The sequence below is a fragment of the Euleptes europaea genome, chromosome 19 (assembly GCF_029931775.1).
Source record: "Euleptes europaea isolate rEulEur1 chromosome 19, rEulEur1.hap1, whole genome shotgun sequence".
Classification (NCBI taxonomy): Eukaryota; Metazoa; Chordata; class Lepidosauria; order Squamata; family Sphaerodactylidae; genus Euleptes; species Euleptes europaea.
Genome location: NC_079330.1, coordinates 28,982,149 through 29,126,007, shown reverse-complemented (window position 1 = coordinate 29,126,007; position 143,859 = coordinate 28,982,149). Strand labels below are relative to the sequence as shown.

Sequence of the window (143,859 nt, the reverse complement as noted above, 5' to 3'; positions counted from 1 at the left end):
TTGCTCCAGACATCTCATTCAAACCCATCGGTGCAATGAGCTTCACTAGTGGGGGGTAAAGATAGAGGCCATTTATGCTTGGTAATTAGCAGTGCGTTCCAGGCTGAATTTTTTTTGAGTTTTTCACGCTGAACTGTCATTCAGGAAGTGACTGCGAAGCTGGCACATACCTGCTTCGCATTTCTTAAGAGCCCCTTTAATGCGACCTTTTGTGTTTGCTCTGCCCCTGCCTCAAAGAATCCCCTCAAGGAAGCATGCAAAGCCACGCGCTAGCTATGCACACACTAATGGCTATGCAAACAGGAACGAAGGAGCAGGCGAGTGGGGGGTGGAATTTCTCCTTTTGCATTGGGACCGTGAATAGGCGTTTTAAAGGTCGCATTTTAAAAAAGGGCTTTGAGCGAGGATCAAAATGAAAAAGTTAAAGGTCCCCTGTGCAAGCACCGGGTCATTCTTGACCCATGGGGTGACGTCACATCCCAACGTTTACTAGGCAGAATTTGTTTGCGGGGTGGTTTGCCAGTGCCTTCCCCAGTCATTTTCCCTTTGCCCCCAGCAAGCTGGGTACTCATTTTACCGACCTTGGAAGGATGGAAGGCTGAGTCAACCATGAGCTGGCTACCTGAAACCGACTTCCATCAAGATCAAACTCAGGTCGTGAACAGAGCTTGGACTGCAGTACTGCAGCTTACCACTCTGCACCACAGGGCTCCTGGCATCGAAATTGACCCTGCATAAATGGCCAGAGAGAGTTGGATCTGGGCCCTGCAATGAGTATCGGGGAGGGGGGGAGAGAGAATATTGGGGCACCCTGTCATACCCAACGAAGTTTATTGAACCCTGAAACCCCTCCCGGTGCCAAAACTACTTATTGTTTTATTTAAGCCAGGGGTGGGGAACCTTTTTCCTGCCAAGGGCCATTTGCACATTTATAACATCATTTGGGGGCCATAACCAGGTGTAGATCTCCTGGCGGGGAGGAGGCTAGGGTTGCCAGGTCTCCAGCCACCACCTGGAGGTTGGCAACCCCAGGGGAGGCAATGCAGAGAAGGCCTGGAGGGCACCCCCACTCCCCCCGTCCTCCTCCCCTCCCAGGCGGGAGGGCAACCAGCGGTGGGCCTGAGCAAACGAGGCTCCAGGGGGGCGCAGCCCACAGTTGATACACAGGGAAGGAAGGAAAACAGAGAAAGGAAAAGGGAGGGAGGGAGAAAGGGAGAAAGAAATGGAGGGGGAGAAAGAGAAAAGTACGGAGGGAGACAGACAAAGAGACAAAAAGAGGGAGAGAAAGGAGAGTGACAGAAAAAGAGGAAGAAAAGAAAGAAAAGCCTTCCCCTACACACACACACACGCGCACGCCAGCCCCACACGACCAGGCCCCAGCCTCCACGCCTCCCCCCACACACACTCATCCCTGGCCCCGGAGCTCCCGAGGGCCAAGGAAAATGTCCTCGGGGGCCGCATACGGCCCCCGGGCCTGAGGTTCCCTACCCCTGATTTAAGCCTATATTTAAAACACTTCTAGGGGTCCCAAAGCAGCAAACGGCAAAAGACTTAGACACTGAAAACATTTAAAATAAAGTATATATACAACAATTTAATAAAAACACATGAACATAACACCAAAAGCCAGGGAGGAAGCCGATATCAGCTATTGGGGGTATGCCAAACAGAACAAAAAGGTCTTCCTGTAGCCATTCCTTTTTTTTAATCACTTGATTAAGCTCATTCATATCGGGATTGATCACGTTTTCACGTTTCAGCTCAAAAAAAGCAAAACACATGCCTTCTTTCTAAGCATGTCGTTTGCTACAGATACCATCTTTGGCTTGGGCGTTGCAATACACTTTTTTTAAAAAAGGGGGAAAGAGGAGGGCAGTTGCTAAATGATAGCGGTTCCTACATGGTGAGCCTGCCTTCTGAGTTTCCCAACTCAAGAGGCTGGCAGGGGTTGTGGAGGAATCCTCTGTGGAAGCAGCTGCGTCCCTATGTGGTTTGAACAAAACATTTGCGTGGATTAATTTAACTGTGGTTAAATCATGCGGAAAGAGTAATACTGGGGAGGGGAGGTCTCTTAAGACTGATTCTAGTCTTATATCATGAGGATCTAAAGATGCCTTGATGGATCAGGTAATCTATTTCATCCTGCCTATTCCACATGAACACACAGGAAAGCTCCCTTAGACTGAATCATACCCTCGGTCCATCAAGGTCAGTTAGGGTTGCCAACCTCCAGGTGGTGTCAGGAGATCGCCTGCTATTACAACTGATCTCCAGCCAACAGAGACCAGCTCACCTGGAGATAATGGCCGCTTTGGCAATTGGACTCTATGGCATTGAAGTCCCTCCCCTTCTCAAACCCTGCCCTCCTCAGGCGCCACCCCAAAAACCTCCCACCTGTGGCAAAGAGGGACCTGGCAACCCTACGGTCAGTATTGCCTCCTCTGACTGGCAGCGGCTCTCCAGGATCCGCAGGCAGAGAGGTCTTTCACATCCCCTGCTGACTGCTGCTTTAACTGGAGATGCCCCGGACTGAACCTGGGACCTTTTTCATACCAAGCAGAGGCTCGACCACTGAACCACACCCCTTCCCCAACAATGGCTGCTTCCAGGAAAACCACAAGTGGCCGGAAGATGATGCCCTTCCTTTGTTCTTCCCGGCATTTCCACTCATCATCCCCATCGCCTTTATTAGGCATTTACCACTCCATAGTTATCAAACAAGATTGCAAAAACCAAATAGTCTTTAGAAGCATTCAAATAACATTCTTAGTAACACCATCTAGGAGTGCATACAAGCAGATCCTTGATACAGCTCACGGGTATCGGGCTACTTGTTGAGTAATAAAATAATTTCTGTCTGATAAAAGATACACCATCAACTGCTGGTCTGAGAAACTCTGAGCACGCGACGACAAAGGTCTGATATAAACTTTCCTCGGCCTCTAGTAAAACTGACAGCGCCGTAAGACATGAATTCAGTGTTCGGGTACCCCAGTCATGCATGGGCCGCCCCTGTCGCTGACAGGAATTCTCTTATATCTACCATATGAAATGGCTGATGGAAGAATATGAAACCTGGCAGGCATAAATGCTCCGCTGGCATCCGGTGATTCCAGATGTGAGAAGTAAGCAGCTACAGTTCCATCATCCAGAACAAACACGCATTTCCACTCCGATGAATCCTTTCTGAGAGACGTGACAGTTCCATTTCGCCATCCTTGAAAGAGCTGCTGGCTTTCCGAAGCACCACCGTTTTGTCTATACTGTTTTAAAAACCATAAGAAGACTCTACAAGGATATGGTTCGTCATCAGAGTTGGGGCCAGACGGTTTGTTTTCTCTTTCCTTTCACCACAGAGAGGCTCTAGCATAGAGCCAGCCTGGTGTAGTGGTTCAGAGTGGTGCACAGATGCTCTAGCATAGAGCCAGCCTGGTGTAGTGGTTCAGAGTGGTGCACAGAGGTGCTCTAGAATAGAGCCAGCATGGTGTAGTGGTTCAGAGTGGTGCACAGAGGTGCTCTAGCATAAAGCCAGCATGGTGTAGTGGTTCAGAGTGGTGCACAGAGGTGCTCTAGAATAGAGCCAGCCTGGTGTAGTGGTTCAGAGTGGTGCACAGAGGTGCTCTAGAATAGAGCCAGCCTGGTGTAGTGGTTCAGAGTGGTGCACAGAGATGCTCTAGAATAGAGCCAGCATGGTGTAGTGGTTCAGAGTGGTGCACAGAGGTGCTCTAGCATAGAGCCAGCATGGTGTAGTGGTTCAGAGTGGTGCACAGAGATGCTCTAGCATAGAGCCAGCATGGTGTAGTGGTTCAGAGTGGTGCACAGAGATGCTCTAGCATAGAGCCAGCCTGGTGTAGTGTTTCAGAGTGGTGCACAGAGATGCTCTAGCATAGAGCCAGCCTGGTGTAGTGGTTCAGAGCGGTGCACAGAGATGCTCTAGCATAGAGCCAGCATGGTAGTGGTTCAGAGCGGTGGACTCTAATCTGGAGAGCCAGGTTTGTCTCCCCACTCCTCCACCTGAAGCCAGCTGGGTGATTTTGGGCCAGTCACAGTTCTCTCCGAACTCTCTCACCTACTTCACAAGGTGTCTGTTGTGGGGAGAGGAAGGGAAGGAGATTGTAAGCCGCTTTGAGACTCCTTAATGGTAGAGAAAAGCAGGGTATAAAAACCAACTCACTTCTTCTTCCTCTTCCTCCTCCTCCTCCTCCTCCTCGTTGCTGGGGTTTTGATGATCTGCCCCAGTGTCCAAGAGATCTCCATCCTGGGGAGTATGTTAGTATTTGTTAGCCATGAATGAATATCCTGAGCCAACTGGAAGATCTTTCCATCGTGATCTCACTGAAAAGCTTCACAATTGGAAGCTGAGTTGATTTCATTTTTCTTTTTCTTTCATTTGTTTAATGAGTCCTTGGAGGGATCTTTGGAAGTGTGGCTTATTGCAGAACAACATTCTAGACAGATGTCTGGCTTCGAGAGGAGTCAGGGCGCCATGTTGTCATGAACACAGCCAGAAGGCAAGCTGGAGATGAGCTCAGCAGCCTGTTTTCCTCTGCTCCTTCTGGAACATCCAAGCAAAGTCTGGAGATCCACCTGAGGGAGGGGTGATTGGAGAATATGTCAAGAGCAACCCAATGAAGCCCCAAATATTTTTTTTTAACTACCAAAGCCAAGTTTAATGCATTATGGGGGATGTCTAGATATAACCACAGTTTTCAGACACTTGTGTCTTTGTCCTACCTCTTTGCTAGTTTTCCTTCCACACCATTTGCATATTATATGCCTTCTTTACACAATTGGTGCAAAAATGGGTGTCAGTTTTTGATGGTAGTTTCTGTTGAACTTTCTTAGCCCAGTCCAGACAAGAAGACAGCTGATCTTTGGCCCCAACTGGAAAGAATGCAGAACAGGAACGGGAATTTTCTAAAAAATATGTTGTGCTGATAAATTGGGTAACACCCCTCAAATACCTCTTTCCTAACTCGTTCCCAAGCCAAAACTCAGTCACCTTTTATTGGGTTCAAGTCCCACTCTCTCAGGCCGTCACTGCACGATATGCCCAACGCGCACCAGCTCACAGGTACATGACCGGACTCCCGGTCAGATATACATGGAGGAAACTTTGCTCAGCCCTGCAAAGGAGCGAAAGGATCTTCCAGTTTCCCTCCCACCCCATTTCCACCAGTGCAAAGGGCAGCAGGGGGTCTTTTTGCCCCTTTTCTCTAGCTCTGCATGCCTTGGAATGGTCACCTGGGAGTCAGAGAACAGGGGCAAACAGCCCTTTCTCCTGGCCAAAGCAGAGTGGGAAGGAAACCGGAATCATCTTCTCCCCTCTCACAGTATTCCCTTGCAGCACCGAGTGAATGAGCACTTTTAAAGGTGAGTTCCCCTGGTGTACAGCTGGCTGCCAGTCCAGTTGCATACCTGTGACCCAAAATGTGCCGGGCATATCGTGTAGTTGTGCCCTCGGATCAGAGAATGGAACTGGTTCCTAGCCAGCGTGGTGTAGTGGTTAAGAGTGGTAGACTCTAATCTGGAGAACTGGGTTTGATTCCCCACTCCTCCAACATGAGCAGCGGCTCTAATTGGAGAACTGGGCTGGTTTCCCCACTCCTCCACATGAAGCCTGCTGGGTGACCTTGGGCTAGTCACAGTTCGCTCCAATCTCTCTCAGCCCCACCTACCTCACAAGGTGTCTGTGTTGTGGGGAGAGTAAGGGAAGGAGATTGTAAACTAGTTTGATTCTCCTTAAAAGGTAGATAAATTCAGCATATAAAAACCAACTGTACTACTTCTTCTTCTTCCTAGGCTCTGTCACACTTTTCCAATGTTTCTACACCTACCCCTTTACTTTCTCCAGTGTAAATGAATATTGCTACTCATCTTGGGAACACACAATACTTGGAGATAATGTTGTTGTTGTTGGTGGAAAGTGCCATCAAGTCACAGGTGACTTATGGTGACCCCATAGGGTTTTCAATAAAAGAATCAAACACAGGTGATTTGCCATTACCTGCCTCTGCGTCGCGACCCTGGACTTCCTTGGTGGTCTCCCATCCACGTACTAAACAGGGCCAAACCCTACTTAACTTCCAAGATTTGACAAGATCAAGCTAGGTTGGATGAGCCAGGTCAGGGATGATGTTATGGTGGGGGGGAAATAACTTGCCCACCTCAGCCAGAGTGGAGATTTGAACCCAGATCTGCCCATTCTTAGTCCAACACACTAACCACTTTACCACATGTGTGTGTAACTGCGACCCGTAGGCCAAAATTCTCCAGGAACTGCTGCAACTGGAATACAAGCTGTCTGTAGCCATGTTGAGCCAAAAGGAAAAGCCAAGAGCGTCATCCGTGTGATACCTTTATTAGGACCAACCCAAGGACACGTATCAGCGTGCAAGATTTCATCAGGTCTGATGTTAAAAAATGAAGCAGGAAAAAAACAGATTTTAAGCAAAAAATATATATTCAGGCCATTGGTTTAAGACGACCTCATGCAAGCGTATGGTGGCTTTTCTGACAAGCAAAAGAAAAATTAGGGTTCAGGTTGTTGCAGGCCAGGGACCCTAAAGGCAAGGTATGTGGTTTTTTTTTGGGGGGGGATCTCTCCCATGTCACCTACTTTGCTTTACCTCAGACGATTGAGACACCAGAGGTAGGGTTGCCAGGTGCCTCCTCTCCTCCGGCAGGAGGCTTTTCTTTGTAATCGCGCATGCGCGCCGGCACACACGCGGCACTTCCAGTTTAGAACCACTCAAACTAAGAGGTAAAGGCCCCTCACGAGGAGGAAAGTTTGGTTCTAAACCGGAAGTGCCGCGCGCCGTATGCACGTGCATGTGCACGTTTGCCCGCCGACCCTCAGGTGGTCGCCGGGCAGAGGGGTAAATGGATGGGGGTTTGCCCGCCACCAGCGGGCACCTGGCAACCCTAACCAGAGGCTTTACTCAGTTCAACAATAAAATAACAGAATGTTATTATATTTCACCGGGAAAGGTATGGGAGGGAAAATTAGTATTAAGGAAAGGTGCAAAGTGGATGGATGGATGGATGGATGGATGGATAGATGGATGGATAGATAGATGGATGGATGGATGGATAGATAGATAGATAGATAGATAGATAGATAGATAGATAGATAGATAGATAGATAGATAGATAGATAGATAGATAGAGTTGCTCAACACATACGGTCACTTAGTCCCATAACCTGCACATGTATATAGTCTGGTGCCTAAAACTAGGAAATGTGGAGATTCTCCCTTCTCCTTTCCTTTCTCTCTCTGTGGAATTACTTCACAGCACTTATAGTAATTTTCACACACCACTTGGGCCAGGAATACCTCCTTCCTCAGAGACTATTCCTCCCCTCGGTGACCCAAGTAGGAACCTTTCTCCCCAAACTCTCTTTTCCGTCACCAGGTTTCCCCCCCCCCCAGTCACACTAGGCACAACCCAGCACACTGGAACCCAGAATAAAAGACCCTTTCTCTTCCAGCAGCTCAGAGTCTCTTCCCTTAAGCTCTGCCCGCTTACAGTCAACTGACAGATATTAATGCTTAGGGTTCAGGCCAGGGACCCTAAAGGCAAGGTGATAAAACAACCAAACTCCACAGCATCCCCCCTCCCCCAATTGGCTTAAAATCTGCTCACCTTTTCATTTGGTAACATCTGACTGATGAAGAGCTCCAGGGAACTTGAAAGCTTGCATGCTGTTTTGTGTCATTGGATTGGTCCTATTAAAGGCATTACTTGGATTGTGGCTTTTTTTGCAACTGGCGTGCCATCCCAAACTGCTAGAAGGCTCTCCTGACTGGCCCAGTTCCTTGGTGGCTGAAGGGTGAAAGCTGTGTAGATAAGATGGACGCGCTGAAGATATCAAGGGGCTATCTTCACCTGTGAAGACCAGATGCTGGAGATGTACCAGAGGACTGACTCCCTGCTCACCCTCTGAGCATCCCGATGACCGATGGAGACCAGATGTTGGACTAGGAAGGCCATTTGGTCTGAGGCAGCAGGGCACTTCTTAGGAGTGTGAAAACTGTTTTGATACAATGGAGTTATGTGCAAACAGATGTATTGGGATGCTTAAAACAACAGACGATGGGAGAAACAGAAGAAATGGAACTGAAGACTAAGTGGAACCCATACATTAATTGGGTGAAAAGAGGAGAAGCCAACGAAGAGACTTTAGTAAAACTAAAAAGGCTATGCTCAGGGCTGAAAATATGAAAATATGATATTATGGATTGGTCCGTGGGGGGAAGGAAAGGGGGGGGAAAGGGGGAAATTTGTATTGGAAGAAGGAAAGTGTAAAGTGTAATTATAAAGGTATGGAGATGTAAAATGACCTCCAATGCAATAAAAAATATATTTAAAAAAATATGATACAATGGAGTTATCACCATTCCTTTTTTAGTCCAGAGGCCTAGAAGGGTCAACTGACGTCTTATCAACGAATGCTTAGTTGCTGGGAGCTGGTCTCGAAATAACTGGACAGCTTGCTTGGCCAAAGACCATTAGAGTTTGGGTAAGGTTGTCTCCCCAGGTGAGAAGAGGAAGGTGTGTGTGTGAGAGAGGCAGAGGCCTTTCATGCAGGGGGGTTGGCAGTCACCCCCGCCAACTGCTTCGGGGTTTCTTTTTGATTGTGCATGCTTTTTCTGCCCGTCAGAGGTCGCCCCTCTCTCCCCGTGCCTTTTGCCCACGTTTTCCAGATGCTGTTTTAGCCAGAATCTGCAAAATGCGGGCAAAACACGCGGAGACAGCAAGGCAACCTCTGTCGGGTGGAAAAGGCATGGATAATCAAAAGGAAGCCCCGAAGCAGTCGGCTGGGGTGACCCCGGGGAAACATCCCTACATAAAAGGCCAGAGAGAAGAAATGGCAATTGTCAGATCATGGAGAGGAGTAGGCAGATCCGAGAGTTAGCTGAACAGCAGGGGCGGGCGGGTAATGTGGGGCAGTTGATCTGCTGCCTTATAGGAGGACTCTGCTTCCCCACCTGTGTGCTATTTATTATTTCTTTATTCATTTTCTTTATTTATACCTTACCTTTCTCCCCAATGGGAGCTGAAAGAAGCTCGTTCTCCTCTCCTCCATTTTTTCCTCACAACGCCCCTGTGAGGTAGGTCAGGCTGAGAGTGTGGGACTGGCTCAAGGTCACTTCTGTGGCAGAGTTGGGGGGTTTCCCAGGTCCTTGTGCAACGTTCTAACCACCACGCCCCATTGGCTTTCACGTATAGAAAGCGAACATCCCCAAAGTGTTCAAAACCCAGGAAGCAATGCCCCTGGAACTTCCTGCCACTTGGGGAAATGAGGAGTGCATACCAGCAGCATCTGGCTTGCTGCCTTGAAGCGATTCAAGTCCAGAATTAGAAATCAAACATGTCTTGTGGTGCTGTGTCCACATGAATTGTGCCAGCCAAAGAATCTCAACGAAAAAACACAAAGAGGGTTTATTCAAAAGTTGCTGTTTGTTTGTCTGCCCTGAACGCCAGAGAAAAAGCCAGATCTGAATGTGTTTCCGCAGAGAGGAAATTTGATGAAAAATGCCTTCTGCTAATTTGAAACAAAACGATCTCAAATCCAAAACATGGGAAGGTTTTTTACAAAAAGCTTTGCTGGACTCTTGGGACGAGCGATCGCTTCTGCTTTTCCAGGACTTCTTCATTATTGTGTTAGCAGTGTCTCTGTTCTTCGAAATCATCCCCGCCTGCCTATCAAAACCGCCACTGTAGGGACCAATCTGTGAGCAAGTGAAACAGATAATTTTTTTTCCTTCCAGCCAACGCCTAAGAAGGGGAAGATTTGGAAAGTGTAAAAGACTCCACATCGCTGTGATTCAGGCAACAGTCACCGGCGCGAGGAATCGTGAGCAGACGACGGCCTTTTGTGAGATTGTAAGTCCTGCATTTTAACTTTTGCTTGGCCTGCATGGATCGCAACGTTCACTGTGGATCTGGCCATCCTTTGGCGGTGGTCACAGGTGATCAGGTGGGAGCGAATCTGTAATCTTGACTTTTTGACGCACGTTTGACCAGGGTGATCAAAACCAGGAAAAGGCTGGAGCATCTTCTGTGCAAAACGAAGGCAGTGTGGGAGGGGAAAAGATGACTGAGTGGAGATGTGATGGAGGTTTTTAAAATGATGCATGGTTTGGAGAAAGTGGGGAGGGAGAACCGGGATACTAGGACGCAGGGTCACCTGCCCAAGTCGATAGGTGCTAGATTCAGGGCAGACAGAAGCAAGTACCTTACACAATGCACAATCCACTTCTGGAACTCACCGCCACAGGAAATAGTGACAGCCGCTCGCTTCGTTGGCTTTAAAGGCTTGAAACAAATTAATGGATGAGAGGTTTCTCAATAGCTGTTCATTGTGACAACTAAATACAACCTCTACGTTCAGGGGCAGCATACCCCTGAACATCCATTGCTGAGGAGTGGCAATAGGGGAACGCTCTGGCCTGTGTGCCACTGCTTGTGGGCTTTGCTGGGGCATTGGATTGGCCACTAATGGGGTTGCCAGATCCTCCTTGGCCACCAGTGTGTGTGTGTGTGGGGTAGGGTTTCCACTCCATGTTGGGAAAATCCAGGAGATTTGGGGATGGAGCCTGGGGAGGACAGGGACCTCATAGAGTCCATCCTCCCAGGGAGAGCCAGCGTGATGTAATGGTTAGGAGCGGTGGACTCTAATCTGGAGAACCGGGTTGGTTTCCCCACTCCTACACATAAGCAGCGGACGATAATCTGGTGAACCAGGTTGGTTTCCCCATTCTTACACATGAAGCCAGCTGGGTGACCTTGGGCTAGTCACAGCTCTCTTAGAGCTCTCTCAGCCCCACCTACCTCACAGGGTGTCTGTTGTGGGGAAGGGAAGGCGATTGTAAGCCGGTTTGATTCTTCCTTAAGTAGTAGAGAAAGTCAGCGTATAAAAACCAACTCTTCTCCTTCTCCTTCTCCTTCTCCTTCTCCTTCTCCTTCTCCTTCTCCTTCTCCTTCTCCTTCTCCTTCTCCTTCTCCTCCTCCTCCTCCTCCTCCTCCTCCTCCTCCTCCTCCAAAGCATCCATTTTCTCCTGGGGATCTGGTCTCTGTAGTCTGGAGAGGGGTTGTAATTCCGGGGGATCCCCAGGTCCCACCTGGAGGCTGGCATCCCTAGCCACCATGCCAAACTAGAGCGTCATTTGCTGTGATTCAGCCGGGCTCTTACCTTCGTAGCTCGGATAGTGTGCCTCCAACTTCCAATTCCTTTGGGAGAAGCTGTGGAAGAGTGCCTCCAGCCTTTCCTTGTGACAATAAACACAAGGTAATAGTCAGCACAACGTTTCTGTAGTTTTGCCTTCCCGAGTGTTTGCTTGGGTATAGTGAACCCTTCAACTGACTTCTGATTTCTTTGAAGCTGAGCTTGCAGGACCTAAGGGGATGGCGTTTTCCCCAGATGAGAGGAGAGAGAGAGAAGAATTGGTTTTTTAATATGCCAACTTTCTCTACCGCTTAAGGAAAACTCAACCAGCTTACAATCACCTTCCCTTCCCCTCGCCACAACAGACACCCTGTGAGGTAGGTGAGGCTGAGAGAGCTGTGACTAGCCCAAGGTCACCCAGCTGGCTTCATGTGGAGAAGTGGGGAAACCAGCCCGGTTCACCATATTAGCGTCCGCCGCTCATGTGAAGGAGTGGGGACTCAAACCCGGTTCTCCAGATCAGACTCCACCGCTCCAAACCACCTCTCTTAACCACTACACCAAGCTGGCTCTCCTGCACGACAAGGGCACAACTGGGAAGGGAAGGCAGCATGGTATACTCCGATCTCGTCAGATCTCGGAAGCTAAGCAAGGTCAGCCCTGGTTAGTATTTGGATGGGAGACCACCAAGGAACACTAGGGTTGCTATGCAGAGGAAGGCACTGGAAACCACTTCTGCTAGTCTCTTGCCATGAAAACCCCCCAAAAGGGGTTGCCATAAGTTGGCTGCGACTTGACGGCACTTTACACACACACACACACACACACACACACACACACACACACACACACACAGAGTGCACAAATGCTAGAGGAATATGGAGAAGGCAGGGGGAGGATGGAGCACTGTTGTGTTTAGAGGGCCCCACCCTTCGTCCCTCCTGTTCAACCAGAAACGTTCCTTGCCGAATAACAAGCTCCTGTGCTTCAAATGCCAAGTTGTAATGGGGAGGGGCTGTGGCTCAGTGGCAGAGCATCTGCATGGCATGCAGAAGGTCCCAGGTTCAATCCCCAGCATCTCCAGTTAAAGGGACTAGGCAAGTAGGTGATGTGGAAGACCTCCGCCTGAGACCCTGGAGAGCCATGGAGAGGGGCCGTGGCTCAGCAGTAGAGCATCTGCTTGGCATGCAGAAGGTCCCAGGTTCAATCCCCAGCATCTCCAGTTAAAGGGACTAGGTGGGTAGGTGATGTGAAAGACCTCTGCCTGAGACCCTGGAGAGCCGCTGCCCGTCTGAGTAGATAATACTGACTTTGATGGACCGGGGGTCTGATTCAGTGTAAGGCAGCTTCATGTGTTCATGTGTAATGGCACAGATTTAAAAGCTTCATTTCCAAAAAATAATTTGGGAGAATGAGTGCGGGGGGCGGGGAGGTGTACCCAACGGTCTGACTCTTGTTATAGCAGCTCCCCTTTCTCCGGATTCCATCTCTGAAAATCAAGAAGACTCCAATGCTGAGCAGGTTTGAGGGTATGTCTACACTACAGAATTAAACTGGGTTAGAAGTAGAGACGTACCAATACATAGTTTTGCTGGTTATTTAACTTTCCCACAAGTGGATTACTCTTTAAGCAAAGAAGTACTTTCTTTTTGTCAGATCCTGAAACTACAACTCATCAACTCAATTCTGTCCTCCCTCCCCAATTCTAATATTATGGGAAATGGAGGGGGGAAAAATTATCTCTCTCCAGTTTCTCCACCCTGCACTTAAGTTTACAAATCCCTAACCCACCAACCCGGTCTTCTCTGTAAACTAAATAGCCCCAGGTTCCTTAATGTTTTGTTTTAGGGAAAATCCTCCGACCCTTCAATCACCTTTGGGTTCAATTTTCTGCGCCTTTCCCAGTGCTACGGTATCCTTTCGACGTCCGAGTCCGACAACCCAAACTGGCTGCCCTGTGGCTCAATACAAGGGTATTATGAAAGCAGCGAGGCGACCCATTTTCACCCCATCCCTTTTCTTCCAAATTTCTTCGACCCATTTTCACCCCATCCAAATTTCCCATCTTCATTTGCCACACACACACACACACACAAATCGACTGTGATATTTCTATCAAATTTCGTTCATACGGTTATAGGAAAAGGAAGGCTGCAGTGTCATTCTGAGCGTGCAGAAGTCATTAAGGGAACCCGACCTTTCAAACGGAGCTAGAATTGTCTGAAATTCAGTTATGTCCCTTTTAAAAAGCAATCCCCCTTTTTTTCCTTGGGAACCCCTGGGAATTATCGCAATGGGGTGTGGAATCTGAGAGCTCTAGCAGAATTCTGCGCCCTCTCCTCCCCATGAGTCCTGTACATGTAGAGTCCAGTGGTTCTCAACCTTTTTTGCTCCATTTCCCCTTTCTCCATTGTTGAGAATATAATTCTCCCCTCCCCAAGATAGTCGTAAACTTTATTGAAAGTCACAGATAAAATTAAAAACAAACGACAATTTTACAGATTGTACATAATCTACAGGACATCACACTTTGCTGAATAGTGGTCCCAATCCCCCCCCGGAACCCTAAAATTCCCCTGGGAGGGGGGAATTCCCCCCTTGTTGAGAACCCATTATGTAGACCGTCCACATCACCACCAAGGATTCTGTAGTGAGACCTTTGGTTCTTCCTTCTACACAAGAATGCTCCCTGCCCTGGATAGCCCCAGGCTAGCCCGATCTCATCAGATCTCAGAAGCTAAGCAGGGTTGGCCCAGGTTAGTATTTGGATGGGAGACCACCAAGGAACACCAGGGTCATGACAGAGAGGCAGGCAACGGCAAACCACCTCCCAGTGCCTCTTGCCTTGGAAACCCCACGGGGTCACCATGGCCTCGTAGGCATGGCTTTTCCCCTCGCAGTCACCCCTCCAATGACTTTGGGTCTTTGTGTTGATTATGCATGCCATTTCCGACCGTCCGAGGTCGCCTTGCTCTCTCCCGGCGTTTCCCTGCATTTTCAAATTCAAGGTAAAACTGGTCCCTGAAAATGCGGGCAAAGTGCGCAGAAAAGCAGGGTGAGAGCGATGTGACCTATGACGGTCGGAAACGGCATGCATAATCAACACAAAAAGACCCAAAGTCGTCGGAGGGGTGATGGCGAGGGAAACAGCCATGCATAAAAGGCCCATAAGTCAGCTGTGACTTGACGGTACACACATACACACACAAAGAATGCTAGTGCCATCTACACTCTTTCCTTGTGTTTTTTTAATTTAAATTACCCCTTTAATTTAAATTACCCCTTGGGCTTCCTCTGGGTCCACCCCTCATCGTGGACATTTTGTGGTTGCACCCACCACTCTATGACAGAATTCCAAAGGTGCCCACAAGTTCAGAAAGTTTGGGGACCCCTGACACCGAATGCCCAAAAAGGTTAGAGGCAGCATGATGTAATCCTCTTTTTATGTCTTGCCATTCCAGATTAAGGGGCACTTCTGAATCTTAGCACACTGAGTCCTTTCTAGGAGAAAGATGGGTTTTTTAAGTCTTCAGTAAGGCCCTCCATCTAGTAGAGGGAGAGCAGAGGTTGCTGTGTTGGGTTCCCACCATCTTTACTTTGTCCCTGACGTGACAGCGGGCTTGTGAGCTTAAGCGGGTCATTGTTTTGTGTTTCTCAGGCATTTCCTCCTGGTTTAGAGAGAGAGATCAGGCATTTGGGCACCTCCTAGGTACCAATCATGTCGGGGATCTTGGGGAAGATGAAGAAACTCGGCAGTTCAGATCTGGAGGAGTCGGAAACGACGGATGATCACACGGACAGTGAGGATTGCGCCAACGGCACTAGCACTAAAATGACCAAGCAAAGCATCTTTGCGAGGCGGGCCCGCTTTGGGATTGGGGACTCCGATAAGGATGTGGCGCCCATGGACTCCTTCTACCAAATGGAGCAGCTGGAATCCAATCCTATCCTCAAATTTAGTCTTTCCTTGGAGAAAGGGAGGCTCCATCACCACATCCACAAGTGAGTGGAGACCACGTGTGACACCCTTTGAGCAATAACAGTACTTTAGCGATGATGTCTTAAGGCAAGGGTTAAAAAACACATTCGTTTGTTATGTATCCTTTCATTATTGCTATATCTAATAGCCAGGTGGTGGCTTGTGCCCGTCAGAAAAGCTACCCACAGAGAAGGTAGGGTATTCCCCAGATATGCATAAAAATCGGACTAACTAACAGGGGAGAAAAACCCTAAAAATGATCTGAGGAGGACAGAGCACCCTCCAGAATCACGAAATATTGAGAGCAGCTGAGTCATTTAAGGAGGATGGGCATGGTGGGAAATGTGCTTTCAAGCTCTTGAGAACTCATAACATTTAGGAGGGGCAAGCAGAGCGGTAAGCTGCAGTATTGCAGTCAAAAGCTCTGCTCACAACCTGAGTTCGATCCCGACGGAAGTCGATTTCAGGTAGCCGGCTCAAGGTTGACTCAGCCTTCCACCCTTCCGAGGTCGGTGAAATGAGTACCCAGCTTGCTGGGGGTAAAGGGAAGATGACTGGGGAAGGCACTGGCAAACCACCCCGCAAACAAAGTCTGCCTTGGAAACGTTGGGATGTGACGTCACCCCATGGGTCAGGAATGACCCAGTGCTTTGCACAGGGGACCTTTACCTTACCTTTAAGATTTTGGTGGGGAGATTTCAAAATTGTCTTCCCCAGTGATCCCTGGTGGAGCCCCAGCTTCTGTACAAGTAGTGGACAATTGCTTCCTATAGTACACATAACAGGGTTTTTGTGTTTTCCACTGGCAATGTTACCAGTGCTTGTGAGTTACCTGGTTTAGCGTACGAACTTTTTTGGTTGCCAGTGCTCGGCTCTATTATGAACTGAGTATGCCTGTGTGGGAACTGCCTATTGTTTCATCTGTATTTTGATGGCTCCCAACTTGTTCTCTCTAACAGCAAACATCATGATTTGCACATCTATCACTAGGGTTGCCAGCTCCGGGTTGGGAAATACCTGGAGATTTTTGGGGTGGAGCCTGAGGAGGGCGGGGTTTGGGGAGGGGAGGGACTTCAATGCCATAGAGACCAATTGCCAAAGCGGCCATTTTCTCGAGGGGACCTGACCTCTATTGGCTGGAGATTACTTGTAATAGCAGGAGATCTCCAGCTAATACCAGGAGGTTACATATACCACTGATACACTGAATATGACGGTTTATATAATTTCAAAAACATGATTTCCAACAAATAATTGAAGTTATGCAACAAAGCAATCTATACAATTTGCAACAAAACAATCCATGCAAGTTTACAAGGTTTCGCGAATCTTATCCTTGTTTTGCTAATTGCATTAGCTTCATCAGAAGTCTGTTGCTGCTGTACAGGATAAGATCTGCGAAACCTTGTAAATCTGCATGGATTGTTTCGTTGTAACTTGTATAGATTGTTTTGTTGCATAACTTGAATTATTAGTTGGAAATCACGTCTTTGAAATTATACAAACCATCATATTCAGTGTATCAGTGGTACTTTATGTATATGTGTGTTCCAGGTACCACTCCCCTTCTGGTACTGTATTATTAGTACCTGGACGTTGGCAACCGTATCTATCATGAAGGTCAAGGAATGGGCCCACTTGCAGATTAGTTCAGGGTTCTGCGTACACCATAGTTATGCAGAAAGATGCTAGTTTGTAAATTAAGAAGAGAGAAAGTTATTGCCCCAAATAGCTAAGCAAGCTCGTTGGTGTTGGAATGTGAAAAACACGGGAGGGGGGAATGGCCTGCTTAAGTTCACCCCCTTAGAGTATCTGGGAGGGAAAGATGAGGGTCATGGAGGAACTTCCGAATGACCACTACCCCATCCTGCACCAGGATTCCTCAGAAGCTGGTTGGAAAAAAGAGCTGCCAAGTATTTCTGTGTGGTGTATGGACGCCATGTTATCATGTTCACGCACGTGGAGTCCCTGTAATCCAGGGCAGATGAAGCAGTTTGGGCATCCTAGGCTCGGGCACCCATGCCACCCCACCCCATGCCATGCCACCCCCGGGGGATGCCACCAACTTCCTTGTCCCTGCTGTGTGAGGAGGTGGTGGGGTTTGGGCTGCAGCCAATAGGCCAGCACCCCCCGACCACTGGCACCCTAGACAATCACCTAGGGCTGCCAAGGGGACAGGTTGTAGTGCCATGATCACAACAGTATCCCCTACTCCTGTGCTTTCCAACGGAGTGGCAGTCATGAAAAGAAATTCAAGGGGTTTGCTCAGGGGCTGCAGTTTGGGGAGGGAGGCTAGTCGTGCCTCCTACTATACCAGCTCCTACTATACCTACATCCCAAATTAGACCTTGCTTATTTCCCCCCTCTATAGATGCTAATAAGGCCCACTGAGAATGAAGCAAGGGTGCTCCTATCTGCATAACCCCACCCTTTCATCTGTTGAGCTCCACCCTATTTTAATTTTTCTTGCCCATGGCAAAGCACGATGTAATTGCTGCTAACTTCTTTTGTTAGCTATATAGAGATTTATACAGCCTATAGATGGCTCTACAGATTACTCTTGACAAAGTTAGCGTATGCCAAAAAATGAGGTTTCTGCCCCCCTAAAGCTTGCTGGCTTATTAGATACAGGTAGAGTATCCCTTATCCAGACATCCCATATCTGGACTGATCAAAAAACCAGACCCTTTGAGCCAGCATGCAGGCAGATCCGTGCTGCCTGCTTTTAATGTTTCCTCTCACCTAAAAAAATAAAATACAGTGTACACCAAATCATAAGTGGAGACTGAAAGCCTGCCATTGTTAGTTTGTTTGTTGTTGCTCTTGTTTAACAGCTGATACAGGTATTCTGGTGAGACAGTTACACCTTTGCTTTCTGATGGTTCAATGTACACAAATTATTAAAAATATTGGAGAACCAGCATGGTGTAGTAGTTAAGAGCAGTGGTTTGGAGCTGTGGACACTGATCTGGAGAACCGGGTTTGATTCCCCACTCCTCCACAGGAGTGGCGGACTCTAATCTGGTGAACTGGGTTGGTTTCCCCACCCCTCCACATGAAGCCGGCTGGGTGACCTTGGGCTAGTCACAGCTCTCTTAGAGCTCTCTCAGCCCCACCAACCTCACAGGGTATCTCTTGTGGGGAGGAGAAGGGAAGGTGATTGTAAGCTGGTTTGATTCTTCTTTAAGTGGTAGAGAAAGTCAGGATATAAAAACCAACTCCTCCTCCTCCTCCTCCTCTTCCTCTTCTTCTTCTTCTTCTACTTATTATTATTATTATTGTTGTTGTTGTTACATTCAGGCTATGTGTATAAAGTGTATATAAAACATAAATGAATTGGGGTCCCATCCCCAAGATATCTCATTATGTATATGCAAAAATTCCAAAATATTCCAATATACAGAAAGATCCGAAATACGGACCACTTCTGGTCCCAACTAGCAGTCCGGATAAGGGGTACTCAATCTGTATTTACAAGTGGGGGACCCACAACATGGCCTGATTCTTTGGCCTCCAGATTTCAATAACCCCAAACTCTTTTGCTCCACTTCAGGCTTCTGACCACAGAGTCTCTTGATGGGCACACCGAGAAGCTCTATGACCGAAGGAGACTGTTTGATGCGGTGGCCATCGGGGATCTGAGTGAGCTGGACGGCCTTCTGACGTATCTTCTTAAGACTACGAAGCAACTCACAGATGATGAGTTCAAAGGTAGCAGGGTTTGCGCCTCTGCTTCCTCTTGGCATTTGGAAGGGGAGCCTCATGGTGGGAGGTGGGAAGGTGTTCTTGTAGGGCAATAAGTCACATCTTGGTGCATTAACAAAAAAATCACTATGCTGTGTTCAGCATCACTGACCTTCAGACTACATGAAGAGAACTTTGCATTTTTTGGTTTGCTTTATTAGGATTGGACATAACTATGTTGGGAACAGCACGATTTGGCAATCTTGCCATTGATGACAATATACAATAACTTGTTAAGCAATCTGGACATTGTCGAAGGCTTTCACGGTCAGAGTTCATCTGTTCTTGTAGGCTATCCGGGCTGTGTGACCGTGGTCTTGGTATTTTCTTTCCTGAAGTTTTGCCAGCAGCTGTGGCAGGCATCTTCAGAGGAGTAACACTGAAGGACTGTGTTACTCCTCTGAAGATGCCTGCCACAGCTGCTGGCAAAACTTCAGGAAAGAAAATACCAAGACCACGGTCACACAGCCCGGATAGCCTACAAGAATCTGGACATTGTTTGGTGTTTATATAGCAGTGGTAATAGAGGAGCACATTTTAACCATTCAGTCTTTGTATAGTTGATACAGGATAAGAGATATAAGTGTACTGTACACATGGTTTATAGTAATTAAGTAGATATTAAAACACAATATATATGAAGTAAATATAGTGACAGTTATTAGATACCTTGTTTGATTACTGGCCAATGTGCTGTTATTTGTATTCTAGACATCTTGGTGCATGCCACAATTTTAATGAACTGGACTCACTACCTTTTGGACACATGGTTGTACAATCGTCTCTCCCTGATATCAGGGGAAACCACTCTTTTGTAGTTTGCTGCAGAGTAGGGCTGTCAAAAAAAACCAAAACGGTACAGTTCGGATTCGGCCGAATTTGGCCCTTGTGGGTTCGGTACATGCCGAAGTCCGAACTCCCCCACTTCGGATCCATTCAATTCGGCGGGAATTCAAAGTTCGGAAAAAAAATTCGGCCGAATAAAGCCATTAAAAACACAATCGCGCCTTTCCGCGGCTCTGGGGGGGCATTTTTGGGCTTAGAGGTCCCAAACTTTCAGCAGAGCTTCAAAGGACGTATATTGAAAGACTCCCCAAGTTTTGTAAAGATTGGGTCAGGGGGGGCTGAGATATGGGCCCTGAAAGGGGTCCCCCCACCCTTAATGTGCATCTCTCAGCAGAGCTTGCCGCCCACGCACAAAGCTCCCAGCCCCGACAACAGTTTGCAAAGCAACTCAACTTGTAAAACAACACCTTTGCAACAGGGAAAAACCAGAAGACACACAACTGAAACCTCCCCCCTCAAACCAGGGAGCGAGAGACTCGAGGGGAAACACACACCCCAGGCAGAACCGACGAAAGCCCCCTTTGGCTTCCCCCCCACCCACAGAAACTGCTCCCTCCCCACACACACACAGACTCTGCTTTCCCCCACACACACACACATACACAGGAGAAAAATTATAGATTAAAGCCCCCAAAGGGGTCTTACTGTGGCTGTCTTCTGTTCCATCAAGAGGGGCTGAAGAGGACTTGTAATCCAAGATGATTCCAATTAGGCACGGGAGGTTTTCTCTGGAGAAGATGCACAGGATCGGCTGATCCATTCATCCCAAAAGGGGAAAGGGGAAAGGGGAAAGCCCATATCTCGGGACCCCCTGACCCAATGTTCACAAAACGTGGGGGGTATTTTAACAACACTGGTCTGAAACTCCGCTCAAAGTTTGGGATCTGCACCCCAAAAAACGCGCCCCCTGCAGCTATGGAAAGAGAAAAGGGGGGGAGACGATATTTCTGCCCCCACTGAACCCATCTTTACAAAACTTGGGTAGTATCTTAAGAATAATTGACTGAAGCTATGCTAAAAGTTTGGGGGCTATATCCCCAAAAAAGCGCCCCCTGCAGCCACATAAATGGAAAAAGGGGGGAGGGAAAAGGGGGAGAGCCCATATCTCGAGACCCCCTGACCCAATGTTTACAAAACTCGGGGGGTATCTTAAGAACACTGGTCTGAAACTCCGCTCAAAGTTTGGGATCTGTACCCCAAAAAATGCGCCCCCTGCAGCCATGGAAAGAAAAAGGGGGGGAGCCCATATCTCGGGACCCCCTGACCCAATGTTTACAAAACTTGGGGGGGTATCTTAAAAAGCTTCATCTGAAGCTCCAGTGAAAGTTTTGTGTCTGTACCCCAAAAAATACGCCCCCTGCAGCCACAGAAAGGAGCAAATGTGCACAAGCACCCCCCACACACACACACGAGGATTTCGCTCTCTCTCTCTCTCTCTCCCTGGCCGGGCCGCACATCAGCTGATTCCTCCAGTACTCAATCCTGACTGATTGGCCAGAAGAAGACCCAACTTGGCCACCGATTGGCCGGGGGAGGAGAATGCTGCTTACTGACGGTTATGCTGCTTACTGACGGCCGAATTTGCCGAATTTATTCGCGAACTCCCGAACTCGCTGAATTCGGCCCCCCCGGTTGCCCGCCAGTTTTGAGTTCAGTTCCTCCCGAACTAAAAACCACCGAGTCAGGGGAAATTCGGCTGATTTTCAGTTCGGGCCGAACCGAATTGACAGCCCTACTGCAGAGGTTGGGTTTACGCTGCACTTGTTGGTTGGCGGTTAAGGGGAGACATGATAGAGGTCTATAAATTATGCACGGTATGGAGAGAGTGGACAGGGAGAAGCTCTTCTCCCTCTCTCATAATAGTAGAACACGGGGTCATCTGCTGAAACTGGAGGGTGAGAGATTCGAAACAGATAAAAGGAAGTATTTCTTCACACAACACATAAATTGTGGAACTCACTGCCACAGGATGTGATGGCTGCCAACTTGGAAGGCTTTAAGAGGGGAGTGGACATGTTCATAGAGGAGAGGGGTATTCATGGATACTAGTCATGATGCATACCTATTCTCTCCAGGATCAGAGGAGCATGCCCATTATATTAGGTGCTTTGGAACACAGGCAGGATAATGCTGCTGCAGTTGTTCTGCTTGTGGGCTTCCTAGAGGCCACTGTGTGAACAGACTGCTGGACTTGATGGGCCTCGGTCTGATCCAGCATGGCCTTCATATGGTCTTATGTTGGCCCTTGTATCAACCCCTTTCTGAGAGAAGGGCTGTGCCCCGTTGATGACTGGCCAGCTCTTGTGTCAATCACAAAGCCGAGTAGATTTTTAAAGATGTTTGATCAAATAATCAAGCAAAGCATGAAGAAGGTTGTGGCAACCCATTTGAAACCTGGGGAATGGGGCGTACAGAATTCAAGCCAGAGGCGTGTGCACGTGGTTGACAAACCACCCACAGCAGAAAACACCTACCCACTTCTGTTTGCAAGGCAACCTGTGCACAAATTCATTTTGACGGGGGTGCAGCATTTACGGTCAGCCAGGGCCAGAAATAGAGTTGCCAACCTCCAAGTGGTTGAGCTGAGAGAAATATGCACAAGTACTAACCTAGTATAGCTGAGCAAACAATAGTACAGGGCTCAAATAATCAAATTGCAAAAACATATATTCAACATTTACAATAGTGAAAGTGCAAGTGCAGAAAGTGTTAAAAAGGAAACTTATCAAAAATTCTAACAACAATAAATATATGATTGTCTTTAAAGCCAATAAATTTGTTACAATAGTTTCTATAAAAGTTCATAATAAATATGTTCTTGCGCTGGTATAGAAAGACTGAACATCGGGAGGAGACAGTCAAGAGGAGGCGACCGTCAGGAGGAGGCGCGGAACGCGGTCCGGATGCCTTGCATTTTCGCCGCCCCCAGGGCGGCTTCTTCAGCTCTCCGTTCTAGACAAAAACAGCTTCTCCTGCAAAAATAAATGTATACACTACAAAATTCTCTAGTCTTTTCTTTCTTTCTTTAGCTAAAAAATTCTAACATTATTATAAAACAACAAAGATACAGCAAGCATACCTTCAGAGTTTTCTATGTTTGTTCAGCAAAATTGCTGAACAAACATAGAAAACTCTGAAGGTATGCTTGCTGTATCTTTGTTGTTTTATAATAATGTTAGAATTTTTTAGCTAAAGAAAGAAAGAAAAGACTAGAGAATTTTGTAGTGTATACATTTATTTTTGCAGGAGAAGCTGTTTTTGTCTAGAACGGAGAGCTGAAGAAGCCGCCCTGGGGGCGGCGAAAACGCAAGGCATCCGGACCGCGTTCCGCGCCTCCTCCTGACGGTCGCCTCCTCTTGACTGTCTCCTCCCGACGTTCAGTCTTTCTATACCAGCGCAAGAACATATTTATTATGAACTTTTATAGAAACTATTGTAACAAATTTATTGGCTTTAAAGACAATCATATATTTATTGTTGTTAGAATTTTTGATGTTTCCTTTTTAACACTTTCTGCACTTGCACTTTCACTATTGTAAATGTTGAATATATGTTTTTGCAATTTGATTATTTGAGCCCTGTACTATTGTTTGCTCAACCTCCAGGTGGTAGCTGGATATCTCCTGGGATTACAACTGATCTCCAGCCAACAGATCAGCCCACCTGGAGAAAATGGCCACTTGGGAAGGTGGACTCTAGAGCATTATACCCCATCGAAGTCCCTCCCCTTCCCAAACCTCGCCCTCCTCAGGCTCCACCCCCAAAATCTCCAGGTATTTCCCAATACAGAACTGGCAACCCTACTGCTGGGTGACTGTGGACTAGTCACAGTTCTCTCAGAACTGTCTCAGCCCCACCTACCTTACAAGGTGCCTGTTGTGGGGAGAGGAAGGAAGGACATTGCAAGCTGCTCTAAGACTCAAGCTAGAGAAAAGCAGGTTGTCTTCTTCTTCTTCCTGTGTTCCTACTTTGTATTTACAGAGCCAGAAACTGGGAAAACATGCCTGTTGAAAGCTATGTTAAATCTGCACGGAGGTCAGAACGACACCATTCCTGTGTTGCTGGAGATTGCAAAGAAAACTGAAAATCTGAAGGAGTTTGTGAATTCTGAGTACAAAGACAGCTACTACAAAGGTAAAGGGGGGTGTTGATTGGAATAGATGTTGCCAACCTCCAGGTACTAGCTGGAGATCTCCTGCTATTACAACTGATCTCCAGCCGACAGAGGTCAGTTCCCCTGGAGAAAATGGGTGCTTTGGCAATTGGACTCTATGGCATTGAAGTCCCTCCCCTCCCCAAACCCCACCCTCCTCATGCTCCGCCCCAAAAACCTCCCATTGGTGGCGAAGAGGGACCTGGCAACCCTAGGCTGAGAGGCTCAATAGCAGAGGACATGCTCTGAATGCAGAAAGTCCCCAATTCATTTCTGGCCATTTCCAGCTAAAACTATCTAATGGAATAGGGATTGAGATAGACCGTTCAGTATCCTGAGGGCTGCCAGAAGGGAAAACCTAGAAAGTTGAAGCATCTAATGTAGTAGTAGGCAGCTTCATGCATTCATATGACAAAGCAGGAGGCAGGCTAATCTGAGACATGGGCACAATCTACCAGGTGTTCTCCCGCACAAGACTCATTGAAATGAATGGGAGATGCACAAAAGCACACAGTAACCCCCTGAACATCGGAGGAAGTGATAATCTGACTCACAAAAGTATGTGCTGGAATAAACATTGGCCTTTTATGGATGGACGTTTCCCCACGGTCACCCCCCACCGACTGCTTCGGGGCTTCCTTTTGATTATGCCTGCCTTTCCTGCCCATCAGAGGTCACCTCGCTCCCCCTGCACGTTTTGCCCATATTTTCCAGGTGATGTTTTAGCCAGAATCAGGAAATTGGTTAGTCTTTAAAGTGCTACTAGGCTCCTGTTGTATTTTCCCCTTCTCAATGTGCTGCCCTCAAGATAGCCAGTGTAGTGTAGTGGTTAGATTGTCATACTAAGATCTGGCAGACCTGGGTTCAAATCTCCTCTTGAAGCTCTCTGGGTAGCCTTAGACCAGTCACACTCTCGACTTCATGCCTCATGTGTGACAATAAAATGGGGAAGGAAGTATGACGTATGGCCATCTTTGAAGAAGGGCAGGATAAAAACGTGATGGAGACCCTGCCTGACCGACAATCCCAGCAGACATTCTTTAATGGACTCAAATATCTATCTCAGTTAAAAAGAAATTTAAAATTATCACAAATAAAACCACTGTTCCTGCTACAAAATTTCATCTAATATCAGATGAAGCAAAGAAAACCGGTTGAAATGGTTATAGACAGAATGGTTATAAATGAATGGGGAAGCAGGTATTTTAAAATAGATTGTTTTCAAATACAAGTCCTGCAGAGAGGAAGGTGCCATCTTGGAAAAGGTATTCCCTGGCACACAGGAGGGAATGCTTTTTCTAAGATGGTGTCTTCTGCAACAGGCATCCATGTCATCTAAAAAAAAGAACGTTTTTTTTTTGCTTCCAAATTGCTACTGATTTATATGTAGATTTATGCAGACGGGTTAATTTATTAATTTGTTTTTATAACGGGGTGGTGCCTTTGCTTCTTGGCGGGGGTGTTCTTTGGTCATTTTGCTGTGGAGTAGATGTCATTTCAATAGGTGCCTCTCTGTGCATCCTCTAACGGCTGACTTTTTAGGTCAGACTGCGCTCCACATTGCCATTGAGAGACGAAACATCTACTTGGTGAAACTGCTGGTCATGAACGGAGCTGATGTCCACGCAAGGGCCCATGGGGAGTTCTTCCAGAAGACCAAAGGAAGGCCAGGATTTTATTTTGGTAGGACTCCCTGCAGAAGTAGGGATGGACTCTGATCTGGAGAACCGGTTTGATTCTCCACTCCTCCACATGAGCGGCGGAGGCTAATCTGGTGAACTGGATTTGTTTCCCCACTCCTCCACATGAAGCCAGCTGGGTGACCTTGGGTTAGTCACAGCTCTCTCAGCCCCACCCACCTCCCAGGGTGTCTGTTGGGGGAGGGGAAGGTAAGGGAAGGTGATTGATTCTTCCTTAAGTGGTAGAAAAAGTCGGCATATAAAAACCAACTCTTCTTCTTCAGCAAATCTGCCCTTCTTCATTTCTTTTTGAATTCCTATGTTGTCACCGTCAGCGTTTTTATTTTGCCACCATAGGGTTGCCAGCCTCCAGGTGGGGTCTGGAGATCTCCTGGAATTACAACTGATCTCAGGACTACAGAGATCAGTCCCCTTGGAGAAAACGGCTGCTTGGGATGGTGGACTGTATGGCATCACATCCCCACTGAGATTTTTCACCTCCCCTCCCCAGGCTCCACCCTCCAAATCTCTGGGAATTTCTCAACCAGGAATTGGCATCCCTACCCATACAGTTTGTTTTTTATGCCATTTATGTGCAATGGGTGCAAAAATGACATTTAAAAATGTCAAAAATGAAATGGGAAACATTCAGGCAAGGAAACGGAAAAGAGAAAACAGTGCAAAAATAAAATCTCACAAGTCCAATTTGCACAAGAGAGAAGCAAGATGAGGTGGTGCTTTTTGTGTCGAAAGGGTGGGCTTGAAATAACTTCAGTAGCCTTAAGATGGGTTGGTGGATGTGAGTAGCGGGGACCCCCACGTGGGAATCTGGAACACGTCCCTGTGTCACAGTCCTTCTTGTATGCCATCAGGCGAGCTTCCTCTCTCCTTGGCGGCCTGCACCAACCAACTCAACATAGTCAAATACCTTCTGGAGAATCCCTACCATCCAGCCAATATTGCTGCTCAGGATTCCATGGGCAATACAGTCCTGCATGCTCTGGTGGAGGTCGCTGATGACACGGAAGACAACACCAAGTTTGTCACCAAGATGTACAATGACATCCTCATCCTGGGAGCCAAGATGGACCCTACCCTCAAGTTGGAAGAGATCACCAACCGTCGAGGACTGGCCCCGTTGACCCTCGCGGCAAAGACTGGGAAGATACGGGTAAGCTTCTTTGGGCCCCTGCAGGGAGAAAGGTAGAGGTATAAATGAAGTAAATAAAACAATTTATCGGGGCCTGTCACAAAATTTGAAGTAGTAGAAGAAGAGTTGGTTTTTATATGCCAACTTTATCACTTAAAGGAGAATCAAACCGGCTTACAATCACCTTCCCTTTCCCTCCCCGCAACAGACACCTTGTGAGGTAGGTGCAGCTGAGAGAGCTCTAAAAGAACTGTGACTAGCCCAAGGTCACCCAGCTGGCTTCATGTGGAGGAGCGGGGAAACCAACCCGGTTCACCAGATTAGCGTCCACCGCTCATGTGGAGGAGTGAGGAATCAAACCCGGTTCTCTACATTAGAGTCCACTGCTCCAAACCACTGCTCTTAACCACTACACCAAGGCAGATTGTGAAGAGCTCCAGAAGGATCTCTCTAAATTGGAAGCTGAGCCCTGCATTTGGGAATATGGAACCAAGACAGTGAAGAGGTTGAACTAGTGAACTTTTTTAAAAAAAAGTTTCAGGCCTCTTATGCAGGGATGTTTCCCCGCAGTCACCCCCGCCGACTGCTTTGGGGTTCTTTTTGATTATATATGCCTTTCCTGCCTGTCAGAGGTTACCTCGCTCTCCCTGTGTGTTTTGCCTGCATTTTCCAGATTCTGGCTAAAATAGCATCTGGAAAACAGATTTTACAACTCTGCTGTTTCAACTTTGCCCTTTTGTGACTCAAGTCCGAGAAAAATTTCATGCCATTTTCCGGTTCCTCATAGTGAGTTTTCTTTGTTAAATTCATACAATTTTAATGTGATTTTTAGTCAGTAACTTACTGTAAAAATGACTCACAAGAGAGAAAGGAATTGGGAGGGGCTGTGGCTCAATGGCAGAGCCTCTGCTTGGCATGCAGAAGGTCCCAGGTTCAATTCCCAGCATCTCTAGTTCAAAGGACCAGGCAGTAGGTGATGTTTAAGACCTCTGCCTGAGACCCTGGAGAGCCACTGCCGGTCTGAGTAGGAAATACTGACTTTGATGGAATAAGGGTCTGATTCAATAGAAGGCAGCTTCATGTGTTCATGGGAGCAGGAGCAATGAAAATGGCTGACATGAAAAGGTTCAGAACTGCAGCCTATGAAAGGAGAAAGGGCCAACTGAGGCTCCCATCCTCGTTTTAATCTTTCACTTCAATCAATCAATTTTATTAATGTTTTAGTCACACCATGCACAGTATATAACCCATAACACCCAGAATTACATGAATAAAATTTTTAAAATGTTACAGCCATGTATATATGTGTTATTGCTGATTTAAACATTATAGTTCCCCTAAAATATTCTTTCTATGGCAACTTCAGAGCCTAATTTTCAACAAATTTCTTCCTTACCTTAGATGCTAACATGATTTTAAAAAGCCACGCTAAGCGTGATCTTAGAATTAACGTCTGCCATAAAAAATCTAATTTGGCCCTCAACGGTATCTAATACATCTGGGATATGCTGGGTTAATTTAAAACGAATGGAGTCATAAATTGGGCAACAAAACAAAATATGTGGGAGGTCCTCTATTGAACCCGTGGAACAGGGACATGGCCTTAGATTATGGGGGATTTTAAAAATATCTACCATGGGTATAAGCTGAAGGCATCGTTTGAAACGGTGCCGTTGTAAATGCCCACCGTAACCCTGGGTCCAAAAGCTCCGTCAAATAGTTTGAGAAGAGCTCATTCGATTTGAATAAAGGATACCATGGGGAGAACTTGGACTTTTGTATTAGGCACATATAATTATCATAAAGGATACCACGGGGAGAACTTGGACTTTTGTATTAGCACATATAATTGTGGATTAGCACATATATTTGCACATATAATTATCAGTTTCTTTATCAGCAGTCCATTTTCTGATATCTTTTGGTTCCCATGAGTTTTAGAGTTTTCCTTGCCGGGATTCAGCTTCGCTAACCCTCCACCTTGTCCTGCTTATCCTTCATCCGTGATTAGATCTTTGCCTACATTCTCAGACGAGAGATCAAAGAGCCTGAGTGTCGGCATCTGTCGCGGAAGTTCACCGAATGGGCTTATGGGCCAGTCCATTCCTCTCTCTATGACCTTTCTGGCATCGATACCTGCGAGAAAAATTCGGTGTTGGAGATCATTGCTTACAGCAGCGAGACACCGGTGGGTGTGAGTGACTCCCAACGCTTGGCTGCCAGTTAATCTGGGGGCCCCCATCCAAACTGTGAATAGGCGGCTGTGTGGCTCACAGCTAGGGTTGCCAGCTCCGCGTTGGGAAATACCTGGAGATTTTGGGGGTGGAGCCTGAGGAGGGCAGGGTTTGGGGAGGGACTTCAGTGCCATGGAGTCCAATTGTCAAAGTGGCCGTTTTCTCCAGGGGAACGGAGCTCTGTCGGCTAGAGATCAGTTGTAATAGCGGGAGATCTCCAGCTAGTACCTGGAGGTTGGAAACCCTACTCACAACTCATAGTCATAAGGACTGGGCTGCCCTTGCTCTAAAGCCCTGCATTTTCTTTCTGCCCTCTGTGCAGCGGGGGTCTTTGTTGGCTAGGGTTGCCAGCTCCAGGTTGGGAAATACCTGAAGATTTTGGAGTTGGAGCCTGAGGAGGGCGGGGTTTGAGGAGGGAAGGGATTTCAATGGGATATAATGCCATAGAGTCCACCTTCCAAAGCAGCCATTTCCTCCAGATGAACTGATCTATGTCACCTGGAGATCAGTTGTAATCCAAGGAGACCTCCAGCCACCACCTGGAGGTTGGCAATCCTATTGTTGGCTTCTGTGGGTCATCTGTAGGGTTGCCAGGTCCCTCTTCACCCCTGGCAGGAGGTTTTTGGGGTGGAGCTTGAGGAGTGTAGAGTTTGGGGAGGAGAGGGACTTCAATGCCACAGAGTCCAATTGCCAAAGCCGGCATTTTCTCCAGGGGAACTGAATTCTATCGCCTGGAGATCACTTTTAATAGCGGGAGATCTCCAGACACCACCTGGAGGTTGGCAACCCTACCACTCTGCCAGGGAAGCTTGCTGGGTGACCTTGGGCCAGTCATTCTCAGCCTAACCCACCTCACAAGGTCATTGTGAGGATAAAACAGAGGAGAAGAGAACAATGTAAACTGCTTTAGAACCCCATTGGGGAGAAAGGTGGGATATAAATAAATAAAATGAATCATTAAATCTTATAAAAACAACACACATGACTTGCTTAGCTCTTTGTGCGCCCAGAGTGAGCAGGCTTCCTGGGTTTTTGCCCCTCACATTGACGCCCCACCTCCCTCCCAAAGCAGCCCTCTGCTTTGCAAGCCCCGGGCCCCTCTTTTCCTTTTGGGAAAATCTGTGGACCTCTCTTAGGTCTAAGCTTATATGCGAGGGGCTTTTCCGCATTCTCTGTTTCCTCACGTTTATTTCTGTTTATTTGGGGGGGTGCGTTCAGTTCCACATGTGTTTTGCTCCTTCTAGTGCAGTGGTTTCCAAACGTTTTGGGCCACTGCCCCGTTGGATCCACAAACTCAACCCGAGCACCCCCTACCCTATCCAACAGCACAGTTGAAGGGGCCCACCTCTAGCTCCCCCCTGCTGCCCCCTTGCCTCTTAGTGCCCCCCTAGGTAACCCCACTGAGCCCCCCCAGGGGGTGGTACTGCCCACTTGGGGAACCCCGTCCCCTGCTCTAGTGGTAGATTCGACATCAAACCACTTTTATCTAGTGCAAAAAGCTGCTGTTTAAACCTGCAGGGGAATAGGCTGGATTTAATCTTCTGTCATATCGAATCTACCACTAGAGGAAGCAAAACACGTGTGGAATTGAAACCCCCTCCGCCCAAAAGAACAGGAACTTCGACACAAGGAAATTGAGAATGCAGAAAAGCCCAAGGTCGGCTGGACAACAGAACTTGCCTGTCTGAGTTTGCAGGCATCTCATTCGAACCGGGTAACTGCACGGCCACATTGGCATGCCAGCACAACCCCTGCTTGACTAAGCATTTGGATCTCTGGCATACAGATGTTGCACATGTAGCAGCTGAAAGCACCTTGTTCAAAGAAGGTGCCAGGCGCATGCAACAGCACACCAATCAGTTATCTCTGTCCCACCACATCACTTTTACAACAGACTGTAGACATACTGGGCCTGGGGTTTGTTAACTGATGATTCTCCAGGAAAGGCTGGTTTGTGGCTAGGGGAAGAGGTGGAAGGCATGCCTGCCAGTGCTTTCTCGCACCCTTCTTTCAGAATCGTCATGAGATGCTGCTGGTGGAACCGCTGAACCGGCTCCTACAGGACAAATGGGACCGCTTTGTGAAGCACCTTTTCTACTTCAACTTCTTCACCTACGCCGCGCACGTCATCATTCTCACGGTTGCTGCTTACTACAGACCGACCAAAAAAGGCGAGAAGGTAGCGGAACTTTTTCTCGTAGAGCTTGGTGTTGCCAGCTGGCAAAAAGCGGGAGGCTGGATGAGGCGGAGATCTGGTGAAATGGTGTTGCCAATTCCAGGTGTGTGGCCAGAAGCGATGTCACCGCGTCATGCAAGCCATAGAGATCAGAGAAATTCCTAGAGTGTTGCTCAGCATGGCAACGACACTTTGGGGTTCCTAGTCATGGATCTTTTCCGCACGCTCGACTTAACTCCTGATTTTCTCGGCAGTCAATCCACAAGCATTGAAATTGGTTTGAGCATGGTTCTTCTGCATATCTGCCCTCCCTGTACATTTTCACAGTTGGGGAGTCAGTTGATTTTCCTCCACACGTACCTTAAATGATGAGGATTTCCAAGGGAGGGTGCTGTCATAATTGGTGTCACTATTGGTGGCCTCACAGCACCCCCTTATTTTTTTAAACAGCCCTAAAATATCAGTACTGCAGTCCAAGCTCTGCTCACAACCTGAGTTTGATCCCGACAGAAGTTAGTTTCATGTAGCCGGCTCAAGGTTGACTCAGCCTTCCATCCTTCCGATGTCAGTAAAATGAGTACCCAGCTTTGCTGGGGGTAAAGGAAAGATGACTGGGGAAGGCACTGGCAAACCACCCCGTAAACAAAGTCTGCCTAGTAAACCCTAAATGCAGCTGGTAAACTTTCTTCTATCCACCCACTGTTGCACCTTGGAAACGCTTCACCTGTTGAATCGCTGCCTGTCTACTATGAAAGGCACAATAACGTTGCCCAGAAACAGCTCTGTGTCATAGCGCCTGGATTTACTGGCTGGTTTGTGTGTTCCTGAAGTCTTTTGCCTTCAACCAGTATGGTATCCTTAGGGCAGACACCAGTTTGTTTTGGGTTTTTAATGGATCACTGTTGCTTACAGTGCCCTATAAAGAATTGTGGCCTTTGATTATAGTACATAAATACATGTTACTGTAATAGTAAAATTACGATAGTAAATAGTAAAATAGTAAAATGCTTTAATGGGCCTTGGACTTCTGGGTTCTGTTCTGGGTTCCAGTTCTGTGACTTTTCAATTATGTCCTTTGCAGCCACCCTTTGCCATTAACCATACAACCGGCGAATATGTCCGAAGCACTGGAGAGATCCTAAGCGTTCTGGGAGGTGCCTATTTCTTTTTCAGAGGGGTAAGAACCATTGCCGGATTTCTCTTTTGCTCTCTGTGGATTTAACCTTCTTTCCAAAGCCAGTCTGTCTCCCTCTCCCTTTGTGGCCATTTATGCTTGGTTACTTAGCCTCTCAATCCATGCGGGACTGCTTTGGGGCTTCGTTTGGATTATTCATGATTTTTCCGGCCTCCAGAAGTCACTTCGCAGCTACTACGCACTTGTCCCACATTTCCAGGAACCTGCTTTATCACAAATTTAAATTTTGCCTCGAACCCAAAGCAAACCTAATTGAGGCAATTTCTGTGAATAGCCTTAACTTCGGGTTTCCCTTCCCCCGCCCATACTCACTTGTCCCTCCCTCATTCAACTCCTCCCTGATAAGCCATTTTGGTCAGTTTGGCAGCAAGTGTAATGGCGGGGTTGTGTGTCCCCCCCGCCCCCCGCCATGCCTCATAGGCTTCCTCGCAGGTCTCTCCGATCAGTTTCCACAGCAAGTCTTAAGATCTCGGTAAAGGTGCTGACTGTTTCCCTCCTTCGTTTCCATTAACTATTTTAGCATATATATTTTTTGCTAAAACAACACTTTAAAACAAACAAACAAAAATATCTTCGGGGCAAAAAGTCCCCATGCATACAATTTTGAGAATTCAGAAAATTGTGCATCTTCAGAGTGGCAAACACAGCGCAAAGTTCCCCTGCATAAATGGCCACTCTCTCTCTTTCCCTGCTCTTTGCAGATCAAGTATTTCCAGCAGCGACGCCCATCCCTGAAGGCCCTCATCACTGACAGCCACAGCGAAGTCCTGTTGTAAGTATCCCACACTTTTTCAGAACAATGAGCTTGAATGCATTCACACTGGAAAACCAGTGAAGTGTAATAGTTAAGAGCGTCGGACTAGTATCTGGGAGACCTGGGTTCGAATCCCCGCTCGTACCATGGAAGCTCGCTGGTTGACCTTGGCCAGTCACACACTCTCAGCCTAACCTACCTCACAGGTTTGTTGTGAGGATAAAATGGAGGAGAGGAGAATGATGCAAGCTGCTTTGAGTCCCCATTGGGGAGAAAAGCGGCATATAAATGAAAGAAATAAACAAACGACTGGCTGCTATCCTCATTATTGTATCTCATAGCAAAAGGGCTGCTGGCCCTAGGGTTGCCAACTCTGGGTTGGGAAATTCCTGGAGATATGAGGGAGGAGCCTGGAGAAGGCGGGGTTCAGAGGTATATTAAGGGACTTCAGAGGTATATTAAGGCCAAAGACTCCACCTTCCAATGCAGCCGTTTTCTCCAGGGGGATCGATCTTTGAGGTCTGGAGAGCAGTTGTGATTTAGGGAGATCTCTAGGCCTTACCTGGGGGCCGGCATCCTTACCTGCCTCCATGCCAATCGGGAAAGCAACACAACCAGGCCACCTGTAGGCCAGGAAGGTTCTCTACCTACTTGGCGGACTCGCCAAATATGCAGAACGTACGATTTTATCAGTTAACCAGAAGAAAAATGAAAAGAAACTCCAAATTAGCCTAATGTGGGCTGAGCATGCCTCAGGAGGCAGGGACTACTGAGAACAGCTGAGAGTCAGTTAAAGGGAAAGGGGAGGGAGTTGGCCTGCTGAAACCCTTAAGTGTTTCTAGAATCCTGCATAGGAAGATTTTGGGGTAGGGTTTTTTTCCTAATTATCCCACCCGTACACAATTCAGGTCCCTTTACTCGTGCTTAGCCTTGTATGACATTTTGAATGCTCTCAATATGCCACGTGTATTGTGTTGCTGTAGTCCCGACAAGAGCTCTGGAGGGCCACTCTTTTTACCCCTGTTCTGTAGCTGGGGACCGGGGATGAGACACTGAGGCTCACCTGATGCTAGGGTTGCCAACCTCCCGGTACTAATCCAAAAAACAAAGCACCTCCGTGCCAATACCGTGAGGTTTGGAAAACAGCACTGGAGAAATTTAGTACAAAGGTAACACAAGCTATATTGTGTTTCAAAAGACAATAGTAAACAAGCAAGGTGGAATACAAAGACAGTAACACATATACAAAATATACAGTCCATGTCTGATGCAGCCTTTGTGCAATGCAATCTTCTTAATATATATTTGTAGGAATATTCATTTAGAAAAGTCCATAAGGTGTGTATCTTATGGTGTGTACCTTATGGACTTTTCTAAATTAATATTCCTAAATATTCTAAATGAATATTTCTACAAATATATATTAAGAAGGTTGCATTGCACAAAGGCTGCATCAAACATGGACTGTATATTTTGTATATGTGTTACTGTCTTTGTATTCCACCTTGCTTGTTTACTATTGTCTTTTGAAACACAATATAGCTTGTGTTACCTTTGTACTAAACCTCCAGGTACTAGCTGGAGATACTCTATCAGCCCATTCTTAGTGGGAGCTAATTAAAAATTAAGTAAAAATTAAAAAATACAAAAATCTAACAATGATTATGAAGAAATGAACACAAACCTCCCAGGCTAATTTGAATTTTTCATGGGCTTTATCCTCGATAGTTGAGGCTGATGAAGCTATGCTTATGGTGAAAGCGCTATAAGTATCCGGAATAGCGTTTCCTCCTTTATTCTCCAATTTGGGGCAGCGAACCTTACATTTCAGACTTTGGGTTCACGTACCTTTACCACTGATTTGGACTTCATTAACTTCGTCCGTTTGGAGATAGCTATTGAGCTTGATGTTATGATGTTGATCACATTGTGGACAACTGTTGTATAGATTTTGTATATATTTTTGTTTCGCTTTGTGTCTTTGTGTCTTTGTGTCTTTGTGTTGCACTTTATGTAATTAACTGGAACATAGAATTTGATACTATTGAGCCTGCACTGTTTCTTTATTGCAACCTCCAGGTACTAGCTGGAGATCGCCTGCTGTTACAACTGATCTCCAGCCGACAGAGATCAGTTCCCCTGGAGAAAATGGCCGCTTTGGCAATTGGACTCTATGGCACTGAAGTCCCTCCCCCCTCCCCTACCCACCCTCCTCAGGCTCCACCCCAAAAACCTGGCAACCCTACCTCCGCCACCTGTGGCTGCCATTTTGTTGCCGCACCCACTATGCCGTGTCAGAAATCCAAATGTGCCTGCAGGCTCAAAAAAGTTAGGGGCCCCTGGTCAATGACATTCCCAAGTGGTCGCTGGTAACTCTAGGTTTCCCCTTCCCTTTCACACAGTTTCCTTTCCCCGTAGCAACTCTCTCAGGTTTAGTTCCCCGCAAAGGTGGTCTGAAAAAAGGGCAGAATCTCGCAGCAAAAAACAGAAGAGCAGCAAATGATGCTGTCTGCAAGGGAGTGGGGAAACCCCGATGCAGTTAACAAGCCGAGCTGCCTCAAAAACCCGCTTCGGAGAAGCCCACCATCCACCAATCTTTGATGACAAAGGGTGCCACCCTCGCTTCCTTTTCAGCTTCACCCACTCACTTCTCCTCCTGGGCGCTGCGCTGCTGTACTTCCTGGGTCAAGAGCTCTACGTGGCCTTCGTGGTCTTTGCCTTGGCGATGGGCTGGGCCAACCTGCTCTACTACACCCGTGGCTTCCAGCAGATGGGCATCTACTCGGTCATGCTTGAGAAGGTCAGTCCAGGCTGGAGCAGAAGTTGGCAGAGGCCCCAGCTGGTCATGCCGCTACTTTCTCTTGTGTCAGGGCTCCTGCGCCTTCTGGCCCTGCTCTGCCTCCATCAGCTGGTGCCGGCTTTCCAGGTTCTTGGGCAGAGAAGGGTCTCTAACCCTGAGCTAGCCTACATGAGATCTTTGGCGCTGAAACTAGGTTCACCTAGGTTCTAAGCATGGCCTGTCCCTCGGAGCTAGGGTTGCCAGCTCCAAGTTGGGAAATACCTGAAGATTTGGGGGATGGGGCCTGAGGAGGGGAGGAGCTTCAATGGGGTATAATGCCGTAGAATCCACCTTCCAAATAGGCTATTTTCTCCAGGTGAATTGATCTGTCACCTGGAGATCAGTTGTAATCCCAGGAGATCTCCAGTTACCCCCTGGAGGTTGGTAATCCTACACTGAACTATGCCCCCTTCAAAATGAACGCTTTACCCTGAGCCACACCACTGATCTTTGGTCCCACAGAAGCTCAATGAAGCCTTGGATTTTCCTAGCCTTGTGACCTGAGATTAAGATCATAGAGACTGGACATGCAGCTACCCAAAACCTATTCTCTCAGTGCTAAAGATGTTTTCCCAGGAACTCAAAAGCAGGTCACCAAGTGAGGAACTTCTTCTCTGAGCTAAATAAATATCCTGTCTTTGGAGGTTTGCTGTGCTTGCTATTCCAGTAGGCTGACTCTCCCGGCTCTCCGAAGACATGCAAGACATGCCCTTGTCCCAGAGGTGGCTAATGGTTTCTCTCCTCCACAGATGATGATGAGAGATCTTTTCCGTTTCATCGTGGTCTACCTTCTGTTCCACTTGGGGTTTTCAACAGGTACTTGAGTGGCTGACTGGGTGGGGAGAGGGTGGAGGCAAACCCTGAGGAGGTAGCTATTGGGTATATTTGGTTAACATAGCAGAGTTTTGCCCAGTCATGGAAGAATGATATTGAGTGCAGTAAATCAATCCTCCCAAGAAGTAAATTGCAAAAAGTAAAACTTACATGTATTCCCATTCTTGTTGCAGTTGATAGAAAGATATAAACCTAATCTAAAGAGTACATTTCCTTAGAACAAATGGCTAGCTATCCCAGTGTCACGTAAGTGCATGTATGAGATACATACAGGAGAGACCTGCAGAAACGTCTGTCTCCACTGCAGTCCATGTGGAAAGAGAGAGGAGGAGGGGTCAGAGGGCAGCTCCCAGGTTCAGAGATAACACTTATACACTTAGAATGATTTAAGTGTCCCCTGATGTCCAAGCCTGGCTTATTTCCGTGGAGATTTTCCTGGGCTGTCAAACCTTTGCAGCACTTGGCCTTCGTCTCCCTCTCTTGATTCAGGCATGGACTTTGCTGCATCATGTTTCTTTTCTCCTGCTTTTCAGCTGCTGCAGCAGCATGGATTATGGGGTTGGACTGATTCATGTGGGGTGCTCCCGAATGGGACCGGAGGGAAAGGGTGCCTGTAAAGGACCTTCCGGTCTCTTCCAGCCCAGTGGGTCTTTGCTTTGCAGCAGATCATACACCTGCAGCTGAAATGTCAGTCCGAAACGACTGGATTAGATGTTCCCTTTGCAACCCCGTGAACCTGGGGTCTTGTCGCGGGAGCTAGCAGATTAGTCAGAGTCCCAGGAAAAACCACCAGACGATCCTTGCTACATAAAACAGTGCTTGATTTATTTACAGTGTTCAGATTCACAGCAACCTCCAACACGGCTTCCATACACTAATATCTCCCACACATTGGTTACAGGGATATTCACATATATACATTTCCTTGCTACCAGCCACCAATCAGGTCAGTGCTGAGTCACTGCACCTCTTGCTGGACCTTGCATCAGCTTTGGTCTAAACTGGTTCAGGCTGGTTTCCTGAATTACATCAGTCAGGGACTTTCCAGGTACTCTCCATTTAGATGCCCAAGATCTAAATCCTGTCATTTCAGATACTGATATGTCAGCCTTGCTATTTTTGACAGGTCTAGAGACGGTTGCACTCTTTAGGATCTTTCCCTGTTTCAATTTCGGTTGCAAATGTAGTATTGAGGCCACACACAAAGGTCTGCTCAGTGTTACAGTCAAATTGTTACATGGGGGGTGGGATAGGGTTGTGAGCCTCCAGGCAACAGAGGTCAATCCCCCCTGGAGCAAATGGCTGCTTTGGAGGGGTGACTCCTGGGCATTATACCCTGCTGAGGTCCCTCCCCAAACACTGCCCTCCCCAGGCTCCGGCCCAAAATATTTATTTATTTATTGGATTTATATCCCACCCTCATTCCCAGCAAGCCAGGCTCAGAGCGGGTCACAACACAATATTAAAACATATGTTAAAACATACTTTAAAATCCATATTTCATATTTATAATAAAACAAGATGGCAATCTCGTGGCTTGGGGTGAGTAGAATGGAAGGATTGGGCAAGAATCGGGCTGGGGGAGCCGCCAACACCCATCTATGAGCTGGTCAGAGGGAGAAGGAAGCTAACCACCTCTCCATTGTGAGGGAAGTGGGACATTTGTTTTTGATGTCTGTGAGCCACTTTTTGGGTTGAAAAGCTGGGTAAAAAAAAATCACTAGCTAAATTTTGGCAGCGCCTTCTTGCTTATTTAGAAATTCCCCACAGGACTCGTTTGGTTATCTATCATATTTTCAACCTGCCTTTCCCCAAAAGAGCTCAGGACAACATAAAAGGTTTCCCTTCCTCCACTTCACCCTCGCAACAACCCTGTGAGGTAGGCAAGGTTGAGAGAGAGTGGGTACAGGTCAAGGTGAGTTTCAAGGCCAACCGGTGATTTGAACTTCGATCTCATCAGAATTAGCCTTTCAGGCCACCGCCTCCCACTGGCTCTCAGCCTGTGATTCAAGACAACTCCTCTCTGTCCACAAAGTCCCTTTGGCTTTTCTGCATTTCTTTCTCATGATCCCCCATGGTGCTCTTCTGCTTTGCCCTAGCTGTGGTGACCCTCATAGAGGACGGTGAAGAGGGGCAGGAGTCGAACCAGAGCCACGGAGTCCACCCGTGCCAGGCCAAGCGCCCTCGCACCTCTGCAGCCTACAACAACCTGTACTACACCTGCTTGGAGCTCTTCAAGTTCACTATTGGGATGGGTGACTTGGAATTCACGGAGAATTATCGCTTCAAGTCCGTCTTCGTCATCCTGCTGGTGATCTACGTCATCCTCACCTATATCCTCCTCCTGAACATGCTCATCGCCCTGATGGGAGAAACCGTCAACAAGATTGCGCAGGAAAGCAAAAGTATCTGGAAGCTCCAGGTTGGTTTGCGTCGGTGATTTTCAGACTGGACTCTGGGGGTTCTGGGCTTCCCTAGAAGCTTTTCTGGGTTTCCTCAATATGATGAGAGGACCGAGTGCTGTATAGCGCTTAGAGCAGCCGTGGTAGAGGTGCCAACCTCCAGGTACTACCTGGAGGTTGGCAACCCTAGGACTGATGTTCCCCCAAATTGTTAGAGTCTAAAGTCTGCCCTCAAGAGCAGCTGAGTGGGAGAAAAAGAAGACATCTGGATCTCTGCTTCTCCAAGTTTGATGCTGACTCTTCCTGTTTACCTAGCTGGCAGAAAACTTTGGAAAATGGAAAGAGCCTGCATCAACGGAGAGCCCTTCAAAGCAGGCGGAGACCCAGATGTGGTTCTCAGGTCAAAAACTTTGCCCGTTCTTGACATAGGGTGTTGTGCTAGAATAGGTTCAATCCACACTCCACCATGAAGCTAGGCTTGCCAGATTGCTTGGATTGGCAGGCAACTATAGTTCCTCTAAAATATTCTTGCTGTGGCATCTTTGGTGCCTAATTTTCAACAGATTTCTTCCTTACCACCTTTAAATTTGGGGGGCAGGGGAGATGTTTGTCTGTCTCTAGCCAGAGTGATTGCAAAGATGTCCTTTGTAAACTTGAGAGCTGTGGCTTATGAAGCTTGGGGGGTCCCAAGTGCAGGACCACCTGTGACCATGGGGCGGTGCTGGAGCACCAGGTCCCCACCTCCCCCGAATCACAGAAATGGGACAAATCACGCACCGTTTGAACGATGTTGCCTGCCACCCATTGCCCAAGTGGCGACAGTCCCAGAGGCAGTGCTACAAGGTTTGGTTTTTTTAGGTGGGAGGACGATAAAGACCTTGTGGTCACCCCCCACCAACGGCTTTAGGGCTTCCTTTTGATTATGCATGCCTTTCCCCCCCATCAGAGGTCGCCTCGCTCTCCCCGAGTGTTTTGCCCATGTTTTCCAGATGCTGTTTTAGCCAGAATCTGGAAAATGCGGGCAAAACGCACAGGGAGAATGAGGTGACCATGCCTTTTCCACCCATCGGAGGTCACCTTGCTCTCTCTGCGTATTTTGCCCGTGTTTTCCAGATGCTGTTTGAGCCAGAATCTGGAAAATGTGGGCAAAGTGCAGGAGGAGAGCGAGGCAACCCCTGACAGGTGGAAAAGGCATGCATAATCCAAAGGAAGCCCCGAAGCAGTCGGCAGGGGTGACTGCGTGGAAACGTCCCTGCATAAAAGGCCCTTGAGAGAACACTTGCATTCACAGCGATCAGATTAGCCAAGCTCATGCCAATATCTATCTGCCCATCTATTTCCAGAGCTGCGCAAATGAACGTGATTTTCATCAGGTCAGGGACGGAATTTAGCTCACCTTCCAGGGGCACAAATAGGACTCTCTTTGCCACGAAAAGACCGGTTTGCCCTGTTCTGTTTCCTTTTGCTTTCCCTCTATTGTTGTTGCGCACCTTTTAATTTTGCCCATGTTTGTAGCTGCCGTTTCTTTCATGCTACGTGTGCACCACAGAAACATTCCATGCCATTTATATGCAAGGATATGGCCAAAAATTTTGTACATTTTAATGGTGGGGCAAAAATAAAAACTCACCCAAGGCAAAAAGGAAGGGGGTTTCAAGTCAGAGCAGCAGAGCTGCAAAATCCAGTTGCCTCTCTCCTGGGTAGGGTTGCCAACCTCCAGGTACTAGGAGAAGCTCTCATGCTATTGCAACTGATCTCCAGCTGATAGAGATCAGTTCACCTGGAGAAAATGGCCGCTTTGGCAATTGGACTCTGTGGCATTGAAGTCCCTCCCCTCCCCAACCCCGCCCTCCTCAGGCTCCACCCCAAAAACCTCCCGCTGGTGGCGAAGAGGGACCTGGCAACCCTACTCCTGGAGCTGGGATTAGTATACACAGCTGTCTGCTTCTACAGATGGAGGGTGTACAGTTTCCCTTGTACAACCTTCAAACGAGACACCTGAAACGCCGACTTTTCCCTTTTGCTCTCTCTCTGCTCGTTTCTGCATGCAGCGAGCCATTACCATCCTGAACATTGAAAACAGCTACTGGAACTGCATCGTCAACCCCTTCCGATCTGGGAAGCGAGTTTTGGTGGGGATCACCCCTGATGGCAAAGACGATTACAGGTGGTGCTTCAGGTAATCTCTACTGTCTCGGTCACTGGGGTGGCGAGAATATGGGGGGGACAGAGTTCTTCTATGCCCCCCCCATCTTCCTGTCCATCACTGAAGCCCTTGCCGAGGGACTGAGCAGGGGGAGGGGAGTGGTCCGAGCCTGCCTTTCCCAGCCTGTCCTGCTCCTTCTCGGCCCAAACCAAACACAGGCTCCAGGTCTACTCTTCCCAAGCCAGCGTGGTGTAGTGTTTAAGAGCGGCGGACTCTAATCTGGAGAACCGAGTTTGATTCCCCACTCATCCACCTGAAGCCTGCTGGGTGACCTTGGGCCAGTCACAGTTTTCTCTGAACTCTCTCAGCCCCACCTATTTCACAAGGGGTCTGTTGTGGGGAGGGGAAGGGAAAGAGATTGTAAGACGGTTTGATTCTCCTTAAAAAGGTAGAGAAAGTCAGCATATAAAAACTAACTCTTCTTCTTCTACTACTACTACTACTACTACTACTACTACTACTACTACTACTACTACACTTAAGGAAACCTCAGGGGGGATAATCTTGCCTCCTGACTTTGGTGGCCATTTGTGTAACTCCACCTGTTCCTCCTAGGGTTGCCATGACCCTCCAGCCACTGGTAGGGGATGGGGGGGGGGTAGGGTGGCCAGATCCAGGTTGGGAAAGTCCTGGAGATTTGGGGGTGGAGCCTGGGGAGGACAGGGACCCCAGTGAGATGAAATGTCATACCGTCTACCCTCCAAAGCATCCATTTTCTCCAGAGGACCTGATTTCCAGGAAATCTCCAGCTCCCATCTGGGGGCTGGCATCCCTTTCCTCATCCTGTGTTGGTCACATGAGAGTGTGATGGGTGGTGGGAAACCAGTTGTTCTACAGGGAAAGATGCCCCTCTCTCTCAGTTTCCATCCTGCCACAGAGAGGGCCATCTTATTTCTGGAACTTGCCGAGTTTTGGGCTGGGACAAGGGGTTGACTTCCTGTGATGGCAGCCGCCAGAGATATGGCATCTTTGACTTTCTCCTTTGCAGGGTGGATGAGGTGAATTGGTCCACGTGGAACACCAACCTGGGTATCAACGAAGACCCCGGCGGATACAGCGAGGAGCTGAAACGCAACCTCAGCTTTACTTTCAAGTATGGCAGAGGTGAGGAAGCAGGAAACGTTAGAGGAGCTGGTCCTTGTCATCCTCCTGGGGCAGGAAGGGCCTTTCTGTGCCTTGTTTGGTAGGGGAAACGATGCACAGATGTTGCCCAGCTCTTGTGGAGAATCCAGAATTCTTCCCTTATGGGCAAAATGCATTTCCCCAACACTCAATTCATAATATTTTTTTAAACTACAAACTGTAATTCACACTCACACACACACATAGCGTCATGTATTGCTGGCATGACCCCTGTGAGGTCTACAGGTCTGTGAGTGTTCTGCCCTCCTACTGGCCAATACCAGTGACCCCACCAGGGACAAGTAACTCAAGTCTTCCATCCCATTTTGTAATTTGATTTTACATTAGTTTTAACTTCTGGAATCAAAGTCCAGCCACAAGTGGTCCCCTTGACCAAACCTGGTCCTCTGAGCGATGCTATCTGTAGGGTTGCCAACCTCCAGGTACTAGCTGGACATCTCCTGTTATTACAACTGATCTCCAGCCGATAGAGATCAGTTCCCCTGGAGAAAATGGCCGATTTGGCAATTGGACTCTATGGCATTGAAGTCCTTCCCCTCCCCGAACCCCGCCCTCCTCAGGCTCCGCCCCAAAAACCTCCCACCAGTGGCGAAAAGGGACCTGGCAACCCTAGCTATCTGCCCCCTCCCACCCAGTTCTCCAGGAGTGGGAAGGGGTGTGGCCAAGCAGTGTCTGTGACCATGAGAGTTGTCTTCCAGTCATTTTGGCAGTGGCCCATCCTCCCTTGCCCAAGTGGCCCAAAGGAGCTTCTGACCAGGTCTTCAAGAGCCTGAACGCATCTGTGTAACTCCAGGGCTGGCCATGTCAAAATGACTTTTACTTTGGATTATAGCAACTGCCATTAGCTCTGCAACAAGGTGTTTCCCCTCAAAAAAACTATACGGCCTTTGATGCAGGGACGTTTCCCCGTAGGAGATGCTCACAATGGCAGCTCCCCATCCTTGTCCTGGCCTCTGTAGTTTGCACCAGACAATGTTCCTAAACTGTCTTCAAGGGCAGCCCCATGGAGAATGTTACGGTAATCCACCTGGCTATTACCAAGGCATGTGTGACTATGATCAGGTATGGTTTCTTTGCAATTGGTATCTCTGCTCATCCAGAGGCAAGAATGGCCTTTTATGCAGGGACATTGCCCTGCGGTCACCCCCGCCAACTGCTTCGGGGCTTCCTTTTGATTATGCATGTCTTTTCTGACCGTCAGAGGTCAGCCTACTCTCCCTGTATGTTTTGCCCGCATTTTCCAGATTCTGGCTAAAACAGCACCCAGAAAACACGGGCAAAATGTGTGGGGAGAGCAAGGCGACCGCTGATGGTCAGGAAAGGCCTGCATAATCAAAAGGAAGCCCCGAAGCAGTCGGCGGGGGTGACCACGGGGAAACGTCCCTGCTTAAAAGGCCTACTTTACCTGCAAGACCTTATCCTTGCACCTTACGAAACACAGTTTTGTGGGCGCATGCCAATCTGTAGTTGCCACGCCGGAAAAGGTTGTGTGAATCAACTGTTACTTGAACCACAGATATTGCTATCATTTTTCCTAAGGAAAACTGTGAGGGGTGGGCGGGGTGTTGGGGCAGGAGAACAGAAGCAGTTTTAAAAGCCAGTTTTAATCTAAGTTTCAGGGAAAAACTGGAAGACTTTGGTTCCAATGCTGAGGGATGGCAAGCGAGAAGGCTCGCTCAAACCCATTTCGGAAGACGATTTGGATTCAGAAGACCAAAGAGCCCGGAAGAAATCTCTCCCAAAGTTTGTATTGTTTTGCACCTCTCTGCTTAGTTGTAAAAGAACGATCCGCAAAGATGTACTGACAGTAGGCTGAGAAGGCTAAAATGCACCTTTGGATTGCTAGAAGGGCATAGGCTTAAAGGATAGTCCGAAAGGATCGCCTGCTTCAAGTTCTTCTGCTGAGGGCGTTCTCTATGTGTTCCCAGCCTCAGAGGAGCGATGGGCAGCTATTATAAAGAGAGGGCCTTTTTGGTGGTGGCTCTTTCTCTTCCCCAACAGAGTTCAAGGCTGCCGAAAGCTACCAGAGGCACCTAGACAGATTCCCTCTGGCCTCTCCACACTCAAACATTGAATGGAAACACACCATATAACTTCTTCAGCTGCATGGCCCCCAGGGTGACCATGCCTCCCAAGAATCGTGTCTCCCTAGTCCCTGTCTTGGAGGCCCCATAGATTGTCCTGTACCTGGTCTAGCAAGTTTTAGGGGGTTAGGTAAAGGTCCCCTGTGCAAGCACCTGGTCATTCCTGACCCATGGGGTGACGTCACATCCTGACGTTTCCAAGGCAGACTTTGTTTGTGGGGTGGTTTGCCAGTGCCTTCCCCAGTCATCTTCCCTTTACCCCCAGCAAGCTGGGTCCTCATTTGACCGACCTTGGAAGGATGGAAGGCTGAGTCGACCTTGAGCCGGCTACCTGAAACCAACTTCTGTCGGGATCGAACTCAGGTCGTGAGCAGAGCTTTTGACTGCAGTACTGCAGCTTAACACTCAGCGCCACGGGGCTCCTTTTAGGGGGTTACCGCACTCGTATTCCCAGCGATGTATTAAGAGTTTGAAAACGTTTTAAAAAATACTGTTCGCACTTTCTATGTATTCCCACCGATTTATTAAGAGTTTGAAAATGTTATAAAAAATACTGTTCGCACCTTGTTTGGCCCCTTTAGCTGTGAAGACGTTTTCCAACCATTTATAAGCCGTAGTATCCAAAAACTCTTTTAAAGCGATGTTTTTTATAACATTTTCAAACTCAATACATCGCTGGGAATACAAAGTGCGGTAACCCCCTTAGATGGCAAAGTAAACGAAATTCCCTCCCCCAGACTTTTAGCTGATGGAAGGGATGTGCGTTTCTGGTCCAAATAAAGGTAAAGGTAAAGTTAGTCCCCTGTGGAAGCACCGGGTCATTCCTGACCCATGGGGTGATGTCACATCCCAACATTTACCAGGCAGACTTTGTTTACAGGGTGGTTTGCCAGTGCCTTCCCCCGTTGTCTACACTTTACCCCCAGCAAGCTGGGTACTCCTTTTACCAGCCTCAGAAGGATGGAAGGCTAAGTCAACAACGAGGTGGCTACCTGAAACCGACTTCCGTCGGGATCAAACTCAGTTCATGAGCAGAGCTTTTGACTGCACTACTGCAGCTTACCACTCTGTGCCACGGGGCTGTACATATCAGTCATGGAGCAGATCCTACCCTGCACACTAGCTGTATCCATGAGTGGTGACCCTTCTCTTTTCTTCCCCTTTCTGGCGGGGTAAAGTGCTAGCACCTGACTCCATACTTCGGCCCACACAAATTCAGGACATCATACCAAGGTTCCCTGCAAAATACCCGCCTTCCTGGCTCAATGACCAGCAGAACGCTTCTGTGCCATACATGCACTGTGCTTACATTTATTTAACCCCCCCCCCAAAAAAAAACACCAAATGCAGAATAGGGGATCATTGGGTTTCCAATGTGTCTCCCATCCAGGTAATAAACAGCTCAGCTTTAGAGATAAAAAGTAGGAAGCCGAGAGCTTTATCTGTTTCTGATCCTTTCTGGAAATACAGTATGGATCTAATTGTGAATTTTTGTCTCGTTTACAGCCCAATCTTATGACAGTTGAATCCCTGGCCTGTGGTTCTTCCACCCCTCCCTTTAGACCTTGGATGGTTTGAGGGATACTCAGCAGAATTCTGGACACCTCTGTACGTTCCGGCAAAACATGTTTCTGAAGTTAACCATCTCTTATTGAGAGCTGTGTTGCTACTTCCAACCCCCACCCATTCACGCTTTTCGTTGATAATCTGTTGTCAGTTTACCTCTGGTATTAAGTTAATCTATATCTCATTTTTTCAGTTCACTAGCAAAGCATACCAGGTCCTCTCTGACATCCTGTGCCCCAAATTATGTTTTAAAGCATCAGCAAAAATTATTGTTGTTGTTGTTGTTTATGATGATGATGATATAAGCACATTACAACAGTTGACCCGAGAACTCATAAGAATCTATTGCAGAAAGATTTTGAGTGAAAACTTGAGGGGTGCAAATGGGCCCTTTTTGGTTTCTCGTTGTTTCTGGATGCTATGACCTGTTCCTTCTGCCCATTTTTGCTAACTGCCCCTTCCCCCGTTTCTTTGTTTCATTTCTACCATTTATACACTATTGCTCAATAATGATGTAAATTTACCGGGAAAGACTTGGTATGATGAGACAGAGAGTGATGTGAAAATAACGGCCCTCTATGCAGGGACATTTTCCCGTGGTCCCTCACCGAATGCCTCGGGGCTTCCTTTTGATCATACATGCTTTTTCTGACCATCGGAGGACGCCTCGCTCTCCCCGCGCATTTCCATGTGTTTTGCCTGCTTGTTCCAGATCTTGGCTAAAACAGCATCCAGAAAACAAGGGTGAAACGTGCGGAAACGCAGGGGGAGAGCAAGGCGACCCCTGACAGTCGGGAAAGGCACGCAGAATCAAAAGGAAGCCCCGAAGCAGTCGGCAGGGTGACCGCAAGGGAAACAGATCTGCATAAAAGGCCAAATCAATTCCATTTGCTGAAAGAAGAAACCAAGCCAAAATGGAGCTTTTCAAGTCAAAAGGATGGAGTTGGGCAATTTGGTAGCTTCCCTGTCTCTGCAGCCCAAGAAATGGCGACTCTGAACAGCAGCCTGCTTGCCCATTTTCAACCCCACCCTGCCACGTGGGACCTACTTATAAAATAAAATGTTTACAGCTCCTCTGCCTGGTCTCTTCTTTCCTCTGTCTTTCCCTCTTTTTTTCCATTCCCTTTTCTTAAACAGTTAAAACTAGGGCTGTCAAAAAAAAAAAAATTCGGTACAGTTCGGATTCGGCCGAATTTGGCCCTTGTGGGTTCGGTAGGTGCCGAAGTCCGAACTCCCCCACTTCGGATCCGTTCAATTCGGCGGGAATTCAAAGTTCGGGAAAAAAATTCGGCCGAATAAAGCCATTAAAAACACAACCGCGCCTTTCCGCGGCTCGGGGGGGGGCATTTTTGGGCTTAGAGGTCCCAAACTTTCAGCAGAGCTTCAAAGGACGTATATTGAAAGACTCCCCAAGTTTTGTAAAGATTGGGTCAGGGGGGGCTGAGATATGGGCCCTGAAAGGGGTCCCCCCCACCCTTAATGTGGATCTCTCCGCAGAGCTTGCCGCCCACTCACAAAGCTCCCGGCCGACAAACAGCTGATGAGAGCAAGGGCGGGGCAGGTGCTAAGAACTTTGCAAAGCAACACAACTGCAGAGCAACCCCTTTGCAAATATGCAAAGGGCGGGGCAGGTGTGAAGAATTTTGCAAAACAATACAACTGCAAAGCAACACAAGCACGCAATGCAAAACCTTTGCAACAGTGCATAGCAACACCTGACACCTGGGAGTTTGCATACCATGGAAAGGGACAGAGGCAGCTAGCTATGCATAATGAGCAGGAGGGGGTGGAATGTCTCCTTTTGCATTGGACTTGGGACCAGGCAGATGCATTCTTTAAGTCACCATTTGAAAACCAGTTTTGAGCAAGCATCAATAACCTAACTGATCTTATGAATGAGGAAAAACCTGAAGAATAAAAATGAAGCCCCCCCTCAAACCAGGGAGAGACTGGAGGGGGAACACACACCCCAGGCAGAACCGGCAAAAGCCCCCTTTGGCTTCCCCCCCCACCCACAGAAACTGCTCCCTCCCCACACACACACACAGACTCTGCTTTCCCCCCCCCCACACACACACAGAAAAGAAAAAATATAGATTAAAGCCCCCAAAGGGGTCTTACTGTGGCTGTCTTCTGTTCCAGCAGGAGGGGCTGGGAGGCTGGGTAATCCAATATGATTCCATTTGTATCCAATAGAAGATCCATATGTATGCATCTCTCGAGGGTGATCCATTCATCCCAATAGGGGAAAGGGGAAAGCCCATATCTCGGGGGGCCCTGACCCAATGTTTACAAAACTTGGGTGGTCTCTTAAAAAGCCTTGACTGAAGCTCCGCCGAAAGTCTGGGATCGGCACACCCAAAAATGCGCCCCCTGCAGCCATGGAAAGAGAAAAGGGGGGGAGCCAATATTTCAGCCCCCACTGAACCCATCTTTACAAAACTTGGGTGGTCTCTTAAGAGGGATTCTCTGAAGCTATGACAAAAGTTTGGGGGCTGAACCCCCAAAAAAGCGCCCCCTGCAGCCACGAAAATGGAAAAGGGGGGAGAGGAAAAAGGGGTGGAGCCCATATCTCGGGGGGCCCTGACCCAATGTTTACAAAACTTGGGGGGTATCTTAAGAAGCCTAGTCTGATGCTCCGCTGAAAGTTTGGGGTCGGCACACCCAAAAATGCGCCCTCTGCAGCCATGGAAAGAAAAAAGGGGGGGAGCCCATATCTCGGGACCCCCTGACCCAATGTTTACAAAACTTGGGTGGTCTCTTAAAAAAACCTGTCTGAATATCCCCTGAAAGTTTGGGGTCGGTACCCCAAAAAATGCGCCCCCTGCAGCCACGGAAAGGAGCGAATGTGCACAAGCACCCCCTCACACCCATGAGGATTTCCCTCTCTCTCTCTCTTTCCCCGGCCGGCCGCACATCAGCTGATTCCTCCAGCACTCAATCCTGACTGATTGGCCAGAAGAAGACCCAGCTTGGCCACCGATTGGCCGGGGGAGGAGAATGCTGTTTACTGACTGTTATGCTGCTTACTGACGGCCGAATTGGCCGAATTTATTCGCCGAACTCCCGAACTCGCTGAATTCGGCCCCCCCCGGTTGCCCGCCAGTTTTGAGTTCGGATCCGTCCGAACTAAAAACCGCCGAATCAAGGGAAATTCGGCTGATTTTCAGTTCGGGCCGAACCGAATTGACAGCCCTAGTTAAAACTGTAACGGTGCTGCTTGTGTGATCCAACCCTAGGTTCAGATTTTATTTGGGCTGTAATGCAAAAGTCTCAAAGCAAAAACAAGGGTCTTTTATGCATGGCTGTTTCACTCGCCATCACCCCTCTGACGACTTCAGGTCTTTGTTTGGATTATGCGTGCCGTTTCCTACTATCAGAGGTCGCCTCGCTCTCCCCCTGCGTTTCCCCATGTTTTGTCTGCATTTTCAAATTCGAGATAAAACAAGTCCCTGAAAACCCGGGCAAAATGCGGGAAACACAAAGGGAGAGCGAGGCGACCTCTGACTGTCGGAAACGGCATGCATAATCCAAACAAAGACCAAAAGTCATCGGAGGGTTGATGGTGAGTGAAACAGCCATGCATAAAAGACCAAAAAGTCATTTTGGTTTCCCCCACACTGGAACAGGCATGTGTGGCTCCCCTGTTGCTGCTGCAGGTGCCAATACAGTATGGTAGCAACAGGGGTTCCACATGGCAGGTTTCCCCAGTTTCCCTGCCCTAGTATCCGGGCAGCAGCCACCCGCCACACACACACACACACACACACACACACACACACACACACACACACACACACCAATGGTAGGGTTACCAGCTCTGGGTTGGGAAATACCTGGAGATTTTGGGCATGGAGCCTGGGGAGGGTCAGTTTGAGGCGGGGAGGGACTTCAGCAGGGTATAATGCTACAGAGTCCACCCTCATGAGCAGCCATTTTCTCCAGGGGACCTGATCTTGATTGTCTGGAGATCAATCTTAATAGCGGGAGATCTCCTGGTGCTACCTGGAGGTTGGCACCCCTAACCAATGGGCTTTTCCAAGCTTTTTTTAAAAAAGCTATTAAGCAGCTTTGTATCAGCTGAGATGGGGAAATGGACCAGAAGGCCAGTGACAGGTCAGAGGGGAGGTGGGTGGGTACCCCCCTCTTCTAGAACCGATCGCCTCAATTTGCCTCATGCTATAGCCTGCCCTGTATAGAGAACAAGAGTTTTTTTTTTAAGTTTATTCTCTGCTCTTCCAAGGTTGTTCAACAAAGTCAGAAAGCGACTCTCATGCGCGCGCGCGCACACACACACACACTCCACTCCCTAGACTCCACAAAATATATATTTTAAAAAACAATAAAGTGGCACAAACCATTTAAAACCGGGTACACTTCAACGTGGCAAAGAGTTGCACTGAATGTAACTTTTGAGTCATCGATGTTAAAACATCTAAAAAAAGTGTTAATGGCGGAAAGCAATCAGGCAGACACAACCGCCCCTCTCGTCCCTTCTCCGCCCTTGAGCTAATGCCAGAGCTATGGACTGCCCCTAAACGATTAGGCTTTGTAAGCGTCCAAAAATCCTATGCCCAGAGCCAGTGGAATGAAAACAAGCCATTTTCCATCTGACTCGACCTGAAGGACCAGATCTGAATCACCTTCTGCCGGCTGGACTGTCATCAAGCCTTTGGGACTCACCTAATTCTCGCACGCGTCTTAGGGTGAAACTGCCTGCCCGGCTGCCAGAGATGGTTCTACCATGTGCTAAAATGCTCTTTTCACCTCTGACTGATGAAGATCTCACAGCAGGGAGCGGCTATGAGTGGTGGGGTTGCCAACCTACAGGTAGTAGCTGGAGATCCAGCTATTACAATTGATCAGACAGTTCACCTGGAGAAAATGGCCACTTTGGAAGGTGGGCTCTACGGCGTTATACCCTGATGAGGTCCCTCCTCTCCCCAAACCCCACCCTCCTCAGGCTCCACCCCCAAAATCTTCAGGTATTTCCCAACCCAGAGCTGGAACCCTAATGAGCGGATCCCCTGCTTTGCGTGCAGACGGGCCCAGGTTCAATCTGCAACATTTCCAGTGAAAAAGATCTCTGGTGGTAGGAAAGACCCTCTCAGCCTGAGACCCTGGAGATCTGTTCCCCATCAGAGCAAGCTAAACCTGATCTGACCTGGAATATGCTTTTAATATGAGGGGTGTCATATCCTTCTTTTGGGTAAAAGGATGTGGCTAGGGTTGCCAACCTCCAGGTAGTAGCTGGAGATCTCCTGATATTACAACTGATCTCCAGCCAATAGAGATCGGTTCACCAATTTGGCAATTGGACTCTATGGCATTGAAGTCCCTCCCCTCCCCAACCCCCGCCCTCCTCAGGCTCTGCCCCCCAAACCTCCTGCCGGTAGCAAAAAGGGCCCTGGCAACCCTAGATGTGGCTGGTCCTGCGAATCACAAACCCACAATGGGGGGGGGGATTTATATTAGATGACTGCGTAGGGTTGCAGCTGTGATTCTGGGGACAAGTTTTGGCCCCCTTGGTACATGCATCTTCATTAGGGTTGCCAACCTCCAGGTACTACAAGAAAAGAAGGCTCAGTGCTGTAAGGATAATTGGAGCAACCCAAAACAGCACTATAACACTATAAAGCAAATAAGTGAATTTTATAAAGTGCAAAGTGAATAAATATATACAGCATATACAAAGGGAGTACAAACAGATACAAAATTTACAATAACAATCCAATAAGTATGACTTATCAAGAGGATGCCAAGGATCCTGATTCAACAGGTAAGTTCAAGTAATCAACCAATTAAGGTATCATTTGATATTAGAATTTTTTGAATCATTCAAATTCTTTTTAGGTTGCAGTTATTGGAACAAAGCCACAGGAAAAAGATGTCAGACGTGTTGTCTAGATCGGGACCACGTTTCGCATATGGCTTCTTCGGTGACCTGTATCTGTGTATCAAAAATGCATGTATTCAACTAATAAATCAACATTTATAATAGACATTAAAACATTATTTAATCAATAATAAAAAGACTATGCAAGCATAAATATTCTTACCAATAATAGATATAAGTATAAGTGCCTTAGTAGGTGTTGTCTCATAGGGACCGCAAAGATTTGTATCCAGGTCTCCAAAAGGACAGAATAGTCAAGGAAAGATAAGGATGGTATTTAAAAGTAAAAAGGATTTGGCTCTTAAATGATCGCAGCTGTAGCAGACAGGCTCAGAAAAAACTCAGAAAAAAGGGTTCTTAAAGTGATGCTATCCTAAAAAACAGGAATAATCTAATTCATTGTTTAGACCATTGGGAGACAATGTTCCCATAAGGAAAATAAGTTTAGTCTCCATTTGGTACAGTGTTTTTTGGATATTTTGCGAGTCATAGGGTCGACCACGGAATTGCCATAAAACACAAAAGGAGAAATCCCTATCTCCATGTCCTTTTTCCAAAAAATGGGCAGTGAGCGGGGCTTCTAAATTTCTGGAGCGAATTCTAGAAGAATGTTCAGCGATCCTGATCCTCACGGGACGTATGGTGCTGCCAATGTATTTTAAACCACATTTACATTCCACGCAATAAACAACATTTTTTGAAGCACAATTAAAGAAATATTTTAGAAAAAAACGGAAACCAGTGGTAGTAGATGTGAGCTCTTTAACTGTAAGGCATAAATTACACACTGAGCACGTACCACAACGATGATGTCCTATTGCTGGCGGCAAAAGTAAAGAAGTGGAAAAAGAAGGCTGGGGAGAAATGTCAGTGTGGACCAGGAAGTCACGCATGGATCGTGGGCGGCGTAATCCGCATAGAGGTGGATTTTTACAGCCAGGTAAGGTTTCTACTAGGTGCCAATGTCTTTTGATTATGTTATTGATCAGATGAGCCTTGGAGCTATGTTGTAAGGACCAAGTAATGTTAGTAGAAGATGTAGGTGGTTTTGATCTTAAAAGTTCCTGTCTGTCTTTCAGATCTGCTCTGGTTTTGGCTGACTGTAAGACGTGGGGTGGATATCCTTTGGCTGACAATGCATTGTTTAAAGAAGCAGCTGTATAGTGATAGTCTGTTGAAAGAGTTGAATTCCGCTTTATTCTTAAAAAATGACTGTAAGGAAGGTTGTTAATTAAGTGTGGTGGATGAAAAGAAGAAAAATCAAGTCCTGCATGTTTAGTTAAGGGTTTGGTATAGGGTTTTACTGCCAGAGTAGACCCAGCAGTAACAAACACTTCCAAATCCAAAAATGGAATGGAAGTCTTACTGAACGTACCAGTAAAAGTAAGGTGAGTATGAAGAGTATTAACCCATTCTAAAAACTGTTTGTAGGCAGCCACTGACTTGAAATTAAAGAACAAATCATCAACAAAACGTTTATAGATAAGAATGTCATCTGAAAAGGGATTGTTTTGGAATATGAACTTTTTTTCGAAGTAAATCATAAAAATATTGGCTATTGAAGGAGCGCAAGCTGCGCCCATACTGACTCCATTAACTTGTAAGTAAAATTGATCTTTATACCTAAAGTAATTATGCTCAAATAATATATCCAAAAGTTGCAGCAAAAATTGGGTAGGCGGTGAGGGATCATTTCTAGAGTCTAAAAGATCTTGGATAATATTGCGCGCTTCATTGAGGGGTATATTCGTATACAAAGATATGACATCTAAGGTAGCAAAAATACTATCAGATGGAATAGATTTGTTTTCCAATTGAAAAATAAAATCTCGAGAATCTAGAAGAAACGAAGAAGTAGAAGAAGCATAAGGTTTTAAATAATAATCTAAGAACTGGGCAATAGGTTCTAGAAGTGATCCTGAGCCGGAAATAATAGGACGGCCAGGGGGAGGGCGAGTAGTTTTATGCACTTTGGGTAAAGTGTAAAATACAGGTGTTCTAGGAAATTTATTCTGTAGGAATTCAGCAGTTTGTGATGTGATATAGCCAGCTGCAAGACCTTCATAGACAGTTGTTCTAATAATTAATTCTATAGCTTTAACAGGGTTAGTAGAAATGGGACAACCTTTTAAATGTCCTTCCACATTTATTCCTGCTAACCCCAATCATCTCATTCAGACCTTTCAACATTTAGTCCTTCGGGATGTGTCTTTGATGGAAAAGAGACACATTCCCACTTCAATAAATTTCACTCCGGCCCAAGAAATGATTGTTGATCAATTAAATAAAGATAAATCCATTGTCATAAAGGAGGCAGATAAGGGCGGATCTATTGTTATTTTAAATTACTGTGATTATGACAATGAAAATTTGCGACAGCTTTCCAATTCTGCTTTCTATCGTCCCTGTTAAAGCTATAGAATTAATTATTAGAACAACTGTCTATGAAGGTCTTGCAGCTGGCTATATCACATCACAAACTGCTGAATTCCTACAGAATAAATTTCCTAGAACACCTGTATTTTACACTTTACCCAAAGTGCATAAAACTACTCGCCCTCCCCCTGGCCGTCCTATTATTTCCGGCTCAGGATCACTTCTAGAACCTATTGCCCAGTTCTTAGATTATTATTTAAAACCTTATGCTTCTTCTACTTCTTCGTTTCTTCTAGATTCTCGAGATTTTATTTTTCAATTGGAAAACAAATCTATTCCATCTGATAGTATTTTTGCTACCTTAGATGTCATATCTTTGTATACGAATATACCCCTCAATGAAGCGCGCAATATTATCCAAGATCTTTTAGACTCTAGAAATGATCCCTCACCGCCTACCCAATTTTTGCTGCAACTTTTGGATATATTATTTGAGCATAATTACTTTAGGTATAAAGATCAATTTTACTTACAAGTTAATGGAGTCAGTATGGGCGCAGCTTGCGCTCCTTCAATAGCCAATATTTTTATGATTTACTTCGAAAAAAAGTTCATATTCCAAAACAATCCCTTTTCAGATGACATTCTTATCTATAAACGTTTTGTTGATGATTTGTTCTTTAATTTCAAGTCAGTGGCTGCCTACAAACAGTTTTTAGAATGGGTTAATACTCTTCATACTCACCTTACTTTTACTGGTACGTTCAGTAAGACTTCCATTCCATTTTTGGATTTGGAAGTGTTTGTTACTGCTGGGTCTACTCTGGCAGTAAAACCCTATACCAAACCCTTAACTAAACATGCAGGACTTGATTTTTCTTCTTTTCATCCACCACACTTAATTAACAACCTTCCTTACAGTCATTTTTTAAGAATAAAGCGGAATTCAACTCTTTCAACAGACTATCACTATACAGCTGCTTCTTTAAACAATGCATTGTCAGCCAAAGGATATCCACCCCACGTCTTACAGTCAGCCAAAACCAGAGCAGATCTGAAAGACAGACAGGAACTTTTAAGATCAAAACCACCTACATCTTCTACTAACATTACTTGGTCCTTACAACATAGCTCCAAGGCTCATCTGATCAATAACATAATCAAAAGACATTGGCACCTAGTAGAAACCTTACCTGGCTGTAAAAATCCACCTCTATGCGGATTACGCCGCCCACGATCCATGCGTGACTTCCTGGTCCACACTGACATTTCTCCCCAGCCTTCTTTTTCCACTTCTTTACTTTTGCCGCCAGCAATAGGACATCATCGTTGTGGTACGTGCTCAGTGTGTAATTTATGCCTTACAGTTAAAGAGCTCACATCTACTACCACTGGTTTCCATTTTTTTCTAAAATATTTCTTTAATTGTGCTTCAAAAAATGTTGTTTATTGCGTGGAATGTAAATGTGGTTTAAAATACATTGGCAGCACCATACGTCCCGTGAGGATCAGGATCGCTGAACATTCTTCTAGAATTCGCTCCAGAAATTTAGAAGCCCCGCTCACTGCCCATTTTTTGGAAAAAGGACATGGAGATAGGGATTTCTCCTTTTGTGTTTTATGGCAATTCTGTGGTCGACCCTATGACTCGCAAAATATCCAAAAAACACTGCACCAAATGGAGACTAAACTTATTTTCCTTATGGGAACATTGTCTCCCAATGGTCTAAACAATGAATTAGATTATTCCTGTTTTTTAGGATAGCATCACTTTAAGAACCCTTTTTTCTGAGTTTTTTCTGAGCCTGTCTGCTACAGCTGCGATCATTTAAGAGCCAAATCCTTTTTACTTTTAAATACCATCCTTATCTTTCCTTGACTATTCTGTCCTTTTGGAGACCTGGATACAAATCTTTGCGGTCCCTATGAGACAACACCTACTAAGGCACTTATACTTATATCTATTATTGGTAAGAATATTTATGCTTGCATAGTCTTTTTATTATTGATTAAATAATGTTTTAATGTCTATTATAAATGTTGATTTATTAGTTGAATACATGCATTTTTGATACACAGATACAGGTCACCGAAGAAGCCATATGCGAAACGTGGTCCCGATCTAGACAACACGTCTGACATCTTTTTCCTGTGGCTTTGTTCCAATAACTGCAACCTAAAAAGAATTTGAATGATTCAAAAAATTCTAATATCAAATGATACCTTAATTGGTTGATTACTTGAACTTACCTGTTGAATCAGGATCCTTGGCATCCTCTTGATAAGTCATACTTATTGGATTGTTATTGTAAATTTTGTATCTGTTTGTACTCCCTTTGTATATGCTGTATATATTTATTCACTTTGCACTTTATAAAATTCACTTATTTGCTTTATAGTGTTATAGTGCTGTTTTGGGTTGCTCCAACCTCCAGGTACTAGCTGGAGATCCCCTGCTATTATAACTGATCTCCAGCCGATAGAGATCAGTCCACTGGGAGAAAATGGCTGCTTTGGCAATTGGGCTCTATAGCATTGAAGTCCCTCCCCTCCCCAAACCCTGCCCCTTTCAGGCTCCGCCCCCAAAATATCCAGCTATTTCCCAACCCGGAACTGGCAATCCTAATCTTCATGGCCTGTTCTAGAACGGAAAGCATCAGGGTTTGAAGACTACCGGTTGTGAAATCACCTTGTCCCCCTCTGTGCTGTTCCCCTCATGACTGGAATGGTGTATTGTTCCTCAGCACTAGGGAATTTAGGGAATTCTATTATTTAGGGAATAATAGAAATAAGAAATAATAATAATTGGGTTCTATGTCTATCCATCACATTTCTGGGGGTTACCGCACTTTGTATTCCCAGTGATGTATTGAGTTTGAAAATGTTGTAAAAAACATCGCTTTAAAAGGGTTTTTGGATACCACGGCTTATAAATGGTGGGAAAACGTCTTCACAGCTAAAGGGGCCAAACAAAGTGCGAACAGTATTTTTTATAACGTTTTCAAACTCTTAATACATCGGTGGGAATACAAGTGCAGTAACAGCCTCTGTCTCACTCTTTCTCCAAGGAGCTCACGCAACTTTTCTCCTTTCCTTTTCTCCATTTCATACAATAATTCAGTGAGCAACGTCCAGCTGAGAGACACTGGCCCTAGGTCACCCCACAAGCTTCATGGATGAGCACCCCCGTTCATCCATGAAGCTTGTGGGGTGACCTAGGGCCAGTGTCTCTCAGCTGGACGTTGCTCACTGAATTATTGTGAGTATGAAATGGAGAAAAGGAAAGGAGGAACCCAGATCTCCCTAGCCTGAACCCTCTAATGTTTACACCACCCTGGTTCTTAATAGTGCCTCTCTGGCCATTATCTGAGGTTCTCTTGCTTCATCTGACTCATGTCACGTGCTCTGGGGCTGATGACCAGGACCTGGCTAGGTGCCACCATGCCACACCATTTTAGATCAGTGTCAAATGTGAAGAACTCATCTGGCTATGTTTCTTAAGGAGACCTCGGTTCTTCCAAGAAGGTTTCTAGATTCTTTCGAATTCCCGTTCCCCACACACCAGGAGCCATAGCAGCTACGTTTCCTGACACACCATTGCTGGAGACAAAATATTGAGCTAGGTAGACCTTGGCTTGATCCCTCAAAGCCATTCCTACAATCTCGAGGATGGATTTTGCAGTTATTAGAACAGATGGCTTAAAAAAATGTTTAGCTAAACATAACCAGGACTGTCAAACAAATAATTTTAGTTGCTTAAACGTCTTCTTTTTAACTGATTAACCTTATGAGCTAATACAACCTTTTTTGAGATACCAAGTAGAGTAACATGCCACTTACTTTAAAACATTTCTATCTTGTCCCCCAGTCAGGTGGGTCTTGAGTACGGTTGCCAGGTCTGTCTTTGCCACCGGTGGGAGGTTTCTGGGGCGGAGCCTGAGTAGGGCGGGGTTTGGGGAGGGGAGGGACTTCAATGCCATAGAGTCCAAATGCCAAAGCGGCCATTTTCTCCAGGTGAACTGATCTCTATCGACTGGAGATCCGTTGTAATAGCAGGAGATCTCTAGCCACCACCTGGCGAGAAGACTACTTATTTGTGATTATTGGTCCTTGCCATTGGGCTTATAGCGATTGTTTCCCAGTTTGGACTATTTTCTTGCTATTAAGCTTAACGTGATTATTGTTGTAAATATTGTATATATTTTGTACACCTAGTGGTAGTTTTTTCTTGTAAGCACGTTGTTAATGAATTGTTGTTTATATACATAGAGTTGTGCTAGTTTTGTTTCCTCAACCACCTGGAGGTTGGCAACCCTAGTCTTGAGGCAGGATACAATTAAAAGCAAATCCAAATCACAATCAAACATCAACAAAACAAAAATCCGCATTATCAATTAAAATAAAAAATTAGCAGCATCTGAAAAAATAATTACATCCCATCAGCCGCAAAAATAAGCTATTAAAAATTAGAAGACCAGCAACTCGATGAAATACAGCAAAGATTAACAGCACGTATACACAAGCTGAGATAAAAACCAAGATATAAACCAAGCATTAAAAGCCCATAAACAGTTAATGGTCTCTATAGGCAATATATTAAAAAGACAAGGGGAGAGAGGAGAGGGGAAATCAACTGAAGGTCTCATCGTCCAAGATGACGATGGCGAGGCGGCAGCAGTGAGATTATCTCCTCTGACAAAACCCGAATAAGAACTATTTAGTTATCTAGCTATATGATGGAGCCAGCTGAATTGGGAACGGAAGGTCTGGGCAAATAAATATGTTTTCATTTGGCACCGTACATTCAAGAGTCCTGCTGCAGGGCAAACAGCTGAGGGGAAAGAGGTCCATATTCCAGGCCCCACAACTGAGAGGACCAACCTGCCTCACTTCCTAGGGAAGGTGGAGCAGGGCTTGTGAAAATGATCATAATTGATGGGCAGGTGCGTACTGCAGCAAGTTCTTGACAGATGTGTGAGACAACTTATGGCAGAAGTGACTGTTCCCAGTTGAAAGAATGCCGTTGTTAACATGTTCTTCTTTAAAAACTTCCTTTCGCAATAAGACACCCGAATCCAAATAGGAAGAAAACATGTGTCCTTGATTTTCAACTTCTGAGAAACATTCAGCCAGGAAACCTTTCAGCCTCTGAGTGACAAATCTTCTACTTAAAATACCTAAATAACTAAATAGCATCACCCTCCGACAGGTGAGAATAGGCACTATCTTGTGTACTGGCGAAACCCCAATTGTTCCACCAAAGTCCAAAGTCTTGCCCCTCCAACCTCTGGGATGAGCTCCCATTTCTTGCAGGAGTAGGGTTGCCAACTCTAGATTGGGACATTCCTGGAGATTTGGGGGTGGATCCTGGAGAGGGTGGGGTTTGGGGAGGGGAGGGAACTCAGCAGGGTATAATGCCAGAGTCCACCCTCCAAAGCAGCCATTTTCTTGTGGGGAACTGACCTCTGTCATCAAGAGATCAGCTGATAGATGGATGGATGGATGGATGGATGGATGGATGGATGGATGATGGATGGATGGATGGATGGATGGCTGGCTGGCTGGATGGATGGATGGATGGATGGTTTATTTGCGGCCCTTGGCCAGATAAAACAAGATACATGGACTAAAATAGTTTTACCGACAAAGGTTTACAGTCCAAGTCTTAAGTCACTTAAAAAAATTAATAAAATAAAATAAACAACATCCAAGTTACATCTGCCATTTGGACTAAGAGACTACTCTGTGGCAACGAATTTTCATTGCAGCCGTACAAAATTTTGCTACCTGAGAGGTGATTGAGGGATTATCTCCTTGTAGGAGCTTTTCTATCTTTTCTCTTTCCCTGTTGGGTCCCATTCTCAGTATGAGGGGCTCAATAAACTTAGAATGGGGTATAGTGTAAAAGTTACAGTTCAGGAGAATATGCTCAGTGGTTTCTAAATCCCCGGATTTGCAGGGGCATAGTCTCTCTGCCCTGGGTATCTTCTTGAATTTCCCCTCTAACATAGCAGAGGGTAAGGCTGCACACCTAGCCAAGGTAAAAGCCCTCCTATATTTGTTTATCTCTAAGTAATGGAGATAGGCTGCCGGTGCAAGGATAAATTTGGAGTGGGGGGGAGCCATAAATAGGGGCACTCTTGCTAGATCTACTTGTCGCTCTATATCTTTAACCCTTTGGTTTATAGTTGACTTAGCTTGATCCCACCCTAACTGAAGTAGTGCTAGAAGAGATCAGCTGTAATACCAGGAGACCTCCAGGCCCCACTTGGAGATTGGCAACCCTATGTGAGAGGAACGTGGAGAACTGGCAGATCATGGCTCATTCTCCCAGCGGTGCAAATGCCGATCAGCCACTGCCCTCCCCACCTCTGCCCGCTCATCCCTCTCCTCTGGGCAGCAGTTATGGTTGGAGCAAAGGGGGCAGGAGCTGTCCCCCTTTTTATGCCTGCCCCACCCTTCTGATCTCTGATGTCTGATGGGGGAGGAAGATGAAGAGCCACCCCACAGATGCTTTAAGGGTGAGAGAGGACCGGGAGGGGGGAGACATGGCCACAGCCCAGAGAGAGAGAGAGGGCAGGTAGGGTTTCCAACCTCCAGGTACTAGCTGGAGATCTCCTGCTATTACAACTGATCTCCAGCCAACAGAGATCAGTTCCCCAGGAGAAAATGGCCACTTTGGCCATTGGACTCTATGGCATTGAAATCCCTCCCCTCCCCAAACCCCTTCCTCCTCAGGCTCCACCCCAAAAACCTCCCACTGATGGCGAAGAAGGACCTAGCAACCCTAAAGGCAGGTAGTTATGATGGCTACAGCACGCTGCTCCACTGTCGCATGTCTAGGGTTGCCAGGTCCCTCTTCTCAACTGGCAGGAGGTTTTTGGGGTGAAGCCTGAGGAGGGAGGGGTGTGGGGAGGGGAGGGACTTCAATGCCATAGAGTCCAATTGCCAAAGCGGCCATTTTCTCCAGGTGAACTGATCTCTATTGGCTGGAGATCAGTTGTAATAGCAGGAGATCTCCAGCTAGTACCTGGAAGTTGGCAACCCTACACCAGTGGGAGGTTTTTGGGGCCGAGCCTGAGGAGGGTGGGGTTTGGGGAGGGACTTCAATTGCGTAGACTCCAATTGCCAAAGCGGCCATTTTCTCCAGGTGAACTGATCTCTATCGGCTGGCGATTAGTCGTAATAGCAGGAGATCTCCAGCTAGTACCTGGAGGTTGGCAACCCTACTCGAGGCCCCCCCCTCCAAGTTCCACAGATGCCGCCGGCCTCCTCTCAGTGATGCTTGCGGTGCTGAAATTCCTGATGAGGACAAAGCTTCTCTTTCTTGCAATAATTACAGTTGACGTTGGCGCAGCCTTTCAGATTTCCATCAGCGCTCTTGGAATGCTTCATGAGGACCATGCGACCGGGGAAGCAAAACAGGTTGGATTATGTCAGAGCAGTTCTATGACGGGGCGAGAAAAGTTGCATCCTGCTGCCAATCGAAATCTCTAGGCCACCCCCTGTCATGTTGTAAGGCTGCCCCATTGGAGGCAGTCTCAGCGCTTCTGGGGCCCTGGAGGAAAATGAGCAGCCTGATTCCCGATGGGTAGGGTTGCTAGCTCTGAGTTGAGAAATACTAGGAGATTTGGGGAGTGGAGCCTGAGAAGGGCGAGGTTTGGAGAGGGGAGGGAGTTCAACGCCATAGAGTCCAATTGCCAAAGCAGCCATTTTCTCCAGGGAAACTGATCTCTATCGCCTGGAGAGCACTTGTAATAGCATCAGGTCTGCCGCCAACCCTATCAATGGGGGCAGGCACAAGCGGCAGCAGTGGGAACCTGCTCTTCTTCCCCATCTGTTTGGGGGGGAGCTGATTTCCCCTTGGCTAAGACCATCGTTCACCCCACTAAGGAAAATTTAGCAGAACAGTGCCCTCCCCGCACATTTATGGGCCAGATATGCCGTGGGAAAACAATGCTGGGGCCCCATGTATGCAAGCCTTTGACTTTGCATTCGGTGACCAAGATCCAAACAACTACAACTGAACACAAATGCTGGAAGTCGAACCACCCCCTAACAGGGCATCTGCAGTATCGTGTCCAGTTAGGGTTGCCAACCTCCAGGTACTAGCTGGAGATCTCCTGCTATTACAACTGATCTCCAGCCAATAGAGATCAGTTCCCCTGGAGAAACTGGCTGCTTTGGCAATTGGACTGTATGGCATTGAAGTCCCTCCCCTCCCCAAACCCTGCCCTCCTCAGGCTCCACCTCAAAAACCTCCTGGCAGTAGTGAAGAGGGACCTGGCAACCCTATGTCCAGTAGGGGACAATCATGCCCTGACCTGGCTAGCCCGATCTCATCAGATCTTGGAAGCTAAGCAGGGTGGGCCTTGGTAACTACTTGACTTGGAGACCACCACGGAAATCCTGGGTTGCTACGCAGAGGCAGGCAATGGCAAACCATCTCTGAATGTCTCTTGCCCTGAAAACCCTACGGGGTTGCCATAGGTCTGCTGTGACTTGACACTTTCCACCAGAGAATAGATATTCCAGTCTCCCATACTCTGGCTGGCAGCCCCTCCAAGGAGATGAGATGAGACAGTGGCCCTCGGGTTGTGGGTTCTGGGGTCAGTGGCCTGCACCGAGTCCGAGTCAACTCTCCTTCTTTCACGCCCTTGGCCAGGAGGCAGAGCGCATACCTAATGCTCCTTCCCTGCTCATACACCACCATCTTTAAACACAGCATGGTAAGCTGCACATGCCCAGCAGGGCTTCCTATTTATCCTAACACAGGGATCTGGGACACGCGCAGTGTAATCGGTCTGGAGATTGAGTAAGGGCAGAGTACGATCCTCTCTATCTCCTGGGCGGGGCAGTAAAAAATGGAGGTGTATGGTGGGGGGTCAGCTGGGGCTGTTGATAAGGTTGCCAGGTCCCTCTTTGCCACCGACAGGAGGTTTTTGGGGCAGAGCCTGAGGAGGGCAGGGTTTGGGGAAGGGAGGGACTTAGTGCCATAGGTAGAGTCCTATTGCCAAAGCGGCCATTTTCTCCAGGTGACTTGATCTCTGTCGGCTGGAGATCAGTTGTAATAGCAGGAGATCTCCTGCTAGTACCTGGAGGTTGCCGACCCTAGCTGTTGGCCTCAAGCGGCCTTCCTTGTTGAGGTGTCGCCGTGCCTTACGGGTAGGGTTGCCAACCTCCAGGGGGTAATTAGCAAAACAAGAAAAGAGAACCTCCGTGATAATACCGTCAGGTTTGGAAACTGGCACGGGAAGAAATCAGTACAATAATACAAAAAGTGTATATTGTGTTTCAAAACATTTCAACAAGTATATATCGTTTATTGTCACTTGTTGTAGTCCATTGTACTTGTTGAAATGTTTTGAAACACAATATACACTTTTTGTATTATTGTACTGATTTCTTCCCGTGCCAGTTTCCAAACCTCCAGGGGGTGGCTGGAGATCTCCCACTATTTCAACTGATCTCCAGGTGACAGAGATCAGTTTCCCTGGAGAAAAATGGCCGCTTTGGCAATTGGACTCTACGGCGCTGAAGCCCCTCCCCTCTCCAAACCATCCCTCCTCAGGCTCCACCCCCCAAATCTCCAGGTATTTCCCAACCTGGAGCTGGCAACCCTACTTACGGAGCTGTCGTCAGCCGCAGGAGCAATTAAGCTAATGTATGGGAGCATTTCAGCCTTCTAAAATGTGCTAAGCATTAGCATAAGGAAAGGAAAACCCGCTGGCCCCAGAAACACTAGCGGAGCTTTCTTTAACTGCAACTTCTTTTCTTTGGCAACGAAAGGGGGAAGGGGAGAAAAAAATCCCAATTGCAAAAGCCGTCGTACATTTAAATAATGTACAGGAGTTCTGAACTCATCATCCTATGACTCAGTCTTGTTTTCACGTGTAATTGTCGAGGGCAGCATCTTCCCCAGCAGTGAGCAGCCAAGAGATTTCTGGTCGAGCCCGTTTGTCTTTCTCTTAGATCAGGTGTAGTTGAAAGCATCTTAACACTATACTTAGGCAGGGGAACTGCACCCAAGTCAGCCAAGTGACAGGAAGGGTGCCTCACGTTACTGGGGTTATTTTAAGCGACGAGAGACTATATATTTATGTGGCAGTTTCACACTTTGGGGAAAGTCACAGCCGAATCGGTAACAGCCAGGATTTGGGGGGCGATCTCTTCCCTTCCCCTCCACCACTCTTCTTCTTCCGTCTGCAGATGGGGATTCGATAATCACGGTAAGCCTTTGCGCTCCAAAATCAATATTTCTCTTTTGTGGTAGCTGGATTCCCTTCCCAAGAAAGCCCACCAGGCTCCAGTTTGTAAAAAGCCACTGAAGAGCTCTCAGTTTTGGCGAGCTTTTTGGATCAAAGAGCCATGGCTGCTTTCAGCTGTAGCCAATTTCAGCTTTTCCTTCTGATGGTTTTGTTGTGATGCTTGGTTGTATATCGGGAGTATATTTTCTGATTTTTAATAACATTCATGAATGTATTGCAAGCCTCTGTGTGTGTGTGGAGGGAGGGATTCCTATAAACTACATGGGGGGACCAGATAATAATTAAGGGTTTAAAAGTTAAAATTTGAAAAAGAGGATGTATAATCTGTGAATTTTAAAGATATAAGAAGGTGGCCTTTCTATTTTTGTTGCTGACATTCCTGTGTGTTGTTGGTAGGCAATTGATGCAAAAGTAATTTTTAAAATGCTTAAATTAAATAGGGAAAAATTGGCACATGGGAAGATAAACTGGTGTGTATATAAAGACCCCTGGGTTCAATTTTTGAAACAAAACCAACATTGGGAGTTTTTGAGTCTAAATCATGGTGTTGAGAAATTCGGCAGGAGATAGTTGTGATGTTGTAAGAACAAAGGTTTTATTTTTAGTAGGGTAAACTATTGGAATTCTAGGTAGATATTAGGATAAATTTTATTGTGACTTTGGGATGTCTTAAAAGTGTTAAAAGAAGATAAATGTACTGGCACCGGACAGGAAAGGGGATTTGTGTGACAAAGAATTGTGTGGGTCCCATGATTCCACCCTCACTCAAAGGATCTAAGGTCAATGTACCCATGGGGTTATCTCCCTTTATCCTCACAACAACCACATGAGGTAGGCCAGGCCGACACAAAACCATCTGCAAAAGGCTGTCCAGTGAATGTAATTACTGTAATTAATCCTTTTGGGTCTGGTTTTGGAGTTATAAGGGGCTTGTCTATTGGTTCTAGTGTTAAATTCATAAGGGCTTACAACTACCATTCAGAGGGAGTGGATCGTTGATCCTGGTCTATTGAAAATAAAGCTTGATCACACACACGCACAAAAGACACAAGACATTTGTCTTAGCAATAAGCAAAGTTTACTCTAAACTCAAGTGTAAGGGAAATTCACTGGGAGCAAAACAAATAATCCTTACTACCTTCTAAGTTTCCTATGCTTGCCAGAAATGCTCTGGCAGGTGCTAAGCTTACTCTCGAGTAGGCATTCTTAAACGACAAGAAAGCCTCTCCATCCTAACACGCTGGCATCCAAAAGGGAACCAGAAAGCAATTGAACTACTTTCACTTCTAAACAAAGGATATCGAAAGCCGTTAAACATGCAAATTGTGGTATACGTGACCACCAGGCACGAGGTCGATGGCCACTATACTGACCACTTGGTTAGTTACAATATTAACCCTTAACTGTCTCACATGTAGCAAAGATCGCTATCTAATACCCAACATCTAGACAGTGTATTCTGGTGATATTAGTCAAAATATCTTTTCCAATTCAACATCGCCGCTGTGACTCAGAGTGCTGTGCTCTTAAAACTCCCTGTTAGGAGTTATCAGGAAAGGGATTGAAATTAAAACAGCACGTGCCTTATAGGATTCCTTTACGGAAATCTGTGGCACCGCTACATGTGGAATGCGATGTACGGCTCTGGCTGCCCATCTCGAAAAGTCTTTTTGCAGAGGAGGAAAAGGAGCAGAAAAGAGAAAGCCCCCCTGGTCTAAGGGATTGAAGCAGAGGAAAAGCTAGTTCTCGAGAAAAAGACCACTGAACTGGGGGCGGATGAGGACAACTGATGTTTCTAAAGTTATGAATAGCAAAGAGGGAATGGACAGAGAGATCTTTCTCATAATCCCAGCTCCATGTGGGAAGGGGGGAAAGGACTCATCCAAAGATGACAACTGGCAGGAGGTTCAGGCCCGGCGAAACAATAGCTTTTTCACAAGACTCAGAATGAAATTGTGATATTCACTAGTCCAGAAGATGAAAAGGGGTTGGCCACAAGCATTTATGCCTCGTTAACAAAAGGACTAACCCATTCACAGCTGTTTGCCATCATGGTTAAATGGAGCCTCCATGTTCAGAGGCAGCCTACCTCTGAGGGCCATATGACTGGGAGAAACAGCAGGAGGGCGGGCTTTTCCCTTCGCACCTTTCTGGTGAGCTGCCAGAGATTCTGTGAGATGGAACTTGGTAGTATCCAGCAACACAAGTCCTTCGTTCACAAAACTCCCATTCATTAAAAAGATCCCATTTCCCTGGGTAACAGAGAGAAGTTTCCTATGCCCTCCCCAATTCTGCCAGATTTAATGAAGCAAGCAGCAGGGTGGGTGGGGGGTCTTGTTGCAACTGCTGGGTCTTGCCTCAAGAATCTAACCTAACGTGCCGGTTTTCTAGATTGATTGTATCATATCCGTTCAGGCTGCAACATGATTGATGCAATCCTCGGGCAAAAGAAAAAGAACAAGGGGGGGATTGCATAACACTTTTCCCTCCATCAATTTTCCCATTCAAAAGCTACACCTTCTCCCCCCCCCCCCCACTTCAGGCAAAAATGAGATACAATCCCATCTAGGGTTGCCAACCACCAGGTGATGGCTGGAGATCTCCTGCTGTTACAATTGATCTCCAGCCGATAGAGATTAGTTCACCTGGAGAAAATGACCACTTTGGCAATTGGACTCTATGGCACTGAAGTCCCTCCCCTCCCCAAACCCCGCCCTCCTCAGGCTCTGCCCCAAAAACCTCCCACCGGTGGCAAAGAGGGACCTGGTGACCCTAATCCCATCTCTTCCCCCATGGGTGGAAAAGCACGGCAATTTTGCATGTAAAAATGGAGCATGGGGAAAGGTTGATCAGCCCCCTCCCATTCCTCAACTTGAACTCACAACCTCCTGAGTCTGCTTTTGGGATTTTTTAAAATGGGATGGGGGAGCTACAGCACGAATTGACTGTGAGGTCAGTGTTACAGAGTGAATAATAAGATCTCCACAGAGGTTGTAGCACAATCCCCACCCCCCAAAACTGCCAGTCATGGTTAGATCTTTCAGGCAAGACTCAGCAATTATAGGAGTTCCGGCTAGCCCCATTCATTTTAGCGGAAGGGGTGGCCCCCCCATACACGCTTTCCCAAATGAGGCAAGCGTCACCGAGGAATGTGTAATAATCCAGCTTTGAACTAAGTGTAGGGTGCCAGGTTCCTCTGTGCCACCGGCGGGAGGTTTTTGGGGTGGAGCCTGAGGAGGGTTTGGGGAGGGGAGGGGCTTCAGTGCCATAGAGTCCAATTGCCAAGGTGGCCATTTTCTCCAGGTGAACTGATCTCTGGCAGCTGGACATCAGTTGTAATAGCAGGAGAGGTTGGAGGTTGGCAACCCTACCTGAGGTTTCTTGTCCATTGCTAAAAAGCCCAGGAGATCCTTAAGGGGTAAATCACCCTGAAGGGTATGTTTATATGAACGGGTGGAGGCAACCCTTCTTCCACTACCTGAATAGTTTGCATTGGTCCTCGAAAATGATGCATCGTTGGGGCTTCTGAGGTAACAAGAAAAGGAAAAGATTATGGGAGATTTAGGATGGCTTTTATCATAAGCTGTTTCTTTGTAAGCATCCTGGTGGCAAGCAGTTCCATGGGGCTCTCTTTTTGTTTCACATGCTGTTCAACACCTATGTGAAATTAACAGGCCTTTTATGCAGGGACATTTTCCCACAGTCACCCACACCGACTGCTTCAGGAATTCCTTTTGATTATGCATGCCTTTCCCACCCTTCAGAGGTCGCCTCGCTCTCCCCACGCATTTTGCCCGTATTTTCCAGATTTTGGCTAAAATAGCATCTGGAATACATGGGCAAAAAGCTCAGGGAGAGCGAGGCTACATATGACTGGTGGAAATAGGGTTGCCAGCTCTGGGTTGGGAAATACCTGGAGACTTTTGGGGCAGAGCCTGAGGCCGGGGTTTGGGGAGGGGAGGGACTTCAATGCCATAGAGTCCAATTGCCAAGGCAGCCATTTTCTCCAGGGGAACTGATCTCTATCGGCTGGAGACCAGTTGTAATAGCAGGAGATGTAACTGGAGGTTGGCAACCCTAGGTGGAAAAGGTACACATAATCGAAAGGAAGCCCCGTAGCAGTCAGCGGGGGTGACCGCGGGGAAACGCCCCTGCACAAAAGGACATTGTTGTCTCTGGATAAGCAGAGATGCCAATTGCAAATAAACCATACGTGATCATAGTCGCACATGCTTTGGTAATATCCAGGTGGGTTACTGTAACACTCTCCATGAGGCTGCCCTTGAAGACTGTTTGGGAACATTGGCTAGTGCAAACGACAGAGGCCAGGACAAGGATGGGAAACTGCCATTGTGAGCATGTCCTGCTAATGATGTGTCAGCTGCACTAGCTATCGGTTCATCTCTAAGCTCAAGTCAAGGTGCTGATGTTAACCTTGGAAGCCCTGAAGCCCTACACAGTTTAGTCCCAAGGCACTGGGAGGGCTGTCACCACCCAGGTGCACCTGCCTGAACTCTGATGTCGCAATTCCCAAACAAGACAACAGCAGGCTATGAAAATTTAACAGTATATATAGAGAGACAAAAATATGCATAATAACAATCTAAAGGTCTAGCGTACGTATAATAAATAACTTAGAACAAACGCAGTAGCGCCAACCCAACCCCACAACAAGGTAAAGGAGAACCAAGTCCAACAAGTGTGTAATGAATTCCGTGGTACAAAATCTTCTGCAGAGGGTGATCGCCAAATAGATCAGGTAAGTGTTCTTGTCATCAGATGACCGGCTATATCCAAGGTAAATCAAGGACGCTCCGGATACAAGAATAGATCCCGTTTGCACCAGTGGCTTCTGCAGAAGATTTTGTACCCCGTAAAGTCTAAACTCAGTACTTCATTGTGTATCTTAGTTTTTACTTTCACACTTCTTTCATGTTGTTTCCAAACTCTCTCAGAGTCAGCTCCTATGACATTGTTGAGAAAGTGTGAAAGTAAAAACTATGATACACAATGAAGTATTGAGTTTAGACTTTACGGGGTACAAAATCTTCTGCTGAAGCCACTGGCGCAAACAAGATCTATTCTTGTATCTAGGGCTGTTGAAAAAAAAATTCGGTAAAATTCAGATCCGGCAAAATTTGCCAAAGTCCGAACTCCCCCGATTCGGATCCATGGAATTCGGCATGAAATTCGGAGTTCGCAAATAAATTCGGCCGTTAAAAGCCATTAAAAACACATCCGCGCCTTTCTGTGGCTCCTGGCGGGGCATGTTTGGGGTTAGAGGTCCCAAACTTTCAGTGTAGCTTGAGGGGTCCCTTCTTGCAAGAACCCCCACGTTTTGTGAAGATTGGGTCAGTGGGTCCCGAGTTATGGAGTCTGGAAGGGGTCCCCCACATTCACCCAATTGGAATAAAGCCATTTAAAGCACATTCGCGGCTTTCCACGGCTCTGGGGGGGGGCATTTTTGGAGGTAGAGGTCCCAAACCTTCAGGGTAGCTTGGAGGGAGTCGACAGCCCTACTTGTATCCGGAGCGTCCGTCTCCCTTGATTTACCTTGGATATATCCGGTCGTCTGATGACAAGAACACTTACCTGATCTATTTGGCGATCACCCTCTGCAGAAGATTTTGCACCATGGAGTTCATGACACACTTGTTGGACTTGGTTCTCCTTTACCCCGTTGTGGGGTTGGGTTGGCTCTACTGCGTTGGTTCTAAGTTATTTATTATATGTAAGCTAGGCCTTTAGATTGTTATTATGCATATTTTTGTCTCTCTATATATACTGCTGTTGTCTTGTTTGGGAATTTCTACATTGTATACAACACTATTTTCTGTTTTGAACTCTGTTTTGAACCATTGAAGCCGCGCTGTGGAAGCGTAGCACTGTCGGAAGTGAGATAGGCAGGTGCCCGCAGCAGGGCCTTTTAAGTAGTGGCCCCCAGGTCATAGAGGTCCCTTCCTTGAGATGTGTCTTTTCAGGATGGTCTTTTTAGGCTGATGGCTTATATTAGTGCACTGAAGTCCTGCAGAAGTCTTGTGTGGTTCTTAGAACAGCACCATATTTTATCTATGGTTTTTACTCTGCCGTTTATACCAGGATTTTATTCTGACCTTACTGCTAACAACCTCTTAATGTTTTAGCCTAGAGCATTGAATCAGTCATTGGTTGTGCCTTAGTGTGTTTACAGCTTTTGGTATTTTAGATCTTGACCATTAGGTATTGTTTTTCGTTTTATTGATGTTTTTCTGGCAATTGTCTTCTACTTATTTATTGTGTGCCCCCTGCCTGTTTCTCAGAACAAAAAGGGGAGGGGACAAACGTCAACCGAACAAGTTAAGCCAGGGGTCCTCAACCTTTTTAAGCCCGTGGGCATCTTAAAATTCTGGCATGATGGGCGCAGCCACAAAACGACAGCCAGAAAGTAGCAGACACAGGAGGCAGAGACGGCCACAAAACGGTTGCCGCAGCTTACCTTCAGTCACCCAGTAAAGTGGTGGCAGCCACTGCCAAAACAAAAAAGCCAATCAAATCTCTAATGGCCAATCAGAAGCCTTGCTGGGCCAAAGCCCCACCTGGCCCCGCCCACTTTCTCAAAACACTTGGTGGGTGCCAGGAAAGGTGTCAATGGGCACCGTGGCGTCCCCATGCACCACATTGGGGACCCCTGAGATAAGTACACATACCTCCAGATGGTGTTAGTCCCAAAGCAGCATTTGTCCAACTCTTGTAATATTCTGGAAGATGTCTTTGCCAGAAAGAAGCCCTTAGCAGTCTGGGTTTCATGGGCAGTGGATTCAGGATGGACAGGGGAAGTACATCTTCACTCATTTAGTTATTTACTTGCGGAACTCATTGCCACAAGATGGAGTGATGCTCACTTTCAGGGCGGAGAGGTCCATCGATGGCTACTGGCCACAATGGTTAAATGGAACTTCCATGTACAGAAACACTGTACCTCTGACTATCCATTTCAAGTGGGCTATCTCCTTCCCCAAGTATCAACGGGCCTTTTCTAGAGCCCGATTTACTGCTTTCCCTTCAGCCCTGTTCAGCGGAAGATTTCAGTGCTGGCCCACAGCACGGTTATGCCCCTGCAACACAAATGGGATCGAGTCAATCGCACATATATTATTGAATTTTACAGGGATGTTAGGAATCGCCTAATTCTACCTTTGCTGGCCAGGTTTCATGAGTACTCTAGTTCTTTTAGATATGCTAGCACTTCAATGGCAAATTTTCTGTTCGAATATAAGAATATCCCTGTCTCATGCACAGTGGTGACATTTGGTTACATTGCCATCAAAATACGGAGATTGTTGTTGGCACGAGAGACAGCCCGATATTAGAGTAATTGCACTGTGTTATTGCAGTTGTTATGCTGGTCATTGACTATATTTAGTAAATGATAAATTTCGGGGGGGGGGCAACAACAGAGATGGAGTTTGCTTGTGGGCATTCTGGGGGCACAGTTTCTAGGCTACTGGGGTGCGCACTTGTACACCTGCTCACCCATATCTTTGCAAATAAGCAGGCAATCAGCAAAAAGGCACTGTAATTCTCCCATAGTTTCCTCTTCACAGGGATGCTGCATGCTCGCAAAGCCCACCATTTAAATGATTGACAAGGGAGCACTGGCTGGCCTCGCCTCCAGCGGCAGCCATTCTGCAATTGTGTCCAGGCCCTTGTCTCAGAATACCAAAGGTGCCTGCAGGCTCAAACAATTTGGGGACCCCTTTGACGCAGATTTAGGAGAGAGGCGGGCAGCCGTCACTGTCATGGAATCTCAGACATTGTTGAGCCAGCGTGGTGTAGTGGTTAAGAGTGGTGGTTTGGAGCAGTGGACTCTGATCTGGAGAACTGAGTTTGAGTCCCCACTCCTCCACATGAGCAGCGGAGGCTAATCTGATGAATCGAGTTGGTTTCCCCACTTTTACACATGAAGCCAGCTGGGTGACCTTGGGCTAGTCACAGCTCTCTTAGAACTCTCTCAGTCCCACCTATCTCACGAGGTGTTCGTTGTGGGAAGGGGAAGGGAAGGTGATTGTAAGCTGGTTTGATTCTTCCTTAAGTGGCAGAGAAAGTCGGCATATAAAAACCAACTCCTCCTCCTCCTCCTCCTCCTCCTCCTCCTCCTCCTCCTCCTCTTCTTCTTCTTCTTCTTCTTCTTCTTCTTCTTCTTCTTCTTCTTCTTCTTCTTCTTCTTCTTCTTCTTCTTCCCCCCCTATTAATGGACTGGGGCACCAAACTAAACTGAAAAGTTCACCAGCCGGACAATCCATTCTAGGACGATGATCAAGGACAACAAGGAGAACAAAGAAATGGCTCCTCTGATGGGCAAGAAACCGAACCCGCCTGGGACTCCTTCCCCAGAGAAGAGGTCGGCTGAAAGCACACCCCCCAAGAAAAGGTAGGACACAATGGGGGGGGGTCTCTCTTAGGGTTGCCAGGTCCCTCTGTGCCACTGATGGGAGGTTTTTGAGGCGGAGCCTGGGGTTTGGGGAGGAGAGGGACTTCAATGGCATAGAGTCCAATTGCCAAAGCAGCTGTTTTCTCCAGGTGAATGGATCTCTATCGGCTGGAGATCAGTCCTAATAGCAGGAGATCTCCAGCTAGTACCTGGAGGTTGGCAACCCTAGTCTCTCTGGAGAACTGGGGCTGCTGCCTAGAGGTTCCCACTGGAGGAGCGAGTAGGGTTCCCAGGTCCAGGTTGGAAAATACCTGGAGATTTTTTTGGGCTGGAGCCTGAGGAGGGAGGGGTTTGGGGAAGGGAAGGACCTTGGTAGGGTATAATGCCATACAGTCTACTTTCCAAAGCAGCCATTTTCTCTAGTTGAAGTGGAATAAATGTTTTAAATCAATCAAAGAATCTATGTCATCTGGAGATCAGTTGTAATTATGGGGAATCTCCAGCCTCCACCTGGAGGTTGGCAGTCCTAAGACAGAGGGTCATGGCTGAGGAGGGGAGCAAGCAGTGTGCCCCTGTCAGAAATGTGCAAGCATATTTTCAAATTCATAGGAAACCGTTAGGACCCACCCTCATTACGGTGTGTGCTTCTCTGCTCTGCTAGTACCGGGAGGGTGGCAACCCTACATGCCCACTACACAAGTATCATCCCGTTGCATGGGTCTTAGCGTGCTAAGGTTTGCGGCCATGCCATGCAGCAAGAAAAGAGCTTTGCGCAGGGAAAGCTCATGTCAGCACAACTGTGAAAAGCTGCAGATGTATTTGCCAGATTCAAACCTCTGGCGTTGGCAGCGGGGGTGGGTGGGGGCAGGCAGGGATCCTTTCCCATCTTGCTCTGGGGAAATGGGGTGTGGCGCAGCACATTCTTTCTGTGCAAGCAACAGTGATCACGTGAGCATTAATTACAATGATGCATTCTCTGGCTAGATTTAATTACATGTCTCACTGCTTCCCTGATTCTAATTCCTCTGCAATATTTCTGAACCTGGGGCTCCAGCAGGTGGATTTTTATTCCGGAAGGAATCTCTCCTGTCCCATCTTTTTTCCTCCATGTGCCAAATTGTTTTCTTTTCCAGGAATCCCAGATAGATTAAATTTCCAAACCGTTCTCGACTAGGTCGGGGTGATGGGGAGCATCTGGGTGCGTCACTGACTCACGGCGGTGATTTCGCCTGGGAGGTTTAGAGCTGGGTTTGTGTTGTCCTTTTATGTACAGGTGTTGCTGCGGTGAGCCTTTTCGTCTGGCCCATTTCGGTTACGTCTTTGTTACTATTTTATACGGTGGATGCAAAAACTTCATTTTAAAAAGTAACACTAAAAATTGCGGTGATGGGGAAAATTCCATGCAAGGGAAGAGAAAACGAGATGGAAATAGAGATTGGCGGATTTGACTCTTCCGCAAGGAAGAGGCAAAAATCGACTCGGAGTTTCTGAGCTGAAACAGCTTCCAGTTGCGAAGTTTGTTTGTGGCTGGCACAGGCTGGACATGGTCCAGAGGGTGGCCAAGCATTCCTTTTCCACTTGGTTGTGCTATTACAAACTTAACCAAGGTATTTCTTGGAGACAAAACTGCATAGAGGAGATACTACATGAACATCAGGTGACTTGGCTTTGTATTTTGTGCATTTTCAAAATGTTATTGATCTTTTGGGCCAATATAATTCGCAGTATTTCGCTGGGCCATTCATTCTGATGGGGAAAAGGAAAAGCCTTTGGGAGTATGCAGCAATGGGGCATGGGAAGTCTACCCATGGCGCACACCATTCCCCCCTAGGGCCTAGGGCCCCTTTACCCCTAACTGAAATCAGCTCCAGAACTGGGCTGTGGGTAGGACTGCCGACCTACAGGTGGGGCCTGGAGATTTCCCAGATTTACCGCTGATCTCCAAATGACAGAGATCAGTTTCCCTGGAGAAGAGGGCTGCTTTAGAGGGTAGAACCTATGACATTATAACCGGTTGAGGTCTCTTCCCTGCCCAACCCCCATCCTCCCCAGGCTCCATCCTCAAATCTCCAGGAATTTTCCAACCCCGAGCTGGCAACCCTATTGTTTGATTGATTTAAAGCACTTATATGCCACCCAGACCATTTCCGCATGAATCACTTACAACAAATTTTCCTCATGGGCAATCTGCAAGGCTTGGAAACACATTCATTTTTTTTTTAATCTGCATGTCTCCTCTTTCGCCGTCGTATTCTGTTTTCCCAAGAACGTTTTACCCTGTCCGCGCTTTCCTGAAAAGAACATTTTTTTATGGGGAGCATGGTGTCAATCGTGACGTTGCGGATTCACTGGATGCTCCCCCTTTCACCCCCTTTTTTGGTTCTTGCGGATGTGCTCTAGCAATGGTGCAATGGTGCGCTGGGATTGATCGCCGCCTCACTGAGTTCCATTTTTTAATTGGTGCCTCCACTGTTTTATGAGATTCTTGGGTCTGACTGCCATTTTGAGTACAGGATGGTAAATCGCTGCATTTGCACGGCGCTCATGTCGCCACAGCATTTTTTTGCTGACATCGGCGATGCATGTGATGCTTCTACTTCACATTAACTTTCATACTGACCACGAGAGGGTTTCTGGGAACGTTCGGGGAATGGCAATTCTCTAGCGCGCATGCGTCTACTCCGCCATTATGCATTTGGAAAGGTCAATTTATTCAAAATGGATGGCCTGACCCAAACTGCGATCCACCATGCAAAAGCTGGCACATATGCATGCCCCCCCAAACAATCAGAGCGCATCCGTCCCCTGTGCTATTAAATTTGCGATATGGATGGATGGTAACCTTTAGAGTTCATTATTAAGCATTCCTCTTTCATCCCTCTCTGAGGAAAACAAGAAAGAAACAGGCTGTAGGATTGGGTAGAGCGGGAACAACAGCACAGAACGCTAAACGACAAACACATTGCGAATGGATGGCGTGCCAAACTTCCCCCTTCACAATCTGATTTAAAAAAAACTTTCGGGGGTTAATGTCTCCCGTGAAATGCAATAAGCAACGATATGCACAAATAGGAAATAGAAACATCAGGACACTGCGCAAATCACCCTCTTCAAATGCAGTAACAGGGAGGGTTATTCTAGCATTCCAATTCTCCGTCACTAATCTAAGGTCATTTATGCAAGGAGGTTTTACCTGAGGTTCATTGTTGGCTGGACCCACACTTACCTGCTGGGAATCTATGCACCAGCAGTCTCCAAGCCCAAATCAAGTCCCGCCCCTTTAAATGCTGCTTTGTAATTGGCTTACTTGTAGTGCTTACTGTGAGAGAATCCCTTCCCCAAACCCAATTGTTACATAAAAAAGCATTTTAAGAACTACAACACTAAAAATGGAGCAATCTGAAAGGGGGGGGGGAATCCAAGCCTCAGTTTTAAAAAAGCGTTTCTTCTGCTCAGAACGAGCTCCAAGGAAGCAGGAAGTATTTCAATCCCCGCCTCTGAACATGCTGCTTTGTAATTGGCTGTGAGCGAAATTAAGCTTGCATGCCCCACACTTTGCCTTATGCATGGGGATTTCACCCGGGCTGAGCTCAGGGATGATGGAAAAGTCGGGTTCAGAGGAATGGGACGACTGGGACATTGTGAGAACTTGCAGCGAGGTCCTTTCTATTGGATGGAAAACTCATGCATAACTCCAAGGAACAACCGAGACAGACCGGGGGCAAACGTGAGTGAAAGTACCCATGCATAAATGACCTAAATGCATTAAATAAAAACATGAAATGCTGAGAAAAGGGTGCGGGGAGGGGAGGGGAGGGGGAAGGGAGATGTGCAACACAGTGGGTGTGGACAATGGAGGGGCGGAGAAATGAAGAGTATTTCAAACATGTCTGCACCCTCTAAGGAATAAGTCTTTGATACGGAGAAAAAGGTAACATTGCGGTATAAGTGGTTGTGGAAAACACGGAGATAAAACAATGGCAAAATGTTTCCAGCACAAATGGAGGGGAAAACGTGCAGATGTACACGTGTGTGTGTAAAAGAAAAAAGTAAAGGTAAAAGTCCCCTGTGCAAGCACCGGGTCATTCCTGACCCATGGGGTGACGTCACATCCCGACGTTTTCTAGGCACACTTTGTTTATGGGGTGGTTTGCCAGTGCCTTCCCCAGTCATCTTCCCTTTACCCCCAGCAAGCTGGGTCCTAATTTCACCGACCTCGGAAGGATGGGAGGCTGAGTCAACCTTGAGCCGGCTACGTGGAACCAACTTCCATCCGGATTGAACGCAGGTCATGAGCAGAGCTTGGGCTGCAGTACTGCAGCTTACCACTCTGTGCCACGGGACATATATAAAACATTGTACCTTAGAAACTAAGAAATTAGGGGCTGAGGTTAGACAGGGGGAAGGAACCCACCCATCCCTAGCCTGAATGAAGATTCCAGCCTTGAGCAGTGAGGGAATTCCTAACCTCCACCTGACACCCTGTTTGGCCTCAGGAACCAGGGCCAGGCCTAGCCCGAGGGTTGCCAGGTCCCTCTTTGCCACCGGTGGGTGGTTTTTTGAGGCGGAGCCTGAGGAGAGTGGGGTTTGGGGAGGGGAGGGACTTCAATGCCGTAGAGTCCAATTGCCAAAGCGGCCATTTGCTACAGGGAAACTGATCTCTATCAGCTGGAGTACCTGGAGGTTGGCAACCCTACCTAGACGCCATCCCTACGATGGCCAACTCCAAGATGGGAAATTCCTGGAGATTTCTGGGTGAAGCCTGGTGGGGGTGCAGTTTGGAGAGCACAGGGACCTCAGAGGGGTATAATGCCATCGAGTTTACCCTCTAGAGTACAGAGATCTCTAGAGTACAGAGATCAGTTATCTTGGAGGAAATGGCAGTGTTATAGCCTCTGCTATATAAGGCTTATTATATATCTTTTATAAGCTACAATTTGCAACCTTTCGCATTTTTCCAGGATAAACCTGTCCTGGAGTTGGGCAACTCTTGTCACAGATCGTTTCCATCTTTCAATGTTCAGTAGCTACATCTGTTCAGTAGCTCTGATAGTCTGCCAAAGATCTGGGCAGACAGCCAGAGTTAGCTTTGGAGGGTGGACTCTATGAGAATATACCCTGTTGAGGTCACCCCCTCCCCAAACTCCACCCTCCTCAGCCTCCATCCTCAAATCTCCAGGAAATTTTCCAAATTGGAGTTGGCAACTCTACTCCCAAAGCAGCCATTTTCTCCAGGGGGACTGATCTCTATAGTCTGTAAACCAGTTGTAATTCTGGGAGGTCTCTAGGTTTCACCTAGAGGAAGGCAACCATACCTATCCCTTCAGCAGTCCGTGGCTTCAGTGTGAGTGAGGGACCTGAAGATGAGGAGTAACCATGAAAGGGAAGTGAATGAGCTTTCCCTGATCCTCCCCCAGCTGGCTATCAAACATGAATGGGACTTTATTATTTACAGTAAGAGACATTTGTATGGTGCCATCAAAGTACACGGTGCTTTCCAGAGTAACCCATGCAACCGCAGTTACTCTGGAACACTGCCCCAAGGAGCTTACACTCTCAGTCTTGATGCTGGCTAAATATATGCAGAATTGTGCCAAGGGGGGGGGGAACAGTGCACCAAAAAAGGGGAAAAACTGAATTTTGGGGCCTCTTTGCCACCGGCAGGAGGTTTTTGGGGTGGAGCCTGAGAAGGGCGGTGTTTGGGGAGGGGAGGGACTTCAATGCCATAGAGTCCAATTGGCAAAGCAGCCGTTTTCTCCAGGTGAACTGATCTCTATTGGCTGGAGATCAGTTGTAATAGCAGGAGATCTCCAGCTAGAACCTGGAGGTTAACAACCCTAGTTTGTATGCATAAGTGAGAGTGTGAAAGGCGGCTCCTTTTGCAGAATACTATTTTGTTTCCGCAAACCATGATCCATAGGAGGCATCCTGCGATGTTAGTGTTGCCGGGTCCCTTCTGTCCACCAGTGTGTGTGTGGGGGTAGCATTGCCAGTTCCGTATTAGAAAAATCCTGGTGATTTGGGGGGTGGAGCAAGGGGAGGGCAGGGACCTCCGTGGGGTACAATGCCATAGAGTCCAGCCTATCAGGGGTAGAGGATGGTCTTCAATGCCACAGAGTCCAATTGACAATGCAGCCATTTTCTCCAGGGGAACTGATTTCTGTCGCCTGGAGATCAGTTGTAATAGGGGGAGATCTCACATGAACACATGAAGCTGCCTTATACTGAATCAGACCCTGGGTCCATCACAGTCAGTATTGTCTACTCAGACTGACAGCAGCTCTCCAGGGTCTCAGGCAGGGGTCTTTCACATCACCTACCTGCCTAGTCCCTTTAACTGGAGATGCCGGGGATTGAACCTTGGACCTTCTGCATGCCAAGCAGATGCTCTACCACTGAGCTATGGCCCTTCCCCTTCTCCAGCCACCACCTGGAGGTTGTGACAAAACAAGGTTAGCCTGCTGTGCCAGATAGTCAAATGAAGAAACAGCAGAACGCCAAATGATTATGCAATTAAACAATTTACCAATGTGCAAAATATACTATACAAGCAAGCAACATAAGTACAAAAACAAACATAACACAGTGAGTAAATAATAAATATGAGTGTACATAAGTCCAAATGGGGAATGTCCAAATCTATACCCCATGAGAGCCAAAGAGCACGGAGTCAAAGGCGAAGCATAAATGCCACATTTATGAGCATTAGTAACTCATGATTCGTGTGGAACGAATAGCGTGATTATTTATAGATCAGCATATCGTGTTTCCTGTAGATCAACGTATCAACAGGGATCCGGTATTCGCCTGTTTCGATGTTTAGGAAATCTCCCTCAGGAACACTAATAAATATAGCAATGCAATATGCCATCATCAATTTTTTCTTGTCTCTAGGTGTTAAATATATCACCATAACCCGCATTAATCAGTTAAAGTAAGCACCACGGCTCATAGATAAATCCAAACTGTTACAAGTGTCTCTATAATATAGTGATGTAATAACAACAACAGCAACAACATAATAGTAATAATAATAATAATAATAACAATAATAACAACAACCATATATATTATCCTTCTGATCCCCAGCAGCTGGCTTAGGAGCTATCCTTGGCCACAGCCACACACTTTCAGGTTTTTCTCCCTCTCCCATAATACTAGAACACGGGGTCAACTGCTAAAGCTGGAGAGCGAGAGATTCAAAACAGATAAAAGGAAATATTTTTTCACACAATGCATAGTTAAATTGTGGAACTCCCTGCCCCAGGATGTGGTGATGGCTGCCAGCTTGGAGGGCTTTAAGAGGGGAGTGGACATATTCGTGGAGGAGAGGGGTATTCAGGCTATTAGTTAGAATGGATACTGGTCATGCTACATACCTATTCTCTCTAATATCAGAGGAGCATGCCTATTATTTTGAGTGCGGTGGAACCCAGGCAGGATGGTGCCGCTGCAGTCGCCTTGTTTGTGGCTTCCTAAAGGCACCTGGTTGGCCACTGGGTGAACAGACTGCTGGACTTGATGGGCCTTGGTCTGATCCAGCAGGGCCTTTCTTATGTTCTTATGTCTGTCTGTGTCCGTACGGCCCCGAGGACCAGAAAACTGCTTTCAAAAAGCAGCAAGCCAAGGATGCTGAATTGTGTGGCCCAGCTGTACATTCTCTCTTTGCCCTGGCTGTTCTTTCTTCCCTGCTTACCAGAAGCTGCAGTTTGGCTCAGCCACATGAAATACAACTGTGGTTTTTTTAAAACGGTTCCTAGCAACATTCAGTCATTCGTTCCAGTCTACCAGCTTCACAGTGCCTTCCGAAAAGCTGCCTTGACTACCCTGTTTCCTGGCAGGACACTGACATAGAGTTGGTTTCCTCTGCCCTCCCCCCCCCCCGGCACGCAGCTCCCCCGGCCCCATGTTCTAGAAACAGCCAATGCTTTTGTGTCCATTGTGTAAGCGTGGAGCAATACCATACTCCGGCTCTGGAATCAGCACACTGAGGGCTGGAGTATGGGGGTGCCGGGCGTCAGCTTTGCACCCTTGGCATTGCTAGGTTCAGAGCAAGATGCGCCTCTAGTTCATCCGGGACTAGGGCAGAGCTGGCACCCTCTCTGCCTTGGGCATTGCGGTGACCTGTTCCACATTCAAGGACACCCATTTGTTTATTTACTTACTTCATTTATAGGGTTGCCAGGTCCCTCTTCACCACCGGCGGGAGATTTTGGGGATGAAGCCTGAGGAGGGCTGGGTTTGGGGAGGGACTTCAATGCCACATTTTCTCCAGGGGAACTGATCTCTGTTGCCTGGAGATAGGGTTGCCAGCTCCGGGTTGGGAAATACCTGGAGATTTTGGGGATGGAGCCAGAGGAGGACGGGGTTTGGGGAGGGGAGGGACTCCAATGCCATACAGTCCCATTGCCAAAGCGGCCATTTTCTGCAGGTGAACGGATCTCTGTCGGCGAGAGATCCGTTGTAATAGCAGGAGATCGCCAGCTAGTACCTGGAGGTTGGCAACCCTATCATTTATGCTCCACTTCTCTGTATCTGCTGCCTCCAAAATGTTATACATCTTTGTCCTTTGCTGGCCAGATTCAAATCTGCTTCTTTTTCCCCCTCTCTTGGTGCGCACCGCCCAGGCAGAACACCGTCCTCCTCCCCAACCTTGGCAGGTAGGTGTGACCTGCACTGCACATTATGAATGGTAACAGTGATTTGTTGTCTTCCACTTCTCTGAAAGGTACCCGTTGCGGTAACAGGCATGTGGATTTACGTTTGGGCAATTCCTTAATTTATAAGACTGGTGATGAATGCAGCAGAAATGCTTTGGTCAGTGAATCGGTTCCGTTTCTTCACCTCCTGCAATGCATTAGCAATTAGGGTTCCCAACTTCCAGGAAGAGCCTGGAGATGCACCAGAATTATAACTGGTGACCAGAATACAGAGATCAGTTCCCATGGAGAAGATGGGTACTTCTGAGGGTGGTCTCTATGGCATTATACCCTGTGGAGGCCACCCCCTCCCCAAACCCCCTCCTCCCAGGCTCCACCCCCAAACCTCCAGGAATTTCCCAACCTGGAGTTGGCAACCCTAACATGTCTGGCTGCACAGAGACCTATTAATGAAAGAGGGAAAGACACATTGTGCACAGACCCTCAAACTGAAAAGAATATCCCATGTATTACGTTCTGTTCTTTTCGGACACGGGCTTGGGGGCTTAAACGTAGGGTTGCCAACCTCCAGGTGGTGGCTGGAGATCTCCTGGGATTAAAACTGACCTCCAGGCTGCAGAGATCAGTTCATCTGGAGAAAATGGCTACTTTGGAAGGTGGACTCTATGGCTGAAGTCCCTTTCCTCCCCAAACCCCACCCTACCCAGTAGGGTTGCCAACCTCCAGGTAGTGGCTGGAGCTCTCCTGCTATTACAACTGATCTCCAGGCGACAGAGATAAGTTTCCCTGGAGAAAATGGCTACTTTGGAAGGTGGACTCTGTGGCATTGAAGTCCCTTCCTTCTCCATACCCCACCCTCCTCAGACTCCACCCCCAAAATCTCCAGGTATTTCCCAACCCAGAGCTGGCAACCCTAGCCTGATCTCCTGCATGCCATGCCTCAGGGCACCAGCTCCTCCAACTTCTGGCCCAGTTTGCCCCTCCTTTCCTCATGCTTCAAGGCGACTTGGGTGCCGTGGGCCCAGCTTTGGCCCTGGCAATGCCACGCCCAGTGGGGCAGGCGTGGGAATTAATGGGAAAGGGGTGGGTTCCAGCCAGCCAAAGAGATGGTCGGACTGAGTTTCCCAAAGACTACGAAGAAGCTCCTCACGAGCCATTGTGAGCAAGGGTGGCCGTTGGGGTGAAGCTTGCCCAGGCAGAGAACAGAGGCCTTTCACGGCGGGTTTTGCTTTTCCACTAATGGAGCTTTTATCCAATCATGTGTTCAACAGTTCCCACTTTTTTCTCGAGATTGAAGGCTTGGAGAGTAACGTCACTCCGAATCGGACCTCGCCGCCAGTTTTCTCGAAACCGATGGACTCCAACATCCGCCCATGGTACGAATGAACTGTGGCATGTGCCTCTCTCACACTAGATCCTGCATGGAGGGGGGAGGGGATGTGGGGGGAGGTAGTTGTTAATTTCCTGCATTGTGCAAGGGGTTGGACTAGATGACCTTGGTGGTCCCTTCCAACTCTATGATGCTATGATTCTATGAGACACGAACAAAGCCCCCTGCGCTCAAGAGGTTTCCTTCCCTCTGGTTCGGTCAGACCCGCAGCCCGGCTCCTTCTGCTTTCTAAGGCCAGGGCTGGCTGCAGGATTTTGGTGGGCCCAGGGTGTCCCCTTCTGCTGTATTTCCTTTCCTCCAGAGCTTCCTTTCCCCCCAAAATAGTTTCAGAGCCATGTTGTTCTGCAGCAGAACAGCTGGATTAGAGTCCAGCAGCACCTTAGAGACCAATGAGATTTTCGGGGTGGAAGCTTTCGAGAGTCAAAGCTCCCTTCGTCAGATACTAGGTGGTGTAGTGGTTAAGAGCAGTGGCTTGGAACGGTATTGGATTAGATTCTCCCCTCCTCCACATGAGTGGCGAACTCTAATCTGGTGAACCAGGTTTGATTCCCCACTCCTCCACATGCAGCCTGCTGGGTGACCTTGGGCTAGTCACAGTTCTCTTTGAGCTCTCTCAGCCCCGCCTACCTCACAGGGTGTCTGTTGTGGGGAGGGGAAGGGGATTGTAAGCCGGTTTGATTCTTCTTTAAGTGGTAGAGAAAGTCAGCGTATAAAATCCAACTCTTCTTCTTCCTCTTCCTCCTCTTCTTCTTCCTCCTCCTCCTCCTCCTTCTGTCTCTGTATCCTTGACTGTCCTTATATCTCAGTCAGAAGGAGGGGTAACTCCCCTCCCACCTTCCAACTGGGATATAAGGACTCACAGGTCTCTGTTCCGACTTGTATCTGATGAAGGGAGCATTGACTCTTCAGAGCTTATACCCTGAAAATCTGTTGTCTCTAAGGTGCTGATGGACTCGAATCTAACTGTGTCCCCCAAAATGGGGTTTCCTCTGACCGTTTCATGGTCACCTCCCCCACCACCATTCCTGGGTCCCTTCTTCCTCCTCCACTAACAGTAACATTGGAAGGAAGGGAGCGTTACCCGGGCACCCGTTTAGCGGAGTACAATTCTTCTGCTCTTTGCTTTCTGTACTTCTGCCAGGCATTTCTCCCTTTGGGACGTGGGAAATCGACCAGGCAGGGAAGTGGGCCCTTTGCCAAGCTGTGGCCTTTGCCAAGTGCCCACCCCTGCACATCCTTGACGCCAGCCTTGACATGCATACATTAAATCTTATATTGTGTAACCGCCATAGGATGCATGAATCTCCCCCTTTCAGTTTCTTTTTGCTGTTCTGTGTTGTCATTTGGAAGCCTTTTGGTTTTTCCCTTTTTGGCTGCTGGCAGATCCCCAATTTGTCTGTTTTTCTTTATGCTGTTTTTATGCCACTCTCCCAGTGTCTGTGATTTATAACACTATTCTTTCTTTAATGATTCTGTTCGAATGACCGATAGGTCTTAAGCTAAAGCACACTAAAGCACAATGGCCAGAATATTTAATATGTAATATATTCCCCTTATCCTTTAAGATATGCAGCCAATATATATATATGTATAAGAATTGGGTGACTTGCATAGAAATTCAAGCTTTATCACATGCATTTTCACATGGGTTAGATATGGAAATTTAACTTGCTCTTCGGCTTTCAATCTATAACCTGTTAACTCCAGAATAGTCCTACTGAAATAGATGGTTTGCACTCTGGAGTAAGTTGGTTTATGCATTGGGGGTTCATATATAAAATTTTTGCAGTCTTTACCATCTCCAATTTGTTTGTTATTTGAAAAAATTCAAAAAGAGTGAGTGCCTTCTTTTCATTATCAAATGACTCAACCAGTCTCTGTCTATCAATATCAAATAATAGGCAATGAAAAAACAAATGACTTATTGTACCTATACTGCCAGACCCACAACAGCAGATCCTATTGGAAAATTGAACTTTCCTCATTCTGCTCTTCAACTCAGGTGACGGCAGAACATTCAATCAGGCCATCACATCACCTCTCCTATACTTGGGAAAGGTTAACAGATTGAAGTACTCTGGCATACTTTGTGGTTAGGGTACAGGTAGTCCCCCTGTGCAAGCACCGGGTCATTCCTGTCCCATGGGGTGACATCACATCCTGACATTTCCTAGGCAGACTATGTTTATGGGGTGGTTTGCCATTGCCTTCCCTGGTTGTCTACACTTTACCCCCAGCAAGCTGGGTACTCGTTTTACTGACCTCGGAAGGATGGGAGGCTGAGTCAACCTTGACCCGGCTACTTGAAACCGACTTCTGTCGGGATCGAACTCAGGTCGTGAGCAGAGCTTGGACTGCAGTACTGCAGCTTACCGCTCTGTGCCACGGGGCTCTCCACATTGTGGTAAAATTCCCCAAAAGAGGGTGGAGCAATCTCTCCATGCTCTATTATGCACAATATTGCGATCTAATAAAATCAAACGTTTAAAAATTGGAGTCACTGCCCTCTTTTCCCCAAGTTGTTTTATAGTATCTATTGAGAATACTAGCTGATTAGCCCTTTTATCTACCATTTGTTTCCACGGTGACTTATAATTATCATTCCCGAGACATTGCACATAGAAGTTGGGGCTTGTATTTAGCACCAACCTTACCCAGATACAATTCTTTGCACCTTTTTATGCAACTGATGCAAAACCTAGGCTCAACTTTAGCAATAATATTTCTATCCCATTTTATTCGTGAGGCCAGGAAAAAAAAGACAGCCCTGCAGTTTCACCCCAAGCAAAAGAGAACTTATATCAGAAACTGGCATTTTCAAAATAAACTAGCCATGAAATTCAGTAGCATCCCTAATCTGAAGAAACAACGCTTACCCGACTGCTTTTTTCCTAAAGCTGAGAATTTAAATGAAAATCAATTGTTGGCTTCCTGAAGGTTGTATCCTAGCGCACGTGCAGAGGGAGTAATGAAGGAGGAGATTGAAAAGGTTCGCTCCCAGCTGCTGACTGATTCTCCATGTAATTTGCTTGGATGGTCTCCTGACTTTAGCATCTTTCTCTCCTGTTTTGGATTTTGTCCAGCGCGTCTGCAAATTGTGAAGATATGGATTCTCCCCAGTCTCTCCAAGATGATATGACTGAATATACCGCAAATGCAGACAGCTGTTTGTGAGTGGGCCTATCACATATTGCCGCTGTTGTGCTTTTCTATAGATTAAATGTTACAATGGGAAGGATTTACTGATCTCCTTTTCCCCTACCGTGGTTAAAATTAAAGTCCCCTGACCTCAGATATCGATGTGTGCATTTCTTTAAGAAAGATTGCCAACAAATGAATCTGTAAGAACTGCAAATCTAGCAAGTTCATGTAAAATATGAAAGAGAAGGGGGATCCAGTGAGGAATTTTGCTTAACCAAAGTCTGTGCTAACCCTGGTTTGTTGCCTTAACCGAGGTTAAAATCCCAGATGTGGTTGCTGAACTCCATCTGGACTGCAGAAGCAAGGATGGGGAATCACCTGCTTGTCACCTTTGACCATGGTTTGCATTGTGCAGGAGCGATATTTAACATGGTTAACACACACACCTTTCAAACCACTGCTTCATATCCTGGCTGCTGGCTAATCCTAAACCATACTTGAGGAATTTAGACATGAGGACGAACCCTGGGACATTCCACATCCCATAGAGAAGTAGGAAACTGTTTTTAATTCAGCCAAAAGACAGCCAAAATCCTTGATCCAACAACGTTGAGAGTTTTTTTGCCTACAGTATTTCATTAGTTGATACAACAGCCCTGGAAGGTAGGCCACTATTTGCCTCTGCATATTGCAGAGATGGGAGAGAGAGAGAAGTAGCTTGCTTAAGATCACCTCAGGGCCATGCTGTGCATGACATTGCAACCCCAGACAAGGTCCTCAATAATATATGGATCGGGCCCATGGTGCTAGGAAAGGGAGGGGTTAACTCTTCTTCTGTGCACTGTTTCCATGACTGAAAATGCCTCCACGGGGGGGGGGGGTACTTTAAACCCTGTTGTGGAAGAAAGAAAAAGGCTTGCCTCTTGTACCTGTAGGGTTGCCAGGTCCCTCTTCGTCATCGGCGAGAGGTTTTGGGGGCGGGGCCTGAGGAGGGCAGGGTTTGGGAAGGGGAGGGACTTCAATGCCATAGAGTCCAATTGCCAAAGCAGCCATTTTCTTTGGGGGAACTGATCTCTTATCGTCTGGAGATCAGTTGTAATAGCAGGAGATCTCCAGCTAATACCTGGAAGTTAGCAACCCTATGTACCTACCAGGGCTTAAGGCTGTCTGGGGTAGGGTGTTGTATGTGTTCAATATATTGATTATAGGTATTGTTATATTAAAGCTTTAAATGCATTTAATTCTCAGTCTTCTATTGTTTTGTCTGTATAACTGAGCGTCTATGAGAATGAAACTAAGTTAGCTCACACACACACACACACACACACATATATATATAAACTTTAAGATAGAAGATTCTTTTGACTTAATAGCTAAACAATGGGTGTGAAACTTAGAAATGCTATGAGAAACTTATTTGTTTATATGACAAATCTCCTGATGCTATCCATCAATTTATGACATCAAGGTTAAGGTAGATGCTTGAGAACAGACGTTTGATCTGATTCCATGCATCACAAGTTCCTTTGAAGTTCCTTTGAAGTCTGGGGAAATGACAGCATTCCCAAGACCCCATCTTATTGGTTCCCAGACCATCAGCCCCAAAAATTGTATAAAAAGGGCTTGAAGATTGAGATAATTTGGGATTTTATCCCCCAGGCATGCGTGTGTGCTGTCTGTATGGGAAACTCTCCATCAGACTTGTTGCTGACAGTCTGTAAGAGAATTCCCTGGCATGATCACTGATGGGTTGGTTACTGACTGGTAACTGATTTGTAACTGTATTTCACATTAGATCTATATTCTTTGGTTTGAAACTTGTATATATCATGCATATATCTTTTAATTTTACTATTTTCTGAAGTATTTACAATAAAAAGGAATTGTTTTACAATTCAAAAGACGTTGTATCATCACTTACAGTGACTGGTTGAATAAGGTAATGTGGTTTTTAGTGAATCACAAATCTGAAAATCTGGTCACAAAAGTACAGCGATTGACTACTTCAAGGGCTATTTCCAATCAAGATAATTGATTGCAATTGATTGGCATGGGGGAGGGGGAGAATTAAGCTCCGTGTTCCCCCAGCACCAGGGCCTTGATTCATATCAACCTCCCTCCCTGACTCACTTCCCTTTCACAGCACACACTGTGCTAGAGCGTCAGTCAGAGATCCCCTGCAACCCGTGCCGTTTGGCCCTCTGAGTGAGGGGGTGGCGGAGGGGAGGTTTGCCGTGGGGTCTTCCCGGCTCGCAGTCGACAAGTTGGGCTCACCCTCCGCCGTCTTGTCTGTTTTTTTAACCCAGCACCAATTTATCTCAAAGCGCTCATCAAAACACTCGGCGCAAAAAGCTGAAGAAGTACTTGTTCAGGGCCGTGTCAGAGGGCAACGTCGAAGAACTCCAGCGCCTCCTTGCTGAAGTGAAGGATCGGTCCCATGCATGCAGGAACCTGACTGTCCAAGGTGCCACAACATTTATTTGAATGTAACGTTCTCCAGCTGGGTTGGCTGGATGATTAGGGTGGCCAGGTCCCTCTTCGCCACCAGCAGGAGGTTTTTGGGGCAGAGCCTGAGGAGGGCGGTCAGCTCTGGGCTCGCCAGACAAATCCCACAAACGACTTCTAGGCAGGTTCTCCGTAGAAGGTTAGTTTAATGGAAAATATACATCAAGTTACCGAAACCAACTTGGAAGTAGCAAGGATACTCATGGGGGTAAGAATGGGAGTACAGTAGATATAAAGTTGAAATGAACTTTCTGGACAACTCCTGGTTGCTGCTGCAACCCCTAGATAGCCCTTGTTCACAGAGAAGGGCGAGTCAAAACATAACAGAGTTGAACCACAATTCGACCTTGGAGCACCACCTGGCTTAACCGCCGAGTAGCAGGCCGTGCCTGACATTGGCGGGGTTTGGGGAGGGACTTCAATGGCATACAGTCCAGTTGCCAAAGCGGCCCTTTTCTCCAGGTGAACTGGTCTCTATCGGCTGGAGATCAGTTGTGATAGCAGGAGATCTCCAGCTAGTATCTGGAAGTTGGCAAGCCATGGATGATGTCCTCTAGACCCACATCTAGTCATATCATATGGCCAGAATCTGGCAAACTGACCAACAACTTCCATGCCATCAAGTCGCAGCCTACTTATAGCGACTCTTGCTGGGGCTTTCAAGGCAAGTGATTGAGCAGAGGTAGTCTGCCATTGCCTTCCGCTGCAGAACTTGCCTTGGTGGTCTCCCTTCCGAGTACCGACCCAGCTTAGCTTCCGAGATCTGATGAGATTGGGCCATACTAAACCATTCCATATCCCCGATGACATCATACATGGCAAAAAAGCCAATTGCTGGAGAAAATACAAGGAAACAATGTAAATAGGGCTGGGTCCCTCATATCTGGAGGACAGCCTCTTTCCCAATGGGCAAAATCAACAACTGCCCGTACCCATGCATTCCCTGTTTTGGCCCTCACTTTGTGGAATGGCCTGCCTGATAAGGTTAGGAAGGCTCCTGCTCTCCTGTCTTTGCACAAACTAAGCAAAATAGAATTATTCAGGAGACTGTGGTGTAGTGGTTAAGAGCGGTGGTTTGGAGCGGTGGACTCTGATCTGGAGAACCGGGTTTGATCCCCCACTCCTCCACATGAGCAGCGGAAGCTAATCTGGTGAACTGTATTTGTTTCCCCACTCCAACACATGAAGCCAGCTGGGTGACCTTGGGCTAGTCACAGCTCTCTCAGCCCCACCTACCTCACAGGGTGCCTATTGTGGGAAGGGGAAGGTGATTGTAAGCTGGTTTGATTCTTCCTTAAGTGGTAGAGAAAGTCGACATATAAAAACCAACTCTTCTCCTCCTCCTCCTCCTCCTCCTCTTCCTCTTCCTCCTCCTCCTCCTTCTTCTTCTCCTTCTTCTCCTTCTCCTCCTCCTCCTCCTCCTCCTCCTCCTCATTGGTAATAGGACCTTGAGAGTCAGCATGGTGTAGTGATTAAGGTGTCAGACTAGGATCTGGAAATCCCAGATTCGAATCCCCACTGTGCCATGGAAACTTGCTGGCTGACCTTGGTCCAGTCACACACTCTCAGCCTCGACCCTGGCTAGCATTTGGATGGGAGACCTCCAAGGAATACCAGGGGGGTGATGCAGAGACAGGCAATGGCAAACCACCTCTGAGGTTTCTTGCCTTGAAAACCCTGCAGGGGCACCATAAGTCAGCTGTGACTTCATGGGGGAAAAATAGGGCTGTACTGTAATGAAATGGTTCAGAAAGATGCTTTGTTAAAGGGAGAGGGACTGCAGACTATACCGCTATGCTGTAGGTGTGCTCCTCCTATGTAATTTCTACGTCGTTTAATGTGTCACATTTAAATGCTTATGCTATGTTTCAGATTTGTTTCAGCTCTGTTTCAGGTTGCTTTTTGTTTTTAAATTTCTGCGATCCAAACCCTATTACACTGTTCATTGGATGTCCCAATAAATATTGTAAATACATAATAAATAGGCAAATGTTTTCACAGGCACTGTTGAAACATTGTCAAACAAGAAAGAGTATTTTCAATACTGCTGAAAATGGTCCCAGTATAAAGTGAGAATTAGATCCAATGCTTTCCTGTTGCTTAGTGCAGATTCTTCCTTAGTAGAAAGGCATCTCTGAACCCACTCAAGCCATTTTCCACTTAGACCTAAGGTGCTTCTGGAAAACCTCTGGCCTGCTATTACATATAAATGCCTATTTTAACATCATTCTGATATGCTATTTTTTGTTCTGCAGACTACCTGATGAAAAAAATGACCTCCTCAGACACAGGCAAGACCTGCCTTATGAAAGCATTATTAAACATCAACCAGAACACAAAGGAGATTGTGAATATTCTCCTTTCCTTTGCAGAGGAAACCCAAATTTTGGAAAGGCTTATTAATGCAGCGTACACAGAAGAGGCGTACAGAGGTATTGTTGTGCCTATTAAGACTTGGAGAGGGTTTTGATACTGGCATTTTCTCTCCCAAAGCAATTAAATCTGAGTGACGGAGGTGGGGGAGAACAGATCAAGGTGCATAGATGCTCGAAGGATGTTCCCAGATTTAAACATCTGGAAGTGCAGAATAAATACCAGGAATTTTGAGATCTCTGTGATGGAGGAAGTTATTGTGGCAATATGAGCACGAGACCATCAGAAGAGCCCTGGTGGATCAGACCAAAGAGGCTTAATCTAGTCCTGCATCCTGTTTCCACAAGTTAATGTTGGCCTTTTATGCAGGGACGTTTCCCAGCGGTTACCCCTGCTGACTGCTTTGGGGCTACCTTTTGATTATTCACGCCTTTTCTGCATCAGAGGTCACCTCGCTCCCCCCACACATTTTGCCCATGTTTTCCAGATGCTGTTTTAGCCAGAATCTTGAAAACACAGGCAAAATGCGTGGGGAGAGCAAGGTGACCTCTGACAGATGGAAAAGGCAGGCATAATCAAAAGGAAGCCCCGAAGCAGTCGGCGGGGGTGACCGCGGGGAAACGTCCCTGCATCAAAGGCCTATCGAGAGCCAGCATAGTGTAGTGATTAAAAGCAATGGACTCTAATCTGGAGAACCAGGTTTGATTCTCTGCTCCTCCACATGAGCAGCAGACACTAATCTGGTGAACTGGATTGGTTTCCCCACTCCTACACATGAAGCCAGCTGGGTGACCTTGGGCTAGTCACAGTTCCCTTAGAGCTCTCTCAGCCTCACCTACCAGACAAGGTGTCTGTTGTGGGGAGGGGAAAGTGATTGTAAGCTGGTTTGATTCTTCCTTAAGTGGTAGAGAAAGTTGGCATATAAAAACCAACTCTTCTGCTTCTGCTTCTGTGTGTTGTGCAAATAAGTCCTTCCTGATGTCTGCCTGTCCTGAACCTCTTGCCCATCAATTTCACTGGCCGACCTCAAGTTATGTTATACAGGGGGAAAAGGGAACTTTCTATTTGTTGTCTCTATGCCATGAATAATTTCAAATTCAGATTTCAGGTTGCTGCTGGGCAAGGCCATAAGAACAAGAGGCCATAAGACAATTAAACTCAAAAGTAACAATTCCTCCCCACCCGCCAGCGTTCTTAATTAATTCCTTTTAACCAGTGAGACTTAAAAGTTCATTGGGAGGCTAGCCTCAACTTGTCGAAGTAACTTGACTAGCAAGTGTCAAGAATGTCTGCTGTAGCTTTGATAACAAGATAATGTAGGGTGTGAGAAGGCTTGACTAGATGAAGGTATTGGACTGTTGTTTGGTTTCCCATCCAAATATTTTTCTTCCTGTGACCCATGAGCAAGGATTTCTTCTTTTTCACCGGTAGGGCAGACAGCATTAAACATCGCTATCGAAAGAAGGCAGTTTGACATTACTCAGACCCTGATCGAGAAGGGAGCTGACGTGAATGCCCATGCCCAGGGGGTCTTCTTCAACCCTAAACGCAAGCATGAAGGTTTTTACTTTGGTATGTGCAGTGACTGATGAGTCTGAATGATCTGTGAGGCTGTGGGAAGGGGAATATGCTCAGCACAGCTAAGAGAGCCTGTGAAGAACCTCGCCGTGAGCCACAGAGGAATAAGAAAGGCGTTTTTCTTCAAAACAAGCACTGAGAGCCAAACTACACATTGGAGAAGTCACAGGTCCAACCCCTGTTACCATTTTAGACTAAAATGTAAAACGAAGGCAGGGAAACAAACGGTGCAGAGGGAAACGGATTCTTTTATTATTTTTATAACCCCAACGTGTTTCGCGTTTCAGCTTCGTCAGGCGGAATCTTTGGTCTTTTATGCCTGGGAGTTTTACCTGAGGTTCGTTGCTCGCTGGACCCACACTTTCCTGTCGTGAATCTATGCACCAGCTGTCTCAAATCAAGAAGCATTGGAGTCCCCGCCCCTTGAGACACTGCTTTGTAATTGGCTGTAGTGCTTACTGTGAGAGAAAAGTCCCGTCCCCCCCCCTCCGCGGAAACCCAAGTGCCGTGTCAAAAAGCATAACAAAACGGAGCTCTCTAAAAGGAACGGGAGAGGGGTGGAGAAACCCACGCCTCGTTTTTGAAAGCCTTTCTTCTGCTCAGAAAGAACTCAGAGGAAGCAGGAAGCATTTGAATCCCCACCCCTTGACATGCTGCTATGTAATTGGCTGTAGTGCTTGCTGGGAGAGAAACCAAGCTTCCGCGTCCTGCGCTTTGCCTTATGCATGGGGATTTCAAGCGGGCTGAGCTCAGGGGAGATGGAAGAATCGGGTTAATGGAGGAATGGCAAGTCCTGGGATTTGTGAGGGCTGGCAGCGAGGTCATCTCTAATGGACGGAGGACTCTTGCATAACTCCAAGGAACAACTGTGACAGATGGGGGATGAATGAGAGTGAAAGTACCCATGCATAAATGACCTTTCACATTGTTTTGAATGCATGTGCCCTCTTAATGCATGCATGGGAACATTACTACAAAGAATCGGAAAGATTCCCCCTGATGAAGCTGCAATTGAAATGTGTTGGGGTTATAAAATTATTACAGAATTAGTTTCCCTCGGCACCATTTGTTTCCTTGCCTTTGTTTGGCCTTGGTGCAGCCCCCCTTCTTTTCTTCAGAGTAAAATGTAGCCATTTAAAAATAGCCACAAGGGCCCACACTGTAGCCTACCAGGCAATATGGTCCCCACACACACACTCTAAAAGGTGCTGGGGGGATGAGAAAATTGCCTGGTGATGCTGCAGCAAGTTTTAACCTGCTGCATCTGGAGGTTGGCAACCCTAGCGAAAAGGAGTAGGGTATGAGGGGGGGAAGAGAAAGAAGCCACACTTGGGAAAGGAGGGTGGCCACATGGGAGGTCTTAACTGTGGGGCAGCTGGGGAAGGAAAGCCAAGGAAAAGTCTACCCTAAAAAAATCCTACTGTCCAGTCATGGGAGAATGTTTCTGCAGGTGAAACCCCGCTGGCATTGGCCGCCTGCACCAACCAGCCGGACATTGTTCAGCTGCTGATGGAGAACAGCAAGACAGACATCACATCCCAGGATTCGAGGGGGAACAATATATTGCATGCCTTGGTGACCGTGGCGGAAGATTTTAAAACGCAAAACGACTTTGTGAGGACGATGTACGACATCATTCTCTTGAAGAGTAAAAGCCGAGCGTTGGAGATGATGAAGAACAAGGACGGGCTGACGCCTTTGCAGCTGGCTGCGAAAACGGGAAAGCTGGAGGTAAAACATGCTCCCAAGGAAGGAGAGGGAGATGGCAGGACACTCTGGAGGGCAGAGCTACAAGGATAGGTTGCATGGAGGCTGGGAAGCCGTTTTAGAGGTCGGCAACCCTATGTGATGATTTTCACTCCCAATAACTGTGTGGGTATTTGGGGGAGGGACCGTGGCTCAGTGGTAGAGCCTCTGCTTGGCATGCAGAAGTTCTCAGGTTCAACCCCCGGCATCTCCAGTTAAAAGGATCAGGCAGTAGGTGATGTGAAAGGCCTCTGCATGATGGCCTTGGAGAGGCGCTGCCAGCCTGAGTGGACAGAACCGACCTTGATGGACCAATGGTCCGATTGGTATAAAGCAGCTTCATGTGTGTGCATCTGTGTATGCCTGTGAGAGAGAATTCACATTGATTATTCATGTTTTCGTGTGTGGTTTCAACACAGAAGGAGAGAGAGAGAAAGATGCCCTTTTTCCAATCAAAGGGATTTATGCTTTTGGAATGGGCTCCTGACGTACATTTTGCTGGTCTCCTGTACTGTCTGCCTTCTTTCAAGCCAGGATTTTGCTTGTGCCCTGATTACTATATTGTTCCTTTAGATACTGAAATACATTTTGGCCAGAGAAATCAAGGAGAAAGCCCACCGAAGCCTTTCCAGGAAGTTCACCGACTGGGCTTATGGGCCTGTCCAGTCCTCTCTTTATGACTTGACAGAGTTAGATACCACCACGGCCAACTCGGTTCTGGATATCATAGTGTACAACACGAACATTGGGGTAAGTCCGTGTGCCCTCCAACAAAGGCATCATTGCAGGAACAAAATGTTCCAGAGGCTTATCGGCATATCTAGGAATTACAGGGGTCAACCAAAATGTAAACAGTGGGCATTAGGTTTACCACCTCCAGATTGGCACATTCCTGGAGATTTGGGGGTAGATTTGGGGAGGCGGAGGATTTGGGGAGGCGAAGTGTAACAAGAGATTCCCTCCCATGTCCAGTTAGAGGATCTGAACTAAACACTTTTAAAGGCTTTGCCTGTGCAAAACTTTTTAGCAGCAGAGTTCTCCAGGATTTATTAATCAATCAATCATTTTATTTGCAGTCCAAAGCACCAAACAAAGCAAATTTACATAACTGAATAGTATAAGGTAAAACAAGTACAAAATTCAATTAAAATTAAAATTAAAATGCTTAAAAATGGGAAAATTTACTGAGGTACATATCTAGTTAGTATCAAGTAAAACAAGCACTGTATATAATTAAAATTGCAATGCTTAATAATAGCAAAAATTACAAAGGTTAAATCTAATAAATATAAACATACATTGAGTATATAAATATATACAGTACACACAGAACACATTCTCTATTTCCTCGACTATCGTAGAGTCTTAAGCGATCTCTGCCTTATTTTCAATGCTAGCCAAGTGAATCTGGCCATGCTAACAGATGACTATTGAGTCTGATAAAAGGAGCGCTAGACGTTTTCTCAGAGATCTAGGGCAGTCCACTTAATAATGGAATCAATGAACCTGTGCGGATATGATCATATAATTTACACTCAAATAGAACGTGTTCGGTGGTTTCAAGCGCGTCCTGTTTGCATCTGCATCTGCGTGCTTATAATGGTCATTTATTATATATCCAATCTAGGAATGTGGAAAGCAGGGCATTATGCTGAGGAAGTGTAAAGGCTCTGTGATATTCATGATGTGTAATGTCAGACAGATATGACATGATAATATTCCTGATAAGCAGATCCTTTCTAAAGAGAGGATTCTAAATCTTATTTAGATCATGTTGCCTCTCTACCTCAGCTACTCCGTTCTTAAGAAGCTCCTTTGCCTTCTCAAAGGTCATTGTTAAAAGAAATTGACAGGAAAGCCCATAGTAACCCAGCTTTTTATTGAGCGCTATTTGCCAAGATGCTGTGAATGAATCTGTTAGAATCAGGGTTATTAGCCCCTTTTTTTTGATATTGCAGTTTTAACCAAAACATAAATATGATGACCCAAAGTCTGGCCTGAACTGTGATCATCCCAGATTCAATTCTCAGTGCCACGTTTAAGATAATATTCGGCGCCTGGAAGATTTTCCTTGAAAACTTAGTCTGCACCCTTTCTATGATGGTTGTATTGCCAGTAATGCTCAATTGATCTCCATATGTAATTTGAGTAAGGGTTTTAGCCTTAAAGATCTTTATTGCAGCAGGAATGTGCCCTTTGTGCCAGTAAAATTTTTGAATTAGACCAGAGGATTTCTGGGCATTTAGGGCATCATAGTTGATATGTGAGGTCCTAGCTTGTGTGTCCAGGATTTATCAATTAAAGGGTGATTATCAACCTTTAATTCTGATAATACAAAAGAGTCAGGGGATCAAGTACGGTTCTTTGAACTTTTAACAGCAAACCAGACAGAAAACCCGCACAAACTTTTATCATTTATGGAGATAAGAAAGTGTCCTCTTTATTAAACAAGACAGAAGAAAATGCAAGCAAAATAAAAATTAACCCTACAATTACTGTAAAGATGGATGCTAAAATTATCAAAGTTCCTAGCATTGCTTAATTATATTATAGCAGGAAATAGTTTAAAAAGCAAATTAGGTTTCAGCTTGTTGTATCACTACTTTTAGGGATTATCAAAAAGCCTGAGTTATACACCCAGAAATCTCACCTCTTCTTCTGAGACTTCCATCTGGAGAAATCTGATTTGCTTGTCACAGTAGTGCACATTTATAGAAAATTATCAATCTTATCTTTCTCTAGATCTGATCTATTGTAATCATGTAATTTTTATCTAGATAACTGATTGGTTTATAGCTAAATATGAGATAATCAACAGAAGAGCAAATAAGCCAATCAGCATGTGCATATGAATTAAATCCGATGTAGCAAGATAAGACTATTCTCAATTCTTAACCTCTATTAAAAAGCAGTTGATCTAATTTTTCTGTAACTGTTTCAATTAACTGTCCAAGATGAAAGTAACGTGAAGGAAATAAAGTTTATTGACAGTTGAAAAGTGCTTGAACTCTTGGTTAGCTTGCAAACTCAGCAAGAAAAGGTTAGTGATAATCATAGCTACTGTTACAGAGGGACTTCAGGAGGGTATAATGCCAATAGGCCACTTACCGGTATGCACGGGAGGTTTTGCCTTGGATTTGCCACCCTCTAGATGGACATTTTTTCCCATCCGAATTCTCAAAACTCAACAACAAGCCCCCATACAGAGTTTTGAGAATTTGGATGGGAAAAATGTCCATCTAGAGAGCAACAAACCCAAGGCAAAACCTCCCGTGCATAAGTGGCCATAGAGTCCACCCTCCAAACCTGCCTTTTTCTCCAGTGGAGCCGATCACTGAAGTCTGGTTGTGATTCCAGGAGATCTCCAGGCCCATCTGGAGGATGGCAACCGTAGTGGGCATCGAAAAGGATTTAATAGAAGAGGATATAAAAGCAGGAGTCCAGCATCTTTATGTTGTTGGGTATAACCCCTCCACAACTTAACTCGGTTCATAAAGAACTTTATCAATATGCAACCTCTGCAGCCAGAATTGTTTATGCTAGGTATTGGAAGTCCAACATAATTCCTGACATCACAGAGTGGTATATTAAACTTTCGGATTTTGCATTGATGGCTAGGTCAACAAGAAAACAGTAGATGGCTTTGTGATGGCAATTGTTTTATGATTACTATTCACTTGATAAATGAATTACTTTATACATTAAGATACCAATGGCTTATAAGAACATGTTTTGTGAGATTTAGGAGGTTTTAAGTGTTTAGTTTAAACAATAGAAGTTAGGGTACCAGTTTCCTTCTAGATCAAGTCACGTTGAGGTCTGAGGGAGATATTATGTTTTAGTGAGTTTTAAGAAGCTTTAATGTTTTAGTTGAAAGTTAGAAGCTTTGATATTAGTTTTTTTTTCCTGTTAAGCCTGGATCAAGTTGGGGCCCGGACGATGAAATATACTTTACCCCTGTTCCCCATCCCTCCTTTTTTCTTTCTGTACCCTTTTATACAAAAAATTAAAAAAAAATTAAAAAAGAGTCCAGCATCTTTAGGGTGAAATAGGTAATAGGTAATAGGTATTGCTGCTGCTGATTAATAGGGCTGCCTCTCTGGGACTGATATTGTTTTTCTTTTGTTATACCTGGAAAAGTGCAGCAATACGCCTGGCAAAGGATTATGACAAATCCATTTCTAGTTAGCCAGAAAAGCTGGCTCAGATCATTTTAAAAACTCCAACCAACCAAGGCATCAACTACATTCTTTGGTGTGTGTGTTTAAAATGCCTTCAAGTTGCAGCCGACTTATGGCGGCCCCTTTTTGGGGGTTTTCATGGCAAGAGACTACAGAGGTGGTTTTGCCAGTGCCTTCATCTGCACAGCAACCCTGGTATTCCTTGGTGGTCTCCCATCCAAATACTAACCAGGGCTGACCCTGCTTAGCTTCTGAGATCTGATGAGATCAGGGTAGCCTGGGCCATCCAGGTCAGGGCACATTCTTTGATACCAACAATGTATATCTATGAAAGCAATAAACAACATTTGTAACATGAAATTTGTAACATTTTTCTGGCTTTGCCTACAAGAAAGGTGTGTTGGGAAAGCTACTAAACAGAAACTCATTAAATTCTTAGGGATCCTGAATGCTTGGTCAGCTAAGCTGAGGCTCCTGAAAACCTTCCACAGCCCACTCTGGTTTATTTATATATTTAATTCATTTGTACCCCGATTTTTTCCCCGAAGGGGTCCCAAAGCGGCTTACACCATTCTCCTCTCCTCCATTTTATCCTCACAACAACCCTGTGAGGTAGGCTAGGCTGAGAGAGTGTGACTGGCCCAAGGCCTCCTAGTGAGATTCCATGGCACAAGCGGGGATTCAAACCTGGATCCGACCCTCTTAACCCCCACACCCCACCGGCTGCCCAAGGCGCTCTCTTCCAGGGGCTGCCTGAGCCCGCAGATTGAGCTGCTCACGTCCACCGTTCTCTTCCCTAGAACCGCCACGAGATGCTGGCTCTGGAGCCGCTGCACTCCCTGCTGCGGATGAAGTGGAAGCACTTTGCCAGACACGTCTTCTTTCTCTCGTGCACCTTATACTTCATGTACAACGTGATCCTGACGCTGGTTTCCTACTACCGGCCTGACGAAGAGAAGGTCAGTGAGATTGCCTCTCCGGTGTCAGACGTCTGGCTTTTTAAAAGACCGTGCTTCTCTGAGCAGCGAAAAGGTCTGGGGGTGGCACGCACACTGTTCTTTTCACTCTTCCTAGAGCACTGGTTCCCAACCGGGGGTCCGTGGACCCCCAGGGGTCCGCGAGAACTAAATTAAGGTCCGCGAAACAAAGTTATAAACCCATAATAAATTAATCTTTTCAATTAAAAGTTCTCTATTATAAAGAAAAACATATTCAAATATTATTCTAAGTTTAATGTTTAACTAACAGTTATGATTAAAGTTTATTTTCAAATTCTCGGAATTTTATTTTGAACCTTGGGGTCCCTGCACCGAACAAAAAAGTCCTAGTGGTCCCTGGTCAAAAAAAGGTTGGGAACCACTGTCCTAGAGGCTCATGGCGTTTTGGAACCACGGGTTTATTTACCAATGCACAGGTGGTGGCAACGAAGCGCACCTATAGCGCAGCTGATCCGATACCCCCACCCATCCCCCAGAGGGAGTAGGGTTGCCAGGTCCCTCTTCGCAACCGATGGGAGATTTTTGTGACGGAGCCTGAGGAGGGCAAGGTTTGGGGAGGGGAGGGACTTCAATGCCATTTGCCAAAGCTGCCATTTTCTCCAGGTGAACTGATCTCTATCGGCTGGAGATCTGTTGTAATAGCAGGAGATCTCCAGCTAGTACCTGGAGGTTGGCAGCCCTAAGAGGGAGAGAGATTTTAAGGCAATTGTGTTTTTCTATCATATTTTTAACATAACAAACAAGGCCCTTCTTTTAAACACAGACCATCACAAATTCAGTGAGTTCAGCAGTTAAATTGTGGAACTCCCTGCCCCAGGATGTGGTGATGGCTGCCAACTTGGAAGGCTTGAAGAGGGGAGTGGACATGCTCATGGAGGAGAGGGGTATCCATGGCTGCTAGTCAAAATGAATACTAGTCATGATGCATACTATGTTGGAGGGTTTTCATGGCCACGTGGAACAAAATGTGGCTGCCTATTTGTGTGAACCAGCCTCCAGTTGGAGGTGAAGAGACTACATGGGAGCAGTTTGGGGAGTTTGATGGGCAAGGATCAAGTTTGGGGAGAGGCTGTAGCTCAGTGGTAGAGCCTCTGCTTGGCATGCAGAAGGTCCCAGGTTCAATCCCTGGCTTCTCCAGTTAAGGGGACTAGGCAGGTAGGTGATGTGAAAGACCCTGGAGAGCTGCTGCTTGTCTGAGTAGACAGTACTGACTTGGATGGACCAAGGGTCTGATTTAGTATAAGGCAGCTTCATGAGTTCAAGGATAGTCTCATGCATGCCAGGTATCACTGGATATTACCAGCCGTTGAGTGACGACGACACAGCATCAGACTTGCATTGCATCACGTTTTGCACGCAATGCCTGCTGGTCCATTTCTCTTGCCTTTCTCCTTTTCAGCCTCCTCCTTATCCTTTGGGTTTGACGGACAACCTGGGCTGGCTGCAGTTGTCGGGGCAAGTGATCGTGATGCTGGGGGCCACCTTTATTGCCATCAAAGAGGTACCTGCAAATGAGTCACCTACGGATGCTCCGTGGTCTTTGACATATCGTACATGCAAAAGATATAGATGTAGGGAGAAATGGTTACATTTTTTGCTTTCCCCCAGATTCTCTATGGCAAGTTGTGATGCATGGTTTGCATTTTGCATATATTTTATTTTATTTTTATTTTAAACTGTTTCTGCCCTGCATTGCCACTATTTGTCTCCAAAGGGGCTTTATGAGGTGTTAAAAACCAGGCAAACAAATCAGTTTAAAAAGAACGTAAGCGCAGCTCCAGCAGTAAGAAGCACAACAACATCAAAAGCCAAAAAAGGAATAATCAAGGTTGATTTGCCCTGAAGGCTCAAGAAAATGCAGTTATTCTTCACCTGGCCCTGTGGAAAGGGCTGTCAGCCCAGTCACCACCTGCCTCGCTTCTGAAAATTGAAGGAACTGGAGCAGTCTCCAGTGCTTTCCCCAAATAAACACTCAGGCATTGGTCTTGTTTACACGGGAAACTTCTCCAGATGCAGTAACAGGCATTCCCTTGAAACCTGTGCATGGGATACACACCTCCTCTCTTTAGTGTTTGCTGCTGCTAAGCTCTTTGTTGTATTTCTGCCCCTAGAGCGTAGCCATTTTCCTGCTAAGGCCTTCTGATCTTCAATCAATTCTATCGGATGGCTGGTTCCATTTTGCATTGTAAGTTTTGCCTGTGAATGCAGATGATTGCCTCTCTGAAATACCATCTGGCCTCCCAGAAATGGGTGCGGAAGGCATTTCTCTTTAACAGCTGCCTTGCTGCTTTTTTTCTTTGGGTCATTTATCTGTAAGAACCTGATTTTTTTATGTTAGCATTTATGTAAGACCTGGGCCTTTTATGCAAGGGTTGTTATCATCACAGTCTCTCTCTCTCACACACACACACAAACACACACACTGACTACTTCAGGGCTTCGTTTTAATTATGCATGCATTTTCTGACCTTCAGAAGTCGCCTCACTCTCCCCTCACATTTTCCATGCATTTTCAGGATGCTGTTTTACCCCGAGTTTAAAGTCTGCCTCGATCCCAAATCGAAAGCTGGTCCTGTGCATACTTGTCACTTCGGGTTTTATTCCCCATGGCCATTCTTGCTTCTCTCTCCCACATGTCTGTCTCCCTTATCCAACCCCTCCCCTCAAAGATATTATTGAGAGAATACTGCTGGAATAACATGAAGCTGCCTGTTTGGTCAATTTCACAGTGAGTGTGGGTCAGTTTCAGATGGAACAGTTGAGAGAAAGATGAAATAATCACAAACGACCTATGCGGCTGCTTATTTGGTCAGTTTCACAGTGAGTGTGAGTCAGTTTCAGTACTCAGTGGGTTGGAACAAAGCCAGGCTGATTTGCTGCCCTCTCTTATACGCATCCTCTTATAGGCATGAAAGCCTCTTTTTTTTTTTTTGCAAGTCAAGACTACTGATGGAACGATGAATGTCACAAATGACCATGCAAGTGTTTTTATGTTCTTATGACCCGCCCCCGCCCCGCATTGAGTTACGCAGAAACAAATTGGTCTGGGAGGAGGTCGTCCAGACCTTTCTCTGCTTCATCTGTAAAATGGCCACTCGGTTCAGATCAAATTAAAGAATCCTGCTGCAGGGCTGGCGGGGGCTGGCAACATATTTTTTAAAAATACACCATAGCCAATTACAAAGCAGCATTTTCAGGGGGGAGGGACTCATGCATGGTTCAGAAGCTCAGAATTTTTGCTGGGGATGCATAATTGATCGCAAGGAATTTCTTCCTTGGAATTTCTTCATGGCAAAAAGCCCCTGTGCAGAGTGTTTTAAGAATTCGACTGCAAATTCTGTGCAGTTAGAGAGCAGCAGATCCAGCAAAAACAGACCGTGCATAAAAGGCCCTAGTGTTTTTTCTGACGTCAGGAGCAAAGTCCCTGGGATTGTAAAATATATTCTACACACTTGCTTTGCTTGCGTACCTCTGCTTTTTTCCATTCCATATTTTATTTTCCCCATCTTGTGCAAAAACACAAAGTGACATGGCTGTTCTGGTTGAAAAAGTCTTCTTTATGCCAAAGCTTTTATTTTCTTTTGTAAATGAAGCCATCTACTTCTTGTTGGAACCTGTTAAAATTTGCTAGCCACACGGTCCATCAACATGGGTGTTGTTCAAAACTCATTAGAGTTAATTGATCAGCAGTAAAGTACATTGAAGTGCCTTGTGCCGGCATTTCTTGAATTGTCCACCTTAATGAATTAAAAATGGAATGCTCTGGTTGAATCCAGCTTTTGTCTGGATCTATAAAATGAACTGAGGGGGAAAGTAGAAGGGCAGGGAAACGGGGCAGTTCTCCAGAATGTGTATTGGGGAACCTGTTCTAAATCTGCAATCAGCGTTAGCAAGTGCACCAAAGTTGCAAAGTGATGCTATAGAATCCAAATGTACACCCTGCCACTCTGCTCCCCCCAGGCCCTATCGGCAACCCAGTGAAGGCACAGAATTTCTACCTGTGCCTGCTGCGCATCACCATCACTGGTAGAGCGGGTTCTGGATACATTACAGAGGGAACTGCTTTCTTGGCTGAAGTGAATGGGGTAGCCTTCAGGAAGGCTCAGTGGTAGAGCATCTGCTTGGCATGCAGAAGGTCCCAGGTTCAATCCCCGGCATCTCCAGTTAAAGGGACCAGGAAGTAAGTGATGTGAAAGACCTCTGCCTGAGACCCTGGAGAGCCGCTGCTGGTCTGAGTGGACAATACTGATTTTGATGGACCAAGGGTCTGAATCAGTATAAGGCAGCTTCATGTGTTCATGTGTTCCCAGCCTCAGCTCTTTCCCACTCTCCTTTCCAATACAGGGGAAATGATGCTGTTCTACTTTGCAGGGCTGTCGCAAGAGAATGCACATGAAGCACTTTGAACACTGGAAGCAAGCTGCTATTTCTTTGCATGGACCCTTGTGTTGGCTAGATGTTATGTATTTAGGGGAAAGGCAGCTTCATATGTTCATGTGAAGTGGGGAGCTCCGCACATATGTTGAAGAGCCCGCACCTGCAGCGTGTTGTTAGGCTGGAGTGCCCATCTTTAGAAGAGAAGGTACCATTAGCAAGGAAACTTCGGCCCGTTTCAAACAGGAGCCTTCTGGCACCTTGCAGTCAAAATTCAATAAACAAAAAAAAGGGGGGAAGAAATCCAACCTTTAAAAACTGAAAGCTGGGTACCCAAGGTTGGGTGGAGAAGGCAAAACGACACAACAGAAAAATATTTTTATTTTAAGGCACTTATATCAGGGTTAAAAACATTTAAAATGATAAAACCAGGCACAATGGCAACTCATAAGGTCGATAGACTTAAACCACACACCGTATGCATTTCGGTCTGCAGGCCTTCATCAGTGGTCAAATAAAAACCCATATAATGCACACACAACGAATATACAAATGTATCACCATATAAAGATAACTTTATGCAAGCCCAGGCATGCGTATAGGATGTATAATAAATTTCAAATTAGAAATCCCTCTAGGTGGAATACCTGTGAATTGTTCTACACTGGGCTGTATTTGTCTCTCATACGGAGTGTGCATGCTAGTATCAACCTGGTAAAACAGACTGCCCAGTGTAGAACAACTTACAGGTATTCTACCTAGAGGGGTTCAAAAGCTCCTATTAGGAGAAGATCCTCAGCTTACGCTCCAAACTGCCAAGTTCTGCGCTGTTGCTATTAAAATATGCAGAGCTTTATTAGAGAATGATCTTTAGAATATTTTACAATTTTATCAATTTTAAGATGATAATTTTAACCAGGGGTTGTTTTTATTGATCTCACACCTTTATTTGTATGGGCAGTCTGTGATTCTGCGGTGCAAAACTATTGAGTCTGGAAATGTTGATGTGTTGGCATGTGATTGGTCAGTTGACCGTATTAATAAATTTGAGTTTGATACCTAGAGGGATTTCTAATTTGAAATTTATTATACATCCTGTACCCATGTGGATGGTGTGTGGTTTAAGTCTATCAACCTTATGAGTTGCCGTTGTGCCTTGTTTTATCATTTTGAATGCTTTTAACCCCGAAGTAAGTGCCTTAAAATGAAAATGTTTTCCTGTTGTGTTGTTTTACCTTCTCCGCCCAACCTTGGGTATCCACCTTGCAGTCAAACCCATTTATATTCTAGCGTACGTTTTTCTGGTGTGTATGAGCTGCATGACAAAAAGGGCTTTAGTCCACAAACGCTTCTGTGAGAATAAAAAAGTGTTAGTGGATGATCAGTGGACGAGGATGGTCAGGGGCCTGGAGACCAAGCCTTACGAGGAAAGGCTGAGGGACTTGGGGATGTTCAGTCTGGAGAAGAGGAGGTTGAGGGGGGACAGGAATGCTCTCTTTAAGTATTAGAAGGGCTGTCACGTAGAGGAGGACAGGGAGCTGTTCCTTTTGGCAATAGAAGATAGGACTCGCAATAATGGGTTTACCTTTCCACCCAATTATGGGTGGAAAGGTATCAACTAGACAGTAGGGAAAAATTTTTACGGTAAGAGTAGTTCAGCAGTGGAATCGGCTGCCTAGGGAGGTGGTGAGCTACCCCTCACTGGCAGTTTTCAAGCAGCAGCTGGACAAACACTTGTCAGGGATGCTCTAGGTCAGGGGTGTCAAACATAAGGCCCGTGGGCCAGATCCGGACCCTTAAGAGCTCTTATGTGGCCCTCAAGCCAGCCAAGGCAGCCCCCACCACCACCCACCACTCTCGCTCTGGGCTGGCGAGGCATGGCCTGGCCCAACCAAGTGACATTTATGTCATATCTGGCCCTCGTAACAATTGAGTTCAACACCCTTGCACTAGGCTGATCCTGCATTGAGCAGGGGGTTAGACTAGATGGACTGTACGGCCCCTTCCAACTCTATGGTTCTATGCTTCTAGTCTTTAAAGTGTCAGAAGGCTCCAATTTATTTGTTTTTTGCCATTATAGATGTACATAACGTCCTTTCTGGAAACTAGCCAGTGTGTAATGGTTCCTTTTTCTCATGTAACCATTTTTAAAATGTTGTTTTTCACAGTTTTATCCAAGCTCTGCTGGTTATCTTCTCCGTCTGCTTGTACTTGTCCTCTTACAAAGAACATCTGGCCTGCCTCGTCTTGGCCATGTCCCTAGGATGGGCCAACATGCTCTATTTCACCAGGGGCTTGCAGTCTATGGGAATCTACAGTGTTATGATTCAACAGGCAAGGACTCCGTTTGAATCCCATGTATTTATTGGCCTGTCTTTCCCTGAGCCACGGCCAGTACTTGGATGGCAGACCACCAAGGAAGAGTGGAGTTGCTATGCGGAGGAAGGCAATGGCAAACCGCCTCTGCTCGTCTCTTCCCTGGTCTGCCTTTCTACTAGCCCAGAGAACCTCTGTCATGTCAAGATTAACTGCTTAGCCACTGAAAATGCCCTGCCTCTGGTCACCAGCCACCTGGCCTCTGAAGGCAGTAGGGTCACAGGGTACAGGGCCTGGGAGGTGGGTCTTAGTTGGCGGGCTGGACAGAGCATTAGGAGATGGTCACTTAGACACACCTAAATGCGTCACATTGTCCAAAGGAGCACCCTTGGTCTGCTGGCAGGGCTGTAGCAGGAAACAAAGAGCTTAATTGTGTCTGTTTTGTCTCCTTCTTCAGGTCATCTTGCATGACGTGATCAAGTTTCTACTGGTGTACCTTGTATTCCTGCTTGGATTTGGCGTAGGTAAAAATCTCTGAAGGGTTACATGCAAAAGCATTGGGATACTTGTGGAAATGTTTACTGTGGTTTGAATGAGGTGTTAATACCAGTTCCTCATAATACATCAATTATGGCCCACTGGGATGAAGAGAGCCCTGAAGCCCAGTTTGGTAGCCTGCCAGGAGCTGGAGGAGGCCAACTGGTAACAGTGGGAGGCTTCTTAAATCCCTGTTGGGCCACCATATGTGTCTGGTGGCCCACAGGTTGTACAGGTAGGGTTGCCAGGTCCCTCTTCACCACCTGCAGGAGGTTTTTGGGGTGGAGCATGACACTGGTGGTTGATGATCTACTTTTTATTATCACACAAGTTTATTAGCTAATAAATTTTGTCACTGGTTGGTGTGATACGCATCCGGAAATATCGATAATTTTACAACAGATGCTTGTGTGAGCGAGTTACCATGCTTAAAGACCTATGATTGGTGCTACTACTTTACAACTGGCTGCACAAGATACTAGGGTTGCCAACCTCCAGGTACTAGCTGGAGTTCTCCTGCTATTACAACTGATCTCCAGCCAACAGAGATCAGTTCCCCTGGAGAAAATGGCCCTTTGGCAATTGGACTCTCTGGCATTGAAGCCCCTCCCCTCCCCAAACCCCACCCTCCTCAGGCTCTGCCCCAAAAATCTCCAGGTATTTCCCAACCCAGAGCTGGCAACCCTACAAGATATAAGGGTTTCTAATTTCCAGATGTGTTTTTAAAAATCATGTTTTATATATATGACCACTGAGGAAGGCCCAAAGAGGCCGAAATGCGTATAGTCTATTGGTCTATTGGTTTATTATGTATCTCATCAACTGTGCTGAATATTTCTGTAACAGTTGACACTGGTGGTTTTACATGTAGCCTGTATTCCAGGCCTGGTGTTTTTATCCTATCTATTGTATTATAAGATTTTATAATTTCCAGCCCAATTTTTGAGGTTCCCAGGACTTGTATGGTTAAGTCTCACCTTTTTTTCTTGTTGTTGCCTATTTGAATACAGTTGAAGGCCTGAGGCTCTCTTCAGATATTCAACTGAATGTGCAGTGATAGGGGTGGGGAGAACAAGAATAATCCTACTTCCCTAGGGTTGCTAGGTCCCTTTTTGCCACCAGTAAGATGTTTTTGGGGTAGAGCCTGAGGAGGATGGGGTTTGGGATGGAGGGGGTCTTCAATGCCATAGAGTCCAATTGCCAAAGCGGCCGTTTTCTCCAGGGGAACTGATCTCTATAGACTGGAGATCAGTTGTAATAGCAGGAGATCTCCAGCTACTACTTGGAGGTTGGCAACCCTATACTTCCTCCATCTACACATTCAGTGTATGGGCAAATGTGGTTTGAACAGGGCCATCGCTTTAACTAGACCATAGAATCATAGAGTCGGAAGGGGCCATACAGGCTGTAATATATTTCTATCGGATGAGGGCGTAGAGGATATTCATGAAATATTCAGGCATCCCACACAGCAAAGTTTAGTTTATTAACATCTCAAGAAGCCTCCTGGAAGAAGGGTACACACAGAATCAGGAAGCAACCTGCCCAGAAAACTCTAGGGTGATATTGTCGAAGGCTTTCACGGTCAGAGTTCATTGGTTCTTGTGGGTTATCCGGGCTGTGTAACCGTGGTCTTGGTATTTTCTTTCCTGACGTTTCGCCAGCAGCTGTGGCAGGCATCTTCAGAGACACTGTCCTTCAGTGTTACTCCTCTGAAGATGCCGGCCACAGCTGCTGGCGAAACGTCAGGAAAGAAAATACCAAGACCACGGTTACACAACCCGGATAACCCACAAGAACCAATCTAGGGTGATACTTTACATCTGTGCTGGAAGACTGCTCCTGTTAAAGGGCTATTACACCACACAGGCCATCTAGTCCGATCCTCTGCTTAATTCAGGATCATCCTAACGCATCCCTGACAAGTGTTTGTTTAGTCACTGCATGAAGACTGCCAGTGAGGGGGAGCTCACCACCTCCCTATGCAGCTGATTCCACTGCTGAATTACTCTCCCTGTAAAAAAGTTTCTGTCTCTTTGGCCTTTTACGCAGGGATGTTTCCCTTTGGGGCTTCCTTTTGATTATGCATGCCTTTTCCGACCGTCAGAGGTCGCCTCGCTCTCCCCGCGCGTTTTACCCTCATTTTCCAGATTCTGGCTAAAACGTCCCTGCGTAAAAGGCCAAAGAGGCAGAAGCTTCTGGTGAACTTCCTCCAGGGTTGCCCATGATATAATTTGAGAATCGCAGCATAATATTAGACTAAAAGTGTGCCCCCACCTCTCTTCTTTAAACACAGCCCTTGCTGCATTGATCGATACTTATCCGGATGACACGAAGTGCCATTCCGACAGCAGCCTGGGGACGGTGGTGATTCAGCTCTTTGAGCTCACCTTGGGGCTGGGCGACTTGGAAATCCACGACAAGGCCAAATACCCAGTGCTGTTTCTGCTCCTCCTCATCTCCTACGTCGTCCTGACCTTTGTCCTGCTCCTCAACATGTTGATTGCATTGATGGGAGAGACCGTGGAGGATATATCCAAGGAAAGTGAGCATATATGGAGACTCCAGGTGAGTAAATAGGGAGGACGGCTGCCATATTTGCAGGCCGCAGAATAGAAATTCCCTGTGCATATTTATACTCCCTAGAAAGGAACACACATAGGAGGGCCTATACACTGGCCAGATGTGCAGCCCTACCATCTGCCATATTAGGAGATTAAAGAAGATCCCCAGGGTGGAGAGACTTTGCCCGTGTAACACTGGGGAGCTGGAAACCATCAAGCATGTATTTTTTAGATGTCCCCTCTACAAGACAGCCTGCTTCAATATTATTGACCCTTTGATTAGTGAAATGGGCTCTGATGATGAGGGTGAATGGACCAAAAGGTTTCTGCTGGAAGATAGCTCACCGATCACCACCCATCACAAATACTGTGCAGTAACAATGAAGCTACGTTGCCTTAATGTACTTCCTTAATCTGTGGAAATGTAAAATTGGGTGATTCCTAATTTTGTTGGCCTTGGTTGTAAACATCTACTCCGTATGGTCAGTTTCTGTTTTACCTGTTTTATCTGGCATACTAGCTGCAAATAAAATTTATTTAACTTAATTCTCTGTGCTTGGGGTGGGTTTTCCCTGCTCAGGATGAAAGCGGAACAATCTGCTTTTCCAGCCACATTAACAAATTTAACAGAATCATTATTATAAAAAGTAACATATGCTTTTGTGTCAGTTACGTAACAATGATGCACAAATGCCATTGAAACGGGGTAAAAGAAACAAATTGGGGACGCCAGCCACTAAAGCGGGCAAAACAAAAAGGCTCACAACCACATTGATTCAAAAATAGAAAGAAGCAGGCAGTTGGTTTTTATACCCCACTTTTCTCTACCTTTAAGGGGTCTCAAAGTTGCTTACAATCTCCTTCCCTTTGATCAAGCACCATCATCATCATCATCTGAAGAAGAGTTGCTTTTTATATGCCGACTTTCTCTACCACTTAAGAATCAAACCAACTTACAATCCCCTTCCCTTCCCCTCCCCACAACAGACATCCTGTGAGGTAGGTGGGGCAGAGAGAGCTGTGACTGGCCCAAGGTCACGCAGCAGGGTCATGTGGAAGAGTGGGGAATCGAACCCAGTTCTCCAGATTAGAGGCTGCCGCTCTTAACCACTACACCACACTGGCTCTCAAGGCCTCATCTGTACCTCTCTCCCCAATATATTGCACCCCTCTGGGCTTACTGGTGGTATTGGGAAGTATTGGGGGCCAGTGAACACCGAAGTTATGGGCAGTGGGAGTGAAGGCTTGAGCATAGATTACTTCCACATCTCTCCTCCATCAAAGTCACTGCACACATGGCGCCTTTGATCAAGCACCATCATCATCTGAAGAAGAGTTGGTTTTTATATGCCAACTTTTTCTACCACTTAAGAAAGAATCAAACCGGTTTACAATCACCTTCCAACCTGGTTCACCAGATTAGCCTCCGCCGCTCATGTGGAGGAGTGGGGAATCAAACCCGGTTCTCCAGATTAGAGTTCATCTGACTGGTGGACATCTGGAACCCATTTTTGTAATGCTGCCGCCACTGTTTCTCCTAGAGAGCCAGGACCATTGTGGAAACGGAAAAGCTTTTGCCAAAATGGGTGAGGAGGAAATTCCAGCTGGGAGAATGGTGCAAAGTAGCTGACGATGATACCAGGTTATGTTTAAGGTAATTAACTTCAGAGTTCCATGGCTGCTGCTGCTGCACTTTAATAGAGAAGAGATTAACAAAATTGTATACAGCTGTAGGCCTGTTGCTTTAGAGTTAGAATAGACTCATAGAATCATAAGAGTTGGAAGGGACCACCAGGGTCATCTAGTCCAACCCCCTGCACAACGCAGGAAATTCACTACTACCTCTACCCCAAACCCCCAGTGACCCTTACTCTGGGCATAGAGTAGGGGTCACTGGGGGTGTGGGGGGGCGAGGTAGTTGTGAATTTCCTGCCTTGTTTACTTTAACAGAGGAGGGTGGTTATTTTTTAAGTGCCGGCACCCACTTTTAATGCATGTCCTTTTGTAATAATGCCCTGCAGAATGTTAATTTAAAATGATAGGGAAAGCAATTTTGTTTTTTTTGCAAACCTAAGCGTTTAACCTTCTGTCAAAACAAATGCAAAATATTGCCATCCCTAATTGTGATATTCTGTTCCCAATGTAAAAGAGGGAAAGAAATCCTCAAATATATTCTTTTTCCTATAACTGATAAAACGGAGACAATGTAGGTTAGATTTAATAACAACAGAATTTCTGTACTCTGCAACCAGGATTAATGAAGTCAAATGGACAGAGTGGAAAACCCACGTTTCTTTCATCAATGAAGACCCTGGGTCAACAGGTACCTTCAACTTGACAGCATCATATTTAGAGATGTCCTTTTCTTAAAACATTCTGTAGCATTCTTGTCCACAGTATTGTTTAAATATATACTTGTGCGTACACATTAATTCTAGTTTAATAATCTATTCTGAGCATGAGAGACCAAATGCACAAATGGGTCTTTGAAACATATCGGGGTGCATGTTTGTTTCTGGAGATCTAATTCATTTTAAACAAGGGGATATGTGTACATGTCCTTGAAATGAATTGAATTCCACAAAAATGAACGGGGAATCCACCCGTCCTGCGTACAGAGGAAATTCTTGATGTGTGTGTGTAACTGTTTATTCCTTGACCAGTAGCTGATCAATTTTAGACCAAGAACAACAAAAATATGTCAATTTACTCCATCAACATGCTCCCCTCTTAAGTTAGGTTTACAAGTTAAATATGGGAAATTATAGCAGTACTTTGTTACACTTGAAGAACCCCTTCAACGGAGGGCATTTATGCTCGCCAGGCTTAATGCCCTTCCTTCAGAGGTACTAAATGGTAGATTTAAAAATATCCCTTTCGAGAAAAATTGTATGTATGTGGCTTGAGTCAATATGACACGCTACAGCATATAATAATAAATTATCATCTGCACAACAGGCCCGTAAAAAAATAATTCTACTCTTGATGGATAAAATGAAATCTAGCCAAGAATCCTCTGTATGCCGGTTTTTATTGAATGATTCTATTCCTGAAGTCACTTTAAAGGTGGCGGAATTTCTGATGGAAGTTGTCAAAACTAGGACCAAAGTTTAAACTGTATTTAAACTGAAAATGAATGGCCAGAGTATTTTGTGCACTGTTAATGTTATGTTTCTGAGTGTATACCAATAAAGGTTGATTGGAATTTTAGACCCATTCCAACTGGCACACTTTACACCAAACAGTTTGTGGTGTATACTCCCCAGTTATCATCCTTCGTTTTCCTTCTCTCGGGCAAGCGTGTCACGATCCTGGTGCCAGACTCACAAGGAGCTCTGTCCACACAAACTCTGGGTCGCTAGCAAACTTCCCTGGGGGGCAGTTACTTCAAAAGTCCCCAGCCTTGTGTATCAGTCTTGAGTAGAATAGGGCCTACCCACAAAGTTTCCCCTTTGCAAAATGTTAGAGAGGCACAACTTCCTCTTGCTGCCACTGATATATCCTCCACTTGAGCCAAGATGAAACACAGCATAAGTGGATAAATTTGTGAATTTTAATTAGGAAAAAAAATGTAAACTGCAAAACTATTTCCCTTTTTTTTAGATTACAATCGAATGCAAGATGCATCAAGAAGTAACAGTAAGATCACTCTGAATACATATGAAGAAATTGAAGATTTGCCCGAAACCTCCGTTTAGAGGCTTATAAGAGCACATAAGACTATTCATATTGCAGGACCAAATAGGTCAGAGAGGTTTCTGCAGCTCCCACCATGGCTTTCATTCCTCCAGCTTGTCCAGAGTGACGTTTAGGTCAAGATGAGAGGCACTGCTATTGCCTGAGGGAGACCTTCTTAACCTGTTTAAGAAGGGAAGATACGGATGGCAGCCAAGAAAGGAAAGAGCATTTGGTCCGAGCAATGAAGGAATGAACTCAGAAGACAGACAGATTGGCAGTAGGCCGTGTGAGGGCAAGGCCTGTTGGTGTGGTCGACCTCCAAATGGCAGCATCTTTCCCAGTCCAAAGATCTTTGGTTAGGTCAGAGATTGTAAGAGGACTTCTGTGCTTTGACCTACAAGATAGCTGGTAATCACCAGAGTGCCTTTTCCCCTCCGGCCAAACAAAACCATGTGTCTTAACATTTTTTTTAAAGAAGTTCTTCTTTAAATATTTTTTAAGGCTTACCATTTGGATGTATAATTTCTTTTCCTCCTTTCGGGGGACAGCATTTTTACTTCTCATCGAAGCATAAAGACTGTTTGCTGAGCTGTGTAGTGCTGACCATTTTAGATGCTTGGGGGACAATGAAGGTACGAAAAGGAAAACACATTTCAGACTTTCGAATAAAACCACAATACAAAACGCTCAACACTGACTGCTTTGGGAATTGTTTTCCTGCTGGACCTGACTCTGCTTGCCTAGAAGGTTGCTTACTGCTCAGGTGGCAGCTGCTGCTAAAAACCACTGGAGGGGGAAGGGTTAAAAAGCCCTCTCCCCCAGGGGGTCTCCCCTCTGACTGGAGCTTCTGTGGCTGCAGTTTATTTTATTTTTACAAATCCGCGGGAGAAAGAGAACATGCAATCCAGCGACCCACATCGTTTGGCCTTAGAGCTACGTCCCCTCATCAGGGTGGCAGCCCTAACTTGTGAGAGGACGCTGAGATTGTAAACCTGTGAGTGGGGCGTGTTTTATTTTTACATTTTGTATGCTACCTAGCCGTTTGAGGCGATTGATAATTTATTTGGGGTGTGTGCGTGTGGTATTTATTAGTATGGTTGCCAGCTTCAAGTTGGGAAATACCTGGAGATTTTGGGGGTGGAACCTGAGGAAGGCAGGGTTTGCAGAAGGGAGGGACTTCAATGGGGTATAATGCCACTGAGCCCACCTTCCAAAGTGGCCGTTTTGTCCAGGGGAACTGGTCTCTGTCGCCTGGAGAGGGGTTGTAATAGCAGGAGATCTCCGGCCACCACCTGGATGTTGGCAACCATATTTATTAGTCATCCCTGCAGAATGTGTCTTAGTCCTGACGGATCTTGATTGAATGCTTTTGAGTTTTTGATGCTTGGAAATGTCTTTATGGCAGCCAGAGGGGCCAACCCTGGTGCGGTCGAGGCCCAGCATGTTTCCGAAGGCTCCTGCCAGTGTGCACCTGTGCCAACACAGCGCTTGCTTTCCCTTCAACGTTCGGGAGCCAGTTGGGCTGACAGGAGACACCTTTCAACAAAGGAGATGTTATTTGGTGCCAGAGTCGTACAAAAGCATTATGGCTTCTATTTAAATAATTGTTCTATTTTTAAAAATATTTATTGCAAATAAAATGGACTTTTGAAATTAAACATCTCACTACCGTTTTAGCTTACTGCCTTTATTGCGGCATTGCAATATTATACCAGTTAAGTAGCATAGGTTAAACAAGGAAAGAGAGACTCAAAGTGTTGGAAGATGAAGGTTTGACTAAGAGTGTTTTGTGGTTTTATTCTCACAATACATCCCTTATGGTTAATTAGAATATGTTAACATTCAGTAGTATAAGAACATTCTTCTTTCATGTCAGCTTTCACTCATAAACCCTCCCTGCGTTTTAAAAAGTTCATTTTTTTAAGCTAAAGGCAAGAGGTGAAGTATACATAACAGTCTTAATTGCTCAGTTCAGGAGGGGGCAAAAATAATAAATTGCATTTAGCACCACCTATAGAGTTAACAAGGAACTTTACCAGTTAATCAAACTAAATAGAAAAATGCATCTCTTCACTGCAATGGAAAATTACATTAAAAATGCTATCCAGTGGTTGTTTTCCCCTTTGCAGGGCTTTTTAAAAAAATCTATTTTATTTTTTAACAATAATTTGTGAAAGATGTCCTTGTTTTAGGCTATCTACCCCCTTTGGTAGTCTGCCTACCCCAATTCTAAAAGTATTTAAATTACGGCATTAATACGTGACTCAGAATATGGTTCACTGAGTAATCTACACCTTGGAGTCCTACCTCCACAGATTTCCTGTTGCATAATATTAGGATAGCCTCCCAGATTCTGATATAGTGGCAGAGATACAAGCTAACCTCCTGCCCTGGTAGAACTTACGGTATCTGAAAGGAGATTCCCTTATTGGTATAAAACTCTACAAAATAAAACCCCTAAAGGTTAAATTCATCCATTGTACCTCTTCCTCCTTTTCAGTAATGGCCACTATTTATCTCATGGCTCAGAAAATAGGTATAGAATACATTAAATATAAATCATGTTGCCTTATTATTAAACATGTTAATATTAAAAGCTTTTAAATTCTTATCTCAATGCATAAAAATAAACTCCACTAAAACAGGAGATCCATAAAGACACGTACAATTTTGGTAGTGCATATTGCCTTCAAAGTGCTTGAGAATATTTCCTTACTACACAAGATTAATTAAATTCCCAAACCAAGTTATGGCCTACTCTATATATTCCGGCCATCTTGAGTTGCAAAGACCAAAAACATCTGCATTGTATTGTATTGGTCCCTAAGACTTTATCAGAACCATCATTCCCATTTCTACGACAGAGAGGATCTTATGCCTTTGGCACTTAATTTTTGCTTTACAGTTATTACAAAAGCTTGATTCTTTTCATAATAAGCAGCCTCGTTCACAAATGCTGGATATATGATGGAGTCTCCTTCGTATGGGATTGTCTTTCCCTCAAAAGTTATAAACATCGGATCGCCAGGGTTGAGAGGCTCCCAGTCTTGATCCTTGAAGGCCCGGGAAAACGACAAAACACAATATTTCTGTTAGAGGATTCGAATCATAGAGTTGGAAGGGATCACCAGGGTCATCTAGTCCAAATGTCAGGATCAGGCGTCTGTCCCTAGCATCCCATAAGCAAACTCATCCAGGCAGGTATTCCTGAAGCAGTAATACTTTATTAGGAGCAAAAAGACAGATTAAAGGACTGACTGCCTAGAGGCAGGTGAGGCTAGTAATGGAGAAACATAGGCAGGTTACATGTTTAAAAGCAATACAGGCTGTGAAAGTAAACATGGCCAAGCAGCCCCGAGATAAGCGGTTCCCAGGAAGGGAGACACCAAACCTCTGCACAATGCAGGAAATTCACAACTACCTCCCCTCCCCCAAAACCCCCAGTGACCCCTACTCCATGCTCAGAAGATGGCAAAAAAAACAAAAAAAAAAACCCCAACCTCCAGGATCCTTGGTCAATCTGGCCTGAAGGAAATTTGCTTCCTGACCCCAAAGTGGCAATCGGCACTACCCTGGGCATGTAAGAAAGGGCCACCACGAAAGCCAAACACTAATGCAAACTTTCCTGCCCTCCCTCTTATGATCTGCCTAAGGTCCTAGAATCAGCATTGCTGACAAATGGCCATCTAGCCTCTGTTTATAAACCTCCAGGGAAGGAGAGCCCACCACCTCCCGAGGAAGCCTGTTCCACTGAGGAACCTCTCTAACTGTTAGAAAATTCTTCCTAATGTTTAGCCGGAAACTCTTTTGATTTAATTTCAACCCATTGGTTCAGGTGCGACAACTCCGCACCATCCTCTATATGACAGCCCTTCAAATACTTGTAGACGGTTATCATATCACCTCTCAGTCCTTTCCTCTCCAGGCTAAATATACCCAGTCCCTTCAACCTTTCCTTACAGGACTTGGTCTCCAGACCCCTCACCATCTTCATTGCCCTCCTCTGCATCAGACATAAGGTTGCCAACCTCCAGAATGAGAACTGACCTCTAGATGACAGAAATCAATTCCCCTGGGGAAAATGACTGCTTTGGAGGGTGGACTCTACAGCATTACAGGCCACTGAGGTTCCTCCCCTCCCCCAAACCCCGCCCTCCCCAGATTCCACCCCAAATTTCCAGCAATTTCCCAACCATGAGTTGTCTGCCTAATCAGAGGGGGCAAAGATCTTCACAACTGTAGGATATGAAGGAAAAATTGTATATCTTTACCTGCAGGTCAGGGTGAACAACAGCAGTAATCTCATTGTTTTTGTTTCTGGGATAATCTACTTTCTCCATTATTTTGTAAACTTCAATTGTGCATGGTGGAAATTCTTTCCCTAAGAGAAAAAGGATTTAAAAAAACCTATTAAGTCATATTAGTCCTAGTATCGTTAGGGAAACTGATGTAAAACTGAATTTATAATGCTGAGAGATGTATTGTTGTTTATGTTTTGTTAATAATGTAATTAGAGCTAGTCTCAGGAAAAGGTTTCTTTCTTCAGGAGGCTGAGTTACTGAAAGATGACCCAGATATTCAATGAGGCATAAAACTCAGATCTGAATTCTACCGGAATGGCTAAAAATCAGGGACTTCAATGTGCATCAGTGTACGATGCATAGGAAATATTTTGCAGATGACAGAATTTATGAAAAATTTATCCTGTTGTCAGTAGATTATAATGTTTAGGAATTATATTGATTGGATGCCATCAGACCATATCTTCAGAGGAGAAGAGGCTACTGTCAGAAAGCTATAACCCCTACCAAGTGCAGGTTCTTTTTATAATTCAGGACAGCTAAGTATAAATGTTTTTTTTTTTTTTTAAACATTATTATTTTGCATTTACAGGTTGAGTATCCCTTATCCTGACATCCAATATCCAGACTGATCCAAAAACTGGACATTTTGAGCCGGCAAGCAGGGATTACTCACAGGCCCTCAGCAGTGCCATCAGTGGTTCAATGCACACAAAATTATTTAAAAATATTGTTTAAAATTACATTCAGGCTACGCGTATAAAGTATATATAAAACATAAATGACTTTCGTGTTTAGACTTGGGTCCCATCCCCATATCTCATTGTATATATGCAAATATTCCAAAATATGGAACGATCCAAAATACGGAATGCTTCTGGTCCCAAGAAGTCTGGATAAGGGATACTCAACCTATATATAGACATTGAACAGGTACATATTTTTTTTAAAAGACCTGCCTACAATTTTTGCAAATTATTTGGCCACAAATATACAGAAGGGGAACCGTGGAATTAATCTTCAGTAATACTTGACTGCATTAAGGCTGCCATGCTAAGGACACTTCTCTGGTAGTAAGCCCCACTGAATAACATAGGACTTGCTGCACAGTAGATCTCCTTAGGGCCAAAGCAGACTAATACAAGGGTGTCAAAGATAAGGCCCGGGGGCCAGATTCAGCCCTTTGAGCACTGTTATCTGGCCTGTGAGCTGAGCCAAGGCAGCCTCCCCCCCCCCCCCCCACAACTCCTGATTCTGGACGGCGGGGCCTTCCAATCCACACCACTTGCTGGCTGGGACCACGTGGAGGTCCCAGCTGGCAAGTGGCATGGATCAGAAGGCCCCTTGCCAACTGATGCAGACACCCTCCCAGCCCCAATCTGGGTTGGCAAGCCCATTGCGGGCTGGTACACATGGCCGATTGGAGCGTGTACACATGGCCTGGCCTGACCAAATGACATTTATGTGATATCCGGCCCTCGTAACAAATGAGTTCGACACCCCTGGACTAATGTTTTTAAAGGAGTTGGCTCACTCTCCCGCAACCATATAGCAGATTTTTAAAGTACCACAGGGACCCAATCTGGATCAGGACTGCAGCACCAGAGGAGGGGCTTCTGCCTTCATCCTGCCCTATTTCCCCAAATCAAAACATCCCCAGGTGGTGTTAGTTGCCCCATTTTGGAGCTGCATGTGCACCCAATTTGTTTAAAGATGTCACATCTGGTTTAGCCCTTAAGACTGTTCCTTAAGTACAAGAAACAACTACTTTCCTCCAATGAATCTGTAGCACCATAAAAGACATTTCATTCTGGCTGGATTGCAAAGGCAGTACTATACCTGCATTGAAACTGTGTATGAAGTCAAGGCCATGTTTGATTATCTTCCTCATTTTACCTAAAATATCCGCTCTAAGAACTCCTTGGGGCTGAGGACCAACTTCCACACCTGCAAGCAAATGAAGGAAAGATCAGTGCCCTTCTCTTTGGGACAGCCAGGAAAATCTTTGCATCCTAACTCCCACCTTTGGTTCAGCTAAGCATTCTCAACAACTTTCATATCTTCATCCAGCACACAAGCCAAGCTATTCAGCATGCTAGACTGGCTAATGCCTCAAACTTTTTTTTCAATTTGCCAACATCCTTCTTGAAATATGACACTCTCCTCTTCAGAAACAGCTCTTCTTCCTCGTTATTAGTTCCTTTCACCTTTCCAGTTCCCAGTAGTTTATATTTTTATAACTAGCAGGCACACATTTTCTGAGACCAAAATCAGGAGAGCCAGCATGGTGTAGTGGTTAAGAGCAGTGGTTTGGAGTGGAGGACTGATCTGAAGAACTGGGCTTGATTCCCTGCTCCTCCACATGAGCAGCGGATGCTAATTTGATGAACTGGATAGGTTTCCACACTCCTACACGTGAAGCCAGCTGGGTGACCTTGGGCTAGTCACAGCTCTCTTAGAGCTCTCTCAGCCTCACCTACATCACAGGGCGCCTGTTGTGAGAAGGGGAAGGGAAGGTGATTGTAAGCCAGTTTGATTCTTCCTTAAGTGGCAGAGAAAGTTGGCATATAAAACCAACTCTTATTCTTCTTCTGTTTCTAATCCACCACTGATTGCTTTGGCCTTGCCTGTAGTTGGGGTTGAATAAATCCACCCAGCCTCTGCCTTAAGTGAGATTGGAGCATTCCATCACTCCTAATACAGAGGTACAGAAGACTGACTCACGCAGGGAACTAGCTGCCTGTTGTATTTCTGTTTGAGTTTCTGGTCTAGGCCTTTTTTCCCTTTGCTGTCAAGTCACAGTTGACTTATGGCGACCCCATAGGGTTTTCAAGGCAAGAGATGTTCAGAGGTGGTTTGCTATTGCCTGCCTCCAAGTCACGCCCTGGTATTCCTTGGAAGTCTCCTATCCAAATACTAGCCATGGTCAGGGCTGAGAGTGTGTGACTGGCCCAAGGCCACCCAGCAAGCTTCCAAGGGGATTTGAACCTGGGTTTCCCAAATCCTAGTCTGACACCTTAGCCACTACACCATGCTGTCTCTTGGTCTGAATATACCTCTTTCCAATTATCTGATACATCTAGAATATCGAAGCACAGATAGGGTTGCCAACCTCCAGGTACTCAAAATAACTGGTAATCCTACCAGAAAATACTAATATATTCAACCCTGTTACTTCACAGGGTTGCAAAGAACTGAAATATTTTTTCTTTGAAATATTAGACACCACAGTGCTTATAAATATAAATCAAAATTATAGCAAAACAAGACAGGCATCCGGTATAAGTCCTGTTTCAAAAGGAATTTCTTCAGCTGGTGAGTATTTATTTTGAACATTGATACTAACCAAGTGACTGTGATTATTATACTCACCAACTGAAGAAATTCCTTTTGAAACAGGACTTATACCGGATGCCTGTCTTGTTTTGCTATAATTTTAGTTTATATTTATAAGCACTGTGGTGTCTTACATTTCAAAGAAAAAATATTTCAGTTCTTTGCAACCCTGTGAAGTAACAGGGTTGAATATATTAGTATTTTCTGGTAGGATTACCAGTTATTTTGTGAAACAATATACTTTACTTTAGACACTGTTTCATTGTGTATGTTTTACTTTTTTGCCATAGTGGCTGTCTACATTTGAGTAACTTTCAATACAGCCCAAGTAATTATTGTTATTTAACCTCCAGGTACTAGCTGGAGATCTCCAGTGATTACAACTGATCTCCAGCCGATAGAGATCTGTTCATCTGGAGAAAATGGCCGCTTTGGCCTTTGGACTCTATGGCATTGAAGACCCTCCCCTTCCCAAACCCCTCCCTCATCAGGCTCCACCCCACAAACCTCCCACCGGTGGTGAAGAGGGACCTGGCAACCCTAAACGCAGAGGAGGAAGGGCCTTCCCTGAGAATTTCTTGCCCGCTGTAAAAGTCAATGATTTGAGAGTGAAAAATGCCTATGCTATTAATCCAAAAAAGGCAAGCCACAGTGATCGGAAGTTTGGGACATGCTGCTTTAGTGAGATCTCTAAATTTGCTGCCTAAGGCAGGCCACCTTGCTCTCCCTAATCATAGGGCTAGCTTTATCCACCATAGCAGCAACAGCACCAAAGGCTGCAGTCACTCTGCATTGTGGTTCCTGCATTGTGCAGGGGGTTGGACTAGATGACCCTGGTGGTCCCTTCCAACTCTATGATTCTATGGTTCCCACCACCAGTCAAAGAAGCAGCCTCCTTGTGCCAGTCAATGCTGGGTGAGACGGGACAGAAGCATGTGACTTATCTTCTCTGCTGTCCTGGTACTTGAGGGACAAAGCAAATGCAGCACAGGAGACATGTAAACTGCTTCCATGAGTGGGGAAGAGCTCCAGATTTGACCAGAACAGTGGCGGGGGGAGTGGTTCTTAATGCTTCTCCTGCAGGCTCTTTGTCTAAGAAACAACACTCTCCCCACGACTTTTCTTCTTGCAAGGTAAAAAAATACATGAACCCAGTATCTCTAATCCTGTAGGCAGGAAAGCTGCTTGAAGGAGTGATTTTCACCCAAAAAACAGTCTGTAGCCTTCCCCTCTATCAGTGCACCAATCAGATTTGGAGACCCTTGTAGCTTCATTCATCTATGATCTCCTGAGTAATTTTCTATTGGCAATGCTGCAACATCGCACCCCCTAAGAGCATTTGGGGGGGCAGAGCCTGTGGAGGGGGAAGTGGCTGTTGCCATGATGTCACTTCCAGTGAGGACCACAGAGATTTGGGGAAGTTAACAGAGCATCGTGGGTGCCATGATATCATTTCCAGTTGTATGCCTGGAAGTGACATCATGGTGCCTGAGCTCCCCCTTTTTTCCTCCCGCTGCTCCACTGAGCACAAGGAATGCAGTGCAGGGGTGGACAGTTGCCTGCCCCAGGGAGGAAGGCAACTAGTAAACCTCATAAGGAATTAATTGGGACGACAGTGCAACACAGTTTTCCCAAACTCAAGCGGCTGCTACCTGTCCTGTTGGAGGAAACATACAGGCAACATTTGTGCAATGCTCAGGAGACCCATGCAAAGACCTCCCAGTGATGTGTCCCTTGTTGTATCTGAGGATACAATTCCATATTATTCGCTAAGAACTGGACAATACTAATAACATCCATATTTACCAACAGGATATTTTGCTATAGACCGGGTCGTTGCATATTTCAAGTTAGGATGCTCAATCAGGAAAACGGCACAGGTTTCTGGAGCCAAAGCATCCTGTGGAAAATATTTGTTTAATGTTTTTTTTTCGTTATGCAAATAAAACCCTATTGATAAAGGCTCTTAATATTCAGTCTGCGATATTCATTCTGCAGTTTCCTGCAGTCCTAAAATTCGTAGGACCTCTTTAGAAAACATACTAAGTTGTATTTTTTTAATTGAATCAGATATGCTCCACTGAACTTTGACATGCGCTGATATAAATCAACATGATCTCAATGTTAATTCAACAGCGAAGGGGAAAATTAATGTTGCAGTGCTCTTTCTGCTGCTTTTAGGGCAGTTTTCAAATTTTAAAAAACCTAACAAAGTCTACCAGGAAATGTCTTTCCATATACTCCTACATTTAGCTTAGCTATATGATATTCTTCACTTATTCTTAAATGTACAGTGACCTTCTGATGGGCATAAATAGTTAAACAGGAAAGCAAAGATTAAACATCACATTGTGTTGGGAAAAATGACAGCATTCAGCTGAATTTAAAAACAGATCCTTATGACCTCATGATTTAATTCATTGTTCTTCTCTGCATCCTGCCTCTTCCCCTAGGGCAAGCATCTGCCTTATTGATTTCACAAAAACCACAGCATAGATCGGATGTTGCCAGTTATGAAAGGCTATTCTCTCCTTCCACCAAAGTGTAAAGTGATGCATATTGGGGCAAAAAATTCCAACTTAATCATATACACTGATGGGATCTGTGCTGGCAGCGACAGACCAAGAAAGGGATCTTGGGGTGGTAGTGGATAGCTCAATGAAGATGTCAACCCAGTGTGCGGCTGCTGTAAAAAAGGCAAATTCCATGCTGGCCATAATTAGACGAGGAATAGAGAATAAAACTGCTGATATCATACTGCCCTTGTACAAATCTATGGTGAGACCACACTTGGAATACTGTGTACAGTTCTGGTCACCACACCTAAAAAAGGATATTACAGAGCTTGAGAACGTGCAGAAAAGAGCAACCAAAATGATTAAGGGACTAGAGCAACTGTCCTATGGGGAGCGGTTAGGACGCTTAGGGCTCTTTAGCTTGGAAAGAAGCTGGCTAAGGGGAGACATGATAGAGGTCTATAAAATTATGCATGGTTTGGAGAGAGTGGACAGGGAGAAGTTTTTCTCCCTCTCCCATAACACTAGAACACGGGGTCATCTGCTAAAGCTGGAGAGCGAGAGATTCAAAACAGATAAAAGGAAATATTTTTTCACACAACGCATAGTTAAATTGTGGAACTCCCTGCCCCAGGATGTGGTGATGGCTGCCAGCTTGGAGGGCTTTAAGAGGGGAGTGGACATATTCATGGAGGAGAGGGGTATTCAGGCTATTAGTTAGAATGGATACTGGTCATACTACATACCTATTCTAATATCAGAGGAGCATGCCTATTATTTTGGGTGCGGTAGAACACAGGCAGGATGGTGCTGCTGCAGTCGTCTTGTTTGTGGCTTCCTAGAGGCGCCTGGTTGGCCACTGTGTGAACAGACTGCTGGACTTGATGGGCTTTGGTCTGATCCAGCAGGGCCTTTCTTATGTTCTAACATTAGGCCCGATGCAAGAATTCTCTTGGATATTGAGGTACCAATTTTAGCATTTCTAGCTTTGGAAGAAGTGCTGGTTTTTATATGCCAACTTTCTCTACCACTTAAGGAAGAATCAAACCGGCTTACAATTGCCTTCCCTTCCCCTCACCATAACAGACACCCTGTGAGGTAGGTGAGGCTGAGAGAGTGTGATTAACCCCAGGTCACCCAGCTGGCTTCGTGTTTAGGAGTGAGGAAACAAATCCAGTCCACCAGATCAGCCTCTGCCGCTCATGTGAAGGAGTGGGGAATCAAACCCGGTTCTCCAGATCAGACTCCACTGCTCCAAACCACCGCTTTTTTTAAAAAAAGAAATTATTAAAAAATACATTGCAGCATTGCTGCAAGTATAATTTTGACATACATAAATTCAGTTAGGAGGAAATTTAAAAAAATAAAATCTGGGTAGTAGCCAGTCCTAGTATACTGCTAACGCCCCAACAAGTCTCCCAGAGGCAGGATTGGGTATATCATTTCTTTGGTGGGAGGTGCTCATTCTCAGAAGTGTTCATGGACTCCTTGGTTGCCTTTGTAAAGTTGAAAAAGGGCACATTTGTCTTTAGGCTGCACAACAGATGTAGCTTGTAGCTCCTCTTGGTGGTTCTCTGATGGTAAATGGCAAATAACCACCACACCATGGTGGAAAACCCTGAGGTAGGACGAATTAATAAAATTGCCTTTTCGCAGTTGTCTGGGTTCCATCGTAGGGCCTTCCATGGCCCTGATCCCATAATAGCATTGCCAACTTTTGATTTAAAACAGGGTTCCCCAAACTGGTGCCTGGGGGTGCCATGGTGCCCTCCAGTGCTTCCCTTGGTGCCCATGAAGCTTTTCAGGAAGTGTGGTTGGGCCACTGTAAAGCAGGGCTTGTCACTGGCATCCCTCATTCAAATGAAAGAGTTTTCCACTGAAGGATGACTGGAAAGCAAATGGGCTTTCCTTGGTTAGTGTGTGGTTCCATTCCATTTCCCCTTCGAGATTTCATTCTTCCCAGGTGTGAAGAGGGAGGTGTTCTGTTTGGCGCTGCTTCATGAGTAGGGTTGCCAACCTCCAGGTGATAGCTGGCGATCTCCCACTATTACAACTGATCTCCAGGCAACAGAGAGCAGTTCCACTGGAGAAAATGGCCACTTTGGGTGGACTCTGTGGCATTATATCCCATTGAAGTCCCTCCCCTCCCCAAACCTGCCCTCCTCAGGCTCCACCCCCAAAATCTCTAGGTATTTCCCATCCTGGAGCTGGCAACCCTATTCATGAGGCAGGCTTTTTAGGTTTTGACTCCACTTCCTGTAGGATAAGATTTTTGGGGCGGAGCCTGAGGAGGGTGGGGCTTGGGGAGGGGAAGGATTTCGATGCCATAGAGTCCAATTGCCAAAGCGGCCATTTTCTCCAGGTGAACTGATCTCTATCTGCTAGAGATCAGTTGTAATAGCAGGAGATCTCCAGCTAGTACCTGGAGGTTGGCAACCCTATTGGGGACACCTGATTTAAAAGATCCTGGGATGTGAGAGGCAGAGTGTAATGGATTAGGTATTCCTGCTCTAGCTAGACCAAACCTTCTGTTTGTTCCTGTGGTTGGTGCAGGCAGATATGTTGGGTTTAGGTTCTAGCATGGGGTGAAGGAGCTGCACAAAAAAATATCACTCTTATTTTTTTTCTGATCAGCTGGAATCCCTGTCCCATATTCACCCATATCCCCTTCCTACAATGTGTCTCGGGGGCTAAAAGGAAGCTCAGACTAGCCCAACAATAACAATGATTGCTTACACATTACATGAATTAAAATACACATATCCTGACTGCTATGGTTCTTGTGCCGGAAATAGGAGCCACTTATAAGATAAGGTAAAGGTAGTCCCCTGTGCAAGCACCGGGTCATTGCTAATCCTTGGGGTGATGTCACATCACGACATTTACTAGGCAGACAATGGTCTTTTATGCATGGCTGTTTCACTTGCCGTCACCCCTCTGACGACTGGGTCTTTGTGTTGATTATGCCTGCTGTTTCCGACCATCAGAGGTCGTCTCACTCTCCCCCTGCATTTCCCCACATTTTGCCTGCGTTTTCAGGGACCTGTTTTATCTCAAATTTGAAAACGCAGGGAAACGCAAGGGGTGAGCGAGGTGACCTCTGACGGTTGGAAACAGCATACAGAATTAAAAAACAAAGACACGAAGTCATCGGAGGGGTGACGGCAAGGAAAACAGCCATACATAAAAATGTATGAGATGCTTCCTATGTTCATGCATAGGAAGCATCTCAATATATTCCTCCACATGTTAACAGAAAACAGAAAACAGAACCTTTATTGGCATTAACATTAACAAAGCAAACATGCAAAGCAGCTAGACATGGATCCAAAAAGAATGAATACACAGTTCATCGGCAAATATTATAATAAACAATTAAATGAGGGTTCCCCTCCTTCTTTCTCCCTCCTTTAGGACCTTGGCCAGGAACTCGGCTACTTGAGTGGTAACTTCAAAGCTTTTGTCATCCAATAAATGGGCTATGTTTCCAGTAGTCATTGCAATAGTAAATTGAGGAAGGGAGCTAATTAAGCTGCATCGAAGCTGTGTGAAAAGTGGACAGTACAAGAGAATGTGTTGTATTGTGTCAGGTTCTTTACATTGACACCTACAACATCTTGCTTCACGTGGTATTCCCTTGTATCTACCACTAACAACAGCTGAAGGGAATATATTAAATCTGGCCAACAAAAATGCTCTACGGTGAGAGGGTATAGTTACGTTAAAAAAATACTGGGCCATAGAATTTGTTTGATAAGAAAGGCCTAAAAAACGAGGGGAGCAGATACCTTCAGCACCGGCTTTTATTATTTGGGAATCACTGTCCCATATCCTTTTTTGGATTGTCCTAAAAATATATAATTCACTGGAATTGGACAAGGAATCAAGATCAATCCCGAGTGATCTGATCCTATTTAAGATAAGCCGAGACCATCTAGAAACAGTTGAGTCAGTATGTAAAGCTGCCAATAAACTACTTGGGGGGGATCGAAAATGAGAGCGTAACCAGTATTTGATTGTAGTGATCCAAGCACCAGATTCTATCGTGTGCAGTCCCAGCTCAGCGCACAGAGAGAAATAACAAACAAAGTTTGTGACGCCAAGGATGCGTCTCAAAAAAACTGCCCTGAAACGCTCCACTTCTTTATTAAAACCCTGGATCCAAACTGGGATTCCATACAAAAGTTGCGGGATCACAGTGGCTTGGAAAATCTGTAAGGCGGCCGGAACAAAATGGTTACCCTTCTTATAGTAAAAACGAGTTATTGCAGCCATCTTATTTTTTGCCAAGGTTAGGGACTGATTACGGTGTGCAATCCATTTTAAATTATAATGAAAAGAGACCCCCAAATATTTAAACGTTTTCACTTGTTCGATTTCTCTTCCCTCAATTTTCCAAACTGATTGCTTCCAAGTCTTAGAAAAGATCAGGATCTTGGTCTTATCAAAATTAATAGATAGAGAATTCAGTTTACAGAATAGGTTAAAAGAAGCTAATAAACGTTTAAGACCCATCTTTGAAAGGGATAGGACTGCTGCGTCATCCGCATAACAGAATAGGGACTTTCTCAGAGCTTAGCTTAGGTGCATGACCATCAGTATTAGCTAAAAAAGCAGGGAGATCTGAAATAAATAAATTAAATAAGGATGGTGCCAGTACACAGCCTTGCTTTACGCCCTTTGTCACCGGGATTTTTTGGGTTAAAAGGCTCCCCTCATCGAATCTAACTTGACAGGTATTGGATGTATGGAGGTTACGTAATAAAAACAAAAGGCGTTGGTCAAGGCCCATATGGCATAGTTTCTCCCATAAAATCTGTCTATTGACTGTGTCAAACGCTCTTTGAAGGTCGATAAAAGCAACATATAACTTTCCTCTAGGGAACTTAAGATATTTTTCTGCCAAAAATGCAAGAACTGTGCAATGATCTGTTGTAGAATGGTTAGGTAAAAATCCAATTTGCTCTTTCCCTGGGAGATTATGAAGGGCCATCCATTCAGATAATTTCTTGAGGAGATGCTTGGCATAGAGCTTTCCTATAATAGACAAAAGACTAATTGGTCTGTAATTTTCTGGTTTGCTGGGATCACCTTTCTTAAACAATGGTATTATGATAGAATTCAGCCACGAATCTGGGAGGATACCAAATTTGTCTATAAGCGTGAAGAGGTGTGCGAGTGGCGGGGCCCACCAATCGGAATTACTCCTTAGGAGCTCTGCAAGAATACCATCGGGTCCCGGGGCTTTGCCCAATTTTAAGCTAATAATATGTTCTCTTATCTCGTCACAAGTGACAGGAGGCCATTCTGGAACATCAGGGGCTATAAAAGATTCTCTGATAGAAACCCCTGGGGACTTCACATTAAAAACATTAGAATAGTGCAAAAACCATGCCTGAGCATGAATTAAACTTGCAGAGTTGCCGCCAACTGAATAATTAAGTCCTGAAATTAGTGACCAGAAAGCTTTGCTATTTTTACTATTAAATGCTTGGAATAACTGCGACCATTTCTCCATAGCAAAAGCATGTTTTTTTCCGGCTAGCAAAATTTGGTACCCCTTTCTCTTTTCGCAGTACACTGAAGGGACCCAAGGTAACAGGCCTGAACGCATCAACTTAAACAGATGGCGAAGCTCTTTCTTTGCAGCAAGGCATTCAACATCAAACCAGGTGCTATTTAGGCATTTAGAGGACCTATGACTAATTGGTTGAGCAAAGTCGCCAAGTCTGTCAACAATATTGTTATATATTGACAATGCCACCATTGGGGTTTCAGCATTTAGTAGTTCATTAAATAACTGCTGCCCAGTATCACTATGTATCCATTGCTGAATTTGGGTCGCAGTAGATGGAGACCATTTAATCCTCTTATACTTGCTGACAGTGTGATCCTGATCCTGGTTCGACAAAAAGGGCTTGGCTGGTTCACAACTAGTCTTAAGAGTCAGGAGCAAGGGTAGATGATCACTTTCTGATCGATTGCCAACTACATAATTGACAATGTGATCACTTAGGTCAGCTGAATGGACTGCAAAATCAACAACACTACAACCGCGCGGGGAGATATAAGTGTACTGGCCAAAGGGATCATATTGTAAAGAACCATTCAGTATACATAGATTAAAATTCACACAAAGTTCCACCAAATGATGACCACTCTGATTTATAACAGAGTCTTTTGACGACCTAGGGGCTAAAAATGGGAATGGTATGAAATCTTCAGCATCCCATTTCATAAAATTAATCAACTGCATATTATTATGGCCCAACCTGGCGTTAAAATCCCCAGCAAGTAAAAGGGCAGCTTCAGGTCTTGAATCTAAAAGTTTGTTCAGATAGGCATTTATTGTGTTCCAAACTGATGAGGATGCAGTACTGTCAATAAAAGGGGGAATATAAATATTAACTAATATAATTGACAGTTCCTTGGTGGGTAAGAGAAATGCCTGAGCGAAAGGGGGACAAGTATCTAGTTGCCTAACTTTAAATTTACAGGAGTTATTAACCAAACAACACAGGCCTGCTTTAGGGCGGCCCTTGATGTTACTTTTATGAGCTGGGAGGGCATCCACATGTTAACAACAATAGCAAGAGTAAATTTTGCTAGATGTTGGAAAGGAAAAAAACCTCACCAGATTTAATTAGTTGGTTTGATAAAGTGAAAGAGACCTACGGTATGTTTTGATTAAATTGACTTATTACCAAAATGACAAAAACATAGAGGATTTAGAGGAAGTATGGAATCCTACAATTTCCAGAATGGAAAATATACTTAAAAGTCTACAATCAGATGGAGGAGGTTCATAAAGCGACTGCTTGCTCGGAAATATTATGTGTTTTATATGTTTTGGTTGATGTTTGTATTGCTTTGCTTTTTAAAGTTATAATATGTGTGTGTGTGTGAAGTGCCGTCAAGTCACAGCCGACTTATGGCGACCCCTTTTTTGGGGGTTTTCATGGCAAGAGACTAACCAAGGTGGTTTGCCAGTGCCTTTCTCTGCACAGCAGCCCTGAACTTCCTTGGTGGTCTCCCATCCAAATACTAACCAGGACTGACCCTGCTTAGCTTCTGAGATCTGATGGGATCAGGCTAGCCTGGGCCATCCAGGTCAGGGCTAAAGTTATATTATAAGTTTTATTTAAAAAAATTAAAATAAAAGACCTATGTTTACAGGGGGGGTGCCATTGCCTTCCCCAGTTGTCTACACTTTACCCCCAGTAAGCTGGGTATAAGATAAAAGCACACGTTATTCTGTCTCTGGGTGACACAGGGAGCCTAAATGATTCTGTAAGTTTCTGACACATAGCACTAGAATGTTAAAACGTCTTGACACACAACGGAGAAGAAAGCACAGGCTTCGACCTTCGCTACCTTAATATAACGACACAGCTGAATGGTAAAGTCATCCCTGGAGGTTTCCAGTATAAGAGTGCTGCCCATATTAGCTGTTGTGTTGTGAAGATCAAAGATAAGGTCATAGGCTTCTTTGTGGCTACCTTTTGGGCCAAACATGCAATTGATTTCTTGAGCCCTTTTCACTTCATATGGAGTATCATCTGTAACTTTCCTCCTGTTGACAGAAATACAAAAATATCACAAACAGAAATGGCTATATCCCAGTTTAAAAAGAACCAACTCTTACCTGTCCCCAAGGGAGGAACTAAGGGGCAACCTCAGCAGGGTAGAAAGGCAGTTTAAAAATATTTTAAATAAATAAAACTACATGGCACATGACCACTATCCTTGTGTTTTTTTTTTAAATGATATAGCTGTTGCCATTTAAAGGGGAAGACCGGCAAGAGGCAAGAAGAGATTTTTAATTCCTTCCCTTTGTCACATTTTCCTGCTGAAAGTCGGACGTCCCCAAGCTGGTCTGGGCTCTGCTGGGGAAAGTTTGTAGGAACAAGCAAATTTTCACCAGCAGAGGTCAAAATAGCTCTTTAAATCATAGCAAGCACAGCTGCATTTGTGTGTGTGTGTGTGTGTGTGTTAAGTGCCATCAAGTCGCTTCTGACTCATGGCGACCCTATGAATCAATGTCCTACAAAATGTCCTATCCTTAACAGCCTTGCTCAGATCTTGCCATTTGAGGGCCGTGGCTTCCTTTATAGAGTCAATCCATCTCTTGTTGGGTCTTTCCTCTTTTCCTGCTGCCTTCAACTTTTCCTAGCATGACTGTCTTTTCCAGTGACTCTTGTACTTTAGTCACATTATGAGAAGACAACAGCCTCAGTTTAGTAATTTTAACTTCTAGGGTCAGTTCAGGCTTGACTTGATCTATAACCCAGGAAGAAGGAAGTATTTCAGTCCCCACCTCTAGACATGCTGCTTTGTAATTGGCTGTGAGAGAAACCAAGCTTGCGTACCCCGCACTTTGCCTCTTGCACAGGTATTTCACCCGGGTTTTGCTCAGGGAAGATGGAAGTGTTGGGTTAACATAGGAATGGGAAGACTCGGACATTGCGAGGGCTGGGCATGAGGTCATCTCTAATGAATGGAAAACTCATGCAGAACCCCAAGGAACAACTGATTCAGACTGGGGGCAAACGTGAGTGAAAGTACCCATGCATTCACGACCTCTGTCACTGACACTGATTTCTCAGGTTGTGTTCACACAAAAACAAAGAGCATTAATTATTTCTGAGGGCCCCGCCACCAGAGGCCACCCTGATTCTCCAGCTGGAGGCTGAAATTTGGTGGGAGATGGCAGGGCTGACTTTTTCCCTTCTTGTGACTTGGCTCCTTGAGTGGATGTCTCCCGCCCAGAGGTGTGATCACACACTGTATGTAATTTTCAATTTTGCCTCATGCTATGTTAACACTCTTATATGGAAGGGTTTAACGAAAGCATATTGGTGCTGACCCAACAAAGCATGTACAGAGTGGCAGCCCTTTTTAGAACGATTAAATCCTGCTAAGCATCTGTTCCTCAAGGAATGCAGAGCCCCACCCACTCCCCTGCACAAACTGCAGATCAGCAGGATTTCCACTTTTTCAAGAGGGTTTGGCATATACATATTCAAATCAGCCAAGGAATTCTGCACAAAGCATTAGTTTACTCACACAGTTCTTCAAGTGGACAGCAAAATGTGCACAGAAGCCACTTGGATTACTGTGATTGCTAATAAAATGACAAATGACTAAAATAGCTTTCAGTGTGTGTGGTAGGGTTGCCAGGTCTCTTTTGGAAACCGGCTGGAGGTTTTTGGGGCGGAGCCTGAAGAAGGCAGGGTTTGGGGAGGGGAGGGAATTCAATTCCATCAAGTCCAATTGCCAAAGCGGCCATTTTCTCCAGGTGAACTGATCTCAATTGGCTGGAGATCAGTTGTAATAGCAGGAGATTACCAGCTATTACCTGGAGGTTGGCAACCCTACAGTTAGGGTTGCCAGGTCCCTCTTCTCAACCGGCAGGAGATTTTTGGGGCACGGTTTGTGAAAAGGGCAGGGTTTGTGGAGGGGAGGGACTTCAATGCCATAGAGTTCAATTGCCAAAGCGGCCATTTTTCTCCAGGTGATCTGATCTCTATCGGCTGGAGATCAGTTGAATTAGCAGGAGATCTCCTGCTACTACCTGGCAGTTGGCAACCCTACCTACAGTGTGTGGTAACTTTTCCATTCGTCTTCTTCTCCAGAAAAGCTAAGGTTGCCAGCTCCAGGTTGGGAAATACCTGGAGATTTTTGGGGCAGAGCCTGAGGAGGGCAGGGTTTGGGGAGAGGAGGAACTTCAATGCCATAGAGTCCAATGGCCAAAGTGGCCTTGTTCTCCAGGTGAACTGATCTCTATGGGCTGGAGATCAGTTGTAATGTAATAGCAGGAGATATTAGCTTGATATCTCCTGGAGGTTGGCAATCTTAAGAAAGGCAAGCAACTGTTAAGTTTACTATCAGTATATCAAAGTTTCTTGTTTAACTAGTATTGTGGACTTTGGTAGGTAATGGAACTAGCAGGAAGTTCTCATTTAAAACAACAACAACTATGATCTGCTTCAATACTCTGCTTCAATTTTCCTTCTACCAGGTTAGAACAATGATTAATTTATGTATCTCATCCATGAAACAGATGATGCCTGACTCTCCTGCATACCACCAACTGTCCACACTGCAATTAGCTCTGGGGTTTTGACCTGTGTGAGCTGCAGATCCCTCTTGAGCAATGAAAATAAAGTTGGCTCTTTTCTTATCCCAGTTTATGGTGCCGGCTCTCCTCATTCCATGTTTGCAGACAATGTTAAGTTTACTATCAGTATATCAAAAGTTTATTGTTTAACTAGTATTATGGACTTTGGTAGGTGATGGAACTAGCAGGAAGTTCTCATTAAAAAAAAATCTAGGATCTGCTTCAGTGATCCCTCTACCAGGTTAGGACAATGATTAATTCATTTATGTGTCTCATCTTTCTATGCCATCCACTGTATTGGGGGGAAAAACCTTTTGTATGATAAATGCTGTATTACATTTCGAAATCCTTCTTCATACTATGCTAAGAGATGCCACATCTATACTGAAAATAGATTGGCAGTTTTACTTTGGGCTATGTCACGCTATGTCTGTGCTGTCCAACAAAGCTAAAATTGCACAGGAAGTTCATTTCAGGACACTTACACTGCAAGCTCAGATTAACAGCAGTACTTTCGTTTTACACACGTACAGCAAACCCAGCACAAATTCACAATAAACATTTATCCTAGCTGTTAGTATTCTACGGAATTAGCATTTTTAAAGCAAAGTGCGTTATTTTAATTGCTTGTTCCTTATTAATGTTATATGGTTGTACTGTAAAGATAATTAATTAAGAAAGGCTGGAAACCAGAACAGGGAATAGACTTGCTCAGTATAATTTGTTTGTTTTGGGGAGCTGAATATCTTGTTGTGATGTGCCTTTTAATTTTGTCCACTTTTTGTGGGAAATGTTGCCAGTTTGGTTCTTTTACACTATTTTATGTCATATGCTCAAAAACAATGTTAAAAATTATATTAATTGCAACAGAAAAAAACACTGGCATAGGGGAAACAGACAATGGCACAAAAACAAAGATTCACAGGCTGAATTGGCACAAGCCATGAAAATCAAGTGGGGATTTACAAGTTGAAACAGTGGGGCTACAACATGTGTAGGGTTGCCAACCTCCAGGTACTAGCTGGAGATCTGCTATTACAACTGATCTCTAGCTGATAGCGATCAGTTCACCTGGAGAAAATGGACGCTTTGGCAATTGGACTCTCTGACATTGAAGTCCCACCCCTCCCCAATCCCCACCCTCCTCAGGCTCCATCCCAAAAACCTCCCACTGGTGGCAAAGAGGGACCTGGCAATCCTAAACATTTGGTAGCACTGTTCTAATTTTTACTTTGACTGACAGCCTCCATCTGTCTTCCTGGATAGGGTTGCCAGCCTCCAGGTGGGACCTGGGGATCCCCCGGAATTACAGTTCATCTCCAGACTACAGAGATCAGTCCCCCTGGAGTAAATCCATGCTTTGGAGGGTGGACTCTATGGCATTGTGCCCCACTGAGGTCCCTGTCCTTCCAGGCTCCATCCCGAAATCTACGGGAGTTTTCCAACCTGGATCTGGCAACCATATCCCACCCATCTCCTGCCAGTAGCCAAGGGGGACCTGGTAACCCAAATCTCCCACCACACTACATATTGCTTTTGAAATGCCTCAGCTTCAAAAGCAGCTTATCATGCAGAAGGGGAGGGAGCTGCTATTTTTTAAAAAACACAAGCCCATAGCTCCCTTCAGCACAGAGAACAAATTGTTTGTGAATTTGGAGCAAAGGCGAGCAAAGGTTTCTTGCAAACAATTGTGCTGATCCAGCAAAAACTGATTTCCAGATAATCTACCACACAACATATAAAATGCTGTTACAGTAGGGTGGGAAACCACAGCCAATAAACTAGGGTTGCCAGATCCGGGTTGGGAAATACCTGGATATTTTGGGAGTGGTGCCTGAGGAGGGCGGGGTTTAGAGAGGGCAGCGCTTCAATGCCATAGAGTCCAATTGCCAAAGTGGCCATTTTCTCCAGAGGAACTGATTTCTGTCACCTGGAGATCAGCTGTAATCGAAGGAGATCTCCAGCTACCACCTGGAGGTTGGCAACCCTACAATAAACACATGTGGCGCCTTACCTCAAAATGGCTGCACAGGAACCCTAAAGTGGGTGACCAGTCCCAGTGCTAAAATGCATCAGCTTTCACACAAAACACTCACAAACACGCAGAGGAAGGCTTACCCCAGATTCTCAGCATCAAAAACCCGGTTCAGGTCACAGTCAATATACCGGCAACACTTCTCTACCGCTCTTGGATTGGCAACGAAAGGCTTCACCTCCAACCCTGGTCTTTGAATTTCAGTCCCGTCTTCCTGCCAGTGCTTGACCAAAAACACCCCTGATAACTCGTTGCCGTGAGTTCCTCCAAAGATAGCAATCCTTCCCACGGGAACGTCTTGTACAACCTGGCAGGAAGTCATTCTATAAAGCAACTTTAAAGACTGCTGCAAACCAAAACAGAAACAGGTTGTGTGTGTGGTTTTTTTTTTTGCCACAGTTAGAACAAATGACCAAACAAGAAAAAAAAAAGTTTCAGAATGCTGTTTTAATTCCTGGTCTGTCTAGAGTGGACGTTAACTGAAAAATAAACATTTCCCTACCAAGTCTTTTCTTCCACATGGGTGTTCCTGCCAAGACCAGCCCTTCTCTTTACTATATTTGGATAATAACGTGTAGGGAATCTTCTTAAGAGAACATGAAACTCGTACGACCCGTATCTACAGTGACAGGAGATTTCCTCACTCACAACAACAGAGGAGAGAATGCATTTTTTGTGTGCAACGCGTGCCAAAAAATACAATACTAAAAAAATGCCAAGTTGTTCAAAAGGCGGTTTAAGGACTGATTTGTTTTAAAGATTTCTACACTGCTGCAGCATATGTGCCTCCTGTAGCAAGTCACAGAAAAGCATGAAATTAACAATGAACCATCAAAATCAATTTGCAATCTGAACTGGCAGGCAAAAAAATGACCGACTATACTAAAACAAGCCCCAAATTAGCAATCCCATTCTACAGCACAAAATACCACTCTCTCATCTCCCCCAGATAGTTGCCTACTCTCCCCACCCCCAAAGTTCAAAACACACCACCTAGCTTTCGTCCAACCTCCTTACCTCTCCCAAGGCCTGATTTAAATGTGATATTAGCAAGGCAGAAAAACTTGTCCACAAAACTTTGTTTAAGCTGGCATCTCGTTTCAATTAGGCTGTGACCCATGCAAACCCCTTAAAGACACACAGCTGCTTTGCACATTAGGGTTGCCAAAATTCCTGGAGATTTGGATGCATTGCATGGGGGTAGGGTTGCCAACCTCCAGGTACTAGCTGGAGATCTCCTGCTATTACAACTGATCTCCAGCCGATAGAGATCAGTTCACCAGGAGAAAATGGCTGCTTTGGCAATTGGACTCTATGGCATTGAAGTCCCTCCCCTCTACAGACCCCACCCTCCTCAGGCTCCACCCCCAAAACCTCCCACAGGTGCAAAGAGGGACCTGGCAACCCAACATGGGGAAGACAGAGTTTAGGAAGCGATGCTGTAGATTGTGGGAGGAGCAGTACCATAGAGAAGAGCAGGGGTCCCCAATGTGGTGCATGTAGGTGCTATAGCACCCGCCGACACTTTTCCTGGTGCCCACCAGATGTTTTTAGAAAGTGGGTGGGGCCATGTGCTGTTTTGGCCCAGCAAAGCTTCTGATTGGTAGGGTTGCCAGGTCCCTGCCAACTTACCACTTTGGGTTGCCAGGTCCCTCTTCGCCACTGGCAGGAGGTTTTTGGGGCAGAGCCTGAGGACGGCAGGGTTTGGGGAGGGGAAGGACTTCAACGCCATAGAGTCCATTTTCTCCAGGGGAACTGATCTCTTTCAGCTGGAGATCAGCTGTAATAGCAGGAGATCTCCAGGTACTACCTGGAGGTTGGCAACGCTAGTCCCACTTGAGGTGACTGGATTACTAGACAAAAAATTATTTGGCATTTTTAAAGACTACATAGCAGGATCCCAGTTTGGATCAGTGATACGTAGGGGTGCTAACCTCCAGGTAGGGACTGGAGATCTCCTGGAATTACCACTGATTCCTGTCAAGGGTCAGCCTGCTGACACCTCCTCAGATGAGGAGGAGGTCAGTCCCAGCCTCGGGCTGATAACAGAGGAGAACTTGCAGGCAGAAGTTATAACAGAGCGGCAGTCGCAAGCAGAAGCTGTTGCCGCATGCCCTCCGCCCAAGGTATGCCTGAAACCCAAAAACCGTCAGCCTCACCTTTACCGGAACCTTTAGAACGTTTAAGACGAGAGAAGAAGCATATAGATCGATCCCTGACAGCAGCATCCAGGCAGAAGAATTACACCTGGATTGAAATGCCAGAACAACCTAATTAACTGCAGCTTGCTTATCTATCCCAGCAAGATAATTTCCTATTTAAGCAGCCAGCAAAGAGAACCCTGGGAGCTATGTGTTCCCACCCCTTGTGTGCCTCCTTTATAGCCGCGCTATACTTTGGCTTCTGTGTAAACCTGACTCTTCTAGACCAGACCTGACCACGCCTTTTGGATTTGCCCTCTCTTTCTTTGATGCTTTGGACTCAGAATGATCTGTGTTTGACCTTGGACTGCATCTACTGACCATGTCTCCTGCTGCCTTTGCATGGTGGACTTTATGACATTACACTCTGCTGAGGTCCCTCTCCAACCCAAACCCTCCCCTCCCCTGGTTCCACCCCCAAATCTCCAAGTATTACTCAAGTGGTAGTTGGCAACACTAGACTAGGGGAGGAGGGTTGAACCTTTTCCTCCTGTTGCCTTTTCCTTGATATTAATGTATCCTGAAGATGCTATTGGGGGTGTGGGGGGGATTTCTATCATGGAAATGGCAAAGGGGGCAGGATAACACTCTTCCAGCATTACATTGCAGGGTTTTCTTTTTTAATCTTGCACTTCTCCTTGCAGGGAGAGCCAGCGTGGTATAGTGAGAGTGGTGGTTTGGAGTGGTGGAGTCTGATCTGGAGAACCGGTTTGATACCCCACTACTCCACATGAGCAATGGAGGCTAATCTGGTGAACTGGATTTGTTTCCCCACTCCTACACATGAAGCCAGCTGGATGACCTTGGGCTAGTCACAGCTTTCTTAGAGCACTCTCAGCCCCACCTACCTCACAGGGTGTCTGTTGGGGGGAGGGAAGGTGATTGTAAGCCGGTTTGATTCTGCCTTAAGTAGTAGAGAAAGTAGGCATATAAAAACCAACTCTTCTTCTCCTCCTCCTCCCAAGGACCTCAGATCATTATAGAAACTTTTTCTCCCTTTCCTTTTATCCTCACTAAACCTGATAGTAGTCAGCCTCCAAGTGGGGCTTGAAGTAGGCTCTCCTTGCTGTGGCTAGTTGTTTTTTTTTTTGGCAGAGATTTTTTTTATTTCAAGCTGGAATCCACCTCCTGCTGTCAGAAGCAGTGCGATCTTCTCCCGTCTTAGGGCTTTGCTGCCTTTTTGTCTTGCGTGTGTGAATCAGATTTTCCATTGTTTTTTCTGCTCTCCAGAGTACCAAAAAACACACCAAAAATACACCAAGCACAACAAGAAAACAGCTCAGGACAAAACAGGCTGGGGAACCTCCTACCCAGTTGGGAATATGAAAGACTCCTCTGTTGGCAATGTCATGTTCCACAGAGATACAAAATAATTTAATTATTGCATTACTTATGAAGATTTCCTTTCTGGCCATTAAGATTTATTTAGCAATTATTATTTTTTTAATTAGTACTTACAAGGCCGATTTGCTAGAAGGTAGAAAACCAGATAGCAAAAGATTTAAAGGCCATCTATTTCACGCTATAAACTATGCACTTAACTTTGCCAACCAAGGGCATAGATTTACTGAGCCTGTCTTCACATTAAGCGTGACAGATGCCGTATATTTTAACCACACTGTGTCTACTTATAATAAAAAAAAGTTGTCATACAGTTTGTCGAAAAGTAATGGCATAAATAACCCATTAAGCAAGAGACAGTCATAATATTTCCTCGCAAGTACTGTTCCTGCTTTCCTTTGTCGCTGTTTCTCAAGGCCATTAATTAACACTCCACTGACGCCAGCAAATCACACAAGCTGGACAAAGCACAGAAATAATTCAGCACTATGCGAAGTCTGCAGAGCATCGGGTGAATAAACAGTGCTCACAATCGAGACCAAAACGTCCAAAACGTCTTTCCAAAAGCTGATTGTTTTGGAGGCTGTTGTTTTGATAGGACTTACCTCTTTCGACATTCAAGAGGTTTTGTCTTCAGAATGGGGGAAAAAATAGGAACACTAAGGGAACGGACGCCCTGCGCTGCCAAACCCAGTGCGGGACTCAAGCCACGGAGGCGTCTTTGAACTCTTAGAGCAAACTGACTTTTTGCAAAGAATGTTTAACCCTCACTAGGCAAGTGCTTCTGTCAGGGCCTGTTTTAAGTTTTTCCGTTTTTCGAGGAGCCTAGAAACGCGGTACTTTGCAGACACCTTTTAGACAGCAGTCGCAGCACAATGAAATCTGATGTGTGTGTTTTTTTCAGTGTGGCCGCTAGGCCATTTACTATGCAATATTTGGATTAAGGTTGGGGAGACACTTGCTGTCTCACTGGTTGACCTTGAAAGAGTCCCTTTCTTGGCCTAGTCTACCTTACAGGATTGTTCTGAGGATAAAATTGGGTAGTGGGCAACTGTATATGCTGGCCTATGTTCCTTAGAGGGGAAAAATAGGACAAAATATGATAAAATATAATATTTTTAGCTGTGACAAGTGTCAGATCTAGAAGACCTAGGCTAAAATTCCCACAAAGCCTTGAAGCTCACTGGGTGACTTGGACCATTATACCTGATCTGCCTCACTGGTAGGGTTGCCAACCACCAGGTAGTAGCTGGAGATCTCCTGCTATTACAACTGACCTCCAGCCAATAGAGATCAGTTCACCTGGAAAAAATGGCCGCTTTGGCAATTGGACTCTATGGCATTGAAGTCCCTCCCTTTCCCAAATCCCACCCTCTTCAGGCTCTGCCCCAAAAAAAGACAGATGGATTCACATTCTAGCTGTATCTGAAGAAGTGAGCTGTGGCTCACGAAAGCTCATATTGTTTTAAATTAGTCTGTGTTAGAAGTGTAAATAACTATGTTTTAATAAAAAGACAAAATGAAGGCAAGATTCTCTAGTAATATTTGTTCTTGTGCACTACACCCAAAACGAACCAAACACATTTCTGACGTGTACCTCGGATTAATAATCTGATATAGGAAAGCTAACAAGACATTCTTGAGTACGCACACCTATATCTGAATCAGGCCTGAGCAAAGTCGTCCGGAGCAAACGTTTTCAAGGGAGAATTTGTGAAGGGCCAGTATTTATTTTATTCATTCCTTATTAAAATCATTTCTGGAGCCGCCTCCCCCTGCCCCCCAAGGATCTGAAACAGCTCAATACAACCGGGCTGTTTTAGAATAAGAGGCATCCACTTCGCCTCTGTAGGCTGGGCTGGTAAGGGACTGAAAAGAAATTTTTAAAAACCAGAAATGGGGGGGAGTGTTGGCAGATGTGCCACCCTGCGGCTGAGAGGGGGAAAGGCCGTTGACGTTTGAAACGACAACTGTGTTTACTCAAACGGATCACAGGGCCTGGCTCTTTTCCTTAATGCCGAATTTTATTAAATTTATTATTAACAAAATTACAGAAAAAGCAATCAACAAAAGCAGGAGCTGACGGTGCCATTTCTTCACAACAAGAGCTAAATGCAGATTGGAGATGGAGGGCGGAAACACACGGTCGCTTTAGCCTCCTGTCTTCCCTGTTCCAGCCAGGATGCTTCTCGGTCATTTTCTGTCAGCCATTTTGGATTCCTTGGGACACGCTCCTGCAGACGTTACATAGACATAGGGCAAAAACGCACGGTCGCTTTAGCGTTTTCGCCCTGAGAGAGAGAGAGATCCCTTTCCTTTACTGAGTTCTCCTTAAATGAAGGTGGAGGGTTTTGCTCGACACTTTCCGCCACACAGGATCTCTCTCAGGCAGAGAAAGCGCTTCAGGATCAGGGCTAGTCTTGACTTTGAGCCTCAGGCGGAGAAGGGTTTGGTTGAGAGGCTTTTTCCTGACACCCCCATCCCCAGCCTTGCATTGAAGGACTTTCCCGCCCATTCTTGCGCAGCTTGACCCTCTGGTCCGTTTTACCTCAGCCTTTCGCCGGCATCAGCCCTTAGCGTCATTTCTCCTCATGAGTTTGGGTCTGCAATTCCCCCCCCACACACACACACACACACACCAACTGGCCTTTACTTGATTCTTTCTTCAGCCCAAAATGGCATGCAAAGTATGATGAAGTCAGAAAAGTCAATACTGATTAGGTTGATTCGTTTGAAATGGTTTTATTTTATGTAACTCTGAAGGTGACAATATTGAAATTGAATGTGACTTAATAAGAAAATAAAAAAATATATAAAAAAAATCAAAGTATGATGAAGTTAACTAAAAAAAAAAGCTAAATATTAACCCACAATTTTAACACACACACCAACTGGCCTTTACTTGATTCTTTCTTCAGCCCAAAATGGCATACAAAGTATGATGAAGTCAGAAAAGTCAATACTGATTAGGTTGATTCGTTTGAAATGGTTTTATTTTATGTAACTCTGAAGGTGACAATATTGAAATTGAATGTGACTTAATAAGAAAATAAAAAAATTATAAAAAAAATCAAAGTATGATGAAGTTAACTAAAAAAAAAAAAAGCTAAATATTAACCCACAATTTTAACACACACACCAACTGGCCTTTACTTGATTCTTTCTTCAGCCCAAAATGGCATGCAAAGTATGATGAAGTCAGAAAAGTCAACACTGATTAGGTTGATTTGTTTGAAATGGTTTTATTTTATGTAACCCTGAAGGTGACAATATTGAAATTGAATGTGACTTAATAAGAAAATAAAAAAAATTATAAAAAAAATCAAAATATGATGAAGTTAACTAAAAAAAAAAGCTAAATATTAACCCACAATTTTAACACACACACCAACTGGCCTTTACTTGATTCTTTCTTCAGCCCAAAATGGCATACAAAGTATGATGAAGTCAGAAAAGTCAACACTGATTAGGTTGATTTGTTTGAAATGGTTTTATTTTATGTAACCCTGAAGGTGACAATATTGAAATTGAATGTGACTTAATAAGAAAATAAAAAAAATCATAAAAAAAATCAAAGTATGATGAAGTTAACTAAAAAAAAAAAAAGCTAAATATTAACCCACAATTTTAAAGTAAAACAGAGCTTGGTTAACAACCTGAAGCTGTTTACTAACTTCTGTGTTTTTTTTTTTACTGAAAAACGGCTAGGGCTCACCCACCCCTTCATTCACACATGTAGGCAAACGTGTGAACGTTCAAGAGCGTTACTTAAACACAATTGGCCCTCTAGAGACTTTTACTCTGTCTATTCCCCAAGCTACATGACCATTTAATTTCCTATCCTTCTGCTGTCGTTCTACCAAGATTTACTTCATATTCCCCCCTTGGGGTTGCCAACCTCCAGGTAGTTTAAACAAATAAAGGCATCACTATGCTTGAACCTAAGTAGGTTTGGAAATCAGCACAGTCAAGGTACAAAATTGCAAAATTATTAGTGATTAGGACAAATTACAACAAGTGCTATACAACAATGACTTATTGTAATACAATAAGTATTCGACAGTTACTTACAATGAGCTCGTTCTTTTTGGATTATACCAATCATTGGATATCCTACTTGAATTGGACTTTTTCAACCATAATATAAAGCAAAATTGCATATTTGCACCTATAACACAAAGAATAATTGTACACCTGAATGGTTGACATTAAGTGATTTTTATGTATTATAGTAGTAGGATAAGTAATTGTTGTATAACCCTTGTTGTAATTTGTCCTAATCACTAATAATAATTTTGCAATTTTGTACCTTGACAGTGCTGATTTCCAAACCTCCAGGTAGTAGCTGGAGATCTCCTGATATTACAACTGATCTCCAGCCGATAGAGACCAGTTCACCTGGAGAAAATGGCCAATTTGGCAATTGGACTCTATGGCATTGAAGTCCCCCCCTCCCCAACCCCCGCCCTCCTCAGGCTCTGCCCCCAAAACCTCCCGCTGGTAGCAAAGAGGGTCCTGGCAACCTTACCCCTTTAAGCCTTGTTCCACAACCTTTAAGCCTTGTTCCAGAACAGCATATCCCCACAAACCACCAGCACTGGGGATCCGATTCACATGTACGGAAGCTGAAAATATGGACATTGCCCATTTCAGACAAAATGGAGACTGTGTGTTTTGGGGGGATTGAGTTTCGTGCGTTCTCGCCATACATGGGGTAAAATGTAACAGCTCAAAAATGTCGTTGTATAGCATTAGGAAGCTGGTGTGGCATAATAGTTAGAGTAAGACCAGGCAGACCTGGGTTCAAATCCCCGTTCAGATATGGTCACTGGGTGACCTTGGCCTACTCATTGTATCTCAT

General features: G+C 45.7%; 3 protein-coding genes across 3 annotated transcripts; 2 read left to right on the top strand and 1 right to left on the bottom strand.

The window, feature by feature from the left end:
• The first annotated feature begins 14,891 nt into the window (after positions 1-14,891).
• On the top strand, positions 14,892-46,145 carry TRPV1 (transient receptor potential cation channel subfamily V member 1). The gene is made up of 16 exons (XM_056864889.1): positions 14,892-15,175; positions 18,706-18,863; positions 23,724-23,876; positions 25,438-25,578; positions 26,447-26,745; positions 28,736-28,912; positions 30,973-31,137; positions 32,216-32,311; positions 33,031-33,101; positions 35,718-35,883; positions 36,672-36,738; positions 38,856-39,178; positions 41,210-41,337; positions 42,353-42,468; positions 44,121-44,250; positions 46,098-46,145. The coding sequence occupies exons 1-16, from the start codon at positions 14,892-14,894 to the stop codon at positions 46,108-46,110; spliced, it is 2,487 nt and encodes an 828-aa protein (XP_056720867.1). The 3' UTR covers positions 46,111-46,145.
• A 26,843-nt stretch (positions 46,146-72,988) lies between these two features.
• TRPV3 (transient receptor potential cation channel subfamily V member 3) lies at positions 72,989-113,176 on the top strand. Its single transcript, XM_056865026.1, has 17 exons — positions 72,989-73,107; positions 83,039-83,143; positions 86,241-86,327; positions 88,605-88,762; positions 91,059-91,235; positions 92,608-92,748; positions 94,205-94,485; positions 95,074-95,250; positions 99,482-99,640; positions 101,079-101,180; positions 101,791-101,864; positions 106,222-106,387; positions 106,827-106,893; positions 109,203-109,474; positions 111,012-111,124; positions 111,723-111,793; positions 113,074-113,176. Exons 1-17 carry the CDS (start codon positions 72,989-72,991, stop codon positions 113,166-113,168), a joined length of 2,364 nt encoding a protein of 787 aa, XP_056721004.1. The 3' UTR covers positions 113,169-113,176.
• A 2,827-nt stretch (positions 113,177-116,003) lies between these two features.
• ASPA (aspartoacylase) lies at positions 116,004-135,778 on the bottom strand. Its single transcript, XM_056865338.1, has 6 exons — positions 135,540-135,778; positions 130,676-130,874; positions 122,592-122,685; positions 119,289-119,396; positions 117,420-117,529; positions 116,004-116,201 (listed from the first exon to the last, which is right to left on the bottom strand). Exons 1-6 carry the CDS (start codon positions 135,776-135,778, stop codon positions 116,004-116,006), a joined length of 948 nt encoding a protein of 315 aa, XP_056721316.1.
• Positions 135,779-143,859: the final 8,081 nt, after the last annotated feature.

Coding starts and splice junctions, on each gene's coding strand:
- TRPV3 (XM_056865026.1), top strand. CDS start 72,989: ATGATCAAGGACAACAAGGAGAACAAAGAAATGGCTCCTCTGATGGGC. Junction 88,763..91,058: donor CAGGAACCTGACTGTCCAAG/GTGCCACAACAT, acceptor TTTGTTCTGCAG/ACTACCTGATGAAAAAAATG. Junction 92,749..94,204: donor GCATGAAGGTTTTTACTTTG/GTATGTGCAGTG, acceptor ATGTTTCTGCAG/GTGAAACCCCGCTGGCATTG.
- TRPV1 (XM_056864889.1), top strand. CDS start 14,892: ATGTCGGGGATCTTGGGGAAGATGAAGAAACTCGGCAGTTCAGATCTG. Junction 18,864..23,723: donor CACAGATGATGAGTTCAAAG/GTAGCAGGGTTT, acceptor TTGTATTTACAG/AGCCAGAAACTGGGAAAACA. Junction 36,739..38,855: donor CCACTTGGGGTTTTCAACAG/GTACTTGAGTGG, acceptor GCTTTGCCCTAG/CTGTGGTGACCCTCATAGAG.
- ASPA (XM_056865338.1), bottom strand. CDS start 135,778: ATGACTTCCTGCCAGGTTGTACAAGACGTTCCCGTGGGAAGGATTGCT. Junction 122,686..130,675: donor AGCTGTGTCGTTATATTAAG/GTAGCGAAGGTC, acceptor TATTTTCCACAG/GATGCTTTGGCTCCAGAAAC. Junction 117,530..119,288: donor CATACACAGTTTCAATGCAG/GTATAGTACTGC, acceptor TTTTTCTCTTAG/GGAAAGAATTTCCACCATGC.